The sequence below is a fragment of the Talpa europaea genome, assembly GCF_964194135.1.
Source record: "Talpa europaea genome assembly, chromosome: 6".
NCBI lineage: Eukaryota > Metazoa > Chordata > Mammalia > Eulipotyphla > Talpidae > Talpa > Talpa europaea.
The window spans coordinates 96,088,783-96,232,961 of NC_140072.1; the positions used below are offsets into that span (position 1 = coordinate 96,088,783).

Here is a 144,179-nt window from a genome sequence, read left to right on the forward strand (position 1 = left end):
ATGTGTATTGTTTCTAACTTTTCTCATATACCTTGAAACATTTCTTATTAAAAACTGTTAAGATGTTAATTGAAATTTTTTTTCCCCTCTCTCAACCAAATCCCCATTTCATAGGGTATTTAGCCTCTTTTGTGGACTCAGATTTGTAAATTGAAAATTCTAATTAAGTCACATTAATTGGTAACAATTTTAAATTAATTGCTATGTATGACAAATGTTTCTGGTGTATTGTGGATTATGTGTATATATTTAGACAAAGAGGATTTGAAATACTAGTATTCTTTGCAAGCACAAAATTTTATCTGCAAAATTCTAAGTGTTGGTAATATTTAGATAGCTTTTTTTTTTTAATTTAAAGATTTATTCATACAAGAACCGGGGTACAGGCCAGATGTGCAGGAGGGTGAGAGGGTTCACCAGAGACAGAGCGGGGTACAGAACAGGCAGATTGACTGTGCACTGAAGTACACTGACTGTATACAGAAGTACACTGCTGAGGGGAGCATTGGGCGAAGCAGGAAAGGTCTGCTGCCGGGTATGGGTTTCTCCCCTGCTGGCTGGATCAAACCTGCACTGCAGAGGCTTCGGACAGCTTCACAGTGGGGTGCTCAACCACCTGTGCCACCAGGGAGGCCCAACTTGTTAGTGAGTACTGATAGAAGTTCCTAGATGGATGACCACAATTCCTCTTGCTTTCAGTTATAAAACACCAATTATTGTTTTTCTGTTTTTTTGCTTCGTTGTATTTTAATTTTATCGGTGTCACCTATACCTGACATTCAAATTCAGTACATTTTAGGACAAGGTATGGCAGTGTTGAACTCTGAGGAAAGAGGAAAATACATCTTTACTTCATTGCTGTTTTTCCCTGAGTTGGATGAGTCAGCAGTAGCTAGAAACAAACTTCCCAGGATAATCATTTTATACTTGAACTCTGAGTGTACTTCTTGATGTCACATGTAAAAGCAGCCTTGTTTCTATGGGAAGGAACTTTTAGTGCTAGAATGGAAAGAGGGATGTAAGATTGAAGCATTAGGCCTCACTAGATTGTCTTTGATTTAGCAATCCAAACCCTTTGAAATCTTCAAAGCTTAGGAATCTAGGATTGGAGAGAAACTGTGAGGCCGTGCTTTCCAAAAGTAAGTTTTGAAGAGTGGAGTGCTGATCCAAGCAACAGATTATAGAACAAGAAGAGAAACATACCTGAAGCCCTTAGAAAGGCAAGAAAAAGATGATAGATGACCAGGATTTCATGTATAATACAAAATAGCGTATTGTGCTAATGTGAAAGCCTCTACCATTGATTTTTTTTTTTTTTTTTTTTGGAAGAGGTTGTGTTGGAGCAGGCATGTTGGGAATAGGAGTGGGGCCTGGGGAGGAAAGAACTAACCATTTCCATTGACAGTGAGGGGAAAATGTAAGTTTTGGGTTAATCTTGAAAAAGCATAGCGGGATTGTGCACCAATTTCCAGGTTACTGGATAACTAATAATCACAAATGAGTTTTTAGGACACGTTTGATTTTTTTTAAGATTTTTAATAAATACTTTAAAAATTAGTGAATAAGGATTATAATGTTCATCTGTTCTTTAATATTTCAATACATAGAGTGAAACTTTAAAAAACAGTTTTTTGTTCTGTTTTATGATATCCAGTATATCTTACTGGATCCTGCTTGGATAAAAATGGTTAAAAAATTACTTCACCAGTTAAAGCTCTACATCATCTTGGACCCAGCTCCACTCACCTTGGCTTTCACTTCTTTATACTCAGTGAATCAAATGGATCTATGAAAATTTACCAACTTTTCCTCTGTAAATTCACATTTTGGCTGAGATTGAGCCAAGAAAAGTTAATAAAAGATTTATCTTAAAATACTAACCTCAGTACAGACTTGGCTGTATAGTTGTTTGCTTGGAAGGCAGTTGATACATAAGTGATTCTATATCACAGGAAATTCTTGTTCATAAATGTGACACTCAACCCTGATTTTTAAAAATTTGTAACTATTTTAAAGCTATTTTCTAACTTCTTTTGGAATCACTAAAATTTAATTGCTGGCAAAATGGAGATTGCATTTTATGTGGGAAAAAAGAATACACAGTTTTCTAATTTAAAACTACCATATTGTTTTTTTATTACTATTTTTTATTTTTTACATCCTTGTTCATTTTTGAACAATATTTGCTTCCCACCCCCCAGGTGTAGTCTCCATAGAATTTCCTTCACCAGTGCAGCCATACACCATCACCACAGTCCCCTGTGCTCCTCCCTCCCTCCCTCTGATCCCTCTCCCTCTTCCTCCCCTGCAGGATGTCTCTGATTTGTTTTGTTGTGTAAAACTACCATATTGTGTCTTTTCACATTTCCCCCATATTTCGTTGTCTCAATATGTTTGTCAAATATTCTTATCCCTTGGGTCTTTTTAAATAGGAACAATGATATAAGGGAAAAAAATTTAATAATAAACAAAAATGGGACCTGAAAAGTAGTATCTAACTGAACTAAACATTGTTTATAATTTTTTTTTTTTTAGTTTTGCTTTGGTGTTACCATGATTTTATTTCAAGTGATTTGTCTTTCCTTTGAAAACACATTAAAGAGCAATTACGAGCTTTATAGAGACCAGTTCTATACCAATTGGACTTTTATTTCAGCTGCCACAGTTCTTTCTAGAACTTTTGAAAACTAGTGAAATTTCAAGTAATGTTTAAGTTGATAAATTATGATATTCTTAGTTATTTTTTCTTTTTAGAGTAGTGTACTCTAGGTCTAGAATTTAATGTTGTAAAATACATATTTCAACTTTTTGTTACTAATGGTAAAAATATCTTATAACCTGTTCATTACTTTTGTAATGAATTGTTGAAACTTCTGAATATAGGTTGTAGAAGCACCTTGAATTTTTCTAGTTCTTTTTATTTTGAGAGAAAGTCATTTTAACAACTTTTAGATTTTTCTTATATTGTTGGAAATTAAATATTCTCGGACTGTTCTTTTTTGACCTCTGTAAGACAAAATATTTAAATAGTATTAATCTTTCTCCTGAGTTAGTTTTTGAAACATAACTAATATTTTCATTTAAACTGTATAAAACATCATTTTTATCAATATAAATCTCATCTGATTTTATTTTCCCATTTTATTTGATATAACTATTTTTTTTAAGATTTATTTATTTTTATACAAGAGCTGGGGTACAGGCCAGAGGTGCGGGAGGGTGAGAGGATTCATCAGAGACAGAACAGGGAGCAGAACAGGCAGACGACTGAAATGCACCGCTGAGGGGAGCAGTGGGTGCCACAGGAGAGGTCTGCCACGCCATGTGGGAATCTTACTGGCTGGCCGGGAATGGAACCCACGCTGCTGAGGCTGTGGACAGCTTCACAGCGCTGCCCTCAACCCTCTGCGCCACAGGGGAGGTCCTGATGTAACTTTCTTTTCCAGTTAACCAGTTGATGGAGAGTGATAGGGCAACTTTCCTTAAAAGATAGTTACTAAGGGCCTCCCCTGGTGGCGCAGAGGTTGAGCGCTGGGCCCGCAGCCTCTGCAGTGCCGGTTCGTTCCCCGGCTGCCGGGGAGGGTCCCACAGAAAAAAGAAAAAGAAAAAAAAAGAGAACTTAGAAATTAAATAATTCCTATAAAAAAATACTAAAATTTTGAAACAATTTTTATAAGGAACTTAGAAACTGAACATTGATTATATGTTATCTGAGGTCTAATGTATTCTGAAAACTGAGTAGAATCGTATTCACTTTGTAGAAGACTAAAATTCTAGCCAACAGATTTCAGATTTGTTATAATTCACTAATAGTGTGCGTCTTCTGTTTTCCTGTGAACTCTCCTATGCTTTTTTTTTCACTGTAAAGGAAAATCCTCTATAATTTTATAATGTTATTTGCAGTTTTAACTCATAAGTTATGGGCTTATTTATTTAAAACTGAAGGATTTTACAGTCTTGCCTCTCTTTTTTTTGGTTGAAGTAGTACAAAATGTCAAAAATTAGAAGGAAAGTCACAGTGGAAAATACCAAGACCATATCTGATAGCACATCCCGAAGACCCAGTGTATTTGAAAGGCTTGGACCCAGCACTGGCAGTACAACAGAGGTGAGTTGTCATTAGTACAGCCACAGGGGCTCTCTAACAATCCTATTCTTGAAATACTGATTTGTATAAAGGTTTTGTATTGGATGAGTATTGGTTCAGTAAGTTTTAAAAAAATCCTTCATTAAAATGAAAAGAGTGATAGGGTTTATGGGCTTTTCATTTTCTGTTATGATGCTTTTATTCCTTGGGTAGCAATATATTTCAGGTTAGCTGGAATTTTGATAGTGTTTGTTTAAATTTTGTCCCACTAGTATCTTTTTTCCAGAAATAAATATGAAATTTACTTAGTAATATCTGTCTCTTAGACTCAGTGCCGTAACTGGCTGAAGACTGGCAACTGTCTGTATGGAAACACTTGTAGATTCGTGCATGGCCCTTCACCCCGTGGTAAAGGTTATAGCAGCAGTTATAGAAGGTAAATTGAGAACTTTGAATTGTTTGTACACTTTTAGAAGATGACTTCTGTAATTTAGTATATGTGTGTGAAATAACCATATATTTGGTCAGATTTCTATTTTGGTAGTAGTATCACTAGTCACAGATCAACAAGATCTTCTCAGTTACTGATTTCAAAGTTAATTAAACAATTGCCTTAAAATTAACTTATTTGCTCAATATTTGCTTGATCTGATAATAGGTCTTTTTTGTAGTATATGTGGCTTTTTTCCTAGTTATGTATTAAATTGCTATATGAGACAGCAAAATTTTATGAATTTATATTTAGTGAGTATGATTCTCAACTCTTAAAATATTCAGATTTAGATAGGATATAATTTCAGCTCTTTTCAGATATTGTAAATTCAAATCGTAATGACAAAAAACAATCTAATGCTGTATAGGTGAAAAGCATTTGCCAAATCCCTTATCAAAATGTATTCATGTAAATGAAAGTAAGTGTTTATATAGGACAAGTGTGCTATTGTCTAGAATAATGTTTTGCCTTTAATGAAGACAAAGATAAACTTTCCCAGTAAAGACCTTTCATTTTTCTTCATGGTATTTTTGTTATGGTATTTAAATATACAGACATAAAGACTGTCATTAACATAGTTTAAACTTGTTTGATAAATAAGTCATTTACCTAGTCCTAAAATTTAGTGTGCTGATTGCTTTGACTAAGGCAGTATAAAAACTGAACATTAGTGTTTGAAGATATTTTTTAAATTGAATTTTTTGTGTATATATAGATTTTACTAGAATTTAATATATAGATTTTATATAGATAATATAATATAAAATATATAGATTTTTAATTTAATATATAGATTTTAGTAGAATTTAAAATTTGAGCTAACATTAACTATTTAAATATTGTACATTTTAATTTTCTTGTGATGCTGAATACTCTTTTGTTTGTATTTAGATTGTCATTTGTCCCTTTTGCTAATGTGGGAACATTAATCTTTATTTGTTCAGGGGAAACTATTTCACTGTTTTGTTTAGATTGCTACTTTTAATACGTGCTTTAATTGATCTCTGAAATTTATTATTAACTGACTAAGAATTTTATATGGGAGATAGTTTTGAGGAAAGTAGGCAGAAAATTTGTCTAAACTGGAAAAAAGTATCATCGCTAGACTTAGAATGAAGATGTTTGCTGTAATTTTGCTATTTTGTGTATGTTTTTCCATTTGATAGTTTCTTTTGTATTTGTATATTTTTCCCTTTATCAGTAGGGGAGAAAAATATAATTTGTAATGTGATTCAAAGATGGAAAGAAAAACAATGTATTTCAAAAATGCTTATTTAGTTACAAGACTTTTAAATCATTTATAGAGCATTTATTGTACATAAAGCACGCTGCAAGGTACTGTTAAGGTAGAGTAGAAACAAATTCATAAACTATTTTATTACATAAAAGAAACTAGGACACATAAGATTTACATGTACTTAATTAAAATTAAAGAATGTACGGGTTCTTAATAAGTTCCATTTTCAAGTCCAACATTGACTGTTAAAACATTTAATATAAATCTATAAAATTACACACAAACTTTAATGAGATCCTTTAAAGTGAATTAACTGAAATTATTTCTTCACTAACTATGGATTGTATTGATGACTGCTAAATTGACAGAATTGATTTGTTGCTCAGCTATTGAAATACAATTAAATATTTGTCTGATTTATTTTTATCTTTTAAAGAGAATATATAGCACTTTTTTGGTGGCCAAAAAAAATAAACTGCTCCTGAACTTTTATTGCCCTGGGTCTAGAGTATTCTTTAAAGGCACAGTGTAGTCCATCTCTGCTTTGTTTTTACTCATTTAGTAAAGGTGTGAAAATTATTGAATTGTCATTTTTTAAATTTCTAGTATAAATTATGAATGAAGCCTTGCAGTATTTAATTTAATTATGTGTTTTCTTTAAAAAAAAATTCCACAACTGAATATAAAATAACTGTCCAGACTATTGCTCAGAATCCTTGAACTATTTTCTATTCTGAAATAATTTCAATTTTAAGAAAATTTTAGGAATTTCAGAAATTCTTCAGAAGCATAAAACATTTTCTCAGTTGTTGAAGTTGCATCCAACTACATGTATATATATAGATGAAAACATTGTTACTTTTAGATTAATTTTGGGATATTGTGGTTTAAAACTGTCTTCCTGCTTTCACATTTCAAATATAACTAATATATTTATCTGATCAATAGGAAAACAGATTAAGCAGTTAATTCCAAATATGTTTTTTTCAACTCACATATATCAATAATTTCATATTCATATCACTGGTACTTGCCAGCCTATGGAATTTTGATGTGTATATTTTGATTGGTATTGATGGAAAACTTCTGAGTGCTCATATTTTATACATTAATATTTAAACTGAAACAAATTAATTCTTTGAACTTAGGGGCCATAGACAGTTAAAAAATTATATTATAAATTTATAAATTTATGTCTTTGTATCCCTATAAAATGTTATATAAATACAGATTTTTTGTTTGTTTGTTTTTGTTTTGGTTAAAGGTCACCAGAACGACCTACAGGGGATCTCAGAGAAAGAATGAAGAACAAGCGCCAAGATGTGGACACTGAGTCCCAGAAACGAAATACAGAGGACTCATCCTCACCTGTTAGGGTAGGCATGAATTTCCCAAAACAAAGTTAAATTTCAGTAGTGATTTGTTATTTACATTCCATTTTAAATATCTTGTGTGTTAAATATAGGTTAAGTGTGTGATAATGTATTTCAGTGTTCAGTGTGGATAATGGAACTTATCTTTCAAAAAACTCATAATTCTCTAAGTGTTTCAGTTCTTGTAGTTAAGATGAAGGGAATTGGTTGACAGATCTTAAGCTGAATTTCATAGTGTTTCTGTACTTTGAGCACTATGAGTATCTTAAATGAATTCTTAAGTTTTCAGAAATCACATAGCTATGATGTCATGCCTGCTTCCAAGAAAGTTTGAAATAGCTTACAGTAGAGAACATTTATAAATTAAATCAATGAAAGCAAGGCATGGTGGTGACAGAAACTGAACTAAAAGCTCAGATAAAGAGAAAAACACATGACCACAAAATTTAGTGGTAATTTTCCTAACTTATGAAGACAAAAGATAAACACAATTTGTGATGTAGTTTGTTGAATTAAAAAAAAAGCATAGCTGTTTGTCAGGAATAGAAATCTTCCCTGGAAATTATTTTTCCAAAAAATTTGTTATACTCTTGTGTTTGTAACAGATTTATTTGTAAATAACTCACATACTATAAAAGTGACATACTTAAAGTGTACCCTATGTTTTTTTCAAATATTCAGAGTCCTATACCCATTACCACAATCAATTTTAGAATATTAATCCATAAAGAAACCCCATACCCTTTATTAGTCATCCTTCTATTACTCCAGATTTGACTGTTTCAGCCACTCATAAATGTAGTTTTTTTGTTATGAGCTTCTTTTTCTTAGCATAGTGTTTTCAAGGTTCATGAAAGATTATAAGATGTATTATTGTTTAATTCCTTGTCTTTGCTGAATAATATTCCATTGTATTAATATACCACATATTGTAATCCATTCATCATTGATGAACATTTGGGTTGTTTCCATCTTTTGGTTCTTATGAATGATACCTCTGTGAGAATTCACATACAAGTTTTTTTGTATGTGTGGACATGTTTTCATTTCTTTGCGTGAAACTGCTGAGTCATATGAAAACTGTTCTTTAACCTTTCTGTGGCACTGTTAGTATGTTTTCCAACACAACTGCGCCATTTTACTTTCTAGCAGTGTGTGAGGTTTTAAATTCTTCACATTTTTGTCAATATATTTTTTAAAGATTTATGCATACAAGAATTGGGGTACAGGCCAGAGGTGTGGGTGGTAAGAGGATCCACCAGAGACAGAGTGGAGAACAGAAAAGGCAGATTGACTGAAATACACTGCTGAGGGAAGCAGTGAGCGAGTCAGGAGAGGTCTGCTGCACCATGTGGGTTGCTCCCTGGCCAGCCGGGGATCAAACTCGTGCTGCAGTGGCTGCGGTGAGCTTCATAGGTTGCATCTTAACCCCTTGCGCCACCAGGGAGGCCCTCAATATTTGTTAATACCTAACTTTTTTTTTTTTTTTAAAGATTTACTGGTTTATACATGAAAGAGCTGGGGTGCAGGCCAGAGGTGTGGGGGATAGGGGGGAGGTGAGAGGATTCATCAGAGACAGTGGGAACAGAACAGGCAGATTGACTGAAATACACTGCTGAGGGGAGCAGCGGGTGAGACGAGAGAGGTCTGCTGCGCCATGTGGGGCACCTCCCTGGCCAGGGATCAAACTCGTGCTGCAGTGGCTGTGGATGGCCACATAGTGCTGACACTTAACACCTTGCGCCACCAGGGAAGCCCTACCTAACTTTTTGATTATAGTCATAGTGGGTATGAAGTGGTAATCTTGTAGTGTTAACTTGCATTTCCCTGCTAACTAATGATGTCACACTACTTTTCATATGTTTATTGATGATTTGTATATGTTTTTGGAAAACTGTCTATTCCGATCCTTTGCCCACTTTTTTGATTGCTGTTTTTTGTTGATGATGTATAAAAATTCTCTGTTATTTGGATGCAGGTTCCTTATCATATATATAATTTGCAAAAATTTTTCTCCACTCTGTGGGTTGTCTCTTTGTGTTATTGATGAAACTCTTCTCTGCCATTTTACCTGAACTCTTATGAGTAAGTTATGAGGTTGTAGCCCTGACGTTCTCTAATGGATAGATTATAAGTCTATAGAGTATGATAGTATGTCACAGAGACATGTGTGTAATGCATAACGGAGTGAATTAACTGCCTAGCAAATCAGAGAGCACTTCACAGAGACAAAATTACTTTATACTGTTGAAAAAAATGGGATAAAGAAGGAGAGGGATGAAAGTCTAGGGGATGGAGGAGGAGTGGGGTAAAAGTCTAGAAAGAGGTGGGAGGGGGAACCACGATAACAATAAGGAGTTTTAAAGGAGTTGTGTTTGAGAAACTGAACCTTGTGCCTGAAGTATAGGAATTACAGCAGGTGGATAAAATGAAGAGGTAGATTAGGACAGGATGGCAAGTAAGAATGTGCCTGAGTCAGGGTTTGGCTTGAGAGTAAAGAGCCTTGTATTCGTAGAGTAAGTTCACTTACTCAATAAACAAAAAGCAAATCTCATGTGCAGCCTGTTTTTAAGACTCCCTGGTAGTCTTGGGTCTGCTCTGTCCAGTGAGAATGCTGGATATTTTTATGGTGAAAATATCTAGCAATAATGTTTTGTATATATTGGAATAAATAAAATAGCAGAGTTTTAATTTTACCTAACTTTTTTTCTTTTTAATGTGTCAACAGATCATCTAAAATATATGTGGCTTCATGTTTCTATTAAAAGGGCTATCTAGGTGATTCCAACCAAGCTGATTAGCACAATGGAACTGAATTTAACACAGTGAGAGGCTTATTTTAAGAAGAGTCAATAGAATTTGCTGACCAAAAGAATGAATGGAGGAGGAGGTGTTAAACCTAACTGTGGACTTTCCATGCCATTAACAAAGATGGAGAGGAGAGAGAAGTGGTTTTTGGCCCCTATGGTATACTAGGCTCATATCATTATGGACAGCTAATTTTTGGCCTTGTTTTCAGTACGTGTACTGACACTAATGACTACTTTAAATACTCATGAAATAATACTACATTTTTATAGTACTAGAAATTTTCAACCTATTGAGAGAATTTTTTGTTTCTTTTATAACAGATGCTTGTTATTTTATGTGATTTGAGCATAAAGATAAATGTGCTTTGAAATCAAAATTAAACCTCTGAATACATAAGGTCAGATAGGGGGATTATTCAAGTATTTGTTCATAATTGGGGCATGCATGCACGGTAGGGCAGTCCTTGTTTCTTAGGAACGATTTTGTGGCTGCATTCAAGAAAGAATCAAATAACTCATTAGTGTGGGAGGATATCTAGGATTTAGTGATATACTGAGAAACCCCTTTGCTCATCTAAAATATATCAGAGCAAATGTGTGGAGGTCTTTGAATGTTCTGATTCCCCCCATTTTTTAAATTGGGCTAAAAAATATAAAATTATCCACTTTAAACACAGTTGTACAGTTCAGTGACTTTAAGTACTTTAAAACTGCTTGTCTACAGTATTTTTTATCATCTTTGTTTTTAAAGGTCTTGACTTTTTCATTACTCTCTCATATTGGCAATTAAAACAATTGGAATATGTTTCAACTAATGCGTATATCATTTTTTACATTTTTCTTACCATTTTAATGACCTTTTCTGGTTCCTCTAAGTCATTTTCAAAGGTTTTTTTGAGACATTGAAATATTTTTAGTCCATTGTCCAGTATTTTTCCAAAGGATCATTTTCTTTATTTTGTACTGTTTCCTACCCTCCTCCTTAACTTCAAACAAAAAATTTATATAAACTTTCATTTATCCTTAATTTCAACTCTGAATCTATTTAAGAGACTACAATTTAAATTACTTTTTCAGATCTCAGCCTATAATTGAATCACAAGTTGGCTCACCAATTTCCATCTTATTTCAGATATCTTCTGGGCTACCATCTATTTGACTTTGGACATGACAGTAGTCTTTCCTGTTGTCAATGCTTGGTTCTCCGATATGTTAAACTGAAAACTAATTTCTTATTAAACTTCCTGTCTTTGGGAAGTGTATCTCCTAGGGTGTAAAGGTAATTATTGGTTTTGTTTCATAGTCTATTCTTGTCACTCTTAGATGCCCTCTGCCCACAAATATCCCCTACTTTGTTCCTTTTCTAAATCTATGTATTTCTGGGTAAATAAGGGAAGGGTAAACTAAAAGAAGAGATAGTACTATGTCTATTACAAAAAAGTGATCATGTGCAGCAAAGGATTTTAAGTCAGAATGCTTTAAGACTTTTACTGTTTTTTGACCTTGCTTTTAAACTATAAAATAAATATATGCACTAATATCACAAATTGTGAGAACCAAGTGAGGAAATAAATATATGTGCAATTTCTTTTTAAAGACTTTACATTTAAAATAAGAGCAGTTAGATACTCACCAAATAAAAAAATTAGGAGCCAAATCTCTATAGAGTTGTAGAACAAAATGAATATTGCTTATTTCAAAGGAAAAAGTGTAGAAGGATAAGACTATAAATGGAGATAAAATATATATTGCCTAGTAGGACTTTGATAATGAATGTATAGTATAGGAATAATTGCAGTGATTTTTAAACATAAATTTTCATTTTATATTTTAAAATTACCATGCTTTTAACCTAGTATAATCTGCAAATGTATTTTTTGATGAAAGGAATTGCTCTAGTTGTTAAATCTTGTTATAAAATAATCATATATTCTTTTCATGAATTCTGTTAGGACTTCAGAAAGAAAAGGTGCAGTAGGCATGACTTATTTCTTCTTTGATTTCTGGAACCTTAGCTGAAATACTGAAATTTTAAAGATGGAATCATTAGATTTGTTCACTCACATGTCTGGCTACTGATACTGGAAATTGGCTGGAGGCCTCAGTTTTCTTCCCCAAGTGGTATGCATGGGTAGTGCAGGATTTCGTTCTCACAGCCGTACAGCCTGATTTTATTTTATTTTATTTTTTGGTGGGGGAAGTTTAGAGAGAGAAGACAGTAAGGGTGTTAGATGTGCGTGTTCTTGCTAGGGTGTCATTTCTTTTAGACCTCTCTGCTGACAGGACAAAGATATATATATATATATATATATGTATGTATGTATGTATGTATGTTAACTGCTATATAATATAAATTTAAATATTTCTAATAATTATTTGTACTTATATTTAAGTTAAATAGGAGTTCTTATGTTGCTTCCAACATTCATTCAGTACCACTTTTTTTTCCCTCAAATGCCACTTCCTTATCTTTAGGGAATGCTTAAGAATAGATCTTGAGAGCATCTTAAAAATTAACTTTATTATGATATAATTTACAAAAATTAAATGACCCATTTTAATTGTACCACTTGAGTCTTAATAAATGCACATAACCTATATAGTCCCTGTCACATCAAGATACAGTGTTTCCATTAGCCTAGAACATACATTGTGGGGACTTGTAGTTAGTCCCCACCCAAACCCAGCTCCTAGCACCCTCTGATTGTCTCTGCAACAGAATCAGAAAATATATACACTAGTATTAGTTTCAGTTTTTTTAGCATAATGGTTTTAGGATTCAGCCATGTTGTGACTCCTGTCAGTTCCTTTTATTGATGACTGCTGTTTTGTTATATGGCTGTAAAAAATTTGTTTACCCATTCCCCAGTTGACAGACATTAGGATTGCTTATAGTTTGGCTCTTACGAATAACACTGCAGTGAACACTTGTGTACAAATCTTTGCATGGACATGCTTTTTGTGGATAAGTACTTTGCAGTAGAATTGCTGGGTGATATGTTTACTTTTAACTATAAGAAACTGCTAAACCATTTTCTAGAGTGGTTGTTCCATTTTACATTTCCATCTATAGTGTAAGTTTCAGTTTCTCTGCATTCTTGCTAGCTCTTATTCTTTTTCATTTTAGTCATTCTAGTGGATATATGCTGATTTTAATTTACATTTCTTGATGATTAGTGATGTTGAACATCTTGTCACATATTTACTGTGAATGTTTACAAAACTGGGCTTTTTGTCTTATTCCAGATTTGTGATTTTTTTTTATGTGTTCTGAATACCAGTCCTTTGTGAGATATATGTATTGCAAATATTATTTTCTCAGTGTGAGATTTCCCTTTTCATTGTGGTTTCTTTCAAAATATTTTAATTTTGATGATGTTATGTGTTGCTTTGACATAATCTCAGTAGTTTTTGATAGTCTTTTTGTTTCTATTAATAATGTTCCCAGCTCATTGTGTGTATTTGATGGTCTCCACTTGGAATCAGGTGTTTTCCCCTACCCCCAGTTTCTTCACTTGGAGTTTATTACCTCTATATTAGTCAATTGCTTTTAGGATTTTTTATTGGGCATGCTTAGGAAATTCATTTGTATCTGATCTTTAAAAGCATACAAACATGAGTTCAAATATTTCAGATTTAGAATTGCAGGACTTTTTTTATTTCATAGTTGTATCACTTCTCAGACTGACAGTTTTTTTCTTGTTGATGTTACTCATTTGCATTATCTTATGTTTAATAGTTCCAGAATAATAAACAGTAGTATTACTAAAAACATGTTACTGCGGTTGTGATTACTGAGAACAATTTGAGATTTTCTTTGTTGTACTTAGGCTAACTCAGATTTCTCATTCTGTTTATCAGGACTATATAATCAAATAACTGTGTTTTAAGTAACTTGAAATAGTTCTCTGTGTGGTTAAACAACACAATTGTTACATGGTTAGGTTGATTGATTTCATTTTGATATGTTTTAGGGGGGTTTTATATCTATTTGTTTAATATCTATATAAGTGTATATAGACATAGTTGACACTTGAACAACGTGAGGGTTAGGGTGCCAACCCTGTGCGGAGTTGGAAAATACATGCATAACTTTTGGCTTCCCCAAAATTTAACTATTAATAGCCTGCTGTTGACTGGACGCCTTACCAGTACCCTAAACAGTTGATAAACACTTTTTTTTTTAATCGTATATACTGTATTCTTACAGTCAGGTAAACAGAAAAGAAAATGTTATGAAAATCATAAATGTATTTTTATAAAGGTCTTCGTCCTCATCTTCACGTTGAGTAGAAAGAGGAGGAAGAGGAAGGTTTGAAAAATCTGCATATACGTGGATCTACGCAGTTCAAAGGTGTGTTGTTCAAGAGTCAATTGTATATACACACACACACACATATGTGGTTTTTGTGTGTGTGTGTATACATACAAATTAATATTTATGTAGTGGTATTTTTCTTAGGTAAAAGGTAGCACATTGTAAACATTTTTCTTTATTTTGCTCTTTTGCTGAACACTGTATCCACAAGACCAGTAAGAACAATATGCAGAGATATTTTTTATGCCTTCTTATATTTACATAGTACTTCATTATATGAATGTACATACATCATTTGGTCAGTCTTTTGTCAAGCATTTAGGTTATTTCCATCTTATTACTGCATATAGAACTACAATTAATAGCTTTGTGCATTAAAAAAATTTTTTAGTGTATCTTAGGGCTAAACAAATTTGTATAATGTAATTGTTGTCAAAGGTAAATGTCTGTGTAACTACTAAATGATAAATGATAATCTTTTAAGAGTCATCCCATTTGCATTGTTGCTGGCAACATATGACAGTTCCTAGTTCTCTGCATCATTCAAATGTAACTTTTTCTTAAAATCAGCGAACCTACATTGACACATCTCTTGGTGTTGTACACTGTGCAATTGGGCAAATGTACAATGACATGTGTCCACCATTATAGTATTATATGGAATAATTTCACTGCCTTAAAAATCCTTTCTACCTATTCATCTTTTCCTTTCCCCTATCTGCTGGTAACCACTGGCTTCTTTTAATGTGGCCACTTTTGCTTTTTCCAGAATGTCATTGAGTTAGAATTATACTATGTAGCCTTTTTAGGTTCACTTATTTCACTTAGTAATATGCATTTAAGATTCTGCCATGCTTGTTTACAGCCTGATAGCTCTTTTTTTTTTTAAAGATTTATTAATGCATATAAGAGCTGGGGTACAGGCCAGAGATGCAGGGGGGAGTGGGGGGAGGGCAATGAGAGGATTCACCAGAGATAGAGTGGGGAACAGAACAGGCTGATTGACTGAAGTACACTGCTGAGGGGAGCACCTGGTGAGTCAGGAAAGGTCTGCTGCACCATGTGGGTTGCTCCCTCCCTGGCCTGGGATCCAACTGCAGAGCCTAGTGTGGTGCTTAACCCTTTGCGCCACCAGGGAGGCCCGATGGCTCATTTTTTTTTTTTAATGCTTAATGATATTCCATTATCTGGATCTACCACTATTTGTTGAAGCACATCTAGGTTGCTTCCAAGTTTGGGCAGTTATGCATAAAACTGCTATAAATATCCATATGCAGTTTTATGTGTCGACATGTTTTCACCTCTTTTGGTTAACTATCAAGGGATGTGATTGTAGGATTGTATGGGATGAGTGTTTACTAAGACGAAACTGTCCTACAGAGTAACTACCATTTTGCATTCTGACCAGCAATGAAGGAGAGTTCCTGTTCTGAATCTTCACTAGCTTCTGAAATTAGTGTTCCAGATTTTGACTATTGTAATTGGTGTGTAGGAGTACCTCATTGTTACTTTAATATGCATTAAAGTAATATGTTAATCATGTTTCATATGCTTATTTGCCATCTGTACATCTTTGGTAAGATTTTGTTTAGAAATTTTGCCCATTTTATAATCAGGCTGCTGGTTTTTCTATCATTGAATTTAAGAGTTCTTTGTGTATTTTAGGTAAGTCTTTTATCAGATGTGTCTTTTGCAGATATTTTTCCCCAGACTTGGCTTGTCTTCTCATTCTCTGGACAATATCATTCATAGAGTAGTAGTTCATAATTTTAATGAAGTCCGCTTTATCATGGCTGTGCCTTTGATATTTTTCCTAAAAAGCTATACCCATGGTCATTTGGATATTTTATCTTAATCTCTTGCAAATTTTTTAGTTTTGAATTTTATACTTAGGCCTGTGATCTGTTTTGAATTGATTTTTATGAAGAGTCTAAGGTTTGTGTCTAGATTCTGTTTTTGGTTTGTTTGTTTTTTTACATTTGGATGTTCGTTCATTTTAGGACCATTTGTTGAAAAGTCCTCTGTCAAAGGTTAGTTGACTCCATTTGTGTGGATCTTTTCTTGGGTACTTTATTATTTATCTGTTAGTTCTTTCACTGTACTTATTACTGTAGTTTTGTTAGTAAATTTTGAATTTGTGTAGTGCCAGGCCTCCAAATTTGTACTTAATGCTTTGATATTATCTTAGCTATTCTGGGTTTTTTTGCCTCCCTTTATAGAAATTTTAGAATCAGTTTGCTAATATCCAAAATTTAATTCATTGGGTTTTGATTGGGATTACAATGAATGTATAGATCAAGTTGGGAAAAATGATGCCATGACAAATTGAGTCTTCCTGTCCATAAACATGGAATCTCTTTAATTATACTTTGGTTTCTTATATCTGAGTCTTGTAATTTTCCAAGTGAAATTTTATAAATATGTTGTTACACTTACCACTATGTATTTAAATTGAGGGGTGCTAAGCTAAAATGGTATTGTTTCTAATTTCAGATTCCACCTGTTGATATTATAGAGGAAAGTGGTTGACTTTGTGTATTAACCTTGTATCTTGCCACCTTCATATAATTGTTTATCACTTTCAAGAGTAAGCAGGTCATCTGCAAACAGACTTTCTTCCTTCTCAATCTGTATACTTTTTATTTCCTTTTTTTCATTGCATTCTCAGGGATTCCCAGTACAATGTTGAAAAGCAGTGGTGAGAGGGACATCTTTACCTTGTTCCTGATGTTCCAGTTTCTCATCATTAAGTATTTGGTAGCTGTAGGTTTCTGTAGCTAATCTTTATCAAGTGGAAGAAATTCACCTGTTTGTAGTTCACCAAGAGATTTTATCGTGAATGTGTGTTGGATTTTGTCAGATGCTTTTTCTGTGTGCCTGTTGATACAATCATATGAGTTTTATTTGTTGACATGGATGGTATTAATTTTCAAATGTTGAACCAGCCTTGCATATTGGGGTAAATTCCATTTGGTTGTCGTGTATAATTCTTTTTGTACATTGTTGAATTTTTTTTTTTAAAGATTTATATATTTATTTATACAAGCACTGGGTACAGTCAGAATCACGGGAGGGTGAGAGAATTCACCAGAGCCAGAGCAGGGAACAGAACAGACAGACTGATGAAGTACATTGCTGAGGGGAGCAGCGGGCGCTGCCCTGTAGGAGAGGTCTGCACGCCATGTGGGACCCTCTACGGAGGCTGAGGATCGAACTGGCGCTGCAGAGGCTGCAGGCAGCTTTGCAGCTTAGTGTTCAACCGCCACACCACTGGGGAGGCCCTAGATTTTTTTTTTTTTAAGATTTATTTATTTATGCATACAAGAACTGAGGTGTAGGCCAGAGGATGGGGGTGGTGGTGAGAGGATTCACCAGAGACAGAGTGGGGAGCAGAACAGGTGGATTGACTGAAATACACTGCTAAGGGGAGCAGTGGGCAAGTCAGGAGAGGTCTGCTGTGCCCAGTGGGTTAGCTCCCCAGGCCGGGGATTGAACTCTTGCTGCAGTGGCTGGCAATAGCTTGATAGCACTGAGATTTAACCCCTGTGCCACCAGGGAGACCCAGTGGCTTAGATTTTTGAAATTGATCTTTAATTCCCCCCTACATTATACACATTTAATGCTTCAAGTTTCACTAAGTACTAATTTTGCTGCATTGTGCAAATTTTGATGTTTTCATTTAGTTTGCAGTATTTTAAATTTTTATCTTGTGATTTCTTCTTTGACCCATAAATTAATTAGAACTGTATTGTTTATATTTTGGGATTTTTCAGTGCTGTTTTTGTTTTTGTTTAATTGCATGTTTACTTTGTTAGTGATGATCGCTAGTTTAATTCCGTTGTGGTCAGTTTTAAAAGTGTATGTTATGACCTTGAATGTGGTCTATCTTGGAGAATGTTCCATGTAAGTGTGAAAAGAATATTCTGCTGTCATTGAATAAAGTAGTCTACAGATGACATATACAATTGATTTGATGGAACTATATTCTTACTGATTTTCTGCCTGCTGAATCTCCTTTTTTTGTTTGTTTGTTTTTAAGATTTATTTATGCATACAAGAGATGGGGTACAGACCAGAGATGGGGAGGGGTGAGAGGATTCACCAGAGATATTGTGGGGAACAGAACAGGCAGACTGACTGAAACTCATTGCTGAGGGGAGCAGTGGGCAAGACAGGAGAGATCTGCTTCGCCATGTGGGTTGCTCTCTGGCCGGCCTGGGATCGAACTCATGCTGCAGAGACTGTGGATTGCTTCATAGTGTGGTGCTTAACCCCTTGTGCCACCAGGGATGCCCAATAAGTGTTTTCAAAATAATTTTCTATATTATGATTTGAAGTAGATCATGACAAAGTATTAGGAAAAAATCTAACTTGAAATTCCACCACATATTGAAACCTTTGTTCAGTACTTAATATAAAAGTTATTATTAGTACTTAATAATAAAGTTATTAGTACTTAATATAAAAGTTATTATTAAGCTCCCAAGGATAGTGTCATATTGAAAAATTATAGGCAACTCAAATTATTTTTATATAATTTTAATCTATAGGGTAAATGTAAAGAAATAGGGACACAAATTAGGAATGAGACTTACTGAGATTTCTGCTTCTGTAGCTATTAAAAACAATCTATCTCAGGCCTCCCCTCTGGCACAGTAGGTTGAGCAAAGTGCTGTGAAGCTGTCCACAGCCACTGCAGTGTGGGTTCGTTCCTGGCCAGCCAGGGAGAATCCCACATGGCTTGGCAGACCTCTCCTGTCGCGCCCGCTGCTCCCCTCAGCAGTGCTTTCAGTCTGTGTGCCTGTTCTGCTCTCTGTTCTGTCTTTGGTGAATCCTCTCACCCTTTCATGCCTCTGGCCTGTACCCCAGCTATTGTATAAATAAATAAATGAAAATATTTTAAAAAATGAATACATGTCCCTATTAGACATTTAAAAAATAAATAAAAATAATCTATCTTGCAAATTTTGATTTTTCAGTACTAGCACTATTGTTTTCAACTAAGTTTGTAGCTGCATGTTTCATCGTGCTTTAAATAGAAATAATACAATATATTGGTAATTTGAAGGTAATTTTTCTATAAATTTTTGGTCTAGTGTGTACCAGTGTGCATTTATACTGAGTTTAATCTATAGAACATTCTCTCTATGTATATATCTATTTCTATACATAGATATATATATAGAGAGAATAGAAAATAGTTCTTCAGTAATGATACACAGAATTCACTTGAAGAATAAAAATAAGCTGTGTTCCTTTTTTACCTTTGGTCTTATATATAAATAAGAATTCATTTGTTTTCTTTTTCTTTTTTGTCCTTACACAATTTTTCCATGGCTCATTCTACTCTTGAATAATCTTTAAGTCAGTCTAGTCTGTGCTGTGAGTTAACAAGTACTTCTTCAAACATATATTCATACCTAAATTTAGGGAAAATTATAATATGTACTAGAGTTCTTTAGGGAAAAAAGGAAGGCTTTGAAGCTAAATTAATTTGTATTTTAAGCAGTCATATTTTATGTCTGGTAATGTCCAGAAAGAATTTTCAGCATTTAATGTTCTTGTGTATTTGTATCTTTCATAGTCAGTATTTGGACTGTTAATAAAAGTGAAATACTCTGGTAGGGAAATACCAACTCTATGACACTGGGTTTTTTCTTACCACTTAATAAAATGTGGTTGTAGTCTTTAGGTAGTAGACTAAGTTATAAGCTGAATTAGTATTGTTCATTTTGTCTGTAGACTACTATTCCACCTAGAATAACATATAAAACCTGTTTTTTCGTGGTCATCTAAAGACTAATTTTCTATTTCAGCCGCCATTTTGGTTTCATCAAATAGGGGAAATTTCTTTTAAGCAATTATACAATTATTGAGTTTGGAATTATCTTTAGGTGTGTAAGAAAATGCTGTAATGGTAATGTCTGATAAATCTTAGACAAGCAGTTTTGAGACCATTGTGAAGATGTAGCCCTTTATTAGTCATTTTAATAGTCACTTCCAAACCCCATTGTTGTATTTTATCCATTTTAAACTATTTTTCTGTGATTTTTCACATAGAAATTTAGCATGTAGACTGTCAAGTGCCTACTAAAGCATTAGGTTTAGAATACATTGTGTATTCTTAAGTCTTACTCTTTACATTTACCATGTTTTTTAGTAAAATAGATTAGTCTTTTCATTGTGGTGCTTCTCTAGAACTTGTCACTTCTACTTTTAGTGGTAAGTGATAACTTGCAAAACTGATTTTTTAAGAAACAGAGATTAATCAGGTTAGAGGTATTCTATTACAGTAAAAACCTTGTACAGTTTTTTTTTTTTTTTCAAATAAATGGTAATATATATATGTGTGTATGTATACACTTTTTAGAAAGAATCTTCAAGAGGGAGACATAGGGAAAAAGAAGATATAAAAATCACTAAGGAGAGAACTCCAGAAAGTGAAGAAGAAAATGTAGAATGGGAAACCAATAGAGATGGTGAGTTATACAGATTTTTGTTTATATTCAATTTACTGATTATTCAGTTTATAGGCATATGTGAACTTAAAACACTTTTCAACCATGATTTTACTGTTTAAGAATTGTCATATTTACTGGTTTTCACCTTTTTGAGTGGTAAAGGAGGCATAGTAGCAGTACAATGACTGAGAGAACTGTTTAAAGTTGCTTCAACTCTTAAAAATAAAACATTACAAATCTTGATTGTTCAAGGATGGGTAGTCACTAACCTTTCTTCAAAACTAAGGGATTAACTCTTAACATAGACTAAATTATCTTTATTTCAGTTTTTTGGGTAAAAAACATTCTGAAATGTATTGGGTGGTTCTTTAAAAAAATCCCTTATTCTCTTTATAATAATGCATGTTAATTGCTGAAAATTTACATTTTAAAAAGTTTAAGTCAGTTTTCTCCTTGTCTTTCATAGTAGGTATTTCAAATCCTCTCCTTAAATATTCAGCCCTTTCTTGTCTCCTCTTTCCTTTCTACTACACAGAAATGCTAAAATTCTTCATTCATGAACTGCCTCAACTTCCTGCCACCATACCTCAAATTAGCTTTTTACTTATACCTAACCGATTTTACTTCCCATTTGTTCTGTGTAAGAAGCTTCCTTCCTGCTAGAGCAGATTATCTTCCTCTATATTCTGGATCTGATTTCCTCCCACCTTACAATTTTGTTCATTCACTGTACATTTTCTTTTATATCTTTAACATTCTTGACAAATCTTTAAATTCTTGACAAATTTTTTCTTCTCCCCGTATTTTAACCATCAACCTACTTATCCCCTTTTTGCAACTTAATTCTATACCTTACTATTACTCTACTTTTTCAGCTAATACTTAATCTTCTTGTTACAGGGCAGGGAGAGGGGCAGCCCAGACCCCGCAAACCTGCCTATTTTAAATGGGTCCTGCCATCCGCCGCATCAACACAAAACATATGAGACTTTAATGGGAAGAAACTTTAATACAACTAGGAAACAATAAAGGAAAGGCAAAGAATCTAGTTTCTAAATCAAGCACCCAAAGTTACCCGTCCCCTCATGTGTAAAAGTCCATCCAAGCAGGATTGGCCCAGAGCAAGGCCCCAAAGCCTGCCACAAGTCTAAAGCATCTTCCAGTGGGGACCCACAGAAAAGGGTCAGAAACAACCAGACAAGCCCGGAAGGAAAAGAGCAAAATCAAAAGAAAACCAAAAACTGCCGTTGACTCCTCTCCACAGGTCTCACCCACATCTGTGTCACCCAGTCCACAACCAAAAGGCAGGCACACTTTCTTCACATGTCTCTAGGCTCCATGTGCCTCCTCCAGGTCTCCTTCTGGCTGCATCCTCCTTCCTTCCTCAGTCTCCTCTGCAGCTTCTTCTCTCCCTGCTTAGCTCCACCCTCCATTTGGACTGGGCAGGGAACCTGGAACCTTTCCTTTTCCTGGGGACCATCCTGTTACATTCTGACCCATGTCTTTACTAAAACTGTTCTTCAAGGTCACTAGCAACCTTCTTCTTCGCTAATTAAATGGAAATGTACTCGTCTTTCTATTCTGTGACCTTTCTGCAGCATGCACATCCAAGAGCCCCTAATCTTGAAATATTCTTCCTTTGACTTCCATCTGTCACTCTTCAAATTTTCTTTCTGTCTTCCTGTTCAAACACTTCAGTTTTCTAAAGACTCCTTATATTCAATCTATTCCACATAGGTTTATCCCCAAGACTTTACTGTAAACTTGTCAAAATGATCCTATTACAAGAGCCTTTTAAGAAATTCTTTTAAAGGGTGATTAAATATTTTTAATAGTTTGTCATACAAAAAAATTCACATGGCTATTTCTTAGATTTTCCCTTGATTTCAACTCACAGGTTTTGGTCATTATAAATCTATGGCTTAAAAAGTATCTGATGAAATATTGAAGCATGTTATTACTCACTTTGATTCAAAGATAGACTAAACTGGTTTACTAGACATAACTTCTACATTTTCCATCTAAAGTGGATAATAATTTCCATCTGAAGCCCAGAAAAAAATAATCTCTTTAATATTTCTCAAGCTTTTTATCTCAGAACATTTTTTGCTCTTTTTTGAAGACCCCCCCCAAAGAGCCTTTGTCTTTGAGGATTATCTGTTTCTATAGTTACATTAGAAATTGAGAACTGTTTTCAATATTTGTTTTTCATTTAACAATTGCAATAAGCCCAACATGTGTTTATGAAAAATAACTGTTTTGCAAGTCAAAAATAAATATTGTGGGTTTTCTCATGTTTTTATTTATCTTTTTAATGTCCAACTTGAATAGCAGACATCTAGATTTTCATATTTGCTTCTGTATTCATTTTGTTAATATGTATTATATGACTTCTGAAAAGCACCATTGTATACTCATGAGCAAATGAGTAAACTAAGCAAATAACATAGAAATACTTTTAATCTTCTGGAGCTCCCAAAATTGTTTCAGGGACTCCCAGGAGTGCTCATACTACTCTGAGAATCACTTACCTCTAGGAGTGCCTTCTGAGACTTCTGCTTCCCTTCCTTTTGCTTAGTCTCCTTTCTACTTCTGATTTGTCCTACCAGATGAAATCATACCCACAGGGCATCATTAATATTTCTGTATCAGTGATTCTGATATCCAGAGCTCTCAGTTGAGCTTCCGAGACTGACGCATTTTCAACGCATATCTCCATCTGAGTTTTGTATCTGAAGAGCACCACTCTCCTAACTAGATTCCTAAAAGCTGGAGAGTCATCACTGATGATACCCCTTCTTTCCTTCCACATACACATTTACTGAGTTTTGGTATTTCTAGCTACTACATTGCTTTCAGAACCATCTATTTCTCTAATTAATATTATAGTTCTTAAGATATATTTATAATTTTTAAATACATTGTATTAATAAAGCACCTAGTCTTGTGCCTTGCTTAGTCTTATCACCTCATTTTCCACTTGAAAGCTGTAATAATCTTTTTAAAATGTATTATTTTGTACGTTCTCTAAAGTATAATGTACTACAGAAGAGAACATAATTCATGTGTGTGACATAGAATTTTCACAAACTGAAATAGATCTATATAACCAGCAAACAACTCAGTAAATAGAAAATTACTATTATGTAAACCCTCTTGTGTTCCCTTTCCAGTCACTGTCATCCAACCTCCACTTCCTAAAGGTGACCTCCTAACCTGATTTTTTTTTTTAAACTTCTATGGTTTTTATCTTTTTTTTTTTTTTTTTAGATTTATTTATTTATTTATACAAGCACTGGGTACAGTCAGAAGCCCGGGAGGGTGAGAGAATTCACCAGAGCCAGAGCGGGGAGCAGAGCAGGCAGAAGGACCGAAGTACACTGCTGAGGGGAGCAGCGGGTGGCAGGAGAGGTCTGCGCACCATGCGGGACCCTCCTCCGGTGGCCGGGGAGCAGCCGGGGATTGAACCGGCGCCGCATAGGCTGCAGGCAGCTTCATAACCCAGCGCTCAACTGCTGCGCCACCGGGGAGGCCCTCCTGACCTGATTTTTAGCCTCGTTCATTAGTTTTGTCAGGTTTTTTTTTTTTTTTTTTTTTAATTTATTTAGGCACACAAGAACTGGGGTGTAAGCCAGAGGTGTGGGGGTGGTGGTGGTGAGAGGATTCACCAGGGACAGAATGGGGAACAGAACAAGCAGACTGACTGAAATACACTGCTGAGGGTAGCAGCAGTCAAGGCAGGGGGGGTCTGCTGTGTCATGTGGGTTGTTCCCTGGCGGGCCTGGCATGCTACAGTGGCCGGAGATAGCTTGATGGTGCTGTCTTTAACCCCTGGCGCCACCAGGAAGGCTTCAGTTTTTGTCAGTTTTGAGGTCTGTGTAAATGGAATTTATGGCAGGTACGCTTTGTTTCTATGACTCACTATATTTCTTATTTGTTATTGCACATAGTTGTAGTTCATTAATTCTTTTTGCTATATAATTATTATATACTGTACAATATTCTATTGTTGATAAATACTTGAGTAATTTCTACTTTGGGGCTAATATGAATAAGGTGCTGTTACTATTCTTAGTCATATCTTTTGGTAAACATGTACCCATTTCTCTTGAGTTTTTGCCTGAGAGTAAAATTACTGGGTCATGAAATTTGCATATATTCATGTTTAGTAGATAATCTCCCATCAGAAATGGTTGTCATTACCCATATGCTTTTTAAATCTTAGATATTTTGAAGATGTGTAATGGTATCCTATTGTGGTATTAGTATGCATTTCCTAATACCCTATGAAGTTGAGAACTTATTCATGTTTGGTGACCATGCATTGTACAACCCATGTACAAACTATTCCAAACTTTTGCCTAGTCTTTTATGGTGTTGACATTTCTTTATATATTCTGGATATATAAGATCATTGTTATATGTATTTATTATACTTATCATTTGTTTTCTACCACTTTGTTAAAGAATAACTTTTTAAAAGGTTAAGTTGGTTCATTTTATTTCTGTGTAAAATTTTCTGATTTCCCATTGCCTTCAAGATAAAGTACAAATTCTTACTGATCCTACAGAAGTTGTCATTCTGTGGTTGCTACTGGTATTTCTAGTCCCCCTCCCCATGTCTATGTCTTTTTGGTTTCTTAGTCATCTCTTACTTGTTTACCATATGTTTTCAAGAACCAGTGCAGTAGAAGAGAAAATGTATGAACACATTTTCATTATCTTGGAGGTGGGTACAGCCTCTTAAAATCAGGCATAAAACCCTGAAACTGTAAAAGATTTGATTGTATAAATATTTGAAATTTCTGTATAACTAAACAAATTAAAAATAGGTTGATAGACATATTTGACATGTGTAGAATGTGTAAGCATAAAGTAAAAACACCATATAAACATACAGAGTTTATACATGTGTACTTATGTATAAGTGTGTTTGTATACATATATACTTACATAATATATTTGTATACATACATACTTACATATGTATGTATACATACTTACATAATATATTCACATATACATATACTATTATACACAAACATGTAAAAGGAGCTTTCACAAATATGTAAGAAAAAGATAGTCTAATTGAAAAAAGGGCAAGAAGAGATAGGTGGTAATTCACAGAAGAAATTGAAATGACCAATAAATGTTCAGGCTTATTATAGGGAAATACCAAGAAAATAAAAAAGAGATAGTTTTTCAGGTGTCAGATTGGCAGAAATGAAAAATATTAGTGCTGTCAAGTAAGAGTTTACGTTGGTAAAGCTATTTTGGAATGCAGTTTAACCATATTAAAAATTACACTTATCACTCATCCAGTAAATTTAGTTTGAGAAATCTGTCCTAAAGAAATATTTGCACTTATAAATGTCCAACAGGCATATGAAAAAATGTTCACCATCTCTTGTAATCAGGGAAATGCAAATTAAAACTACAATGAGATACCATCTTAACACCAGTGAGAATGGCACATCTTAAAAAAAGTAGCTACAATAAATGTTGGTGAGGATGTGGAGAAAAAGGAACTCTCCTGCATTGCTGGTAGGAGTGCAAATTGGTCCAACCACTATGGAGAGCTGTGTAATTCCTCAGCCTGCTAAAGATGGAGTTTCCATATGATCCAGCAATTCTACTCCCAGGTATTTACACAAAGAACACAGAAACACTAATTCAAAAGGGTTTATAGCAGCACTATTTACAATAGCTGTGTTTATAGCAACACTATTTACAATAGCTAAGCTATAGAAACAACCCAAATGCCCAAAAATACATGAGTGGATCAAGAAGATGTGGTACATATACACAATGGAATATTACTCAGCAATCAAATAAGATAAAATTATGCAATTTGCAGCAACATGAATGGAGCTGGAAGGGATCATGCTCAGTAAAGTAAGCCAGAAAGAAAAAGAAAAATACTGGATGGTCTCCACTCATAGCAGGAATTTAGCAAACCTATTAAGGGACCAGGAAAGAGACTAATTATAATAAAGTAAAAATCAAAATCAACAAGCAACTATAAACCAGAGACACACTACAGGGTGGGGGGGGTAGGGAGAGAGTAGGATCAAAACAAGGGGGGAGGGGTGGGAATTGTATGGAAACAATAACCAAGATGAAAATTATACATTGTGCAAAAATGGAAAATGATGTAAAATATATATAAAATTAAAAAAAAATTGCACTTGTGAACTAAGGTAGATATCAACTTATTCATCGAAATTTTATTTAAACAACAATCTAAGTGTCTATCAGAAAAAAGTGGTGAAATTATAATTTGTTTCTATGATGAAGTGCTTTGCAGAGTTTAAGATGAAGATGTTTATTGACATTTATATATGACACGCAAACTCTTTCTATAAGGCAGTGTGGGCAGGTTTTGTCTCATTATTTTAAGGGAGAAAACATAAATGCATGTTTTTAAGCATACAAGAGGAAATTATTACTAGTGTTATTCCCGGAGTAAGATTAGGAAATAGGAAGAGCATAATAGGACTTTCATCTTTTACTTTGTTTACATATGAATTGTTTAATACTAAAATTTAATAATGAGTATATACACATTAAAAATAAATGGAAGTGCTCAAATAGTTTTTAATTCTTACACGTATACTTCTGTAGATAAGTATACGTAACCATGATTATTTTCATAAGATAGATTACTAAAAGTAAAATCTTTATATTGAAGGATGTGAATGTTCTTAAGACCTTTATCCATATTACCAAATTATTTCCTAGAACAAATGTACTAGCTTCTGCTGCTACCACCAGAGAATAAACATGTCTTTTAGTTGTTCCTTTACAAACACCAGTATAATTGGGGATAGGGAAGGATAGCTCTTTTATACATGAAAAACATATTTACATATCATTTGCATTTCTTTTTGTCATTCTTTTGCCTGTTTTTCATTTAATTAGTAAGACTTCATAAAGAATGTCAGTCATGTATTTTTGTTATACTTAAAAATTTTTGCATTATTAAATATGCCATTCTAATTTCAATATTTTCCTGATAACAGGATCATCTATATGAATCAGTTTTTAGTTACTAGGCAATAACTTTAAATTGTAAGATATGAGACAGTTTCTAAATATATAAAATGATTTTAGACTTATTTTTGAGTTCCATCCTATATTTTGTGGCTTCTGATTTTGTTTATTTTTTTTAAAGATTTATTTATTTATGCATACAAGAGCTGGGGTACAGGCCAGAGGTGTGAAGGGTGAGAGGATTCACCAGAGACAGAGTGGGGAACAGAATAGGCAGACTGAAATACGTTGCTGAGGGGAGCAGTGGGCGAGTCAGGAGAGGTCTGCTGTGCCATATGGGCAACTCCCTGACTGGCTGGGAATCAAACTCTTGCTGCAGAGGCTGGGGGCAGCTTCATTGCGTCTTAACCCCTTGCGCCACCAGGGAGGCCCCTGATTTTGTTTGTTTTTGGTAAGGGAATCCAGTTGCATCACATTGTGCCTAATTTGCAGCCCATCTAGGCTAGTAAATCATCTAATTTTGACTCTTAGCAGATACACATAAAGTAAGAATAGTTTCTGAATAAGGACTTGGGAGATTTTTCTCTAAACAAAATATATTAGCTATAGTATATTGACTTTGACATATATTTTAACTTCCCAGAACTATCCCCCTGAGTTGAGTGGTTGGGGATTAAAGACTGTAGGCCAATTACTCATTTCTTATATGTGTGCTGAATTAGTGATATTTCTGGACAGCAGTTTTCAGGTGGGCAGAGCATTATTGATCAAGCCTTCAAAAACAGTTTATCATTCTTCTCTATTAATTATTCTTTACCTGTGGTATTTGGTTAAGGAATTTTGTTTATCTGTTACTAATTTAAGAACCTAATCAAACCAGATTTTTGAGCCCTATTCTTCACTGATGCAAATATCTCAGTGGAACACAGAAATAGTAGTGAGAGGTAGCCACTATTTAATTATATTCAGTATCTTCAATTATTTTATCTAGTAAAAGCTTAAATATTTAGTAATTGCCTTTTGACTAAAGTGTGAATGTATATTTTATGTGTTTGCTGGGGAATATACTCCAATATAATATCAGTAATCAAGTTGAGCCAGATAGTAAAAATACCGCTACTTTATCAGTTCCTAAGCATGAATGGATAGTTGGCATTCTAATGTATGTTAACAGTGGTGTCCATTTTTGTGCTTTAAACAATCAGTGGGACTACTCATTGTTACTCTTTTTGGTTCACTTTATTTCTTTTTCTTTTTTTTTTTTTTAAAGATTTTTTTTTTTTTAAAGGTTTATTTATTTATACAAGCACTGGGTACAGTCAGAAGCGCGGGAGGGTGAGAGAATTCACCAGAGCCAGAGCGGGGAGCAGAGCAGGCAGAAAGACTGAAGTACACTGCTGAGGGGAGCAGCGGGCAGCAGGAGAGGTCTGCGTGCCATGTGGGATCCTCCTCCGGTGGCCGGGGAGCAGCTGGGGATCGAACCGGCGCTGCAGAGGCTGCGGGCAGCTTCGCTAACCCAGCGCTCAACCGCTGCGCCACGGGGGAGGCCCTCACTTTATTTCTTTACCCCAATTAAAGAAATGTGTTTTTAAGTGCTAAATGTATAGTTTGAGAAGCACATGAGTTTATCAGCAGTCAAGCCCCGCTTTGAAATGAGTGCGATTCCCTTCTCTGGACTTCTTGGCATTTATAACAAATGAGTGTGAAAGATTGGGTAGCGGTTCCAATAACCACTAAAAACTGCAGGTGTAATGAAATAGTTCTGTACAACATTCTTTTTTATTTTCACTTAACCTTCATCTACTTTTCATTGGAAAATATGAATGGAAATAGACATAGTATCAGATCCATTGATAAGACGGACAGTTTTTAATCTAAGGAATTCATATAAACCACTTGTAATGAAAATGTTCTGAATCCTTCAGAAACTAGCTTATGTACACATTAATGTTTAAATTTGTTAACTTTAGTTTTCGTTTTTAATCACTTATATCACTAATTAAAACAACAAGATGATGGAAGCAATGTTACAATAATCTTTAATACTAATGAATCTTTGAAAAGATCAAGGGGGATAATAATGTGCAGCATAAAATATTGAAGGTTTTATCTTTAATGCTTAAAATTTACATTTGGATCATTTAAAAATCATGTCTCACCCAACCCCTAGAGTACTCAAATCACTCCCAGAAAACCCAGGAACCTTCAGAATGTTTGACTTTCCTTAAATCAACCACTGACTTTAATTTTTTGTAGAAACAGTGTATGTGTCTTTCATTTTTTAAAGTATCTTATTTTAGTGAAAGAATCTGCCATTTAAATTTGTTAAAAAATTCTCTAATTTTTCATATAATCATAGTTTCTGACAGTAATGGGATTTTTATTTTAAAGATTCTGACAATGGAGATATTAATTATGATTATGTTCATGAATTGTCACTGGAAATGAAGCGTCAGAAAATACAGAGGGAATTAATGAAATTGGAACAAGAAAACATGGAAAAGCGAGAAGAAATTATTATTAAAAAGGAGGTATGCAATTTGATTTATTGAACTGTAAGTAATTTATTGATCAACTTACTGTGTGTAAACCACTGCATATATGTCAATAATCTTCACATTACTAGTAAATTAGAAGATTAGCAAATATAGTTAGGAGATATTTTTGCTGTTGAACAAATGAACAAAACTGAAGTTCTGTTGTCTATAATCATCAGCTAATGTAAAATGGGATTTGACTATGTGGGTGTCTATATTTTAGACCTATGCTACCTCTAGAATACTTGTTTCTTTTGTAAAGATTAGGGAGATAATTCATTTGACTGTAATTTGCAGTATTTGAGGATATTTTGAAAATTTTTTTTTCTTTATTGATATTAGTGTTGTGTTAAGACAGTTAATTAACCTATTGGTTAAAAGCATGGGTTTAGGAGTCAGACTAATATCAATGCACAGTACTTACTATTTAAACTTTGGTATGATTGAAAAACATATGCTTTGTTATCTAATTACAATAACAGTGATTGGAAATGTTTCTAAATTATCCTACTGAATTCTTTTGAAAGGTTTCACCTGAAATTGTTAGATCAAAATTATCTCCATCACCTTCTTTAAGAAAGTCTAGCAAATCTCCAAAGCGAAAATCAAGCCCTAAGTCATCATCTTCAGCTAAGAAGGACAGAAAGACTACTACAGTATCTTCTCCCTTGTTGGACCAGCAGAGGTCAGTAGGGTAATAAATAGTGCTAGAAAAAAGTATTTTTTTCTAAAGTGATATTCAAAAGAATTACTTAGTGGATTCTAACATGGTATTTTGATACATTCCATATTTAATGGAAGCTTTTTTCTTCTAAAAAAATGGGGAGGGTAAATGTTTCAGTCAAAAAAAATAGAGACTCATAAAACAAATGCCTGTGTCATATCTACATATACTTCAGAGCTTTTTAGTTTTTAAAATAGAAAACATAAACATACATTTCCTGTGTTCTCATGAGTTTGTCGTTTATGATACTTGTGCATTTGTTTTCCTTTAATGATATGTATTATTTTACAATATATTGTATTTTCATCTACTTAATCTGGATGTACCTTTCCATCTGTAAACTTTTTTTTTTCACTTTTTTTACATTATTCATCTATGTAATTATATATATATTAATATAGCCTTAGTTCTTTCATTTTAGTATATATACTCTACTTTTCTGGTAAAAGTGATAAGACTAGATTTTTTTGGTAGTATATATGTAGCATATGAATATACAGAAGTACTGTAGTTGAAAAATTAAAACAGATGATTTTATAAACTGAAAATAAAACAAGAGACATTTTTTCATTTAATATCAGTCTGTATGACTTAAATTTTATTTTTATTAAAGTGCATGTGTTTTAAGAAAAAAGCTAAACTAAAATCTTCTTCCCAACATTTGACCAATGGGCATATCTTCTCTCTTTGAATCCGTAATGAAACTCAAATTTATGTCTCCTAATTTCTAGAGGCTTTAGTCCTTTTTGGGGGCATAGATTAGGATATCATCCTACTAACTTTATTCACTTTATGTAGTGTCCACTTCACTGTAATATAAACATACATTCACTTGCCCCAACCCATTCATTTTATAGATGTGAGAGAAATCTTCAAAGAACAGTTTTAAGTAGTTTATTATTCCATTGAAAACACTCAGTGATTTTCTATTCTGTTGAATGTAATTCAGATTCTTTAGAATAGCATTCATACTTAGATCTTTTTAGTCATCTCCGTAGTTTCTACCAGTCTTCCTATCCTCTTTCACCTTCAGTTTTTAGCTCAAATACTATCTTTTCTGTTAAGTTTTCCCAGTTTTCTTTTTTGAAGTTTCTTTTCCCTTTGTCAGTATGTCTGATTTTATTTATACCTTCCTCTTAATAATAATTGCTGTTTGCATTATAATTCTCTGTAGCATGTTTTAAAGTCTATTAAATTTAAGATCTTTGAAGATTAGGATCTGGATTCATTGTTCTTGCATTGTAATAAAACACTCCATGGAGTTGACTTGATAGTCTCCTTTGCTTCTGCAATTGAATAAATGCTGCAAGGTGATAAGAAGTTGAAGTATAGTGGGATGTGATCCACCTCAATTGTTCCCTTTTTCTCTTGGCTACCTAGTTATGTAACAGTCCCTCAATTCCAATAGTTTCCCTTCCCCCAAAAGTAGTATATCTTAAATATACATTTTTTTATCATTTAAAATACTTGAAATTTAATATTGGCCAGAATTTTAATAACTATTTGGGTAAAGGGTTAGTTTCATCCTGTTCTTTATCATATAGTTCTTTTACAGTTTTATTAATAACTCATATTTGATGACTTTAACAAGAATGGTTAGTCATGTTGATTCCACTAATGTGTAATATTTACTGTATTCTAAGATGTTGTTGACTTTAAGATGCACTATTAATTTAATTATAGAAGCAGAAGGATCTGGGAAACAGTACATTAAAGGTACAAATAAAATATCGATTTTAGCATTTCTTTAGTCCAGTTTATATTAACTAGAGTCTGTTATAGCTATCATAACTTTTTAGTTTCATTGCTAGATCATTCTATAAACTGAAGACAGACATTAAGCAAAAAATTAATCTCCCTGGATTATTTTAAGTTTGATTTTATATTTATTGTTAGATACAGCCAGTAGTAAACTTTGTGCTGATAAATGAGATACAGTGTGACTTAGAATCAGCAAATATATTATCTGTTCTTTCTGTAATGTTTTAGTTTTTAAGTAAAATTTTTAAATAGCTGTTGTACAAAAATATACGTAATACGTCAGAAACAACTCTAAAGAAAGGGTGGTGGGAGGAGAGAGGAAAGACATAAAAACAAGGGAAGTACATAACTGAGCTGTCTGTCTAAATAGGGAATAGGATCTGTGCCACTAAAAAATAATTGACTTTTAAAATGTTGAAATACATTGTTTACTTCAGAATACAAGAAACTACTTTGTCCTTGAAAGGTGTTTGAAAACTATGTCTGTGGCATAATTGTGTTTTGCAATCACATTTATTTTTATTATTTTTTAAAGATTTATTTATTTATTTGTTTGTTTGTTTATACATACAAGCACTGGGTACAGTGAGAAGCGCAGGAGGGTGAGAGAATTCACTAGAGCCAGAGCAGGGAACAGAGCAGGCAGAAGGACCAAAGTACACTGCTGAGGGGAGCAGAGGGTGGCAGGAGAGGTCTGCGCGTCATGCGGGACCCTCCTCCTCCGGTGGCTGGGGAGCAGCCGGGGATTGAACCGGCGCACATAGGCTGCGGGCAGCTTCGCAACCCAGCGCTCAACCGCTGCGCCACCGGGGAGGCCCGCAATCACATTTATTTTTAAAAATAAATGTAAAGAAATTCTGTACTTTACTAAGTATTTTGGAATAATCCTTTTGTTATAATGACTTAATCCCAAAATATGAGTTTAGCACAATTAAGAGTTGATTTCCCGCTCAACGAAAGTGAAAATGAGCTTCTAACAGGTGGCTTTGCTAGACATTAATTACCCAGGTTCCTTCTAAACCAAGGTTCCTTCTAAACCACCACTCTACTTCACTGGGTGTTTGAGGACACCAAAATGAAATGTACAAATAAAACAATTTGAGTGTTGTGCTCAAATAGCACTTATTTATTAGCTGTATGGCTTATAATTTGAGAATGAGAGTCTCTTAATTAATCAAGCCTAGAAACGATGTGTTTCACTTCCATTCACATCCTTTGGGTTAGAACTTATTCACTTGGCCATACCTAATTTCAAAAAAAAAAAAAAAATAGTATGCTTCAGCAGTTTTTACAAGACAGAAATTCAGCAAATACCCAACTAGTCTGTCATAGGCAGTATTGTGAAAATACAGTTTGTGGTCATGAACTTTACACTCATATCAAAAAATATGATTTCAAATAATTTTTCATACAGATAATACCATTACAGATAATTTTGATACAGATACTAGATTAGTTTTGTTTTTAAGTGGAAAATCATTCTGAAATGAAGGTATTTGTTACTTAACTATTAGACGCACAGAAAGTTTGAGTCTTACAAATATGCAGTAAGATTTGTTGCTGGTTTGGTTCTTGGCAGAAGACAAAGATGAAAAATAGATTTGGTCATATCATAGTATTTTCTAGCTTGCCAAATGGTTAGCTCCATCTTTAATAATAAGAAATAGGGCTAAGGACTAAGAACTGAATTTTTTTGAATGCCACCAGTTGCTTTTGTAATTTTACCTTTTTAATCTTATCAGAAAATTGGAGGTAGTTATTACCCATTACCTTTTTACAGTTAAAGAACTTTAGAATTAGAGCACGCAGGGTACAGGAAGTAAATTCTAGGGTTTAGGTTTATGTTGTCATTTATAAATACCAATATGTAGTAAAATGAGTAGCTAGTGAATACTTAGCAAGATATGAAAAGAAAGGACTACTGTAAAATTTAGTACTTGAGGGTTCAGTGTTGCAGAAAATAGAAATGAAACTAATATATTAATTCATAATTTTAGTACTAGTTGAGGGTATATTGTATTGACACAGTGAGAACTAAATTCATCGTAAACAAAGATGTTTTAGAAGAATATGATTTTTAAAATGAAGATAGCATACAGATTGCCAAATATAGAATTAGTAGACTGAGAGATACTTAAAAGAGTTACTGAATCTGAAAGTATATTTACTGGAAAGCAAAAGGTGAAGTGGAAATGACAGAAAAGTAAAACATGGAGGAGAGGTTCAAGAAATACAGTGATTATTAAGTAAATCGAAGACACGTGAAGATGGAGAACTAAAATAAAAAACAGAAAAAATTGAGTTAAAAGTTTTGACATTTCTGGTTGAGATGACTCACTGAGTTCTAGAAAAAGCTTTAAAAAGAAAACTTACATGCTTATTTTGGTGAACTTCTTAATTTCCAAGGAATAATGTTTTATAAACATCCTACCAAAAAATCAGGTAACCTGTGTAAAAAGAAAATGTACTTTCAAGTGCCAACTGAATGTAATCTGTATCCAATAATCAGTTCTAAGTAGATTAAATGTGAAAGACGAAAAATTCTAACCCTCTGGGCAACCATCTTTATAATCTAAGTTTCTCATAGACTCAAATATTTCAAATGAATGCTATTAACAATTAGTAGGATTTCATTTATAGATGATGTACTTGTATGTCCTTTATGATGATGAAAGTCACCTAAAAAACCTGATCAATATGAAATTGTTTAAAGAAGTTATGGAGCACATCTACTAAAGGAAATCCTATACAGTCTAAATCTACTTTTTATTATAGATAGCTATGCTATATTTACAAAAATTTTATGAAACGCTAAATTATAATAAATGTATTTTATAAAATATTAGGAATGAGTGTGTGTTTGCATGTGGGAGGAGAGGCAGTGAATGGAAAAATGGACACCGGAAAAAAAGTGGGCATGTGGCATATATCCGTGATGTTAGCAATGATTATCATAGGTAGTGGAATTATAGATGATTTTTACTTTCTTTACTTTTCTTTATGAGCTAAAAAATCATTCAGTTCAAGGAGTTGTTTTATTTTGTGATATTCTTTCCTTTCCTAAAAGTCTTCCTACTCCACTTTTAGCTTTTCTCAGAAACCTATCCTTTAAAATCATAAACTAAGCAATATTAAAATAAGTGACAAATTCTTTATTCATTTGTGTATTTTTCTAGATATAGATTACTAATATACAAAATAGTAAATACAAGTTGTTGAAAGAAATCCTGCTTCCTCTTTTGATAATGCATTAAAATTTTTTTAAAGATTGATTTATTTATGGATACAAGAGCTGGGGTACAGACCAGAGGAGTGGGGGTGAGAGGATTCGCTAGATACAGCGTGGGGAACAGAACAGGCAGATCTACTGAAATACACTGCTGAGGGGAGCAGCGGGCGTCAGGAGAGGTCTGCTGCGCCATGTAGGTCACCTCCCTGGCTGAGGATTGAACTTGTGCTGCAGTGGCTGTGGATAGCTTCATAGTGCTGCATCTTAACCCCTTGTGCCACCAGGGAGGTCCCCATTATTAAAATTAAAAAAACAAAACACAAAAAATTGCTTTCCAAAATTATTTGGCTGTCTAATGATAGCTTTCTGTTATCTTCAGGAATTCAAAAAGCAACCAAAGTAAAAAGAAAGGACCTCGTACTCCTAGTCCACCTCCTCCTATACAAGAAGATATTGCTTTGGGTAAAAAATATAAAGAAAAATATAAAGTAAAAGACAGAATAGAAGAAAAACCAAGAGATGGAAAGGACAGAGGACGAGATTTTGAAAGACAAAGAGAAAAAAGAGACAAGCCCAGGTAAGTAGGGTTATGTGTTAACAGTCTACTTTTGTAGAATCTAAAATATTTACTTTTCAGAAGCTTTAAACCTTTACTGTAAAGGAGTTTTCTAGTATTTTTAAATTCTGTGGATGTTTTTAGTAAGTCCCAAAATGATTTATGAATAATAAAGATGAACTTTTAAAAACTTACTAAATTTTATTTTGACAAAAATCATAAAATTTCTAATTTCAACCTTTTTTAAGTGTTTAACTTAGCAATGTTAAACATATGTACTTGTCATGAAACTGATCCCTAGCCCCAGAACTTTTCATCCTGCAAATTTGAAATTCCACCCATTAGGCATTCCTTCGCCTCCTTATTCCTTCCCAGTTCCCCCAGTCATTTGTAACCACCATTCTGTATTTTTTGTTTCTATTAATTTGACTACTTTAGATACCTCATACAAATGGAATCATTTTGGGTTTTTGTGGCTAGTTATTTCACTTAGCATAATGTCTTCAAGGTTCATCCGTGTTGTAGCATGTGAGAGAATTGCCTTTTCAAAGCTGAATAATGTTCCATTATCTGTATACCACATTCTGCTTATCCATTTGTCAGTAAGCATAGGTTGCTTCCATCTCTTGGCTATTGTTTTCACAATATGAAATCATGAAAATCTCATATAAATGTATCTTTGAAACTTTTCTGTCAGTTTTTTTTTTGGCTATATACTCAGATGTGGGATTGTTACATCATATGATAGATATATTTTTAATGTTTTGAGAGACTTTCATACTGTTGTCCATAACCAGGTGTACCATTTCACCACCAACAGTATACGAGTGTCCCAGGTTCTCTTCATTCTAACTAACACTTGTTATTTTCTGACTTTTAGATAGTAACTTCTTAATGGGTATGAGTTGATAATCTGATTGTGGTTTTGATTTGAATTTTGCCCATGATTAATTCTGTTAAACATTTTTTAACATGCTTGTTAGCCATCTGTATATCATCTTTGGAATAACATATATCTATGTTCTTTATTTTTTAATTGAATTATTGTTGAATTAGGAAACCATTATGTATTCTGAATACTAACCCTTTATCAGATATGATTTCCAAATATTTTCTCCCTTTTCATAGATTGCCTTTTCATCCTGTTGATAGTGCCCTTTAAAGCATAAAAAATTTTAAGTTTGATGCAGTCTGTTGTTGCCTATGTTTTTGTATGAAACATAGGAAATCCTTGTCTTGAGGCTTTTTTCCTAGTTTTCTTATAGGAGTTTTAGAGTTTTAATACTCATGTTTAGGTCTGTAATCCCTTTTGAGTTAATTCTTGTTCATTTTGAATTTTAATAACTGCTTCTAGATTTAGGGTTTAGGTAATACATTGATTATGTAATGGCACTTAAGAAAAACATAGAATATCCTTTTTATAAAAACCAACTTGGAGGTACTATTTTTCTGGCCCATGATATTTGTAAAATAGTTGCAGAATAATAGGATTTTTTTATTAGTTTTCAGATTTTGTCGTGAAATTAAATTTCCTCAGTCTTACTCTTTAGAACACTTTCAGTGTCTTTGTTGGAGTTTCCGTGTAGTGGAAAATTCACAAGCCTAGAAGCTACACAAATAGGAACCTAGATCTGCCAGGTATTTAATGTGTATTTCTTTGAACATTTATTTCTTCAAATGCAAAATATGTATAATACTGTCTCAGAGTTGAGGTGAGAATTATATGAGGTAATACTTAAAAAATGTTCCATTAATGTGCTCTTTACCGTCCTCCTCTAATAATCAGTTACATTAGTAGTATTTAAAAATTCCTTCCCTTTGTAGGTTTTCACTCAAAGTATATAGTATATACATAATTATAGTACTTTACTGCTATAGTATTAATTTGTCAGGATTATATCATGATTGAATATGACTACTGACAGTCTTTACATCCACATTCCAGGCAGCAGAAAAGACAAAGTGAAGGACCTGACTTGAATCTTAGTAGAAGTTTCGTACATTATGTCTCCTTATATGGGCCAAATGTTGTCACATGGCTACTTCTAATTATGAGTGACACTTGGAAATTATTTCTCTAGCTGGTCAAAAACAGTTGGAGTTATTTAAGAGCAAGGAGAGAATATGTTTTGGAGTAGCCATTGTAGTCTCTATTATGCTTGCGAGATGCCATTTCTGTTCATGTTATTAGGAGATGGGATTATTAGAGTAAACACAGTGTTATCTGGCACTTTGGGAAGTCCTGCGAAGTGGTATTTGTAATAACATTCAGGATAAATTATCTACCCAGTAAGAATTTAATATGTCTATTACCATAAATTCAATAAAACCCAGTTTTTAAAAAAATACATTTTGGTGATAAGTTTAGTTTTTCTTTGTCGTGAAAAGCAGCCATCCTGTCTAACTTATTTAAATGAATCTTTTTTTTCCATTCACCCTGTGATGACATGAAATGACCATAACAATTCTGGCAGCACTTGCTAGGATCTAGCAACATTGCACCTTAGTGGAACAAAAAGAGAATGGCTATCTGGAACATCCACAATTTTTTTAACATATTTTCCTAAAATATATTCTGTTCTTTAGCCAAACAGTAGATATGTTTTTGAAAATGACTTGTAAATCAAATCTAAATTATGTTAAATGATTTTGCTTATTTATGTTATAAGAAATCATCTTCTCTACTGGTTCTTGGTGCTCTTTTTTTGTTATTTTGACCCAAAAATCTCTGAGAAGTAATTCTTAACATATTTCCCTGGATATTTCATATTTGTGGTGACACATTTTGTATCATGAGAAATTGAGTATTACACAGGTTGATTCTTCATTTTCAATTTTTTCCTTTGCTTTCTCTACCCAGAGAAACAAGGTATGCATTGAACTCACTTCTAATCAGTATATAGAAAAAATCTGAAATTGGTTTCTTTCTTTTGTCTAAGGAAATGAAGTAACAGGTAAGGGATACTGAAGGACTGCCTGGGTACCTGAACTGATGTGGAGTTTTATGAACATATTGACAGGGTTGCAAAGGACCATTTTGATTTAGGAGAAACTAACTTAATTTTCAGGAATTTTTAAGGCAAAGCTGTTAAATTTATTTCCATTATTGTGAACAAAGAATTTATTCTAAAACCAAACACTGGATTAAAAGTATTTGTCATTGCTTTTAGATTGAAGTGTGTATAATTAAAGATTAGTCTCTAAATTCCTTTTGGAGACAGTTGCCTTGTAAAATCAATTTAGATATATGACAGGCTTATTGAGAGTATTTTGAATACCAGAATAGATTGTGCTTAAGTATCTTCATGGATTTATTCATCCAACAGATATTGAATGCCTACTGTGTAGTAGGCACTATTATAGAAGTTGGCGATGTAGCAGTGGAAAAAAAGTTGCCGAAGCTTTGCTACTGTGGGTAGAAATAGTAATCATATATGTAAAATAAAAATCTTTACAATATGATTTTTTTTTTTTGCTTCCACGTAAGCAAACTTTTGCTAGTTTTTTTGTTTGTTTTGTTTTTTTAATATATAGGGCACTGCTTGCATTTCTTGAAGGATGATTATTGGTTAAGTGAGTAAAAGAATATTCATACCTGTGACATTCACCAATGCCATGTCATCATGAGATTTTTAGTTCTTTTCCTTGTTTCTCAGTTTTTCAGTCTCCTAGTTAAGCGCGTCTAACCTGAGATACATTCGTGGATTTTAGGGGTCTGAAAATTTCTTGATTTGCGGAGAAAATTTCCTAGTGTATGTTTTGTTGCCGGTAGTGTGTGTCCATATATCTCAGCAAAATTCTTGTTTTCTCTCCAAAAGATACTAAGAATTATTCTGTAAGTCTTTGCCATTGATCACATCAACTTTGTTAAGAATATAATATGCTGTTCCCAGAATACTTGTTGATTTAAATAGCAATAAATTCTGTCATGTAGTTGCTTTCGAAGTGAATAATTTGTAAGTTATCATATTGATTACATGATCGGTTGTCAGCATCTTCCATTTTGATCCAAAGTCTTACTCAGCTATGACTTGTTTATGCAACATCAATCAAAATCTGAATATAATTTGTTTTCTTTTTGAAAATTTTCTGGATTTATTGCTGTGCTTTTAGAAAGTGCAATGGCCACCCATCATAGTTTTTTAAAAATAAACATTTTGTGACATGCTTTGTACAAGAGCAAGGTAAAATCTTGATTACTTGGAACTCAAACTCATTTTTCTGTATTTTAGAAAAGATGTCACTCACAGGAAAATTAAGTTCAAATTAGAAAATCACATGTGAAGAATTTTTTGTATCAATATTCCTAACCAATTGCATCTAAGTAATCTTAACTAGGTATTTTTAATGATGTTGTAGTGTACCTGTAATATCTTCTTTATCAGCCAAAAACTATTGCTACTTTGCTGAATGAGGAAAGCAAACAATATATCTGTATAGTTTATGATATACTAATACAGTTAAGATGGCTTAAATACAAATCTTTGTGTGTACTTAAACAGAAAACTTAGCAAACAGTTGCATATAACTTACTTTGCTGGACTCAGGTTAAGGGTGGTTTTGCTGATGGGTGATATGATTAATCAAAATGTTTGGTTGCCAAATTCAGTGATTAAATGAGAAATAGCATTAAGAGCATAGCTAGATTTAAAAAAAATGACTTCATAATAATTACCTGAATAATTTCCTTTTAGCAGTTTTACCCATTCATCAAAATAATTAAATCAGAATGTTTTGGACCTTTGATAAAAATCATTCTGATTTTTTTCAGTATCTGTGATTCATGTTCAAATACCATGGTTTATGGATTGAACCACAGGACAGGGAAGAATCCATGTGTACACTAAGCTTTTGTATAGAATGAAATTGATAGTTTCTTCAATAAATAAATGTGTACTAATATTGCTGAGAACATGGGCAATATTACATTATTATTATGCAATATTTCACATACAATAGTATGATTGTCAAATCCATTTTGATCTATACCTCTATCCAACTCACCTCTCCAGTATTGTTTTGAAGCAAATATCAGACACCTTATTATTTCATCTGTGTATAGTTTAGCATATCTCCCTAAAAGAGAAGGATATTTAAAAATATATAATCACTATATGAGTAACGTACCTAGAAGAAAAAAAGTAGTGTAATTTTAAAATACTTATTTTAAAAGCATGAATTTATAATATATTTTTCATTTCCCAATACAGACCTTTTAGTATTAAAATGGAACCCCCTTGTATTTGGAAATTACTTATCTAAGGCAGTGTCTTTTTTTTCTGTATTTAATTGAACCCTGTTTGTATATTTAGAGAGGGTTTTCATGTGAATGCTAATTTAGGCTAGGGGTATAAAATTAAGGCACTTAAATAAATGTATAATATAGCTGAACATTATGTAATACACTGAATTTAATAGGCTTGCTGAAATGAAATAGTTTTATAAATATTAAATCACAATGGGAAAAAAATACACTTTCCCATATAGTTGACTTGATCAAGACTTGGACTCTTCTCTAGGTGTGGTATCGGAAAAATTTATAGAGCCCAGAAGAGCAGCTCCTGTTTGTAGCCAAAATCTACAGTGGCGTTTATATCTCTAAAAATTGTACTTTTAGCCTTGTTCAGTGTGTTTGGAGAATTGAAGACTTGCAAGGAAAGTTGTTCTCAAGCTGTTTCAGATTGCTCTTCGGTAGCAGGAAATGGTTGGGAAATTTAGTCCTGTTCTGATAATTGATCCAGTCAGAAAGGAAGCCAAAAATTCAGTTCAGTGAAAATGTGGGGCCATCTTGTTTGTAATGAAATTAATAAAATAACCCCAGGTGTACTTTTAAAATCTATCTGAATCTGACTGTTGTGTCATCGGGTGGCATTTATTTTGCATACAGTTAAATGATAACACTTCCAGGATGGCAGCAGGGTTTTCAGTAACCTCCCTTGTTTGGCACCAATTTGGTTGGCCTGATCTGGGTACATGTGTGTATTGGAAATAGGTGGGGACTTGAGAACCATTTTCACCTCCCTCTTTCCCAAGACTGCATTACTTGCTATTTCTTGGTAATGGTTTGGTCATTTCTGTAATCTCCTTACTACTCATTCCTTTCTAGCAGAAAGTCATAATTTTAAATTGTTTCACCAGGTTTCAATTGTTTGAGGATAGAAGCCAGTTTTCTTGATATGTATTTATACTAGTATGTATGTATTGTTTCTGTGTTTTATTAATTTGAAATATAGACTTTTACTCCTAGAGCTTAAAAATAATTTGTGTTCTAGGGGAACCAGCTACTTGTCCTTTTCTGACCCTTGGTCATAATTTAGGTACAGTTTTTTTGTTCACCTCACATGATTGAACAAATCTATGTTGGACACTTGAATGAATCATATTCTGAAAAATGCTTTCCTTTAAATAGTAAATCAGGATTTAAAAAACATTGAAGGATGTGTTGATTTAAGGGTTATCTTAACATTCTTCATCCTTAAATTCACGTTTTTTAAATTATTTCATTTTCATGTAAATGTGAGAATGAAATTAACCAAAATTAGTAGTACTCAGCTTAGATTTACTTGTATTATCTAGCTACTAGTTTGTTTGAATCAAATCTGTTCTACAACACCATTATATATTTATGGAGGAAAAATCTTTCAAGATATTCCTGCAGACAAAAAGTATCGTTATGGTTCTGAAGATCATTCACTTAGAAATGATTTTTCTTCCAGGGAGACAGCAAAGGGGGGACAGCTAGCTAAATAAATCAGGCCTAAAACAAATGATCACACAGAAGCATTTTCTTTTTCTATCTCATATATTTATTTAGACAAGTAAGATTTTGCTGGATTTTGAATGATACTTGCCTGAAACTCTTCAGTGATTTCCTTCTTGTTTAGAATAAAGTCCATACATTTATCATGACCTAGAAGAATCCATATCATTTGGCCTTTTCCTACTCACTGATCCTTTCTCAAAAGAGTCTTCAATCTTGTAAATTATAAGTACATTAAGTTCTTTCTTGTATTATGTATCACTATCCCTTCTGCCTTTTTTGTAGTTAGTAAACCCTTTGCCCAGAAAGCCCTTCCCTTCAGATGTTCAACTTTTGGCTCATATCCCGTTTTAGGAAAGGTACTTTCCTTACCAAGTAACTCCCTTGACATATTTAAAAAAAAAAAAAAGGCATGAACTAACAGTTCTGTTTCATTACCCTGTTTTTTAGACTTTATTGGATTAGTGGAGAAGCTGAAATTGCCTTGCTTTGTTGTTAGTCTGGTCTTATATTCCTAGACTAGTCTGTAGTTAAGACTGGTTTTCAGTCCTGTTTCAGTTAACTGATAGCATTGTCATCATAAAGATGAAATGAATTAGTACATGTAAAATACTAAAACAAGGTCATGCCCATTGTAGCAATATATATGTTAGCTGCTATTTTATCATTATTAAGTTAGTGGTTTTATCTGTCTTCCCTACTTCTGTATCCTCAGTGCTAAAAATAATGCTTGGTGCATAGAAGTTGCTCACTTAATTTTTCTCTACTGAATTTAAATGATTTATTTTATTTTAATAAGAATAAATTTCTTATATAAACCTAAGTATTTCTGTATATGTATCATGTTTTTCTACTGAAAATAGAATTATGATAGTGTCCATACTTCCATTGTTTAAATGTATAATTTTTACATCATCATTTTAAAGGTTGAATTATGGGTGTTGGTTACCTTAAAACCTTATGTAAGCTTCATATTTCAAAAATAGAAACCATTATAAGAAAACTTGGTGTTAATTTATGAAACTAGAGTAAACATAATGGTTTATAGGCAAAATTACTTGTATTTGAATGAGTATTTGTTTTCACATTTCTTAAATTTCGTATTTTTCTCCAGTGAAACATTCCCCGAATATTCTCATTCCACATCATGCCCTAATTTTAGCCATGCTAAGAAGCTTTAGATTGAAATCTGGAGACTACAGACCAGCTTTTCCTATGTACTGTAAATCATAGTGATCCTACTAACAGTATATAATTTCTGTTTAAAGTATAGTGCTTCTCTCTGTATTATAAATTTTCCTTTTTCCTTTATTTGAATTTCAAATGTCACCTCTTTTTTCCATATAAGAAACCATTCATTTGAGAGCATAAGACTGAAATTAGAAATTCTACTTTAAGTGGAAATACATTTTGATATATTTCTGCAAAGTACCAATAATTTTGGTCAGATTTCAAGACATTATTTAGAGTCATGCCTTTTATATATGCATAATGAACATAAATCCAGGTCCAGTTAGGTTCCATAATTTGACACTCATATTGTTTTGGGAATAGACCTCTCCGCTATTCTGTATTCATACTTTCAAAAGAATGGTAACAGAGAAATGTGAAGATACTGTCTTCGCCACTTGGTGCTACTGTAACAAAATACCACAGATTGGGGGCTTAAATAATACAAATTTAGTTTTCATAGTTATAGAGATGTTGTCTCTTTCTCTTCTTACAAGGACACTAATCCCATCATATGGGGCTTACCTGGGGGTGGGGATGGTATAGGATACAAACATTCAGTATCTAGCAGATGCTTAAATCAGCAACTGGGTTTTTTTTTTCCTTTAAACTCTGAAGGATGGGTAAGGGTAAGAACAAAAATTGGTTAAAATGCTGAAGCCATGACTTGACAACCGTTGGTGCTCTCACCTTAATATGATAGCTTGATTATCCTCGGTTTAATCTGAAGCTTTTTTCCTATGCTGTAGACACCAAATTTTCATAGAAATTGTGATTTTAAAAATTTGTGTTTTTAAAGATAGTGTTAAGAACTATTTTATTTTTTAAGTTCTGTGAATAATCCCCAACGGGTATTGCAGCCATTCTTGAAACAATTTTATGTAAACCGCAGAAATATACTTAAAACTAACAAAAATGTCAGTTCATTAGAGAACAGCATTCTTTATCAATTTAGATTTTTTTCCCCGAGTTGACTAGAACCTGATGAAACTGAAATTGGAAAGCACCAAACAGTAGTCACTCTATTCTTAGTGTAGCAATGATTTTTCAGGTCAGTTGAGTACATTTGAATGGCCATTGGTCATACAAGACTTTTGAAATTTTGGTTAAAACCCATTGAGCACTTCTTATATCTGTAAGTAAATAAATTTCTATTCAGAGTTAATTTATAGTGGGTTATGGCTTTTTATGTAAGGAATAACAGGTTTTATTAGAAGCATGGAGATTCAGTGGAATCACAGATGACTAAAATGGTTAGGAGAATGTGGTATTGTAGTTAGATGACTTTTATTTTCTTTGGTTAACTGTTATCCAAAAGTATTATGTTTATTTGCGTAAATCTTTGGTCTGCAAAAATTCTTGAAATATATTGGAAGGCTTTTGTGATTCAGTAACATTTTCTAGATTTAAACCTTATATTGATTTAGAAGATTTACTAAGGCATCATTTATAAACAATATAGTTTAGGGCAGCAGTTCTCAACCAGGGGTGATTTTGCCTCTCTGGGAACTTTTGGCAGTGTCTAGAGTAGTGTGTGTGTGTGTATGTGTGTGTGTGTGTGTGAGAGAGAGAGAGAGAGAGAGAGAGAGAGAGAGAGAAGGTCAGGTAGCGAATATGCATGACTAGGGTGGGAGAGAAGTGAGTACTGGCCTCTGGTAGATAGAAGCCAGGGATGCTGCTAAACTTGTATAGGACAGCGCCCACCACAAAGAATTACTGAAAGCAAAGTGCCTGTAGTACCAAGATTGAGAAACCCTGGTTTAGGTTTATAATGAGTTTGTTACATTTGTTCCTATAAAAAATATTTATCAGAGGCACAGAAGGTAATTCTGAAATACTTAGACTAGAACTTCAGAATTTTTTTTGAAGGAAACAACTAGCTCCTGAAATGATTGCCTTGAGGGATATGATTATGGGAGTGACTCAGATGTGCTTCATGAAGTTATAAGTTGTTTCACTGCCTGCAGTGACTTTCAGGGAGATTTAAAAGAAGTAGAGGAAGTTTCAGTTAACCCTAGACTTAGGAACTAAATCAGTATGTGCTGCCCAATAGTGAAGCCAGATTATTTAAGAAAAAGGCAGTATGTCCTTTCCTTATTGCTAGTTCCTCTCCCCATCCTACATGTCAGCACAGGCAGTGCAGACTTTAGGTTTGACTTAGGTGGTCACAACTTTCTCTTTTTCTATATCCTTGAATTATAGACAGTCTTACAGCTACTATTTATCTAGATCTTACTGATGTGATTTAGCTACTTTTGGGTGTCACCCGTCCAAGTATATATTCACAGGGTCAAAAAAATATCTCTAGTAAGAGTGAATTCTAGAGACCTCCCCGGTGGCGCAGTGGTTGAGCGCTGGGTTGCAAAGCTGCCCGCAGCAGCGCCGGTTCCATCGCCGGCTGCTCCCCGCCACCATAGGGAGAGTCCCACATGGTGCGCAGACCTCTCCTGTGGCGCCTGCTGCTCCCCTCAGCAGTGTACTTCGGTCCTTCTGCCTGCTCTGATCCCTCCTCTGGCTCTGGTGAATTCTCTCACCCTCCCGCGCTTCTGACTGTACCCAGTGCTTGTATAAATAAATAAAAATAAAATCTCTAAAAAAAAAAGATTAGAATCACTTTAAAAAAAATTAAGAGTGAATTCTATAGTTTATGGGAGGGTAGACTAACTGCTCAGAAAATATGTGACCTGGAAAAGAAGTATGCCTCTGAGCCAAAGCTTGGAAGAAGGACACTGCATTACTTATCTAGAATTGTTGCCTCAGGCTGACTTAAAAATTACTCAGATCTTTAAAATCAGCTTACTATTTTTCTAAATTTATTTATTTTTCTTTTTTTATTTAAACTTTATATTCCCCATACAATTACAACCCCCTTATTATGACCCCAAGCCCTCCTTTCCCCGCCCCTACCCCCCATAGAGTGTCTCTGGTTCATAGTTGTTTGTTGATTTTGATATTTTCTTTCTTTTAGTTATTCTTTTTCCTGGTCCCTTATTTAAGTTTTCTAGATTCCTGCTATGAGTGAGACCATCCGGTATTTTTCTTTTTCTTTCTGGCTTATTTCGCTGAGCATGATCCCTTCAAGCTCCATACATGTTGCTGCAAATTGCATGTGTTTATCTTTTTTGAATGCTGAGTAATATTCCATTGTGTATATGTACCACATCTTCTTGATCCAGTCATCTATTTTTGGGCATTTGGGTTGTTTCCAAAGCTTAGCAATTGTAAACAGTGCTGCTGTAAACATAGGGGTCAAGTTACTCTTTGGAATTGATGTTTCTGTGTCCTTTGGGTAAATACCTAGGAGTGGAATTGCTGGATCATATGGAAGCTCTATGTTTAGTGGGTCCAGAAATCTCCACACAGCTCTCCATAGTGGTTGGACCAGTTTGCACTCCCACCAACAGTGCAGGAGAGTTCCTTTTTCTCCACATCCTCACCAACATTTGTTGTTGCTAGTTTTTTTAATATGTGCCATTCTCACTGGTGTAAGATGGTATCTCATGGTAGTTTTGATTTGCATTTCCCTGATTGCAAGTGATGTTGAACATTTTTTCATATGCCTGTTGGCCCTTTGCATTTCCTCTTCAGAGAAGTTTCTTTTTAGCTCTTCTGCCCATTTTTTGACTGGATTATTTTCTTTGTTTTTGGTGAGTCTCGTCAGCTCTTTGTAGATTTTTGTGATCAGTCCTTTATCATTAGTGTTGTGTGCGAAAATGTTCTCCCAGTCGGTGGGGTTTCTCTTTGTTTTTGTTATTGTCTCTTTTGCTGTGCAGAAGCTCTTTAATTTGATGTAGTCCCAGCTGTTTATCTTTTTTTTTTTTTAAAGTTTATTTTTTTAATTTTTTTTAAAGATTTATTTATTTTTATTTATTTATTTATACAAGCACTGGGTACAGTCAGAAGTGCGGGAGGGTGAGAGAATTCACCAGAGCCAGAGTGGGGAGCAGAGCAGGCAGAAGGACTGAAGTATACTGCTGAGGGGAGCAGCGGGCGGTAGCAGAGGTCTGCGCGCCATGTGGGACCCTCCTCTGGTGGCCGGGGAGCAGCCGGGGATTGAACCAGCGCTGCAGAGGCTGTGGGCAGCTTCGCAACCCAGCGCCCAACCACTGCACCACCGGGGAGTCCCCCAGCTGTTTATCTTTGCCTTCACTCTCACTGCTTTGGGTGATGTGTCTGTAAAGATGTCTTTGATGTGCATATAATGTAGTGTTTCACCTATATTTCCTTCTATGTATTTTATGGTTTCAGGTCTTATGTCTAGTTCTTTAATCCATATTGAGTTGGTTTTTGTATATGGTGTGAGGTAGTAGTCAAGCTTCATTCATTTGCATGTAGCGACCCAGTTTTCCCAGCACCATTTATTGAACAAACTTTCTTTGCTCCTTTGTCAAAGATTAGTTAACCATAAATCTGTGGGTTTATTTCTGGATTTTCTATTCGATTCCATTGGTCTGTGTGTCTGTTCTTGTTCCAATACCATGCAGTTTTGATGATTATGGCTTTGTAGTATAATTTGAAGTCTGGGAGTGTGATGCCTCCATTCCCTTTCCCTTCCCCCCCCCAGGAGATCCTTGGCTATTCGGGGTTTTTGGTGATTCCATATGAATTTCATCAATAATTGTTCTATTTCTTTGAAGAATGACATTGAAATTTTTATTGGAATAGCATTGAATCTGTATATTGCTTTTGGTAGGATGGCCATTTTAATAATGTTTATTCTTCCAATCCATGAGCAGGGGATGTCTTTCCATTTCTTTGTGTCTTCTTCTATCTCTTTTAACAGTGTTTTATAGTTTTCTTTGTAAAGGTCCTTTACCTCTTTTGTTAGATTTATTCCCAAGTATTTGAAAATCAGCTTACTATTTAACAGCAATGTGAATTAAATTTATCCTGGAATTATGTTTGAGCCATTATATTTTTGCTTGTTTGTTTATAAATAAGATCTTTCTTTAGCTGAATGAAGCCTCTTAAACATGCTTTTTATTTTTTCTTACAGGTCTACTTCCCCAGCAGGGCAGCATCATTCTCCTATATCTTCTAGACATCACTCATCTTCCTCACAATCAGGATCATCTATTCAAAGACATTCTCCTTCTCCTCGTCGAAAAAGAACTCCGTCACCATCTTATCAGAGGACAATAACTCCACCTTTACGACGCTCTGCTTCTCCTTATCCTTCCCATTCTTTGTCTTCTCCTCCAAGAAAGCAAAGTCCCCCAAGACATCGCTCTCCAATGCGAGAGAAGGGGAGGCATGATCATGAACGAACTTCACAGTCTCATGACCGGCGTCATGAAAGAAGGGAAGGTATGCACTATAATTTATTTTGATTTTTTTTTCAGAGTTCATTTATTTAAATATGTATTTTCTTTGTTTTAAAATTGGACAGATTTGTTGTTATAATTAGGGCTACAAGAGAACTGTGTCCTATTTAGTCTTTGTAATAGTCAAAGGTTCTTGAGAACAATAGAAGGTGTTTAATGACATGGGGCTATAAGCTCGGGCTATAAGCTATTAAATATATGTAAGAGGGCACTTATATATATATTCAGTTGATACTTAAGGTCTTTTACTTGAGTTGTCTAGATTTTTGGGCATTTGATTTTTTAGAGCATCACTGATTGCCTAATTAGTTCTTTAAAAACAACAGAGAAGTGAAGGGAAGAAAAGCAGCAAATCACAGAGCTGAGTTTAAAAGCATCAGAAGTGTTCTGATAAAGAGGTGAAGGCTGAGGGAAATATTTGGAAGATCATTGCAAACCAAGTGATCAATTTTCCAGGTGTAAGTCAATTAATTAGCAAAGCAGTTTCCTTTCTAGATCCTTAAAGAATTTAAGTTAACTTTGAATTTGCTAGTCCCTGTTCAAGCTGAGATGGTATTATTACCTGGCAATGCAGCTCTCCTCTCTTTCTATACTTCCTGCTTAAGCTTCTTGTTCTGATTAATTTAACTTAACAAGTCTTTAACCTTGCTTCTCCTGAGTTAGCATTCAAATATAATGAATACTTAAGCAATACTTGCTTACTTGCAATATTTCTCTTTAATATGCATTTGAAAAACCTCTCTGTGAGTATAGTACAGCAGTCTCCAATGAAACATGTTGAACTTAGTTATTTTTTTCCTACCAACAGTGTAAACAGTGATTAATCAAGTTATTTTATTCAAGAAAATGATGGATACATATATAGGGACTGGAGAGAGCACCTATTTTATAGAATTTTTCTTTGTGTACATGATTTTGGAAGCAGATGATCACAACAGTATTTGTGGAACATTGGTTAGATGGGAAAATTTTCTTATACCTATTAATTTTAATAAGATAATTTAACTAGAGTTGACCTGGATTACATACAGTATACATTTAGTGATAACTTATTGAATGAAAACTATTATTTCAAAACATAATTTAGTAATTTAACTGATTAATGAAGGGGAAATAATATGCAGCTTATAGGAATGCTTTTTATAGTAAGAACAGCTTGTTACAGGAAGAATCCTTTTAATAATAAACTATAAGTTAGGTTCTTTATAAGGAAGATGTTTCTTTAATCTCCCATTTAAAAAATGGGGCAAATACTTGTTCCTCTCTACTTTGTTATCATTTTCAAAAAAAGAATAATTTTAGTGAAAGAATGGTGATTTAAGTGAAGAATAAAATATAGTAACTATGTAATTATAAAGACAGGTGGGAGAATCATAAAAAGAGCACCTACTAAGTGAACACATTTTTGGGCACAGTTCCTGTTGGTGGACTACAAGGGATGCATGTACACAAAAAGGGATGGCGACACAGTGGATTCTTACCTAATGCTTCTGTCTTTACATGATATTTGTGGGCTTAGGCATATATACAAAGTATTTGAGAGTGGAAATAAGTTATTGCCGTGAGAATCTAGGGGATCTTGTGGATACTAGGTGTTTGGATGCTTGAGAAAGTCTATGGACTAGTCACTGAGGACAAAGAGAAAAGAAAGTGAATATACAGTATTACACAGTGTCCTAGGAATAAAGTTGCTGTAGTTGCTTAAAAAAGCCTCAGAGAGTGGGGCATTTCCAGAATAACAGCAAGTTTGAAAGGATAAAAGGACAGGATTTGTTCTTTGAAGTTTTCATGTTAATTCTTTGACTTCGTATGATATAATCAATTTATGCTTATTGTGGACATTTTTATACAATAGTTTCCAATCTTTGCAAATCCCCATGAGATATGGGGTTGACTAGACTGTTTAAACTCTGGATCTTATTTATACAATGAAAATTTTGGATTAAATTATCAGTGATGATTGTTCTAGCTTTATAAAAACTGAAATTTTGTCTTTATTTTTCTATGAGATGTTAGAAAATCCTTTTCTAAGTAGAGAAAACTTTATAGACAGGATTGTGATTCCATTAAACAGTTTAGGAAAAGACAGGGTGAAAAACAGTATCTCTTTACTGGCCAGTTGTAGGCTACTCTCAAGTGCTTAAATACATTTGAGTAGTCATGTGTAGTCTAGTCTTAGTGTAATATTGGTAGAGTTGATTGAAGTAACTGCATCTCTGATTCTAAAAGTGGTTTCTAAGAAGTAACCAACCAGTGACATGAGATCAGTTTATTTATTCTAATTGTTTAAGATCTGTAAGTGCAGGTAAATGGGGGTAGGAGAAGACAGCATTCAGAGTTTATCCAAGTGTTAATAGAATAATGTTTAGAATTTTACTTAAGTAAGGATGGTTTTAATTTTCTTTTTCCTATATATTTTCATCAAAGGACATGAGCAATTAATGTAATAAAGATTTTTTAGACTATTAATTATACTGATTTCCCAAAATTTCGTGAAAAAAATTATAGTTGATTTCCAAAATTGCATTACAGAGACGAGAGGGAAAAGAGATAGAGAAAAGGACACAAGGGAAGAACGAGAGTATGAACAGGATCAGAGTTCTTCCAGAGACCATAGAGATGACAGAGAACCTCGAGATGGTCGGGATCGGAGAGATGCCAGAGATACTAGAGACCGAAGGGAACTAAGAGACTCCAGAGACATTCGGGACTCCAGGGAAATGAGAGACTACAGCAGAGATAACAAAGAGAGCCGTGATCCGAGAGATTCTCGGTCTACCCGTGATGCCCATGATTACAGGGACCGTGAAAGTCGAGATGTTCATCGAAAGGAGGATACATATCAGGAAGAATCCCGAAGTTATGGCAGAAACCATTTGAGAGAAGAAAGTTCTCGTACTGAAATAAGGAATGATTCCAGAAATGAGTCTCGAAGTGAAATTAGGAATGATCGGATGGGCAGAAGTAGGGGAAGAGGTCCGGAATTACCTGAAAAGGGTAAGGTTTTTGATTTATCAGTGAATTATGTCTTGTACATTCATATAACGTAATTAGCTCTGTTAAGGTTTCTTTTCTAACCATATTCCATACATTCTTTATCATTTTGTCAAAGTAATTTCAGTTAATTGAATTTTGATATTCTCTATAAATTCTGAATAGGAATTATTAGCTAAAATAGAAGATAAAAGGGATTGACCTGTACTCTTGCTTGAGTGATAACTAGTCATGCCTACCATCTTGATTGATAGGGAACACTAAGCATATTGCTATCAAACAAAAAAGGAGAGTCAAAAATAATTTCTAGTAAATAGGAGTACATCTTTCCTTTAAAAGCATTTATCATCACTTAATCACTACTGACGTAAATGCATTTGACTGTCTCCAAATTGCTCTCTTCCTCCTGCCCTGTCTCCCTTCCCCAAAAAACATTGCTATAGAATTCTGATCACTTATTCTTTCCATGAGTCTGATGGAAAGTGCTTGTCGTTATAACAGCTTTAGATTAGGTTGAGGGTCTCTCACCTACTCTGGCATAGTTGTCTTGGCTCTTTTTGGCCCTTTGCTTTTTCACTTTTTAAAAAAAAAAAATTTCAAAGATTTTATTTACTTATGCATACAAGAGCTGGGATGTAGGCCAGGTTATAGGGGTGGGAGGGGGACTGTGTGAGAGGATTCACCAGAGACAGAGTGGAGAGCAAAACAGAAGGCTTGACTGAAATACACTGCTGAGGGGAGCAACGGGTGGACAGGAGAGGTCTGCTGCGCCATGTATTTCCCATCCTACCAACCTTTCTGTATCTTTTTGTTTTAAAGTAACTCTAAATAACTTAGAGTTATTAGACATATGTTGAAGCTTCTCATTGTATCTTCCTTGATTTTTTTAGCTTCCTTTCATTTTTCATCTCTATCTCTTCTAGATCATATCCTCATGTAGCTTTTTCTTTTTCACTGATTTTCTTTTTTTAAAGATTTATTTATTTATATGAGAACCAGGGTGCAAGCTAGATGTGCGGGAGGGTGAAAGGATTCACCAGAGACAGAGCAGGGAACAGAACAGGCAGACTGACGAAATAACACTGCTGAGGGGAGCAGCGGGCGAGACAGGAGAGATCTGCCATGCCATGTGGGACCCTTGCCAGCCGGCCAGCCGGAATCAAACTGGCGCTGCAGAGGCTACAGACAGCTTCACAGTGCACAGTGCGGCGTTCAACCGCCTGCACCACCAGGAGAGGCCCTTTACTGATTTTCTTTCAGCAACTTATAACTTGACATTTAACCCTTCCTTCCTAGATTTTATATGTAGCCCTTTTTAACTAACTTTTTTTTAAAAAAATGCTTTTAATTTTTTCTGGTCCTTAATAACGTAGTCTTTACAAATATGTTAGTTATTAAAATACACTAAATAGAGTTATGATATAATTCTTTTGGGCATAAAGCCTGTTATGTGTAAGGTGTGTGGGTATGTGTAGCTTTATGTAGTTTTATTTTTAAATCACTTTATTAAGGTACATTTGACATTAAAAAAGTCTACAAACTTGAGGAGCTTGGAGATATGTATACCTCCATGAAACCATCACAATAATCTGTGTAATCTGTGCCATAAACATATCCATCTCCTGTAAAAGTTTCTCCTGCCTTTTTTTTTTTTTTTTTAAGATTTATTTTATTTATACAAGAGCTGGGGTACAGACCAGATGTGTGGGAGGGTGAGAAGATTCATCACAGACAGAGCGGGGAACAGAACAGGCAGACTGAAATACACTGCTAAGGGGAGCAGTGAGCAAGACAGGAGAGGTCTGCCATGCCATGTGGGATTCTTGTGGGCCGGCCAGGATCGAACCGGCGCTGCAGAGGCTGCAGACAGCTTCACCGTGCGGCGCTCAACCACCTGTGCCACCAGGGAGGCCCTCCTGCCTTCTTTATTTATTACTACTTTACCATGTGTGTGATCTTCATATAAGTCTGCCCTCTTCCAGATTTTTGAGTTTCCAATAATAGTATTATTAGTTATAGGCACTACTTTGTACAGTATGTATCCAGGATTCATTCATCTTACACAGCTGTAACTTTTTACCCTCTGACTGATATCTGCCTTTTTCCTTTCCCCCCCAGACTCTGGCTGCCACCATTGTACTTTGTTTCTAAATTTTTTTTTTTTTTTGAGGTAATACAGGTTTCCAACACTGTATATGAATTCAGAGGTGTAAATTCACACCTCTAAAAATGTATGTTACCCACCATGCCCATCTCCAGTGTACTTTACCCTCCCCCATATGAGTTGAATTTTAGATTCCATATGTAAGTGGTATTATGTAGAATATTTGTCCTTCTGTGTCTGACTTATCTCAGTGTACTGTTGTCCACTCCATCCCTTTATTACAGATGGCTAGATATCTTTTTTTAAGACTGAATAACATTCCATGTGAAAATTATTACATCTTCACTATAAGCTGTAATCAGATGAATAAAATATTTTCATTATTTTCAAGATATTTTTGTGAGTTAAATAGAAATCAGTACTTTTTTTGTCTGGGGTTTGGGTTAATTGAATTGAGTCTTCTTGTTTTGTGATTCCATTATATAACTTCTTTTTATAGATAGGAAAAACTGGAATTTAATGTACCCAAGTCAGTCATTAGACAGTGTAAATTTTTGATCCAATATTTTAATACTTTTTCAACAATGATTATGACACTTTGGAATTTATATAAAGCACCTTTATATGTTTTGTGGGAGAAAAGATTATGATTGATGGAACTTGTTTAATAAAACAAATGTATTAAACGCTTGTGTGAATATTCTTTGTTTAGGAAGTCGAGGCACAAGAGGTTCTCAAATTGATAGTCACAGTGGTGGTAGCAACTATCATGACAGCTGGGAAACTCGGAGTAGCTATCCTGAAAGAGATAGATATCCTGAAAGAGACAACCGCGATCAAGCAAGGGATTCTTCCTTTGAGAGAAGACATGGAGATAGAGATCGTCGTGACAACAGAGAAAGAGGTTTGTTGAATAGAATACTACTAAATAGTGATCGACATTGATTGGGAGAATTGGTTATTTTAATCAATTTACTTTTTCATATAAAATGTCTTTTTAAGATGCCACAATAGAGACGTTATATTTACTCATAAAATCTTTTTGTTTACTTGGCTTAGAAAGACAGTCTATAAATGGCTAGTTACCAGTACCTATTTGGAAACAGGATAAAAACTAAGATGCCCTGGTGTATGTCTGTCACGTTAGCCAAATAGATCATGCCATTTAGGGAATGTAGATGTTTGGGTGTGTTTCAGGCATTTGAGATTCAGGAGATAATTATTTCTCATCTGAGCATCTTGGTCATTCACTCACTACCTGTGCAGAAAGAAGCAGCAACAAGAAAAAATGATGGTAGGGCTGGGGATTGTTTGGAGAAATATTCTTATTCTTTTTAAGTATATGCAATACTTTAATTAATTTTATATTCTTGTATATCCTAAGCGAAATACTTTCTGGTACTCTACTAGATGACATTTAAGAAGGGTAAAAAGTAAACCTTTATTTAACAAGGTTTTCTAAAAGACTGTAGGTATTAGGACCTTTAAGTATTTAAGATCATACAGAGGTGTTGTTAACCTTGGCTTGTTACTAAAGTGAGGTTTGCTGTACTGCTGAGAGTTATTTAATACTAACCTTGATGAAGTAGGGAATTGAATATTGATGCTTCATTGTGGGTTTGAATCCAAGAGGTACCCTTATCATCTTGAATATGGGTAGTAATGAGAGAACAAAGTCTATGATGCCATACACTTTTGATAGCGTACACGAGATCAGATAAGAGTTGGCTGGATTTAGTTCATTAGGGTAAGGCTTAATCATTTGGATTAAGTATGTGTAGGATTTCCTTGGTTATATGTAGATCTGGAGTTTATATGTTCTGTGTTGATGTCTGAAATTATTTCTTCCCTAACACTGATTTATCTCTTTTCTTCCTTTAATCTAACGCCATGTCCAGTAATACATTTTTCTAATAGCTCTTTGTTTTCTTTTTCTGGTTTCATATCCTTGCTCAGGTGTTTTCTTATCTCATACCTGAATTCAGTAGTAACATTTGGTTTCAGTCTTGTATTTAACTCCACACACATTGAGTTGCCAAGAACTTTCATAGTTGCTTGATAAATACTCTGTGACTTAGTATTCTTTATAATATTAAGTTGGACTATATGTGTGTGTGTGTATTCCTTTAAAATTCTATTGTCCTTATAATATTCCTGTGAGTATAGTTATGAAAGGGAAGTCATGCTTCACAGTTCAGATTTGAGCTAAGAAAAAGGAGTGATTCCCTCCCCCCCCCCCCCCCCCCCAGTATAACAGAGAAATGCGTTTCAGAGTTGAGATTCATACTCAGGTCTTCTGCTGCAAGTTCTGTTCTCTTTCTTTCTATTTTACTGTAATTATTTTCATAAATACCAGTTGCATGATTGAAAAATAGAAATAAAGTTTTGAGGTTAGTGATATATTCTACAAATATCTAATGAGTACCTGTGCTTTTTTTCTAGGTTCTTAAAGTAAAATAGTTCTTTGTCCTTATAGAATTTTAAAGGGGGAAAATTCTACCCATTAACCCCAAAGGGAGATGATATTTGAGGGCTATCAAGGAAACAAGACCCAGATAGAAATAAAGAGAGGGACCTACTTTAAATACTGTTTATGAAAAATTTGAGGAATTGGTATTTATGTAGAGTAAAAATAATATGTATTCTCCTAGAATTTGATAAAATACCAATGTGGCTCAAGTATGTTGAGCAATAAGGAGATTGATAGAGGCCAAGGGTAGATATGTAGCCAGGCATTTTGCTCTGTGCTCAGGAATTTAACTCTTTCCTTCAGTTCTTCACAAGCTAATTAGGGTACAAATAGAAAATTTGAAGTGTGAGAAGTGCTACTATTATAAAAAGTTATGTGAGAAGACAAAGAGTAAACAGAATTCTGGGAAGAGCCAGGAAAGATTCCTAAAGAGTAGACATCTGAATTAGGGCCTGATGGATGAATTAATTTGCAAGACTCAACCATGAAAGAAATACTCCTGAGAGAGGGTACAGTAAAAGAAACAAATGCTTTGGAGTATATTTTAAAAAAAATTGTGAGGTTGGGATAGAGGTATGCTATAATTGATAGGAAAGGGAAGAAACTAGGAAAAAGGATTGGTGAGACTATCAATGAGATTGTAAATAGCCTAAGAAGTCTGGCTAATAATTTTGGGTTTAACTGCTATTTCTCTGCCTACAAGGTAGCTGTCTTTAAATGGGTGGAAGAAATAGAGTTTTCATAAAATAAGTCTTGAGAGTCTGGGAAGAACTGGAGACAAGGGTAACAACCAATAAGGCTGTATGACACACATTTAAGAAGAGCTCATCAAAGTCTGAGTTAATATTAGTTACAAGGATGGGGAGAGGAAATGGAATAAAAAATATTTTGAGAGTGCACTTATGGTACTCAGATATGAGACTTGGACAACTCAGATGTCTAGCTTTCATGAAATGGGTATATCATTCCTTAAATTTTTTCATATGTAGTAAGAAAGGAATTCAAAGAGAAATACATGAAGAGAAGTATATGTTGGATTAGCACATTTAGAGGGGAGATTGTTTAGAATCTTAGAGTGGTATTTTCTCCTTTTCATTTTCTTTGAAATGAGGAACAGTGTCATTTTGGTTGTGAAAATTTAAGTTTCTATGTATCAAAAAAAAGGTCTTAGTAAATTAAAAGTCTATTATCAGACATTGGTAAAAGATTCAAGTGTGAATTGCTATAGGTTGCAATGTGGAATTTATTTCAGGTTGCTTTTATAATCATTGTGACATAATATGACCCCATAATCAGGAATTCAGACAGTTTAAGACATGATTGTATACATTCCAGGAATCCAATGTGTAGTGCAATGGAATCATTTTAAATTTAAGTTGGTTTCAGCAAAGGTAGAAAGGCTTAAGAGAACTAACTTCCGATCTTATGTTCAAATGAGTCTCTGTGGCTTTGGAATGTCGACTTCTGGATTAATTTCTTTGTATTCAAGAAGGAGCAAAAGGGGCTAAACAAGGCTTCTAGTTTGTTGTAGGTCTAGAATTCTGTGTACTTTTGTGTCTTCATCTGTTAATATGAATAATTTTTGTTTTTTCTCACCTGTAATAAAGGAATTCAAATTACTTTATTGAACCCTTCCCTAGAAACAGCCTTAAGTTACTCTGCTTATTAAGTTGGTGTTAGATATTCCACTTACAAATCCCTTGGCCATATTGCAGTGTCACCTTTATGACTAACTGGTAAACATAAATAGTGTGAGAAAATATAAACAGTACAGCGGCCTAGATCCCACCACAGTGAACTACTTTCAAAAATGGCTATCTCTGAGGATAAGTTCATACCATTTTCTTACACATTTTTTGATCTCTGACTAATTTCCTGCTCAAATGAGCATCTGAGCAGGGTGTATTCACTTTTTCTGTGTTTATATAATTCCGTGTATGGGGGGAAATAAAATATGATGAGGTTATCAGTTATCTTTTTAAGAAAACAGCTCTTCATCTGAGTACTCAATTATATTGGCTTAGTTTCTTAGTAGTTATTATTAATACATAGACCACTAATAGAAAACAGTTTTTACATTTGATTATTTCAAGATTGCTAAGCAACAGTACCCTTAATAGTCTAGTCTATGATAAATTGATATTGCAGCAACAAATATTGACATGTTTTATTCTACTATATTTTCCTCACATAATAGCTGCACTTTGATGTGTATATATTTTGGCCTGAATTAGAGGTGTGACTTACGAGGGAAATTTTTTTTTTCCTTCAGCTCCTATGTTCTACACCTCCTGCTGCCCCTATCCTTTGCCACCAGTGTTCTCAGGTCCTGCTGGGGGGACAGAGAAGATCAGAGGTGAAGGGTAGAGATGGCAGAAAGTGGGGTTGGAGCAGTGGGCTGGAGGTAGGGTAGGGAGCATGCAGAGAAAGATCAAAGGTGGATCAGCGGGAGGTGGGAGGGGGTTGATGGGGAGCAGAGAAAAATGGTAGTGAGAGGGCAAATAAAAACTACCTTAAAGGAAAAAAAAATGTTTTTAAACATCTAGGGGTGATTATTTGGATGATTAAATTAAAAGTAAATATAGTACCTGGTTTATACTTGTTGCCAGTGTGACCCTATACACAGATAAAATCTAAGATTTGCCATACTGTCTTGCCAATTGGTTGTCTGTCTAATTAATCATTGACAAAACTTGGTTTTCATTGTAGATCAAAGACCAAGCTCACCAATTCGACATCAGGGAAGGAATGACGAGCTTGAGCGTGATGAAAGAAGAGAGGAACGAAGAGTAGAGAGAGTGGATGATAGAAGAGATGAAAGGGCCAGAGAAAGAGATCGGGAGCGAGACCGAGAACGAGAACGAGAGAGGGAGCGTGAGCGGGATCGGGAGAGAGAGAAAGAAAGAGAACTAGAAAGAGAGCGGGCTAGGGAACGTGAGCGAGAAAGAGAGAAAGAGAGAGACCGTGAAAGAGAGAGAGATCGTGACCATGATAGAGAGAGGGAGAGAGAAAGGGAGAGAGACAGAGAAAAGGAACGGGAGCGAGAGCGAGAAGAAAGGGAGCGAGAAAGAGAGAGAGAACGGGAGAGGGAGAGAGAACGAGAGCGGGAACGGGAAAGAACTAGAGAAAGGGATAAAGAAAGAGAGCGTCAGAGGGATTGGGAAGACAAAGACAAAGGACGGGAGGAACGCAGAGAAAAGCGAGAAGATATCCGTGAGGACAGGAATCCCAGAGATGGACATGAGGAGAGAAAGTCAAAGTAAGCATGATTGCAGTTGATTTTTCTAAAGTTATATTTCAGTGAAGACTTTGAAAAATTCCATTGAGTGCTTTTCAGAGTGCTCATTCTTTTTCACTCAGTGTATTTTCCTGTATTTCAACTTTTTGTATTTGTTGTTCAAATTCTTTTGGATTGTCTTTTAAAAATGTAATTTTCCCGGTCTAAAATTTCAATCAAGGAATATAATTAATCATTTTTGTTTACTGACTTTAACAAGACTCCAATGTAAAAGTGATAGAAACAGTGAACTTGTATTCCATCACATCTATTTTATAACTAGTTTATACTGCTAACTAGTCAGCAAGAGATGTTGCCTTTGCTATTCTTGATAATCCTTCATGAGTACTTGTAAATTTGGGGTACTGCCCCCAGGCTAGAGACGCAATCACAATGTCTTTGAACTGAGGGAGTTCCTGTTACCTCTGCATGGCTTAATAAGAAATACGGTGGTGTCTTCTCAGGCACTGGAATTACGTAGTTGGCTATTGAGGCCAAAAGAGTGTTCTTGTTATCTCATAATATATCTGAGGGTATTTTCTTATTCTTCACTCTCTTTTTAACCAAAAAGAATTTATTTGCTCCGGTATCTAGTAAGTCCAAGGTTAACTTTCACTTGTTGCCATATAACTGTACCCAAATTCTCGAAACTACAGGAATGATATTTCTCCACTGTTTTTTTCTGTGATAGGCCCTGTCTCAGAAGGGTTTTCTCCTATATAATGACTGTCATGACTAAGATGGGCTCAGGGTTAGACCTCTCAGCTTAGCAGCCCTCTCTGTGTTGGGGCAATCATTAGTTGAGGAGTAGGCAAGGGAGCTAAGCCAATGATTGCATCCAAGAGAACTCTGGACTCGGGTTGCTCAGTTTTCAGTTTTATAGTCACAAAAGCAAACACTGGAATTCACTGCTTAAAAAAAAATGGAGTAAAAGAATGATTACATTTGCTAAAACAAACTGTGGGATTTATGTATCAGTTTCTTTGCTCCTACCTCCACCTCATTTACCTAATGGGGAATACAGGCTTCCTGCTTTGGACTTTTTTTTTTTTTTTTTAAATCATTGCTGTTTTGGGTTATGGTTATGAACAAACAGCAAAGCACAGAAATGGAGGCATCTTCTATTAGGTCTTGGGTTTCCTTCAGTATGTATCCAAGGTTTTCTGTAATAGCCTCTGGCTTCCCTTTCTCCACATTTAAAAAGTATCTTACATTTACAAAAAACTCAGTTACTACTTTTCACACATCTAGGCACACAATAATAAATTATTTTTCTTCCCTCCTCTGACCTTTTTAGCTCTCTTTCATCTAAGATTGATATTTTGAAATCTTGTTATTTATATTATCCTGTCCTATAACTTGACTAGTATTTTTCCATGTTTCTGATCTCTGCTTTTAATAGTAAAGGTTACTTCTAATTTTTTGTGGCTCAACACCCCAAGTGTCGATAGGGACCCCAAAAATGTAGGCATCAAACACCTCTATATGGATAGATGTTTTCATCAATTGTCATTTCAGTAGTTGAATTTATTTAGCACTTTACTAACAGATGATTAATCTAATTATGGGTTTGCTGAATTTCTCTAATATTCATTTTATTGTTATTTTGTCACTGTATATTTTCTTGAAATTAAAGTTTTTTGTTTTTTAATTTTCACTTTATGCTAGTATACCAGTTATCTCTTGCTGTTTGTCAAATCACCCCAAAAGGTTTTGTTGTTGTTTTTGTTCATTTGGGCTGGAGTCAGCATAGCAATTCTTCTGCTAGTCAAGTGAGCTTGATCATTCATGTGTCTACAGTCAATCTGGTTATTCATTCAAGTCTTAATGACCTAAAATGACCTCACTCACATGTCTGGCAGTTGGTGCACACTTTCGGTTAGTGCATCTCATTTGTCCTCTCAATGACTTCTCATTTTTCAGTTGTTTTAAATGCTTCTTTGGCATTTAATGGTAGAAACATACCATGAGGTCAAAAGTAGAAGCTTTAGGACTTCTTGAGTCCTAACTCTCCAAATTCACAGTGTCTTTTTTACCACATTCTCTTGTCAGCTACTGTCCCGGCCCAGATTCAATGGATAGGAAAATAGACTGCTAAGTGATTGAGGAACTTTTAAATAAGGAATTGTACAAGCTTGGGTCTGTGAGTTGTCTATATCTGGAGCCTCCTTTAGGAGGTTGCTCATTTATATAAATAATCAGCCAAGGAGATAACATATGCTACAGTATGTTTCTTTTGACCATAGTTTTTATATACAATGTTAGTTAAAAAAAAAAAACAAATAGTTGGTCACAATTTAATGAAAATACAGGAAACACTAGAAAAATTAAGTGCCTACAGATATAAATCAATACTCATTTCAAATTCAACTAATGAACAGAAGTATAATGAACATATGAATTACTTTGTAATTTATTTTTAATTGAGGTAATATGGGGATACAACCACATATATACTTCAGAAATACAGGTCCACACCGCTTCTGATGCATATTTCCAAACCATACCTGCCACCATGGCACCCACAGTCCATTTGGCCACCCTCCACACTTTGCTCCCATCTTTCCATCCCCCTTTGGTATCCTCAACTCTACAGTCGGATTTCTAGTTTGTTTTTGATATGATTTCGTCTGACATTTGTTTTGTTTCTCTGTATTCCACTGAGTAAAATCATCTGATATTTGTCTAGCTCCATGCATTATTAGTCACCTAGCAAGTGATTTAGTTCTGAGAGAGAAACAACGGTACTTTGCCCAATATGCCTGGTCTTGGACTTATAATATGAGTAATCTGTTCCTCTTTGCAATTTTATGAGATAGAGCCTCATTTTTTCCTCCTATTTTCAACTGAGAAAACTGTTTCAGTGACTTCAGGGTACTTACTTACCTAAAGTTGCATTGTAAGTATCATGACTATAAGTTGAACACTTGTCTTTTTTATTCCAAAGCCAGTACGAGAGTTACTCATTTGACTTTCTAAAATAATGTATTTCTATACATAAAAATGAAAGTTTTAGTATAGGGGTACATTAATATGTTGATTCCTCTGCTGTATGTTACCATCTTGCAATATGTAAATCTGGTGATTTTCATTTGAGTGACTCTACATGTATAGTGAAGAAAGGAAGAGTTATTGCTATGTAGTTTAAGTACACAATTGTAAGTCTTAAGGAATGAAACGTTATTAAAGATGCTGAATATCCTTTGTATATCGCTCTGAATATATATCCCACAATTATATATTCTAGTTATAGGAAAGAATAGTAAAAAACATACTGAGGAAATCTTGTTTTCAGCCCCTGATATTTTATAAATTATATCTGTTTGTCCATTTTAGGAAACGTTATAGAAATGAGGGCAGTCCTAGCCCTCGTCAGTCACCTAAGCGCCGGAGAGAACATTCTCCCGACAGTGACACCTACAACAGTGGAGATGATAAAAGTAAGCAGAATCTACTTTTTGTGTCTGTATGTATTGATACTCATTTGCAACTTTGAGACCTTTCTTTGAAATTAGTAGGAAATGATGAATTAATATATAAATTTTTCTTACTTTGCTACTTCTGAATATCTTATGTGACTAAAGTTTATATTGGAAATAATCATTTCATCATAATGGCACTGTCATTTCCTACTATTTGTAGTAGAGCCCTATATTTACTGATATTGCCATTTTTAAGGTCTTAAAATGAAAAGAGAGAATGGTTTATTATTAATTATATGTAACTTGCAATGTTTGTTAACCTGGTGTAAGTGTGATTACTTTAAACTTTTTTGTATAGATGAAAAACATAGACTCTTGAGCCAGGTTGTTCGACCTCAAGAGTCTCGTTCTCTCAGTCCATCACACCTTATAGAAGACAGGCAGGGTAGATGGAAAGAAGATGATCGTAAACCAGAAAGAAAAGAGAGTTCAAGACGTTATGAAGAGCAAGAGCTCAAAGAGAAAATTTCCTCTGTAGAGAAGCAGAGAGAACAGATAGAAATCACAGAAAGCTCAAGAATTCGTCAACAAGACATGATAGGACACCACCCATCTGAAGATCGAGATACATCTGATCGAGCTCATGATGAAAACAAGAAAAAAGCAAAAATTCAAAAGAAACCTATTAAGAAAAAGAAAGAGGATGATGTTGGAATAGAAAGAAATAACACAGAGACAATGTCTGAAGACAGTCAAGTATTTTCACCAAAAAAAGGACAAAAGAAGAAAAGTGTTGAGAAAAAACGTAAAAGGTCCAAAGGTGATTCCGATATTTCTGATGAAGAAGTAGCCCAACAGAGTAAGAAGAAAAGAGGGCCACGGACTCCACCTATAACAACCAAAGAGGAATTGGTTGAGCTTTCCAATGATAAGGATGGTACTATGGAGGATTCTCAGAAAAAGGAAGATACAGCATTCAGTGACTGGTCTGATGAGGATGTACCCGACCGTGCAGAGGTAACAGAACCAGAGCATGCTTCCACAGCTGTTACTCCTGGAAGGACTCCTTCTCCATCTTCTCTTCCTCCTCCTCCTCCTCCTGTTGCTACTAATACAACTGCTTCTTCCACCAGTGCTACCACCACCTTCAGCACATCTACCACCATTTCTGCTTCTGCCTCCTCCGCCAATGCCGCTTTTACCAGTGAAGACTCACACAGAAAATGCCATAGAACACGAGTGGAAAAAGTTGAGGCTCCTCATGTTACTATAGAAGATGCACCACATCGCAAGCCAGTTGATCAAAAGAGGAGTAGCAGTCTAGGGAGCAATCGGAGTAATCGTAGCCATACATCTGGTCGCCTACGCTCCCCATCCAATGATTCTGCCCATCGAAGTGGAGATGACCAAAGTGGTCGAAAAAGAGTACTGCATAGTGGCTCAAGAGATAGAGAAAAAACAAAAAGCATGGAGATAACAGGAGAGAGAAAATCTAGAATTGACCAGTTAAAGCGTGGAGAACCCAGTCGAAGTACTTCTTCAGGTAGTAAAATTAAATTATAATCTAGCAATGTTTCCTATGTTAGTATATTATGTACAAATTATAATTTTAAAATAAATGCTAAATTGATTACTTTATACACTGCCTTAAATTTCAAGAAACATGAAAGTTTATCCCACTAAAATGTTACCTGTTACCACATCAATACCAACATTGTCATAGAGGTACACTTAATGATATCATTCAGTTTAATGTCAGAATTTTAGTAGTATATCTTGGTGAAGGGCTTATGTATTCAGGTCCCTTACTATCTAAAATTTTAACCTTCTTGCTCTTCTTCCTGCAGCTAATACTTTCTCTTTTGACCACAGAAAATAAGGTAGGGGGATAGGAAGAGTTCAGGCAATAAAGTGATCAGTTCTAGTCATGCTTAACCATGTCATGAACTTACTTCTTTGAAGATATTTTGTGGTTATAGTGGAAATAGACAAGGGAAAGAAATATGTTTTTAATATTTCAGTTAGTACTTAAACTGAGAAGTCAGTTTTTCCTTAAAATTCATTCTTTGGATAATTGGGAATACATATAGAAAAAGATAAATTGTAAGCTATAAAGGACCCTAAAATGAAGTATTGAATTTTCAATTTTATTGTGTTATCTCTTGACATACGGCACACATGTGTGTATGTATATAATATGTATGTTTTTGTTTTTTTTTATAGATCGCCAGGATTCAAGAAGCCATAGTTCAAGAAGAAGTTCTCCTGAGTCGGATCGACAAGTCCATTCAAGATCTGGGTCGTTTGATAGCAGAGATAGGCTTCAAGAACGAGATCGATATGAGTATGATAGAGAGCGGGAGAGAGAGAGGAGAGATACAAGGCAGAGAGAATGGGACCGGGATACTGATAAAGATTGGCCAAGGAACAGGGACCGAGATAGATTACGGGAACGAGAGAGAGAACGAGATAAAAGGAGAGATTTAGACAGGGAAAGAGAGAGACTAATTACTGATTCTATGGAAAGGGACCGGGACAGAGACAGAACTTTTGAGAGTTCTCAAATAGAGTCTGGGAAACGCAGTGAAGCCAAACTGGAAAGTGAACATGAAAGAGACCTAGAAGGCATCTCAAGGGACTCTCTAACTTTGGATAAAGAAAGGCTGGATAAAGATCTAGGATCTGTGCAGGGATTTGAAGATATAAATAAAGCTGAGAGAACAGAGAGTATGGAAGGTGAGTGTCATACCTTTTTGTCTGTTACATTACTCCATTCCATTTCAGTTTCATAGGAAACACATTTTGAAAAGTTGTATTTTGACTTGATTGGTTTTTAGGGAAAAGCCTTGATACTTGAAAAATGTTTCTCATCAGTATTATCAAGAAGGTAGAGTTGGTTTAAATAAGTTTAAATGAAATACAAGATTACTTAGATGCAGTGTCTGTAGATGTTAAAGTTACCACTTCTCTGTAGGTGTTAAAAAGAATAAAAAATCTTGAAGAGGGATTTAAATAGCTTTTAGTGGTTTCTGTTTTCTAGGACAATTGAGAACAAATATGTAAAACAGTAACACTATCTGAAATTACATTTAATGATAGGTTGATTATAGAACCGTACTGGCACTCTCTACTCCTAGAATGCTGAGAAGTCCTCAGCAATCCCTTGGTGTCCAGTCAGAACCTACTTCAAGTGTGTGGAACATCACTCTTCATCCTTCATCCCCATCTACTATAGAAACTCAGTCATGTTTCTGCTTTCTTAATCTTTGCACTGGCTCTTCCCAGTGACTTCTTGTATCTTTTTCCTTCTCTCTTTCTTGCTGGAAAAAAATCCCAAGTCTCTACATTTTTCTCTCTCAAACCTTCTCTGCTAAATACAGTTATTCTCTCAAATTGTCATAGTACCTTGTTTATACATCTTTTATAGCATCTCCATACTGTATTATAATAGTTTCCTTGGTTTTCTCCTCACTGTACTATCCTCTTTACAATCCGTAATTTTTCAGTTATCATCAGGACTATAGCCAGGACACAATTGAGTGATGAATGAAAATATATACCGCCTATACATACTTGCCCCATATCCTACTCTGTAGTGAATTATAACGTAGTTAATAATTATATTGGCTCCTCTTAGAATTCTGCAAAGTTTGCCTCTATGGGATTGTCTGGCTCTTGGCATAAGTGTTAACACCATTGTTCTGACATAATCTCTCCATTTCAAGCCCTCAAGGACATTCTGGGATACTTACTATGTATACCGTAATACTTACTCTTTTTATTTGCCATATTGTGGCATTTGGCCCAGAGTAAAATTCACTGTCTTCTAAGAAAACTGTAAACATCCTTAAATCTCATAGTTATCAGATTAGATGTATTCCAGTGTGCCATCTGTTAGTGTATTTTTTTTCTGCTTGGCAAAACATTTCTACTTCACTGTTCTTCACATTACATTTTCATCTCAATTTTTAGATCCACTTAGATCTTGAGCCATAGTACTAATGGAGGGGAGTACAATTTTGGTTTATAATTGAACTGATCAGTATAATTCTTTTCTTGTGGTTAAAATCCATTCCCCTTTCAAAGTACATAGTTGACTGGTTGTGGTCCCAGATTACCGTATGGAAATGTATAGGTGATGTATAGGTGGCCTGCTGTGAGGTGAAAAAATTCACCTAAAGTAAGAAAATGAATTGGATAATCATGGAATACTAAAAATTCTATTAAAATTAGTTGCCCTAGAAGTGAATTGGTTAGGGGCCTGGGAAGATTAGTGTTGTAGATTCAAAAAAAAAAAAATTTGCAGCTAATTAAGTAGTAGACAAAACTTAGCCTGAGAAGAGTTAATAAAGAATAGACTGTGTCCTAGAGGTACTAACAAAAATATTTTTAAGACTTTTATTAAAGGAAAACATTGAAATTGGGAATCTTACCTTATGTAAGATTTCAGTTTCAAATCATGTTGAAAAGCTTGCAAGTTTTTTTTTTTTAATTAATGAGTTTACTTTGGCAAAAAAAATTATTTGAAATTAGTATATATGAATTTACCTAAAGTTTTATTATAAAAAAATTAACACAGTACACAATATTAATGTAGTGGTAACTTTTCTCATTTCAATTTTAATCTGTTTTGATAGATTAAAAGTACATTGCCATTAAAAGTAGATTTAGCTAATTAAATTTTTAAGTTTTCTGTTGGGAAAACCAAGTGTTTTAAATAATTAAAAATTGTAGTTTTATTTAATGAAAAAAGAGGCAAGATAGAAGATCTTCTGTCTCTCTTTGGTGTAGCTTATTATCTTTCCCCTTAATACTCTTTGGTGTGTACTTTATTTTTTAATATTCAGCAGATGAAGAATCCAAGTTAGATGATGCACATTCATTAGGATCTGGTGCTGGAGAAGGATATGAGCCAATCAGTGACGATGAACTAGATGAAATTCTGGCAGGTGATGCTGAAAAGAGAGAGGACCAACAGGATGAGGAGAAAATGCCAGGTAATCATTTGTAGAGGTTGTTAGACATAAAAATTATTTGATTGTCATAGGTATTCTTCATTCCCCTTTCATGCAGTAAGAATTGATAAAAGGCAGTGAATCCCCCTTTATGTTTTAATAAAGGTTGAAAGACCTTTATTAAATGAAAACTATAGTTCTCTATGCTCATGCTTATTTTCAAGTAGTCATTGCCTATGGGTTAGAAAAGGCCTTGTTTAAAACAGCAGAATTCTAAGATTTACTTTCTGGAGTTTAAGATTCTTATTTGGTTATTGGAATCTAAGCAAATAACTGATTGCCTAGCAGTCTCCTGCATGGTAGGTATATGAAATTATATGTGAACACTATATACCTCTAAGTTTTTAAAATTTAGTAATTATTTTTGCTTATAGTGCTTGGTGCAGTAACTAGAGTAAGCTCTGGTGAATCTTTTTCCTTCTCTCTTTCTTGCTGGAAAAAGTCCCAGGTCTCTACTAAATGCAGTTATTCTCTAATTACCGCACCATGAAGCAACAGCCTTTGACAGTTGTAACAGTCTGTATTATCATACTATGGATCTTTGCTCTGGCTATTTAAAATATTTAATTTGCTTTTTGTAGTTTTTTCGTGCTAATGTAGAAGGTATGTGTGAGTGTTATCTTTATTAAATATTTCTGTTTTAATTTCCTCAGCTGTTCCTTATCAATGGTTGGATTATTTGTTCTTAATAGGCGATGTCTGGTTCTTAAACTAGAATTTTTTTGTTCTTGAAAAATAAAATGTGTGTATCTATATATACAAACTCCTTGATTTAACCCTTGAAGGCATTCAGGTACCAAGTTTCAAACAGATGCAATTTTAGTGATATTATGTAAGGGCATCTCTCATGCAGTTTAAACTATTTATTTGCAGACTGAATTCATTTGGGTTTTTGTTTACTTGCCTGTTTTCTTTTGGTCGGAAGGTCTTTTAATTTGTGGAGGCCTTTGGAAGCTAGGAGAATGACATTTTGGTTTAAAATGCTTGTATGTAATGCTTTAGGTATTTTGCAGTTTAGGTCTCTAGAAAACAAAAATGCTATTTCTTGTATATAAATATTATTATTATTTAACTTTTTACAGATCCATTAGATGTGATAGATGTAGATTGGTCTGGTCTTATGCCGAAGCATCCAAAAGAACCACGAGAGCCTGGGGCTGCGCTCTTGAAATTCACACCTGGAGCTATTATGCTGAGAGTTGGAATTTCTAAAAAATTGGCAGGTTCTGAACTCTTTACCAAAGTCAAAGAAACATGTCAGAGACTTTTAGAAAAACCCAAAGGTAATTCCATTTTATTTCATCATGTAATGTCGCTATAATTAGGGTGCCTTTGAAAAGGATTCTTTTCTCATGAAGCACTTACAATTACAGGACTTTTTTTTTTTTTTAATTGATTTATTTATACAAGCACTGGGTACAGTCGGAAGCGCGGGAGGGTGAGAGAATTCACCAGAGCGGGCAGAAGGACCGAAGCACACTGCTGAGGGAAGCAGCGGGTGGCAGGAGAGGTCTGCCTGCCATGTGGGACCCCCCTCCGGTGGCCGGGGATCAGACCAGCGCTGCAGAGGCTGCGGGCAGCTTCGCAACCCAGCGCTCAACCACTGCGCCACCAGGAACTCTTGTTTTTTGAGACATCACTTCTATCATGATCCAAATTGCTATTTAAAGTAAGAAAAATTGTTAAGTTTAAATTATTTATGCAAGGTTAAACAAAGCAGAGCTTGGAAAGGCAGACTGGATAGTTCCTATCTTGAGCCTTTAGCAAGGCGGTTAAGAAAGTAAGAATACCACTTACTGTTATTAATCTTTTTGTGATATTTACCTTCTGTAAGCTTGAATAATTATACCACCAACTTGATGTAATTATTACGAGCAGGTGAGTTACAATATGTGAAATATTTAGAACAGTGCCATATGTGTAATAGTCAAAGATTAACTTACTGTTTAGTTTGAAAACATTATTGCTTTGATTTATTAGACCTTATTGCAACAAATTTTCATTCTTGAACATTGCTTTATGGATATTTTTTGGTTTTGTTTGTGTAATTTATTGCTTGAGTAAAAAATTTTAGTTCAAAAGCTGGAAAATAACTTGAGTTTCATAAATCCTTATACATTTTAACTATTAGCATAAATGGTACGGGTTTTGACTTTAATATGTCTCAATGAATATTTGACAAATGACCAAGTTCTTGGCTTCTAACGTGTTTGTTTGGTTCTGTGATTTTAAGCAAATAATTCCCCTGGACATGAAATGATGGGAATAAAGTCTTATCTACCTGCAAAGCTATTTGCTCCTGTGACTTTGCTAAATAAATAGCAAACACAGGTTGACCCTGATTTAATGACTTAATCTGAACAATGAAAATATACACCATAAAGAGAAGTTTGATTATTGCTTACTAATCAGTCCTTGCCCATTTTTTACTGCTAGGGTAATCTTTTTGTAAAGAACCATTTATTCTTACTGAAGCTAAACCTAGAACAGTACCTAATAGTGGGAATGGGTATTTAAGAAATATTTGTGATGAAGTGATATTTTTCTATCTTCTTTGGTCTATTTCAGTACTCCAATACAGGAAAAATATATTCTTTAATTCCATGTTATTAGAAAAAGATTTTAAGAGTTGGATAGAAAATTCAGTGTAGACTGTTTTGTCTATGGTTTCTGAGTAGATTATGATTAAGTTCTTTGGAGCAAAACTTTTCCAGTTATATTGGTTCTTTTTCTGTACTTAATATGTCTCAATTGGTCGATTGAAAACCATGAAGAAGTTGGAGGTTTAGCTGTTTTGTACTGTACTTTTGTGAAAGCTAAAAATAATAAATTGTTCTAATGAGCAATTTTCCAGGAAGGTCATGGATCTAATGCCATTTCCACCTATTTGTAGAATAGTGATGTTTTGGAGTTTTTTCCAATATTATGCATATATAACTGTGCATGCTGTTGATTCAAAACTGGTATGCTTGAATTACCTGAGAAACTGCCTTTTTTCCAAGTATCTTCACCCAGTTGAGGAGATTCTCTAGACCTGATGGTAGAGTCCTGGCACTGTATTTTAAAAAGGTCTTCAGATGATTGTGATAGATGACAGGGTTTGTTTTTACATTCATGCTTTTGGTATGTTAGATACCAATTGACTGGGTATATTACATGAGTTTCTTGTTAATTATCTATTCTCCCTATTCTTTGCATTGCAGAAAATGAAATACATAATGCAATTTCCTGTCTCTTGTTTTCACAAAGGAAAGTTGTAAATAACAATAACCTCTTTGTCATCTTATTAGAGAAGCAATATCTGATATCTTGGTAGTCTTGACCAACTAGTGATATGCTCAGTTTGAAGTTACTGTTCTTTCTGTTACTTATTTGGATTTCTCACTGACTATTCTGTCATTTTGATTTGTCATCCAACCTATTTTTACTGTTTTCTCCCTACCTTACATGTTATAACTTAGTTTTAACTTAATACATTGTCCCAGGTTTTTATAGTGGCCCCCACCTAGGATAAAATTTACAAATTATGTTAACACCTAATCATGTTCTTAACTGCCTTTTTTAGAGGTCATAGATTATAGCATTTGAATGTACTATAATGAAGTTCTGAACTTTAGTAGATGATAAACAGTATACTGGATTTTATTTAACTAATTCCAGTCATGGTAATCACTATGTAATTTCTCACTCCTAAGTCTGCTTTTCTTATATTTCATAAACTTAAAATGGCTAACAGCAAAACTATATGGTAAAGGACTCTTATAGAGAATATATTGCCGTTAACATTTTAACAGAACTTACCCATTTATTTCTATTCAAAGATGCTGAGAATCTTTTTGAACATGAATTGGGGGCTCTCAACATGGCTGCATTACTACGAAAAGAAGAAAGAGCAAGCCTTCTTAGTAATCTTGGACCATGTTGTAAAGCATTATGCTTCAGACGGGATTCTGCAATCCGAAAGCAGCTTGTTAAAAATGAGAAGGTACTATTGTTTCCTTCAAAAATGCAAAGTGTTTGTTGAACAGTGTGAATGACATATTTTTATTTGATTGCTTGAAGGTGAGATTAAGGTCTTTTACCTATTTTTATGTTTGGTTTACATATGTAAAAGAATTAGAATCTAAAATACTTCTCCTGTTTTACCCTAAAAGTATTGGTGAACATTTGAATAACAAATTGTTATTCACAATTTGAAAGTTTAGAATGCTTTGTGTGGAATATTTCTCATTTGGAGAAGTTTGTATAGCTAATGAGACAGACTAGAAATTTATTTAAATTGAAGATCAAGGGTAAAATTTTTTACAGATAGAGTAGTGAAGATATTTTTAGGACTAGGGTTATACTGAGCTGGAAGAGAGGTGAATAAAGAAATTCAATCATGAGAAATAAAAATTATATTTGAAATAGATGTGATCGTGAGAATTTGTGAGGTCTTAGGGTTTTTTATTTAGGGGGAGGGGAAAGTGAAAAAAAGACTGGGGCCTGAAAAAGTTAGCAAGCTAGTATTTTTTTTTTAATTTATATATTTTCCTAAATATCCCTAAGGAAAAAGATATAAGGAATAAAAGACCTACCAAAGTCTTCCTTGCTTTTTAAACACTTGATCTAGAATTACTACACTCATTTTCTCTACTTTGCACATCTGTTTCAGTATGTACTTAGTTTTAAGCCCTATGCATGTATATAATGAATCCCCTTTCCTGTGTATCTGGAATAGTACTAATTAGTACCATTTTTGGTGTTGAATTGAAAATAATCACTCAGCTTATTATCTGTTTGGTAAGGGGGCTCCAGTTGAGTAAGACTGTATTTTGTGGCATATCTGCTATTGTCACCAAAAAAACCCCTGCAAATTTATCAAAATTTACATCAATATATAGGGTAAAAGGCCATAACTTACAGTGGCACATTAAATGTCTTAAATGATCTATCTAAAGAAATCAGATACAGTTAGAGAGCCTCATGAGAAATGCTAAGAAAGGAAACCTTTATATTTGGCTATATGAGCAAAAAAATCATTAAGCCCATATATTGGCTTTTATTTAGAAGGAAGAGAGAGGTGAAGTATAGTAACAGTTCACTTACCTGCTTTGAGTTTAGTGTTACAGTATTAAAAGAATATGTATCAAGCAGAAGGAGGGAAATACCAGAAATAATAGAAAAACAAATTAGCAGGGATAATGCTGCAGGTCTCACTTATTATAAGAGATAATAGGAAAATTGTAAACAGCTCTGTGCACATAAATTTGATAACTTAGAAGAAATGGATCAATTCCTCTAAAAGCCACAAAGTGACAAAAATTTATATCCTGTATTTTTAAAAATGGAGTTTGTAGTTAAAAATTTTCTTATAAAGAAATCTTTAGTCCCAGATGATCTCACTGGCATAAACTACCAAACATTTAAGGAAGAAATACCAGTTTTTTACAATTTCTGGCAGGAATACTTCCCAACTCATTTCATGAAGATATTGAAACCAAATACATGATAAGAAAACTGCAATTAATATCTTTCATGAACAAGAACACAAAAATATGAATTCAAATATAGTTTCAGAATGAAAGCCAGGTTTAAATTTTAAAACTATATCAATTGATGAAAATAAGGCATTTGACAAAATTCAGCATCCTTTTTCAATAAGTCCCCACAGACTAGAACTAGAGTCTGTGTAGAGGGCATGTGCAAAAATCCTACAGCTAACATGTTTAAGGTACAAGTTTGAAAGATTTCCCCTGCAGAATCAGGCAAGGATACCTATTCTCACTGTCCCTATTCAATATTGTGCTGGAAGTCCTTGCCTGTTCAGTAGGATAAGAAAAAAGAAACAAAACCCATACAGATTTGAAAGGAAGAAATAACTTTTTATTCACCCATAGTGTGATTGCCTATATAAAAGGTGTCAATGAATTTACCAAAAATATTCTTAAACTCATTTAACTTCTAACAAGGCCACAGGATATAAATTCAGCAAGTAAAAAGTATTTCTATTTACTAGCAATATAAATAGAAACACCTGGGAACCAAAATGGAGGGGAAAAAACTTTACAATGGTTTTTGCTAAAACATGTGCAAAATCTTTGTGCTTAAAACAAAAAAAAAAAAAAAAATCAAGACCTACATAAATGGAGAGGCATTATTTCATGAATTAGAAGACTCATTGATTGTCCCCAAATTGATCTACATCTTTATCACATTTCTTTTAAAAAGCCCCTACAGGGCTTTTAGTAGACATGATTCTGTAATTTCCATGAAAAGTCAAAGTAACTAGAATAGCCAAAATAACTTATAAAAAGATGTCTCACACTACCCAATTTTAAGATTTAGTATAAAACCACATATCTAAAATAGTGTGGTATTAGTGAGGGGATGGACATTAAGTCAGTAGAGTAGAACAGAGCCAGAAATAGACCCACACAAATATGACCAGTCAAAATTTAAAACTCTCATTCTGTAGATGTCTACTGGGAAAGAAATATTGGTCCAGAATATAAAGAAATCTCAAAAATAAACAGTACGAAGACAAGCAACCCAGTATTTTGAGCAAAAGACAACATATTTCAAAGTGGATATGTGAATGACAGTTAAGTACTAAGATGTTTAACATTATTAGGTAGTACAGAGTAAAACTACTGTGAGATGCAAGCAACAGAATGAAGATTCAGAGCAATTGAAACCTCTATATATTGCTGATGCATATACAAAATAGTAAAGCCACTCTGGAATCCATTTACGTGAGTCCTTATAAATTCAAATGTTTACTTACTATCTGACTCAGCAATTCCTTTACTAAGTACAGTCGAAAAATAGAAACCTATGATCATATAAAACCTTTCCAGAAGTTTGACAGCTGTTCATAATTTCCCAAAAGTGCAAACAATCCCAGTGTTCTTCAGCTAGTTATTAGCTAAAATGTGAGATTACACATACAATGGATCACTAGTAACAACCAACCAACCAATACTGTCAACATGGATAAATCTTAAAAGCATTAGAGTGAAAAAATTATATTGAATGAAAGAATTAGTCTCAAAAGATTGTATGCTCTATGATGTTCTAAAAAAGGTATAACTACAGATTCTAGCATTGCTTGCCAAGAGTAGAATTGGGAAGAGGTTAGCAAATGGAGTTTTTGAGTGTTAAAACATGAATACAAACTCAGATGTATACATAGAAAATCTATTTTACTATATTACAACTTAAATTTTTTTTTAGTGCAGGGCCTTTCCAGTGGCACAGAGGATTGAGCGCCGCACTGTGAGGCTGGCCACAGCCTCTTTTGCGTGGGCTCGATTCCCGGCCAGCTAGGGAGAAACCCACATGGCAGGACAGACCTCATCTGTTCCCCGCTCTGTCTCTGGTGGATCCTCTCACCCTCCCGCACCTTTGGCCTGTACCCCAGTTCTTGTATAAATAAATAAAAAAAAAATAGTAAAAAATTTTTTTTAGTACATATGTGATCAAAGAGCCATAGTTCTTTTAAGTATTCCTAGAGAGAATAATTGGTAAATTTCTGGGAATATTCAGTTCTTATTATGCACATACTGGAAGAATATTTTACAGAATTTTATGACCGATATCTTCCAAAATGCTAACGTAGCTGAGTAACAGGACATTTTAGTAGAAATAAACTAGGTGGTATACTCATTGTTCAGCTATCTTCTAGAGAATTGATCAGTTCTCGAGCCTGATTATGGGATATTACAGACCAGTAGTGAATATGAGGTGTTCATTGCTACCCTTCAGAGAGTTGAAAGGTTATCATGTAAAAGTAGATTAAATTAGCCTGTAGTTCCATAGGAGACATTTTATTTCAACATGTACAAGACGTAGCTAAAGGAAAAACTTGAGCAGTTGGGTTATTTTCATTAGATGTTAATCTGCCTGTCTTTTCTACTGTTATCTGATGTGGCTTTTGTTTTTCCCAAATAGGGCACTGTAAAGCAAGCGTACACGAATACTCCAATGGTAGATAATGAGTTATTACGACTGAGTCTTCGATTATTTAAGCGGAAGACTACTTGCCATGCCCCGGGACAGGAAAAGGCTGAAGATAACAAACTCTCACAGTCCAGTATCCAACAGGAACTGTGTGTGTCTTAGAATGAACCTCAGTGACATTTGCGGTACTATCTTCCTTCGGCAATGCATATTCTTTTTTTTGACAAACGTTGTTAGTGGAAAAGGCAGCAAAGATTTATCAGCCATCCTAAGAATGAAGAACTGTGACATAAAATTTAAAGACAGACACTAGTTTTGGGTAACTTCAACTTTTACATAAATTTTTACACATGCTTGATACTCATGCAAAAAAAGGTGAATGCATCCAGATTGAATAGTTCTGTACCTTTTGTTAAAAACTAGAGGACCTTGGAAAATGTTTGTCACTGCTCTACAAGTATTTTTTATGAAGGAGCCACTGACTTAATGTTCTGGTTCATCCCCTTAGAAACAAATTTTATTCTGCAGCATGTAACACTTGAAAGAGGATCTTTCCTGCTATGTTGTAGGCAGGTCTATAGCAGGAATACTTTTTTCCTTTCTAAAGTTCTAAAAAGTTACTTAATGGGAATTTTTTGTTTGTGCATTATTATAATGTATATTAGATGTATTTGGAGTCTGTGGTTTTGTTTTCAGAGACTACTATTTTTATTTTTAATAAATGTACCTTCCCTATTCTTGTTCTGGATTTACTTTGTTCTTCATTTATCTTATTTGATGTTCTGCAGAACATTGTCATCAACATTACCTGTTTTGTGCTTCAAATATTTTACTGTTCAAGTCCTTATTTGACAGCTGTAAATAATAAAGAGTCAAGGATGTACTTAAAACATAGCTCAGTAATTCTTGAGAACATAGAGTTAACAAACCCATGTAATCTGAGCTTCAAAATCCTACCGAAACAAGCCAGAAAGAAAGAAAAATATCGATGGTTTCTCTTAAAGAAGGAATATAGGGGACCCAAATAAGGAATCGGGGGGTGGGGGGGCAACAGTAAAAAAAAAAAATTAGCAGATAACTATTAATCAGAGACATTCTGCAAGGGAGGGGGAGGAAGAGGGATCAAAACAGGAGAGAAGAGCAAATGGTGATGGTTCACAGGTGAATTGGTGGGGGGAACTTCACGGGGAATACACCTGAGAGGAGAAAGCATACAAGCATACACTGTACGAAAATCAACAATGATGTGTATATATAAATATATATACATATGAAGGTAAAAAATAAAAATACTTTTTATAAATACACATAGTAAAGTACTGCAGCCATTAAAAAAATACATATTTTTTCAGGTGTTGCTTTTGATTAAACTGCCTATAAAATATTACCAATTTACTTTGTAAAAATTACAGTGTATATACATATTTAACTCATGAAATGGACTCCAAGTTGCAGAATTTGCAGCAGACAGTAATACATGAAGAAAATCAAACATAATTTGACCATTGCCTCTCACTGCTTTTTATTTTAAAACTACAAACCTAGTATTACCCCTCTCAGCAGTTTTTATAGCCTCTTCTCTCAATGTAACAGATAGAGTTTCTGCGCATTTCAAGCAGCATTTATTGTGTGTTGAATTTGAGCGAAATACCCAGAAAAGGAAATACTTCCAAATGACTTGAATGTATGTATAAGAAAATTGTAATCAGGCACAAAAAAATTATAATCAGATTTTCCTGGTTCTGTTCTTTGTTCCATTTGGGAAAATGTTTAAGAAAAATGACAAGAACATTTTCTTAATGACCCTAGAAAATGAATACCCTTTAGGAAGCTACTTTGTGATCATAGTGGGTGATATAAATATCTATCGCATAAAGATTTAAAGTGCTAAACTCCTGATCTTAGTTCCTAGAATTGTGGATAACAAAATAATGGTTTTCCTGTTTGTCCACTGATTTAGGAATATTTCACAAATTATATAAAGGAAAACTATGTACTAAAAGTTACAATAAAGTCAAGTCTGTGCCTTTAAGTTTTGACTATCTTTGCTATGCTGTAAAAGAAAATTTTAGAACTATTTGTTTGTTCATTTAGTCACAGTATTCAGAGCTTTATGTTCCCAGTGGGAGGGTACTGTTAAGTCACCTTAATTCAAAAAAAATTCAAATATTCTCTGTTCTGTTAATTGCATACCCACAGAAATATTTTACCAAAGTTTCCTTAAGTGCTCTTGGGCCATAATTCAAGTCTCAGTGAAGTATTCCCTAAAACATCTTCCAGTCTATAAATTATTTGCTAGTGCAGTTCCATCTCATAACTGATATATCACTGTATCAAGTTTGTCCATCTGCCATAAGCACAGTTGGCTCAGCTATACTGAAAGTTGTCTAACAAGAGAAAAGGCAAGAGTATGCCTGCAAACCAAATGATAGACAGGTTTTATTTTGGCAGGTGTGCCTACCAATGGGCAAAAAGTTGTATTAACTTAACGATAACTGCTAACTTAATTTCACAAAGCTTCTAAGTATGCCCGAGTTGTAATCTAGTATATTGAAAAATATAATCTGTCATATATTTTCATTTTCATCAGTAACTGCAGCATCGCCCCCATTGAACCACACATGACATTAGATTTTATGACATATTTATTAATCTAAGTTTGGCTCATCACCAGAATATCCCAAATTATTTCTTACTGTCCAATTGGGTAAAGATTAAGGTATATAGTATCTATACTATTGGTGGTGCTTTTACACCTCAAAAGATCACCATCAGTGCCTGAATTTGTTATTTAAAAAAGAGATGGATTCTAGTTCAAGATGGTTGTGTATTGTAAACTCGGTCCTTGCAGGAACATGGCAAATTCTACAGCAACACATTTTCTCTAGAAAAGCAACAACTAGCTCAGCAATTCCTACACATTGAGCAAAAAATATAACCAAAGCAGGTTAAGAGACTGAGACAATTTTGCTATAAACTACCCTGGGAACAACAATCCACAATTGGGTGGGAACTCATAATACCAAGCTTCTCCCTGAGGTGAAGGGTTTGGCACCTGAAGTTTTAAGACCTACACCTAAAAGCCCCCAAGACATCTAGAATTGTGTGAACTGAAAAATAGTTCTTAAAGGGCTTGCCAGGTGCCCATCCACCCCAGAGTCAGTACAAAGGCTACTGACTGAAAAATACTTAGGCTTTCTGTGAGAGGCTTGTTTGAATCTTTTAAAACATTAACCTGACATACAGCAGGGTACGGGGAGGGAGCTGCGTCAAAATAGTGGAGGGAAGAGCACAAGGGACTATGGTGACAGTTCACGGGTGATGTGCTGGGAAATTTATGGGAACTACACATGAGTGGCGAAGTCAACGACTGTACAAAAGTAAACATCGATGTAAGGGAAAAAGCCTGAGAGGCAGGCATCTACTTCAACACACATCTAGAGGCCTACGAAAATACCCTCAAGATGGAGACTAAAGGGCACCATCTTTGTGCTCTCCCTATGCCTCACTCCAGTTTGCCATATCTCATAAGCTCCTGGCACCTCGATTTTGTGGGGACACCAGTAGATCACCTGACTTGTGACCAGCAAGACTTTTGCTCACAGATCCCACAGGACTAACAGAATTCTTAACCTCTACTACCCTTTCTGTGAAAGAAGTCCATTAGCTTATTTATCTTCATATCTGAGGCCTGAGGGGCTGGCTTCTAATTAAACACATCCAAGCAAGTCTGACGCCTTCTCAAGGACCTAGAGGCTTAGCTCTGTCTTCAGACTTCCCCACTGTGATGTGCCAGAGCATGGTATCTCAGCAGAAGGGAGCATGTTCATCTAGCTGATGCAGTTTTGTTTTTTTTTTTTTTTAATGACTGCCCCCAGGAGACACCCCTTAATCACCTGGCTCTGGAAGCATGAGGTGCTTCTGTTCATGGGTCCCACGGGGCTGTAACAAATGGAGAGAGTTCTTGTCCAGATACCATGCCCAGGGCATGTACACAGACAGTCTGAAATATACACTGATTTCTATGAAAGAGCCTCTTTGCTAGTCTTGGAGTTTTGACCTAAGGGGCAGACTTCTGATTTGGCACATCATCTAGGATCCTAAAAGGGATCTCTGGGAGCAGACAACCTTATGGTAGGAAGCACCTTGATACCAGTTTCAGCGACTGTTTTTTGGACTTGACACCAAAAGCAAAGGCGGCAAAATTAAAAATAAGTGAGACAATAATCAATCTAAAAAACTTGCACAACAAGGGAAGCCATCAACAAAAGGAAAAGGCAACCTAGTGAATCAGAGAAGGTATTTACAAATCATTTCTGATGAAGTTAATATTGCAAAATATATAACTCATTCAGTTCAATGGCAAATAAGCCTAAATAATGCAATTTAAAAATGGACTGAGGGGCCTCCCCGATGGCGCAGCGGTTGAACGCTGGGTTGCGAAACTGCCCGCAGCCTCTGCGGCCCCGGTTCGATCCCCGGCTGCTCCCCGGCCACTGGAGGAGGGTCCCACATGGCGCGCAGACCTCTCCTGCCGCCCGCTGCTCCCCGCAGCAGTGTACTTCGGTCCTTCTGCCTGTTCTGCTCCCCGCTCTGGTGAATTCTCTCACCCTCCCGCGCGTCTGACTATACCCAGTGCTTGTATAAATAAATAAATAAATCTTTAAAAAAATTTAAAAAAATACAAATGGACTGAGGACTTGAATAGACATTTTCCCAAAGAAGACAAAGATGGCCAACAGGGACATGAAAAATTGCTCAACATTACTATCATTAGGGGAAAGCAAACCCAGACCACAATAAAATACTCCCCTCACACCTGTCAGAATAGCTATTATCAAAAAGGTAAGAAATAGTGTCAGCGAGTAGGAAAAGGGAACTCTTGTGCATTGTTGGTGGGAATGTAAATTGGTGCAGCCACTATGGAGAGCACTATGGGAGGCAGTCTAAGCGTCCACTGATGGGTGGATAAGGAATATATATTCTATATATGCATATATTGTGTACATACACAAAAAGAATATCATTCAGTCATGAGGAAAATATGAACTCTTCCCATGTGCAATAACAGATTAAATTCGTGGGCATTATGCAAGTAAAATAAGTCAGAGAAAGAGACTGATCTCACTTATACGTGGAATCCAAAAAGTAAATGAAGCACAACTTAAAGATACCGTGAACAGACTGATGATTGTCAGGAGTATGGGCCAGACAAAATGGGTGAATGTGGTCAAAAGATACCAACTTCCAACTATAATAAACCAAGTCTTAGGGGTGTAATATACAGCATGGTGACTATAGTTAATATTAATTGTATATTTGTAAGTTGCTAATCGTATATACTAAAAATCATCATAGGAAAAAATTATGTGGTAATGGATGATCATTTTGCAACATATACAGATATTGATTCATGGGGCACAACCAAAACTAGTAATTTATGTATCAAAATTTTATACAAGAAAATAAATTTTAAAAGATACATGGATCCTTCCCGCTTTCAAGGAATGTTCTCTTTTACTTCTCTAGGTAAATTTAGCCACCTTTTTAAACATGGCATTTAAATTTGAACTTGGATTATCTACATGGATCTATGGACAAAATTTCCTATGTTATTGAGTTGTTTCTTCTTTCACGTTTTCTATAATGCTGTCTTGATATCTTTGCAAACTTAGTCATTTTGAGTAACTTAGACACATTCTTTTCTGAACTAAAGCTCTTTCAGTTGTGACAGATTAGCTTAGGAAAGATGGTTAAGTAAACACATGCATAAATTAATTGTAAATTACAAAAATGTTAATGAAAGGAAGGAAAAACTAAAGAGCTGGGGCGAAAAATAACTAGCGGCGGTTGGGGTGAAGTATATGTTTTAGACTGATGGTCAGAGAAGGTCCTATATAAAAGATGAGGCCAAAAAATGAAAAGCATCTTGCAGGGCAGAGTGGGGAAGAACATTTCAGGCACATGGGATTGCAAAATGCAAAGTCCTAACTAGAAAAAGGTTTTGTACATTCCCCAAACTGAAATACTAGTGTCTCTCAGCTTTCAGAGGAGTGGAGAGAGGTGAAGGAGGGAGACTAGAGTGAGTCCAGTAGTGTTCAGCCCAGTTTTTTGTAGTGATGGGGATGCCCCACACCTGCACTGCCCCATAGAATTGCCAATAGCTTCATGCAGCCATTAAACACTTGAAATGTGACTAGTGTGAGTTTTAAAACCTTTGGTAATGCTAAATTTTATATTATTTTTTAAATTTTAAATTTTTATATCATTGTTCACTTTTAAACAATATTTGCTTCCCCCTACCCCCTCAGGTGTAGTCCCCATGGAGTTTCCTTCACCGATGCACCCGTGCACCATCACCTCAGTCCCCTGTGCTCCTCCCTCCCTCCTTCTGATCCCTCTTCCTCCTCCTCCCCAGTGGATGTCACTGATTTATAATTGTCTGTTTTTGCTTTGTTGCGTTTTGTACTATTATTTTTTTACACCGATGTCTTATTTGGTTCCCTTATATTCCTGCTATAGGTGAAACCATCTGATATTTTTCTTTCTCCTCTGGATTATTTCATTGAGCATAATTCCTTCTAGCTCCATCCATGTTGCTGCAAAAGGCATGAGTTTATCTTTTTTGATTGCTGAATAATATTCCATTGATTGTGTATATATAACACGTCTTGATCCAGTCATCTATTTGAGGGCATTTGGGTTGTTTCCAGGTTTTACCTATTGTAAATAGTGCTACAATAAACATAGGGGTACAAGCAAAGATAATCAAGGAAAAAATAAACACCTGGGATTACATCAAACTGAAAAGTTTCTGTATAGCAAAAGAGACATTAACCGCTTACTGGGAAAAAAAATCTTTGCACTCCATTCAACTGATAAGGGACTGATCACAAAGATATACAAAGAACTCACATGGCTCAGCAAAAACAAAATAAACAATCCAGTCAAGAAATGGGCAGAAGAATTTAAGACATTTCTCCAAAGAGGAAATGCAAATGGCCAACAGGCATATGAAAAAATGTTCAACATCTCTTATCATCAGGGAAATGCAAATCAAAACCACACTGAGATACCACCTTACACCAGTGAGAATGGCACATATCAAAAAAACAAGCAACAACAAATGTTGGCGGGATGCGGTGAAAAAGGAACTCTCCTACATTGCTGGTGGGAGTGCAAACTGGTCCAACCACTATGGAAAGCTGTCTGGAGGTTCCTCAGTCTACTAAAAATGGAGCTACCATACGACCCCGGCAATTCCACTCCTAGGGATCTACCCAAAGGGTAATGCTAAATTTTAAAAGTTAGATATGACTAGTGACTACCATTTTGAACTGCACAGGTTTAGTCTTCACAAAATCTAGTGTATTCTGGAAATGTTTCCCAAAGCAGTACAAAAAATGAGCTTTTTTTGGTTATAACATATTAACATTACCGTTCTCTTTATGGCAAGTGGTGGTGATTTTTTTTTAGTACCTAGCAATATAACATTTCTTTGTAGAAAAGATGGCTAAACAAATTAGTCTGGAGATAGCACAAAAATTACTGGCATTCAAATAAGAAGTTTAGAAAGTGTAGGCTACATCTAAAGTTAGACTTTTTTTCTGAAACCAAAAAAAGATACTGAAATGATCAAAGTTTCCACATCTTTTTTGATCCAAACCAGGTATAGAAGGAACTCTATAGCCATCTTATTCTTCTCTGGAGCCTAAATTTTACAAATCATTTTTTCATATCAGAGGGGAACCCCCCAAATTTAGAAAGTATGTGTGTAGGTATACACACACACACACAGAGACACACACACATTTATTTTTTTGCTGAGATCTGCTGCTGTCAGATTCCTCTTGACTCACTCCACTTCCTCCTTACACTCTCTTCCTGCACTACTTCTGCTAAATCTCATGCCTTTTGGAAGCCCTTACATCTATTTGGGCATTCTAAAATGACATTTGTCTCTTATTCTACTTGAAATAGAATTTATGGAGTATTTTTACATTTCTTCGTAGTTTGTGTAAAATTTATAAGGGAAAAACAGATCAATATTGATGTAGCCATGTTCCTACTAACATCTTCTTGAAACTAAAAGCTGATCATCTGTTCACTTTAACTCCATTTCTATAGTCCCATTAGGATGCTTTCTGCCTCAGAGAACACCCCTAACACATGAATTACCATATCAATGTAGACCCAGGGAATGAAGGTTAGTTCATTTGTTTGGTGTCATCCTGATAGGTGGGAATCATATTCTCTGGGTTCACATTTCCTTTGTTGTAGCTATCACATGGCCACCTCTAGAAGCAAACAAGGCTGGAAGATTGAGTATTTAGCCTTTCTAGACCCATACTAGGATGCCCAGAAGAAATGAAGGTTGGAGATAGATGTTAGGTCTGTCAACCAATAGTGTCATCCAGAATTTCTGTAGTAAGAAGAAACACTGGCAATACTTCAGGCCTACTAATACCAACCTAGTCCAAGGATCTGGGTTCTAATCCTACTTCTGCCCAAAATAGCAGTGTGACATTGAGCAAGCCCTGGCTTTTTCATCCATCAAGAAAGCCAAGTGTAGAAAATCACACAATTTAGACAGAGAACCTACATATCATGGCTCAGAGACATGCCAAAGATGCCTCAGTTTGCTTGTCAGGGGCTGACAGGACCATTTTGATCATAGATTAGGAAAAGGTCTCATTGTTTAGCAATGAAAGTGAGAAATAGGACAAGATTTTAACTATAATATCCTCTGAGAACTGGGCTGCCCTGGTGGTGCAGGCATTAAAGACACAGCACTGTCAAGATATCGCCAGCCACTGCAGCAAGTGTTCAATCCCAAGTTGGCCAAGGAGCAACCCATATGGCACAGCAGACCTCTTCTGCCTTGCCCACTGCTCCCCTCAGCAGTGTATTTCAGTAGATCTGCCTTTTCTGCTCCCCACTCTCTCTGGTGAATCCTCTCTCACCTCCCCCAACTTCCACACCGCTGGCCTACATCCCAGCTCTTGTATGCATAAATAATCTTTTTTTTAAAAAAAAAATCTTCTGAGAACTCACAATGTTCCTCCTGCATTACCAACTGTAATCCAAGTTGTGATTTGTAGTTTAGGATTTTCTCCTGAAATTATTGCAAATTAACTGTATCTACCTTCCTATCTACCTATACATCACCGCTTCTCTCATCTCTCTCCCTCCCTCCTCTTCCCTGTCTCTCAGTTTATAATTAAGGGCACTTTCCTTGAATGTGACTGTCTTTCAAGGAATGGAGAAGAGTGTACGCAGGAAGAGTAGAGGCGAAATGAGTGACTTTTGAGCTTAGTTCATAGCAGACATTGTGGTTTCTTCATTGTACTCTAGGACAACATCCTTGAGGAAAGCCAGCTGCCATGTCATCTCAAGAGAACATTTCAGATCATCACATAGAGAAGCCAAGGGAGAAGAAACCAAGGATTTCTGGCAACAGAATGCGAGCACACCATCTTAGAAGCAGATCCTCCACCCCAGTCAACATTTCAAATCTTCTCTTTATTTTTTTTTTACTGAATTTGTTCCTTTATCCAAAGATATAAAGGAAATGGCACTTAAATCACACTTCTGTATTTGTCTGTTTATATTATATATTGATATTATCTTCAAAGTGAGCTGAATCTAAAGATAGCTAGGGACTTGAAGCTACTACAATCTAATTTGGACAAACTTCAACCTTTATCCTTCAACCATTCCAGATAAATTCTAATTGGTAGCAATATTCTTCTGTAGATACAGCTATATACAAGAAAACTTTAGGCCAAATAGCAAAAGCTCATTCAAATTAAGTAAGATGAGCATGTGAAATTGCTGTGGAAACTACTATACAAACACAACATACCTGCAGCTGTAATTTTCATCTCCAAAATTCTTTATAGTCTTATGGGATGAATTATATTCAATATTGCATTTAATAATCTTTAAATGTGTAATATGACAGTCTGTCTATAATTATTCATTCTTTCATAATCACTAATTTAGGGCAAAATAAGCTACAATTATACAGGCTACCTCCTTAGCACTTGCAGGCAGGGAATGGGAAGTTGCATCAATTTCTGATCTCCAACATGATAAAAAGCATCAGGAGAATTGTATGAAAATGAATAAGAAGAATGATTCTGATTTTAAAGCACATTAAGCTAACAAGGACATCAAAATTGTCCATAAATACCCATTAATACTAAATCGTAGATCTAATCTATTCTTGATTTGGACCATTCAACAGCCTCCTTCTTTGCTATTTGGACACCCTCCTCCTGCAGCCCCATCTTTTTACTCCATTCTCCACACTGCCACTACAACCATCTTCCTAAATTATCCTAAAATACAGACGTGACTGTCTTGGTTCCAACGAGAGTCCTGCCTCTGTCACATTATATAAGCGTAAGCAAATTACTTCATCCCTCTCAGGGTTATTAGCTCAGCATCACTTAATCTATCAAGTAAGGGAATTAGTTGTAAGATGACTTACATTTCCAGACTTTCTCTGTTATTCCTCTGCTAAAGACAAAAAACAAAAAAACAAAACAAAAAAAAAAAAACCCTAAATGGAACAAAATGCAAACATACAGCTTGGTCTATGAAGGCCATTCACAGTCTTACTCTCATCCTCCTTCAAGCCACATTGCCCACTGCCACTCCTCTTTCTTCTCACACAGAACACATCTCCAGGCTCTCTGTGGTTGTTCACTTTCTGTAGGCTGAGCTTCTTGGACGCTTTCATATCCACCTTTGTGTGTTTGATGTATGGCACAGATGGGGTTCAGAACATGCTACCCTAAAATACAGTATCTTGGGCTGGTTTCACTTCTAGCAGGAATATAGGGGAACCAAATAAGACATGAGTGTAAAAAAATAATAACAGTACAAAACACAACAAAGCAAAAACAGACAATGATAAATCAGAGACATCCTGCAGGGGAGGAGGCGGGAGAGGGATCAGAGGGAGGGAAGAGCACAGGGGACTGAGGTGATGGTGCATTGGTGAAGGAAACTCTATGGGGACTACACATGAGGGGGTGGGGGAAGCAAATAGTGTTTAAAAATGAACAATGATATAAAAAATTAAAAAAATATATAGTACCTTGGTGTATAATATTCCAAGCTTAATAAAATAAGCTGACGGAGGCTGAGAAAAAGCAGGAAGGACTCTGACCTTACCCTGAAATAAGCCAGACTCATGTGAGAGGTGTTCTCCTTTATCTCTGACAGAGGGATACCAAGTAGACCCAAACTGGTCTTGCAAAGTTTCACCTAATTCGTTACCTTTAGCTCCTACCCCCTGTGTACTACCATATTTCTCCATGACTCTTCATCAAACCTAGCATGAAAAAACTCTCAAGTTTAACTGTTTCTTTGGGTCTCTATTTTCTTATGAAGAATCCCATGTCATGGCAGATTTATATTTAGAAATTTGTGTGCTTTTCTCCTATGAATCTGTCCTTGTCAGTTTAATTTTCAGACCCAGCCAGGGATCCTAAGAGGATGGAGAAAAATGTTTTCCTCCCCTACAGCTAAGTGCCTGGCATATGAGGAGAGTCTTAGTAAATGTTGGAAACTACTTCTTCTGCCTGGTGTTATCTTTCACCACCCACCAATGCCTCCTTTATGATTTATTAAATCTATATTCATCTTCAGCTACTGTTCAACTGCCACTCCTTTGTGAAAGTTTTCTCATTTCAAATTGAATGTCTGTCTTCTCTGTAATTTTTTCCATTACAGCACATGTCTCCAGTACCCTATATTATAGTCTGTTATGTCACTTCTGTATTTTCATCCTAATTGGTTGGATATATGTCCAGCTTATTTTCTAAACTATGAACACTTTAAATTCCAATTTTAAACTGAACTTTTAATCCCCTTTGTCACCTCAGTCCAGCACTGAGGTCAAGTGATTTTCCACTTGACCATAGTGTTAAATTAATTAAAGAGGTCATTAGACTGAGGTGATTATAATGCCTCAATAGCTTATGTGAATAAAGTCAAACTCAAGCCTGAAATGCCTCAGGGTTAAAAAGCCGAAGCCTAAGAACAGCCAACTAGCTTACCCTGAACACTTGGGCTACAACCAAATATTTCTGCAATTCTCTGCTTTTCTTTATTAGTCTGTCCCTGGCTCTTGTCTGTGGAATGCACCTAGCCACTGTCAGTTTGGCATCACCACATTCAAACTGGTTTTTGCTCAAATAATCTTAAAATTTTAATATGCCTCAGCTTAACTTTTAACAGTGAACACCCAAATGTTTGAGTTTAGTTGTAGAGTAAGTAAAATTTGTCTACTTTGTCATACAATTTATGGCGTATTTTTTCCTCTGGATTTATTCCTTTAAAGATAGAACACGTTTTGGGGCCTCCCTGGTGGCACAAGAGGTTAAGACACAGCCTACGAAGCTATCCGCAGCCACTGCAGCTTGAGTTCACTCCTCGGCCAGTTCACATGGCGCAGCAGACCTCTCCTGTCTCACCCGCTGCTCCCCTCAGCAGTGTATTTCAGTCAGTCTGCCTGTTCTGCTCCCCACTCTGTCTCTGGTGAATCCTCACACCCACCCCCCTCCCCACACCTCTGGCCTATACCCCAGTTCTTGTATACAAAATAAATATTTTTTAAAAAAGAGTTTTATGAAGAATTATAATTGATCAGCTTTAGTGGAATCCACTTCAAACTGTCATCTTTCTAGTGTAGCTTTGTTTTTTTACATTAAAGTACAAATATAGGTCATAAATATTTCTTAAGACTCATTCATTTTTGCTCTCTAATTCCCAGGCTTCAGTTCTATTATGTTAATTAAGTTTCATCTGTAGTGATGGTAGAACATGGAAAAAATGATTAAAAATAATAAAACTTTTGAAATGAAAACAAATTTCATATTGTGGCACCAATTCTGTCTCATTGTTATCTTCATTCTTGCTCTGTCTCGGGCCCTCCGTGCCAATTCTTTCCATCTGTACTGCTGTCCCGTGTGTAATATTTATGAATTCATCACAACTGCTCCAAATCATCAAGGACAATTGAAGACAGTAATAAAATTTGTCAAAATTGATGCTATGATTAACCAACTGCCTAGAACATTCACCACCATGGACTGGCTTCAAGAAGTTAACTAGCAAACCTGTTATCAACCACCAGTGAGCAGCATTAGATTATTGCTTAATTAATCTTTGTATTGTGCTAATAAGGATGTTAAATAGGTTCATCCTGGAATTTGATTTTCATAGAGAATGAATTCCCTAAGGGCAAATGTGGACAGGTTTCCTATTAAATGAGCCATCCAACCAGGAAGCTCTTAGTCATTTTGAAGTTAAAAGGGCTAGTAGATAATTTCGTGAGTTGATGACATTTCTAGTGGCTACATTGAGCTATTATTACCATCTCTTCTGAAGATCTGTGCCCCTTCCTTTAGAAGAGAATTCTCATATTACAATTCTTAAATAGGCACTGGCTTTTATTTTCAATCAGACGCCACAGGATGTGGCATAAATTAAACCTGTAACACTTATCTTTAACAAGCAGACTGAGGAGGGAATGGGAAATTGCACTTGCGGGTGGTGTCATTGTTCAATCAAAAATCCATTATATTGAAAAAAATTCCATCCAAAACTTCATATAATTAAACCAGAGGAAGATTATGTTGGATAAATTGGGTTTTTTTTTTAATTTATTTTTTTTAAATTGGGAGTCTGGTTGTGCTCCATGCTGGCCTGTCATGTGAGGTTCAGGTGTGAGTGAAGGGGACCAAGCCCCAGACCTGATGGCTCAGAACTGGTACTGTCACTCACTCCACTTGCCCTAGCGGGTGTCCTAGGACTTCCACACTGTCTTCCTTTCCCGTGTGAAATGGACCAAACAGTTAACAGAAACACTAAAGGACTCTGCTTCTAGCTAGGGGGTATCACAAACATAGGTAACGCAAAGATAGCTTTTGGTGGAGTGACTGCTAATTGCTGGCCATTGAGACCATTTTCCTGTTTCTCACACATGCTCCAAAAACCATCTGTATGGAAATTTCTCTTTTTTTTTATCTCTGTGTGGGAAGAGAAAATTCCTCTGTTTATGATCCACAGGATGGGTAGGAGGCATTTCCTTGATGTTGGATGTGTTTGGGTGCCTAAATTGCAAGTTACTTCTTCAATTACGAGAATGTTTTTTCCTGCTGTCGGTGCATAATGTTGAATGAGCCTTTTTGGTATTTTAACTGTGAGAAGAGCTTAAATAGTGGAAACTGAAATGAATGTGCTGAGCATAAGTAATAACTGACTTTAATAACTTTAACAATGAGTTCATTAAAAAATTAAAATATAAGTTTAGGGCCTCCCCGGTGGTGCAGCGGTTGAGTGCTGGGTTGCGAAGCTGCCCGCGGCCTCTGCAGCGCTGGTTCGATCCCCGGCTGCTCCCCGGCCACCGGAGGAGGGCCCCACATGGCGCGCAGACCTCTCCTGCCGCCTGCTGCTCCCCTCAGCAGTGTACTTCGGTCCTTCTGCCTGCTCTGCTCCCCGCTCTGGCTCTGGTGAATTCTCTCACCCTCCCGCGCTTCTGACTGTACCCAGTGTTTGTATAAATAAATAAATCTTTAAAAAAAAAAAATTAAAATATAAGTTTAAATCTGAACCCTGAAGTCCAAGTAAATACATGTGCACTTTAAGCCGAAATGAGCTTAAGCTCTTTCAAGATTCATTCAGTTGGAAACAGTTTTTGTTTTTTTTTCCTTAAGAACTGGGTACAGGCAGAGGCCCGGGAGGGTGAGAGAAATTCACCAGAGACAGAGCGGGGAGCAGAACAGGCAGACGGACCAAAAACATTGCTGAGGAGAGCAGCAGGTGAGGCAGGAGAGGTCTCACAGTGCTGCGCTCAACCGCCTGCGCCAACAGGGAGGCCCTGGAAACAGTTTTTAGACCTTGAAAATCATGAACTAAAAACATCTACATCGAATCAAAAGGCCTTTAACCTAATCTTACCCAGAATTAGGCTGAGATTATATTTTTATCTGAATGAAAATCCCAAGTGCTAGGGGCTTTTTGGATAACACTGAATATAATTCATTGTTATTTCATAACTCAGATTTTTATTTTCCTATACATGACGCAGTTTGTCTTAGATGCGCACCCTGTCTTAAACTTAGCATTGTAAAATATTAAAATAGAATCAAGAAATAAAGGTTAACTACTCTTGTCATTACGTAAGCATGGTCTTCTTTCTCACATTCCAATTTTATAGTCATTTCCCATAATTCTTGGTATTCAGTTGACAACATTGAACTTTACATGAAACCCTCCCTTTTGTGTTCCAGAAATGACATACCGCACAGAATCACCACTTAGTAAGAGTCATGGATGACCACCATGTTTATCTCTCACAAGGCTAGACACAGATTCTCCAAAAACCCATTCTATATCTCATAAATGATTTGTCAAACTCTGTCTCCACTGACCAATCTGGACTAAAACTGTCTTCTCACAAACCCCTGGTTTTGACCCACCCTTGACCATCCTTAAAGAATAAGGAACAATCCCTCCTTATATTCCCCTCCACCCTGCTCAAAATTGGTCTATAGCATGAAAAACATTCCCTGCTCAACTATCCAATCACCTCACCCATTTATCCCAATTCAATCCCAATCCCCACTCTTGTCTTCTCTCATCCCATTTGCTCCTTCCTATAAAAGTAAAGCCCTCCTCTGCCTGACCTCTGCTAGCAGGTCTTAAGGTTGGTCAATCTCCAGATTGCAATAGTCTCTCTTGTTGCAATAGTCTCTTTACCATTTACCAAGCTTTTTCACCTACATTATCACATCTTTATGTACTTATGGGACAGGATGACCAGTGACAGAGGCATAGTGGGCACGAGGAAAGTGACCTTCAAAGGACTGGCCCAAGGTCACAGTTGTGAAGCTAGTCACTGCCTCTTCTTGAGCCTGCAGTTATTAGTGCTCATTAAGTGGGAAGCAGTATTCTAGATGCTGCGAATAAAATAGTGAACACAAACTCCCTGTGCATATCAACCTTACAGCCTAGTAGTGTCAATGGTCAATATACAAATCAATTGATCATAAAGTACATTTTTATATAATACTATGAAGAAATTTAAAACAGGATAAAAAGCAGGGGTGCCATTTTATATCAGATGGTGCCTCCCTGCAAAATAAGGTTAGATTATTTGACAAAAATATTTCATGGGTGGTAGTGTGTCCTTTCAAGAGAAAGCATGGACTCTCTTTTTTTGTGATGTTGGCAGAGCGGCTATTGATTATTACTGTCTACATCCATTACTGTATTCCATGTTGCAAATGGTAATAATCTGACTCAATCATTTTTCTCCATTTGTAAACTGGAAATCTTCTATAAGGAGAAACTTTCCTCATCTATTATTTGGTAACCACGCAGTGCAATTCATACAGGAAAGGTAAAATGAACACTTACTCTTTCCCTTTATACCAATCACCCCCAGAGGTAAATATATGTAAAAGCTCTTGGACTTAACACATAGTTGATCTGCTTCAAATTCACTGTAGTTATTCCTGTTACTGATGCCCTAGTTATATGCTCTCTGGTTAATGAGAAGTTTTTCAAACAGACACCCAGATTTTTGCTTTAATAAAACAAACCCGAGTTGTTGGGTTTGTTTTATTAAAGTTTCTCTACTTTTTAACAAGATGTTTCAGAATTATTTTATACATTTATTGCTTCGCTCTGGAATAGCCATTTCTCCAAAGACACTTGTTTCTTCTAGTGGGAAATGATATGTGCAGAGCAAGATCTTACCACTGGGCCCTTCCAATGGACAGGGTCTAGGAAATGTGTATATTTCTTTGCCAGAAAACTACATTATAAGTTCATACTGATACAACTGATGCTTACATGTCAATTCAGAAATGCAAAGTTTTCACTTAATCTCTACTATCTCACATTAGTGTCTTCTATCCTTCACATTAAAAAATTGCTTCCTCTTACTTTCATTATTTTTATTCAATTATTACTAAAAGGTCTACCCAGGGCAATGAGGCATGAAGAAATAAAAGATATAGAGAAGTAAAACCATCTCTCTTTGCAGATGACAGTAAATTATATGTAGAAAATCCTAAAGTTTCCTCCAGAACTAATAATTTAGTAAGAATGTGGAAACAACCTAGGTGTTCAAGCATCGCTCACTACACCAGCTCTCCGATCTCCCCCCGCTATTAGTTGTATAGGTAATAGAGTTGTATTGCTCACTGTCAGTCCTTACGCTACATCTCACCAACCATATTTATTGGATAAAGTTTGTCCTCAAGAAGTCTCATCAGGAAGCGCTCATGAGAATAATATCCCCTAAATTCTAGTATGTTCAGAATAGTTTGGCTGTGGATGTTATACATGAAGTTCTGTTTGTCTTAATGTGCAGTACCTGGCACACATTTTCTTTCCTTGGGTGTTTTAAATTTACTAACCCTTGCCCTCTGCATTAAACATTGCTAGTGCAAAAGCCTGCTATTAGTGTTATGTCCTTTCCTTTAAAAAGTAACTTGATTGCTAGTCTCTGGTCAGTATATAATTTAGAAAATAACACTTTGCCTTGGTGAGCCTGACAGACTGAGTTTAAATCCTCATTCCTCTGGATTACAGCAGTGTGGCCACAACTAAGGCATTTAACCTCTTTATGCCTCAGTTGTAAAGTGAGGATAAAAATGGCACATCAGATTATTCCAAGGAATGGTTAGGTTATGGTGTAAAGGACCCCACCTTGCCAGTGAACTAGCTACAATAACTGGGTATTTTTATTAGTATCTTCTTCTCTGCAGAGAGAAAAACTTGAGGCTGAAGTTTTAGGAGCCACAGACAGATGATAAACAATAGAGATTCAGACTTCAGTGACTTTGTAAAATGCTATTGTGCCTGGAGGCAACTTCAAAGAGCACCTAGTTGAATGCTGAAGAAAAATAACAAATCTCACTGTTTTTCCTAGGATTTTTTTTTTTTGGGGGGGGGGGCATTGCTGTTTTCAACTATTGCCCTTTCCTACATTCAGAAAAGACAGCTCCATTAGTCCAGTCCCTTGAGTTACCTAAATACTACTGATCAAATGATCAATGCTAAGCCAGCTTTATCAGTTCTTTAGACAGACCCATTAACTAATGAGAATACCCTGCTTTCTGGAGAGGTGCCCAACCGCCTCAAGAAATTTGCTTGCAAGATTCTATCTCTCTCCCTTTTTTTTCTTAACAAATCACTCTGCTGGGGTCCCAAGGGATGCATTACTATTATTCGGGACAAGAATAATCTCAAAATGTGTTTTTTGGCAATCAGGGTTTACAATGCATGAGAAAGAATCATTGACAATGGCTTTAGCTTCCAAGCTTTGGCGCAAAATAGTCTGATGAGCAATTTTGGTCTTTTTTTGAGGTCAAAGCTGGCATAGAGGAAAGGAACATTCTTAATCCCAGACCCATATGACAGCCTCTCCCCACCCCCCTTCATTTTTGTTTCTCTTGCCAGATGACTGTCTTGAAAGTTCTCATTGGAGCCGATCTTTCACACGGGTGGCAGATATATATACTCTGACAGTTGCCTTTTCTGTACGCTTATTCCTGTGGTCAACTGGGAGAATAAATTCACAGCTGCCTGCCCATAGTGAGCCGGGCATCTGGGGGGATGAGCCCGGATGATTCCTTGTGTCCGCTTTAATTATCCAAGGAACTTCACTCGCTTACTGCTCCTCCCAACAGGCAGCCTGCGTTTTATACCACACTGAAAGATTAAAGAGATTGCTCTGGGCGCTCTCCTTGCCTGTGAAATGGTGTATCTGAGATGAGGTGATTCCAGCAAAGATTCTCTTGGTAGCAAATGGGATGATTCTTGTGCGAATGACCCCCCTCAGGTTCACACTTCCCTCTCTCCCTTCCTCACCTCCCCAGGGACAGAGCTCCTTCACCTCCTGAAAGGCCACGATGGACAAGTTTCTATCTTCCCTCATCTCCATCTTTTGCTCAACTCCTGTTCACGAGAGCTCTGCCCTGATGGCCAGTCATTTCCCAGAGGCCTCACATCCCAGTATCATTACATTGGGTCTGGTGTCAACATGGAAATGTTGTGGGGTGACTGACATTCAGCCCATATAGTCTGTCTTCCATTTTATTGAGAAAATTGGGACGGAACTTCCACAAACTCTTCCTATGTCTCAGCCACAGACTATCACCTCCGTTTACCCAGAATGATACAGCGGCTTCCTTGTCTCTTGTTCTCCTAGCAACCCCTACCCACTGCCAGAACAATTCTGTTCACACACAATTCTGATGTCACTTTCTGCCTAAAACTCTGCAACAGTTCTCCATAGGTCAGGGAAAGCTCAGTCTTAGACTTAACACCCTAGATGCCGCCGTTCCAACACTTGCCTCCTCAATGTTCTTTTAAATCCACCTTTCCTCTCCCCTGGCCCTTCTTTAGATTCTTCACTCGGCCTCTGTGCGTTTATCACATGCTGCCCCTTTACCTGACGTCACATCCCCTCTTACTCTAAATAATTCTTATTCAAAATGCACCACACCCAAGAAGTCTCCTGGGGTCACTACCTCTGCCCAGTGTTTTTAGATGCTGATTTTCTGCACTGTGAGTGCGTGTGACATTTCTGACATGTTTAGCTCCTATGCATGAGGATGGGCACCGCGGTGTGGAGGACCCAGGAGCTGGGTAAAGAAACGCATCTTTGATCAGGTGGAAGAAGGACCTTGGTAGTGTGTAGGCAGCTCACACCAGCGCCTGGCCCTCTGCTAGGGGAGTGCAGGTGCACAAAGGGCAGAGCCTGAGCCCCACTCCTGTCCCCCTGCTCTCCTGGCCAGCAAAGAGTGTGAGGAACCTAGGGATAGAAGTGAGGCTCATTGTAACATACATGGGAGTAGTGGCCTCCCTGGCCCTGGCTGGCCCCAAGATGGCTGTGAAGCGGGGGAGAAAACACCAAAGCAAGCACATACTTTGAGGGTCTGTAATTACTATTCCTCTGGCTCCGGTTCAGTAGAGGGAAAAGGCCTTGTCAACACTGGTGAAGCAGGGAAGGTGACCCAAGCCCCATCTGGTCAGCTCATCTCACCTGCTCCTGAAGGATATTCGGGCCACCAGGGAAATGCAGCAGCCACTCCCTTCCAAGCTGGGTATAGGAGGCAATCTCAGGGCCTAAAGGGCTTCAGATTGAGTGTCTGGATCCTTTTCCTGGATTATACCCCTCCAAGGAGTGTGTGCCAAACAAGGGTGAAAATGACAGTGTGACAGTTGGGGCATTCTCTAGAGCTTTGCCTGAAACCCTGTAGGCTGCTGAGGGTTTTTTCCTCTTTTTTAAAAAAGGAAGTTAAAAGCCCTAGAGGTGTTTCTTTTGTGAGAGAAACTGTATTATCTCCAAAGTACTCACAAAGTGTAATCATTCTTCTTCACAAAAATTGGCTGAAATCTCAAGCCCAAACTAGGGCACTTCAGCAAACTGTTTAAAGAAGAGAAAGCCCAGGAGACCTTAGAAAAGTGATTACATGGTGAGAAGGGATGAGATCATCACTGGGGTTCTTGCAGGGGTGAGGCGTGTTCTCAACTCTTCTAAGGCCTTTGGTCCAAGTAGGAAGCCATCACAGATTTTCCCCTAGAGGTTTTCGGTTCAAACATCTCCTATCTCTCAGAGGACAGTGCTGGAAATTACCTAAGGTAGTTAAAACTCAAGCTCTCAGAGATCACCAGCCACTGTGCCCTCAGCTCTGTCAACCAAGGCTCTGAGAACAGGAGTTAAACAGTGGACAGAACGGGCACTGTAAGTCCTAACATGTGCCAGACTCTGTGCTTGCTCTATTATACTATGAAATTCTCAGAAACCTGCAACAGGGGCTCTTACCTTTATTTACTCCAGTAAATGTCCAATGTCTCCTTGTTAAAAAGCAAGGAAACCACTTGAACCTGGGTCAGCCTGAGCCTAGGACCCACATGCTGTCCACTGCTGGCTGCTAGTTCCCACAGCCTCTTTGAGTCATCAGCAGGGAAAGGCAGGCATCAGACACAAGGTAAGGGAGGGTCCTTCAAATCACTGCTTTCTATTTTCCTAATACCCAGATAGGGTTCCCCCTGAGCCCCAACTAGTATGTGTAACGGGCCAAGGGCACACAGATGAGCATTCAGGACTTCTCAGACCTCCATTCTCAGGCTTGCTCTGTGCTCCAAGGAGCCGCCGCCCCCTGGCCCTCTCCTCTAAACACCAAATTCAGCGACCTTCAGGTTTGATATATTGAATGTCTCCAAAGGATATTTCCATTGACATTGAGCATGCGGCTGTGTGGAGCTCAGCAATAAAAGAGGAAAATTAACAGGCATTTAAATTCTAAAATTAATCATGAGAGGTCAGAGTCTTCAGAACATCTGTTTCCAGCATTTTCAAGGGGGCCTTCAATTTGCAGGCAGCGTGGAGCTGTGTGGTTATCACTTCATTATGAATCCGCCCATTTCTGTGGCCAGGAGCCGGGACTGGCCGGCATGACTGGGCCCTGCACTCTCATGCTTTGTGCGTGTCCACTGCAGTTCAGGGTGGCCCAGTGTATAGGTTTCCACACACCCGTCTGGAAGATCTGGTCTGTATTTGTCCGAATGCAAGAGTTCTGGGAAACTGAGGATTCAAAAAGCAGTCCTCGTACCAAAGAAAGGGACGTCATCTCTAGAGCTACACCACCCGATGTGACAGCCACCAGCCTTATGTGGTGGGTGGGCATCTGAAATGCAGCCAGTCTAGAATGAGATGTGCTATCAATGTACAATACAGCGCATTCTGGATTCCAAAGACCTAGTTTTAAAAAATAGTAATAATTTTTACATTGATTACACTGGTGAACTGATACTATTTGAGCTATACTGGGGTAACTGAAATATTATTCAAGTTAATTTCATTTGTTTCCTTTTGCTTTTTAAAACATAGCTACTACAGAATTTAGAATTACGTAGGTGGCTCACTTATCTCTACAGGAGACCATCGTTCCAGGGTGTCTAGAGCTTGTTCTTTCCTGGAGCAGGGCTATTACCACCCCAAGAGAGGTTTCTAGAAATTTTGGGACTCTGGTGTCAGTGACTAGGGAGGTGGTATGAGGAAAAGGAAGGATGTCCCATACCCAGCAGAGCAGTCTTGCACAACAAAAGAATTCCCCCAAGACCCTCGTCATTTGGATGTCCCAACACCACAGAGAGGCGAAAAATTGATTATCATGATCTAAGCCTACCCCAAATTCCATTTTACATACCAACACGAAGTGCTTTTTCTTTTTGCACAAACTAAAATTTCCTCCAAGGACACAGCTACTATGTAAATCACAGGAAGATTGTACTTGGTTTTATCTGGACCATTCCCAATGTTGTCCATCCTTTTAGCAATTCACAGCGCTGTTGGCAATGCCGCTCACAGTGTTTGCATTGCCAGCATAACACACAATCATCATCACCGTTCACTGTAATTCCACCGAGAGGTGCAATTTTCTGCCCGCTTCACTGCATCTGTAGTGTATTTGTAGTGTAGTTGTGCTTGAGTATTTGTATAGAGAAATACATATCATTTTCTTTAAATTGCTTTCTGTTTCCTCTGTATTCCAATTAGGACTATATATTAGTTTTCAAAAATTATGTGTTTAGGTAAATTATACAGTCTTCTACTGTACAGCCACATTTCAGTGCAGGATGGACTGCATATACGATGGCGAGCCCTATACAGCCGGGTGGGTGGCAGGCTGCACACCCAGGTTTGTGTAAGTACACTCAGTCACACTGGCACAATGACAAAACTGCCCAAAGATGCATTTCTCAGGATGTAACCTGTCATTCAGTGACAGGTGTTTTTTTTCCCCCCTTTTCCAGAAAAAGGCACATTGCATCTCAAAGAATTACCCACTATCACTAGCACAGATTCATGCCTCCTCTTGACTCAGAAGTGTTTGCTGCTGTTTCTTTAGGTTGCAGCTACAGTGGCCCGGCAGTGATGCACCCCCAAGATGTCATCAGCTCGGTGCTTCCCTGCGCTCTGTACTTGCCTCACCCCACCCTCCATCTCATGGGTGGTAACTTGCTGTCATTATCATCCCCCCTCCCTGGACTGTGGGCTCCAAGAAAGCAGGAGCTATGAACAAATTGGTTGATCACTCTATACCTGTGCCCACGACATGGCTGAGGACGTGCTCAATAGCTAGTGATTAGATGAATTAATGTAGATGGGGGTGTGAATAAGGAGAGCTGGAAGGGTGAATGGGATGTTGAGCCACAGCTGGGTAGACAGGGTTGACAGATCCAAGGGAGGACACTGCTAAAATAGAGAGCCAAGAAACAGAAATTACCTAGATAACCGAGTATGGGGGAAAGGACAAAGCCAATGTAGCACACACGGAGAGTGGAATACTATTCAAACTTACAAACAAATAACATCTTGCTGCATGGAATAACATCCATGCAGCAACATGGATGAACCTAGAGGACATGCTAAGTAAGTCAGACACAGAAGGACAAATACTACATGATACCTTGAATATGAAGAATCTTAAATTCATAAGAGCAGAGAGGATGGCAGCTGCCAAGGGTTGGGGTAGAGGGAAGCAGGGAGGTATTAGTCAAAGGGCACAACTATTCAGTTATGAGATGAGTAAGTCCTAAATATCTAGGGTAGCACACATATCTATAGTTAACATCCCTGTATTGTGCACTCAAAAATTTGGATGAGATTTTAGTTACGTGTTTTTATCACACAATCTAACAACAACAACCACAATATAACAACAAAGAATGGGAGGAAACGCCCCTTGGAAGTGATAGGTATATGTAGTATAGATTGTTGTGATGGTTTGACTGATGATGTTTATCTCCAAACTTACATTATACACATTAAATTGGTGCAGATGTTTTATGCCAACCCTACCTCAATAAAATGGCACTTTTGAGGAAGCTGAGAAAAATAACAAAAACCAGTTGACAAAAAAAAAGTTAACCTCATTCAAAACCATCTTATAGCAACATCCAGTAGAAGGTTTCACCAAATATCTGAGTACCCCAAGGCCCAGTCAAGTTGACACATAAAACTAAGCATCACAGTGTACATAAATGTGTCTCCATTAAGCTGTAAGTTCCTTGAGAACAGGAGTCTCTGAATTTCAGGTGGAACACAACCAATACTGACTAAAGGGACCACTGTATGGGCCTAATCAGAGGTCTCATGTCTAGGTAAGAAAATGTTACCTCTTCACTGATACCCCTTTTGTGATTCTTCCTTCATCCCAAAGTCATTCATTTTTAGGTCTAACAAAAAGTCTTGAATTTTTGTTCACCCTGGAATATAAGCCTATTATTAAATCTTGTAAATCCTCAGTGAAGGAGAGAGAACAACTTATCACACTGCCCTAGTAGTATAATCAGCATCAACTCAGCCAAATAGGACAGGTAGATATTACTGGTCCTTGTCCTCCTGTGGGTCAAATCCTATCTGTTCCCTATTTTTGCTATCAGAACACACCCAAGCCCATTCTTCATGTTTTGTATATGGCAGCTTTCCTCCAGATGACACCCTTAAGTTGCTGTAGAAACCATCACGGTCTACAACACTTAGACTATTTACTCTCTGGTCCTTCACTGAAAAAATTTGCCAGCCTGCTCTACCAAGCCCAGAAGGCAAATACAATTACTATCACTATTTTCAAGTTACAGAGGTGGAAAAAAAATGCATGAATGAAACCAGAGACTGAAAGCTTAAATGGTTTCTTAAGGACACAGAACTGGTTGGCAGAGCCAAACGCTTTTCCTCCACATAAAAATTTAGATCCAAGAAATATGAACTTATGGAAGGGCTGGCATCAGAGAGTGATTCTGTGAGGATGCTTTTTAGGACCAGTGACCTTGTCTTAACGGGAAACAGGCAGGTTTCTGCTCTTTAAAACATGGCAGCCAGCGAGCACTCCTCAGCCCATGGATGCAGAGCCCAGCCCTGGGCATGAGGCTGAGGGTTTGAAACCCTGGTCAAAAGGAATAGTCAGTATTGATATTCATTTACTTTTTATCTTCTAATTTAAAAAGAAAACAAAATTCTTACAACATTTAGGTATGCAAGAGCTGAATGATAGAGAGGTGCACTGTGGAGGGGGAAGCCAGGGACCCTTCCAGGGGGTGACTTTTCTCATGGGTAATTCTTTCCTCCTCCCTACACAGATTTGAGTGCCAAAGGCAACCGAGTTCAGGCATGATTTCCCCACACTGTCTAGAATCAGAGCTGCTTCTCGCAGGCTGTTCTCTCGAAGGCTATTCACACATTGACTGGTGTTTAGAGCACAGACTTGGAGCCTTTTGTTTCTGATAAGAACTTCTCATTTACTAATGATATTTAAGAGCGACCAGCTTAGATATGGCTTCATCTTGGACGTCCTCACTCCTCCCCACATCAGCCTGGGGAGTCTGCAAAGGACTGGAGTGGATGTGGCTGCATGGGGAGCGCCCAGGGGGTGCTCTCCTCAGTCCTGGGAACCAAGGGTCTGTGGAGCTCGGAGCAGGGAAGCCCAGCATTGGGTCGACTGAGGCAGCTTTGAGGAGGAGACAGCCCTCAGTCCTGAGGCAAACATTTGAAGCAGAAGCTCCTTCTAAAAGGGAAAAAAGGAAGACAAGGCCTGCCTAAAGTTTGAGGCCAACCAGGAAGGGAGAATGTCAACAAGGGTCAAAACTCTAGGTGGGAGGGGCAGCAGGACCACCGTGTCACACAGCGCCTAAGCCAAGAGAGTGGTTTCCTGTCAGTGAGTCCTCCTGGGTCATGCAGCGCACGGCCTGTGTAGTCATTCATGGCATCCCTGAGAAGTACTAACTTGGCTCAAAAACTTCCAGAAATAGGTTTCAGAAATATTATATTGAGTCAAGCTTCCAACGTATATGTGTGTGTATATATAACCTTGTAGCTAAGAAAGAATGAAAGAAGCAGAATAAAAATAAAATGAGCACCTCTAAGCTTTTTGAGCTGAGCTGCATTATTAATGACTAAGGCCTTGCCTGGGAGACAACAGAGGTTTTAAGAAGCCTTTTTGCATGAACAGGTCAAAGGGGAGGAGCAGGAGATTTCTCCCTGGCGCCGGTGGTTCCTCGTCTCAGTCAGAACCTGGAGATGGGCCTGTGTTTTCCCAGCCAGCTCCACTCTTCACCTCTATGTCAATATTTCCCATTGGTTTCCTTCAGTACCCTTAGAAACTAGATATAATCAGCTAGAGCCAATTCATGATGAATTTTAAGGAATTTAAACACTGGGCTTGCTGGAAGATACAGGGTAATGGTTCCGCAACTCTTGTGTGCTCAGAATTCCCTGGAGAGCTTGGTAACACGTGGTTCAAAAATTCTACAACTGGGACCTCTAAAGAATTTGCATTTCTAATAAATAAATTCCCAGGTTGTTCCCATGCTTCTGGTCCAGGGACCACACTTTGAGAAACATAGGATGGTCGGCTAGGAATTGATAGTGTAGAATTAGGAGCCAGACTTCTTCTGGCCCCTTACTACCTCTGGGGCCTAGAGCAAGTTACTGAAACTCTGTGCACTATTTTATCAATAGCAAAAGTGTGTTTTTATGTGGATTAGTTAATAACCCATTGAATGCAGGGAGCAAGCTATGGCTTACCTGCTCCTCATTTGAAGAGGGAGAAAGATGACAAGTTAGAGAGGGAGGGCGCAGACAGGCCAGGTGGTGGTCAGTGACTCTTTGACCTATTCTCTGTATCGCAGGCTGTCAGCTGCCCCGGCCGCCACCCCTCAGCCTGCTCACTGCCGTCCCAGCTCCCAGGAGACAGGAATAAAATGGAAGTGGTAGGTCTCAGGCTTTGTTATCTGCCAGGCTGCCACATCTGCTGTCTCACTCAGTCATCTGCACACCCCTGAGAGTTAAGCATTATCAGAGAGGGAAAAGGGAGGCTCACAAAGGTCAGGAGACCTTCCCATCCAAGGTCAGGAAGCCAAGGCACCTGCTGGCTCCAAAGCAACAGTTCCATCCAGGCACAACTGGCCAACACCTCACCTAGATACCCTTCCTTCAGGGTCAATGTTTAGGGGCTCGTCCTGGCAATGGGCCCCCGGCAGGATGGCTGAGGGTGACCCGCTCACCAGAGAGTTTTAGGAATTCTCAGGCCAGCATTCCCCTACACCAAAATCCGAGGGAACAAGTGTAGGGTATCGCCTTGTCCCTGTGCTTGGCCTGGAGTGGCAGGTCTCAGCTCACAAAGCACTCATGGGACAGGGTGACACTCACACACCCCCAGCAGCTGCACTGGGCTGGCACTTGGCCTTAGGAAAGAAGAGGGATGGTGGTCAATGTGGGATCAGGAGGCCAGGGTGACTGTTGCAGGAGTAGAGCCTCACTACCCTCTGGCCACCTTCAGATCATGAAAAACTTACCCAACTCAGGAAGGGGTATGATTGAGTGAGGAGCAACAGGCTCCTCCAGGATCCAGAACCTTCTCACTCCAGGCCCACCTCCCCCATGAGGGACTCCTCTTGTCCCTCCTACTTTGCTCAGACTTCTGTTCTCACCTCCATGTGTCCCCGCTCTTCCTATTTTGCCATCGCCTGAGATGACATTTGCACTTGATTTCCCCTCCATGAACTGGCCCCAGCGAAACCCCATGCACCGTAAGCTGAAAGTCACACAGGCCAGGCCCCTCTGCTTCCGGGCTCAGTATCCTACCCCAGCTTTTCAGGGAGCCGCTAGAGGGGGAAAGCTGCAAGTTCCCATCCTGGGATGCGATCAGACCTGCCAAGTGTCCTCAGCAAGGGCCTTTCTGTTCGGGGAAAGAGGGTGTTATCTTGTTCCAGTTTTCCTTCCGATCTGATTTCAAGCCCAGTAACATCATCAGAGGGACTTGAAATGCCCAAAGCCACGACGGCTGTCATCGTGAATCTCTCTCTGCCCAGTCAACCCAAAGTGTGATTCCAGGGAAGGCTGTAAATTGCCTCTGGGTGACGGCTAAATACAACACCGCCATGTCACCAGCCTCGTGAGCTCAGCGAGGAGAAGAGATACCAGCTGAAAAATTAACATGTCATACACATCTGACTTGTCACTTTTTAAAAATTCAAGCACATTTATGCTTTTATCAGAACTAGATAATCTTCAGCCACTAACAGTCCTTTCGGGATTGTAAATGTCTTTGGAATGAATGTTTTCACACAGGCTCTCTTTATGTATCACAAGAGTTTGAATGCTTTGTGCTATGGTTTGAAAGGTGCGAAAAGGCACCCCATGTCCCAAACCAGATTCCTTGCCAAATGTCTGCTAGTCCTGTTATAGGGCAGCCCTGATATTGAACGGGTTCCTGGCTGTGGGTCCTCACCCGCGCGCTTACAAGGGACTTATTAATCCTCCACTACAGGCACACACAAAAGGTTAATAAAAGGTTTATTTACAAGGGAAAAGGAAATAAGGAAAATGTACAACTCAGGGAGAAAATAGGGAAATAAAGTCTTTCATGCGTCCTACCCGATCCGCCGACCTGGAAACCCAAAAAGCACTCTCCGAGCTGGCCTGACGCTGTGAGCTGGCGGAGAGTCAAAATGGGGGACCCCTCCAAAGCCCATGTGTCTGGCTTTATACCAACCTGGCTGCTTCACCCCACCCTCAGGTCCCAGCCACCTTCCCTGTGGTGGTGATGGGATTTGGAGTTCCCAGTGTCTTTGGCTTTGGCCTGGGGTGGGGGTGGAGTCCACAAAGCCTGTATGGGATTAGCTTTAGGACATCCTGTTCCCCCTAACAGTCCCACAATTAAAGGCACTTTTTTGAGATATGGCATGGGGTCCAGAAGGCATTTGCTCAAAATCAGTTCTATCACCTATACAGGCAGCAGCTGACCGTTAGCACAGCCTTCTCCCTCGCCCTCCTTCCCCCTTAAATATTACTGAGTGGCTGCCACTGCCTCAAGGTTCTTTATTGAGGATCCCAGGCAGTGGCTTGATGACACGGTCTGTCAGTTTAAAGCAGGGGTTATATGCACATGGACCTCGAGCAAGAGGTCCCTAACTCCCACTGTATTTTTAAGGAGGTCCATGATTCCCCAAAGGGGAAGATTCATTAAATTTGCTGTATTCCCTTGGCTCATTAAATTTGACAAATTCCTTGCTGTGTTTAGAAGCTTGGCCCAAGTCTCTATAAAAGAGACGATGGTCAGGTGACATGGGAGGAAGGGGCTCTCCCCACTGCTGCCAGGAAGAGCAAAGGGCTGGAGGGTCAAACAGCAGACCCTAAGGAAGGGGCCCAGGGTCACATCTGATCCACTTTCTGATAAACCTACTAAAGGTAATCTCTATAGCTCCCTCTTCCTCACCCTCCAACAACCACAGGCATGACAGATTATATACAGAACATGCAATTAAGCACATAAAACTCAACACATGTGCTTAGCACTACTTACATCATCTCATTTAATCCACACAGTAACCCTGGGATATCTGTTCTATTATTGTCCTGTTTTACAGAAACCAGCCTAAGAGTGGTTGTGTGCCTTGCCAAGATCCTCCAGATAATGAACAGCAAAACCAGGCTCAGGTAGCTTTACTCCAGAACCCATGCTTTCAACCACAATGTCAGGGGTTTGCAAGCAGGAGAGGGCATTGAAATTACCTGGAGGGCTTTGAAAACAGATTTATGACCCATAGAATGTCTGATTTAGTTGGTCTGGGGTGGTGCCCAGGAATTAGCATTTCTAAAAATGCTAATGGTGTTCCAGATGCTGCAGGTCTGGGGACCTCTGTGCCATATGTGAAGTAATGAGTCCCTCCCTTGCACAGGTTCCTCCCACGGTCCTGGAGGAATCCTATAAATGTGTTCACAGATAATATATTTTCATAAAATTTAAAAATACAAGACACGTGTGCATTAGCTCCCAGTAAGATCCTGGTGTCTTCCTTCAGTCACATGTCTCCTGTTCTTTCTCTCACTGAGCTCATGTGACAGTCCATACCTAGAAGCGTCAGTTACCCCCACCCCGCGGGCTAGGGCTTCACCAGACTCTTCATGTGTCAGGATATAGCCACAGACACCATCTAGCTGCACACAGAGATGGGACTAAAGTAGCTGCATGCAGCACCGTGACAGCCTCAGCCATCAAGGCGCCCTGGCTGTAGTCTGTGTGGCAAAGTCCCACATGCCCTTGCAGGAAAGGAGTGGGGGCGGGAGGGCTTTCTTCAGTGCAGGGAGAGGCCTTGCAGGCAGGTGGCAATAGAGTGGGCGCACTTCACAGGTTATAAATCCTCCCCTTAGCAAGGGCTTCCTGCCCTCCCCAGGGACTGTGAGCGTGATGTTTAGGAAGCACAAAGGATGGTGAGAAATCAAAACCAGATCCAGAACCTATCTACCGCTTCCTGGCTGCTGAAAGACCCCGTGCAAGCCTGGTTACCTCCTCCCCACTCCCAGGTGGGGGCCAGCATTGCCTAACAGAAACACACACGGCCCCAGGTGTGCTTTTACACCTTCTAGTAGCCACATACAAAGGTCAGAAACAGGTGAAAATAAAATATTTAACCCAATATCTTCAGAATGTTATCACACCAACATATAATCAATAGAAAAACTGTAAATGAGATCTTTTACATTTTTATAGTAAGTCTTTGAAATTCGGTGTCTTCACTCTATAGCACAACTCAGTTCGGATGCTAAATTTTCAATGGATAAAGTGAAATGTGGTCCTCAGGAAGCAATAAAGATGTGTTTAATGAAAAAATACTTTCCATTGCTTCAGTGTTTAAATTCATATTAAAATAAATTAAATTAAAACTTCCAAACCTCAGTGGAACCAGCTATACTTCAAATGCTAAATAGCCACAGGAGACTCATGTTGGAAGCACAGCTCAAGGACGAAACACACTGAATACCTGCGCCTCCTGAGAGTTTGCAGACAGGATGAGAATTCTATGTTCCTGAAATAGAGGTGGTAACAGTGGGAACTGCCTGGGGACAGCACAGGGAAGATGGGAGGGATTGTGGAATGAGGAGAAAAAAAGCAAAAGGAGAAAAATCCAAGACGGTTAAATCACCTATCGTGGAGTCTCCTACTTCCAAACTCTTTAGCAGCAATGATCACCTTTGATTATTATGTTGATTATTGTCAAGCTGATTAATGTGACCAGTTGTTCAGAGTCTTGCTCCTCTTTGAAACCATAAGCAGATGTGTCCCTCTACTGAGCCTGGCGTGATGCCTGTTATCACAGCTCTCAGCGTTACTGAAAGTATGACTAAAGCACACTTGGCCCACAAAGGACAACACGGGGCTTATGTGATTGTGCCCATGCATAAGCAAATTGGCCCAAAGAGAACTGAGAGGAATTAGACTCCCTGGGAGTCTAACAAATCCAGGCCCACGCAAAGAGACCCGGGCAGCAAGGGGCCTCCTTCTGACGGGGAGGCCGAAAGGTCACAAGAATGACAGTGGGCTTTGTAATCTCTCCCACATGACAAACTGAGTCACAGGGCCTCCCCGGTGGTGCAGCGGTTGAGCACTGGGCTGCAAAGCTGCCCGCAGCCTCTGCAGCGCCCGTTCGATCCCAGCTGGCCGGCGAGGGTCCCACATGGTGCCCAAACCTCTCCTGTCTTGCCCGCTGCTCCCCTCAGCAGTGTGCTTCGTCATTCTGTCTGTCCTGCTCTCCGCTCTAGCTCTGGTGAATTCTCTCTCCCTCCAGCGCTTTGGACTGTACCTAGTACTTGTATAAATAAATGAATAAATCTTTAAAAAAAAAATAAACCCATCCTTAAATAAAAGAAAAAAAAAAGAAACTGAGTCACAGGAGGCCGAGGCTCCTCAGCAACCTAGAAGCCTCCACATGCCTTGTGAGAGGGCAGTTTGTGCAGCGGCTTCCTTGCTGAGGTCATCCATAGCAAGTAGTGTTGGATCCTGATGAGAAGCAGCCACAGTGGAATCACAGTGTAGAGAATCTGCCTCTCTCCCTTCCCTGCTCTATCTTCCCTTCACCCCAACTCCTGAGCAAAAAGATGGGGCATCATCTCAAGGGTAGACCACACTGCAGGGCCTGCTGCAGATCTTGGCACTCTGCGGGGCACTTAGGCAGATGAGTTTTGAAATGCTTATAAGGCTGCACTGGAAAGTACTTCAGTATCCAAAATAGCCTGAAAGTTCTGGTGATCTGGTTCAGATGCTTTGAAGGGGTGCTGTAGCCAGTAGGGTTACAGTGAGCACCCACATAGTCCAGCTGGGGTGGCAAGGGGAGGAAAAACATAGCTACTTTTTGTATATAGGTGGCTGGCAGACTTGAGATCATGACCCTGACATTGCAGCACCACAGCACCCACATCTCAGGGGCCCTGGCAGGCCACACTGGACAAGCCCACACCAGGAAAGGGTGTGATTCAGTCCCTTATCTAAGATGGGCTTACAGACAATCAGGCTCCCCAAGGCCCTCTGGGCCTGGTGCACATGAAATCATGCTCCCTGAGATGGTGTCTATGTGCCTCCCTGCTCGACAGTCTGGGGCTCTGCATTCAGGAGGAGCTGGTAGTTTCTGCTTTTCTGTCCAGTTCTTTCTGCATTGGCTGAGAGAAGTGGTTCTCAAACTTCAGTTTCAACATCAGAATCTCCTGTAGTAGGATGACTTGTTAAAATACTCACTGGTGGGTCCCCACTTCTCATGCTTGGATCGGTAGATCCGGGATAGGGCTCAAGGATTTGTATTTCTAACAGGTTCCCAGGGGGCCATCCTTTGAGAACCACTGTGTCAGTGTGGACTTTCACATGCCAGAACCACACCAGCCACCGACGTGTGGGAGGTGCTCACAGAGGCAGCAGAGGGTGAGCACACCTGGTGGGCAAGGGATTCAGCACACACTTCCTATCCCAGCTGTAGCCACCCACACCAACCCCAAGTCAAGGACTCTAGTCATTTTCTATTCCCATGAGGCTGCAAGGTCCATCCAGAGGTGATGCCCAAGGTGTGGAATAGGAGCTGACAAAGAGGCACCCTGAGAGCTGGCGTGATTCCTCTAGCCACACCCTTCCCAGTTGATCCTCATCAACCCTTGAGAGATCACCACCTGATCTGTCTCTTTCCTGTTGCCCATAGAATTTTTCAATATGGTAACAATACAATAAGCAAACCTTACGATTTCAACCATTCTGCTCAGTCATTTTAAAGTGTCCAACTCAGTGGCATTAATTACATCCACACTGTTGTGTGACCACCACCACAAGCTCTGTCCAGACCTTTTTCATCATCCCAAACAGCAGTAGTTGTAGTTGTATATCTCATCACTTCATTCCACCCCACTCCAGTCCCTGGTAACCTCTAATTTACTTTTTCTGTCTTTAATAATTTGCCTGTTCTAGGCACTGCCTATAAGAAAAATCATACAGAGTTAGCCTTTTTATGACAGAATTGCTTCACTTAGCAAATATCCACCCATATTGTCGGCAATGTCAGAACTTCATTATTTGTTAACACTGAATAATATTCCATTGGCTGTAGGGGCCACGTTTTGCTTATCCACTCATCTGTTGACGAACAGTCCCCACCTTTTGGCTACTATGAACAATGCTGCTGTGAACACTAGGGTGCTGCTTTCAATTACTTGAGGCATCTATCTAGAAGTGGCATTGTTGGAACATACGGTACTTCTACATTCAATTTGTTGAGGAGCCACTGTCCTGTTTGCTACAGTAGACTTTGAATTTAATCTTTGACTTCAGAGTAGTTCACCAGGAACAGGGGTCTCATGAAAACCTTACCAGTATTCAGCAAAAGGGAGTTGAGTGAGGCCTCCGTGACGTGCTTATACCTTTGCCTCTCTATTGGAAGAGGCGTAATGAACTCACAGCCTGACCTGTGTCTGTGAACACCTACACTAGTAGGAACCTCAGAAGGCCCATCACCCAATGCCCTCAGTCTACAGGGGGAATAGGTTAGAGGCAAGAGAGGTGAGTCTTCTCTGCAGCTTTGCAGGTTCTTCACCGCTAAACGGCACTTCCTCAGAGGCCCCTGCTACCCTTCTCCCTAGTCACTCGCTGGCCTTATTTTCTGCACATGACAGTCTAAAATATCTTATTAATTTGTCTATTTTCTGCCTCTTCTAAATCAATGAGAGGGCAGGTGCCTTGTCCGTCTGCATCACAGCATACCCCCAGCATCTGGAACTGTGATCCGTACACGGTAGGCACTGGGTGTTGTGACTGAATGAAAATATAACAACTTGTTAAAATGTATATATAACACTGGTATCTGCAAGAGGTAAACTTAATTCAAAGGGACATTTGCACTCCTATGTTCACTGCAGCACTATTGACAAGAGACAAGTCATGGAAAGGACCTAAATGCCCAAGGACAGATGAGTGGAGTAAGATGTGGTGAATGCACACAGAGGAGTACTACTCAGCTATTGAAAAAAGAAAAAAATAAATTCATGTCATTTGCAACAACATGGATGAGCTGGAGGGGGTGTGCTCAACAAACAAAGCCAGAAGGAGAAAGACAAATACTGGATAGTTCCACTTACAGGGAATATGTAGAGAAATAAAATAAAGGGGCAGACAGAACCAAATCAGTAACGAACCTGAGAAGTCTGACTGTAGAACTGAGGTTGGAGAGGGCAGAGCAGGACTGGAAGGACCAAGCAGACTATGGTCGAGGACTGTGGTGTGGGTGCCTTGGTGGTAAGCGTGGTGTGGTAACAGACACTTGAATAGGGTGATCCTATGTCTCTGAATCATATACAGTGTTGCATACCCAGCTCTGACCCTACCGCTAGTACAGCCTCTTCCTGGCCCAAGCAATTAAAAAAATTATCAATGTGGGAGGGAAAAAAAAAAAAAATTCTAGGCACCCAGGGCTCTGGCTCCCTTTTGTCCCTTCCACAGGATCTTGCACCAAATAAAACACATGAACATAGTATGTAGACTGCGTGCATACTGCACTCTGCACATGACCTTGGAGACCCTGAGGGAACACAGAAATGGTGTTTCCTCCCCAGAGCCACTGCAAACTCAGCTAGTCCAAAGCTAAGGTCAAATAGACCCTTCCACGCCAGCTCCCCTCACAGATTGTTGTTCTTCTGTTAAAGGTGCTGGATCTCCAGACACAGGGCTGGAAACCTAAACTGTCTTTGACAAAGATGCTCAGCTCTTCCTTGTGGTGTCTCCTGGGCCCATCTCAGGAAAATTCTCGCTTTCACTGTAGGCCTCAGGTCCTCATCACTCTCAGAGGGACGGCAGAATACCTGCCCGCTGGTCTCTCTGCCCAGCCTATTTCCTGTACCCTCTGCTCCCACAGGGTCTTGCCCACCTTGATTGTCAGCATTTGCCTATGCTGTCCCTCCTGGGGAAATGCCCTTATGACCTCCTTGTGGGCAACCCTAGTCATCCTGCAGACTCAGATCTGACCCTCCCACCTGGGTACAGCCTCTCCCTGGCCCCAAGCAGGCTGCACTATGCCTGATGGCTTGTCTGTGTCATCTGCAGGCTGGGAGGACAGAACGTGCGGCTAGTTGTGACCTTATCCCAACAGCTAGCCTAGCATCTGGAACTTTGTGAGGCCTGGTAGATGTCTGATGATGGATTTTGCCTAAGAAAAGAGTGGCGCTCACAGCTTGTTCTGCTGAAGCTAAATGACCAGGGGACAGAAGTTGACACTGGAGCTCTGCTTAGTTATCACCCCTAGTACAGTATCCTAAGTGCTTTGAATACTCCATTTCAGCAAGTCGCAGATCAGTCCAGGGAGGCTGAGGTTAGAACTATTTTGCAGAAGAGGAAACCAGTTTGGAGAGAGAAACTGTTTACTGAGAGTCAGTTTGTAGTTACCCACCACCGTCTACAAAGTCCCTGTAGTCAAGGATACAATCTTATGTCACGACACACTTTCCCTCCCCAGTTAAACGCCCTAGCGATCACCAAGTTCAGCAAAGTAGGAAGTTATCCCTTTGCACAGAAGTTTAGAGCTTCCAACAAATAACTATGTCATCCATGAAGCTTTAAATACCCATTTCTGATCTTTATATCAGGCTGAGCGATCCTTACAGCAGGAACTTACTCATCTTTCTACAACCTACAGTTCTTGGCAAGTTGTGGATATTTTGATAAATATTTACTGACTTGGATATCAATCAAATTATCTGTTGATTTATTAAGCAAAACTATGATGGCGAATTTTCTGGAGTCAGGGCAGGATGTGCTTTTGAGCAGATGGCCCATTCCAACACCCATCAAATTATACTAGACGGGTCATTTTCTAAGCACAGGGCCAGCCCTGGGGCGGTAGATAGAACAAATTTAAATTCATGATGAATTCATTAAAAATTCCAGGGCAAGAAATCTTTCAGGAGCACTAATGACACCCTCATTTAAAACTAAATTAATTCTGTATGGTTTAAATGTTATTATAGGGAAGTGCAAACGAACATAATTGCGATGAGGCCCTGCTTCTGAAAAAGAACCCATTAAGATAGTCAATCATCACAGCCTAGCTATTCTTTAATACCACTCAACATCTTCGTTACGTCACTCTTCTCTGTTCATTTATTCAACGCATATTTATGGAGCAACTGTTCAAACAACAGAGGGGACTGAGTGCTTGAGAAGTGATGACAGAAATGGGAGGCATGATCCCTCTTTTGTATGGTTTTGCTGCACACATGTGGTGTGAGAACCAGCGTGTCTAAACTTTTAGCTAAACTACTCCATGACAACGCTGTCTCTGCATCCATTTTGTGTGGCCAAGTGATCTGCAGTGACTTTAAAAAGACATCAGCCCTCATGCAGGTGCAGGCCCGGCGCAGCACCCCAAGTCACCAGGAAACAGTAAGTTCCTAGTGTAATTTCTCCTACGACCCCATATGAACATTCTCCGGTTTCCTATCACCTGCCCCTGGCTTAGATAAAACCTTCCAACAAGCTTACTAAAAATCCCAGTCTTTTGGCTTGAATCAAGCAATCCAGATTTAACCCCATACTGCTAGATAATCAGCCCAGCAATCCTCTGAGTGCATCTTGCCCCAACTTCCCATGCCAGCCTCAAGGCATTCCAGGACCAGCGAATAATGAACCTATTTCAATTTCCCTTGTGATCTTTTATTGAACTTCATCATCCCACACCCAAGACTTTACTTAACAAAAGTTAATTTAATAAAGACACAACCCAGTAGCAGCAGCAGTCCCTGGGAGTTTGTTGGACGGGCAGTGTAGGGGCAGGAATGGCCACAGAGCTGGAATCTATGATTCTAGCAGACCAGACGGGTAAAGGAGAGTCCTGGAGCCCTCGGTGGCTCTCTCAGGCTTTTATTGACCTTTTACATACAGTGCAGCAACCAGGTACAGTGGCAGGCAGGGGTGCTGGGGGGGCCAGGAGGCTAGGAAGCCTTCAAGCCTCCAGCAAGTCTTCACTCTAGAATTCTCTGGCCTTCTTTCTCCCCTTCTCTCTCTCCTGCCTCTGCTTCTCTTGGTGAGTATCTCTATACTGCTGCCAGAGCAAATGACACAACTTATAACACTGTAACAAATGCAGGTGCCCCATCAGGCAGGGCAATCCTAATGGCAGAGGCCAGAAAAGCCTGAAAACCCTTTTCCCTACACTGTATCATAGTTTTCCCCACTGGAAAATCAAATGAGATGATATATAACTTTTCCAGTGAAGCCTACCCTCTACAAATGTCAAATCATTTTGTTGTAACCCTTACACTTACACATGTTGCATGTCAAATTAAAATTAGATCTCCACAAAACTGGTGGGAAGCAAGACTTATGGTGATGGCCACCATGAACTGGACCCCCACAAACTTACCCCTCATCTCCTCATGATGCTCTGGTTTTCATGACACGATTACCTTCTGATTACAGCACACATATTTGTTGTGTATAGAATCTAAGCCCCTAGGAGAGGACCTTAGTTTTGCTCACGGCAAGCATGGCAAGCATTATGGATTTGAGCTCCTCAAGGGCAGGGAGCTTCTGATGCTCCTCTGGCCCTTGGCTCAGCCTGAGGCTGAGAGCAAACCAAGTATTTAATAATTGGGTGAAGATATTGCCCGCTAAAGAGCCTAAAGGCCCTTCCCTAGTAAGGGACACCAGCCTGTCTCCCTGTTCCAAATTGGTGAAGAGCAACGTAGAGCCTGCATGCCTCGGAGGCAACACGACCATGTCATCCAAACACGACTGTGTCATCCATGCTTTTGAGACCGCAGGCACAGTGGGTTTACACAGGGACTGTCTCAAGCAACCGTGACCCTACTTACCGGGTCCATGCTGTTAAAATCTACAACTCAGTTCCAGGAGGGTGAATTAGAAAATTGCCTCCAGTTCTTCTCATGTACACTCCAATGTTAATATTTTGTGGCAACATAGTGGCAATTTTCTCACTGATAATGCCTATCAAATAAAGCAGATCATCTAGACTGCAAAAATGTATTTTTGTTTCTATGTAATACAATTACGCCATTTTTATTTGAAAGGAGGAAAATCAAAAACATTTATTTTTCCAGAATTGGTTTTTGTGCAAAAAGGATGTGTGCCCCAATGCTAAGCAGAGGAAATAGCAAGTGCAAGAGTATGGAGGTGTGTGTGGGGAGGCACACGCCAGTTTTCCCTTTTGTCTCAAAGCAAAAATGAAACAACTCTCACCCAAACCTTCTGTTCCTTCCTGATGTCATGAGTTCCAAATGTGTATATATGTGTATATACGCACACACACCCTGTTTTTTGAAAGGAGTACATTTGATTTTTTAATAAATATTTAACAAAATGTTGTGGAAAAGATACCTGTATTATGTTTCCTTCAGTTATACAAAGACCCCTGTCCAGCTAGAACACACCATCTTCATGAATAAAGGTTCTATGTGAAATTTTATGTTGTTCATCTACACTGTACTGAATCAGAAAGGAATCAAGTCATAAATTTTTGTTTCATTCTGGTATCATTTAGTTGCAAGAAACAATCAAATTCAAATGAGGCCAAATTAAAAAGTGCCTTGGCAGAAGGTTATAGGGACACGGCATGGAACCAGCTGCAGGAGGGACAGCCTGGCCTGAGTGCAAAGAGGTGTGAAGCAGAAGCCTGTGGTTCCCTCCTCACTGCACCTCAGTCTCCTTTCTCTGCACCAACTTTCTCTCAATGCCCATGCCCCCGACAACCAAACCAATTCTTAATTTTTTTCCAATGGGGACAGCATTGGCAGCTTGGGTGGACAATTCTCTATTGAGCTGATTGTCCTGTTCAAACCTGGAATATTTTAACATTTCCTGCCCCTGCCCAATGAATGCTAATTAATCTCCTCACCTACTCATTTTAACAACCTGAAATATCTTCATGTATTTCCAAACACCACTGTGTGGTAATATAGATGCAGGTACTTCCAACAGAGTGTCAGTTTCTTAGTTCAAATTCTCAGGAGAGTAATGGATTGATCCTTCTGCAGTCATTAAATTGGTCCCAAGTTCACTCAGCCAAGACCAGAAACATGGTCAATCACAAGATACACCCAAAGCTGCCAACTCTTGCCCTTTCCACGGGAGATAAGGGCAGGGATAATTCCCAGAGAAGGACTGTGACTAATTAATCTGAGACTGACGGAAGGATTAGGGCCAATGGAAAGAATTCAACTATAATTCCATTTGCTCAGGAGACCCCAATTACAGTGCTCAGGAGCTCGGCATGCTTTTGGAATCAATACCTACAGGTCATCCATTTTCCTTCCTTCTCCTTTTTGAATCTATTTATTTCCTCTATTTCCACTTTCTCTCATCTTGCAGTTTTGCACGCTTCCGCCAACTTTTTATGTCCACAAACATGTGATCTTAGTAGCTCTCGCTCCTCCTACATACCATACAGCATTAATTTACTAAAACTTGAATGAACTCTTATAGGTCATAAGAACAAAGGAAAATACCCTAATTAACACCCCTCCCAAATTAACATACTTTTTTGCTTGTGTATTTGCTTCGCACAGCTGCTCACCATTTGAAGAGGCCATCACAACGTTCATAAGATAATCAAAGCTCCTTAAGGATAACATGCTGCCTTTTTAAAAAACCAACGCCCAACCTGAACTCAGAATGGTAATGAGCTCAGGCAGGAACCCAACTGAGACCTCCACACCAACCCACCCAGCTGGGTATTTGCATTTTATACAAACCATTTTATGAGGCTATACATTTCACATTTTTACAGTTATAGATCTTAATCATCATGAATACCATTTCTGCATGTATCTTTGGTAAATGAAATCAAAATTTCCAAATGATCTGAAAATGCTAAATTGCTAATAGCTTCTCTAGGGCTTTGTGGTTTGTTCTGACCTCTTGGTGATTTCATCATTGTTTACGCATATAAAAATCACAATTTAGGCTCATGAGCCTAATGTAAGTCTCCAGGCATTTTTTCCAGTCCATTTTGTTGCTTTTTGATATTCAACATAGGCGTGGGGGTGGGAGGGGGGTGTTGAAAGCAGTGCGTATACAGGTCGAGGCTTATAATTGCTTTCCATACCAAGGTACTTTATAAGCAACCTGAATTGAAAAAAATGGAGATATCCATTTGTAAGCCCAGTGCATATTACAAACACCATTGTATTCGCTCTCATACAATTGTGACACACGATCCCAATGTTCAGTGATTTATTCAGTATTTGACTCAAGTTTACTTTTCTGTTTCACATCTTTTTCTTAGAGGTTGGTTTACCTCATTCATTTGAAGTTTTGAATTTGCTCTTTCTATATTTACCTTTTAGGTCATAAAGATTTTTAAAGCAGACGCAAGCAAATTTCTTGGATCCAAATAAACATGTGATTTAAAAGTTATCTTTCAACTGTTTACAGAGTCCCCGCTATGTGAAAGTAGAACATTCCTATTCGGTTTGATTTGATAGATCATTTTTTGAATCTGTTAATGCTCAAAAAGTTTCCCATATAAATTAATAGTAATAGCGTTCCTAGACCCCCAAAACAGCTTACCAAATCGACCAAACAGAAAGGTTCTCATTTCAGTTAGTGGTAGAAACCTGTAAAACCTGTCCTTATGAGCACTGTATGTGATTCTATGGAAATTCTGGGTTTTTTTCATTTACTTCTATTTTCGAGTTCTGTATCTTTTGGGTATAAAACATAAAGTAGGGGATGTTGTAGGGGCAGGAAGGACACAGTGCAGGTTTTCTGATCCCACGCAGACCGGGTAAAGGAGGAATCAGAGTCCTTAGTGGCTTTTTCAGGCTTTTATTGGGATTTACCTGGTACACAGCAGGCAAGGGTGCTGGGAGGCTAGCAGGCCTCCCAGCCCCCAGCAAGTCTTCACTCTATCTGGGCTCTCTGGCCTTCTCTCTCTCTCGGCTTCTGCTGCTTCTCCTTCTTTGCTTTTCTCTCGGCTTCTCTTGGGCTTCTGCTGCTGCTGGCGTCCCCATGACGCCGCCCTTAAAAGCCCAGTCTCAGCCCAGGTGAATCCCATCTACCTATGCCCACACCCTACTCCAGGTGCCCGCCATCAGGCATGCATTCAGGACCGCAAGGATCCATCATCTGTCCTGATGGCGGGAGGGCAGAAAAGCCTGACATTTTTCCTTACACTACAGATGTATTCACAATAAACTTAGCAAGCTGGTTTTGATTTAACCATGAAATGAAAGCTTTCACTTCCTTGAAAACATCGTTTGCATGAAGTGAAGGCACTGATTCTATCATTTCTACCTGCTGGAGTTGACCAGCAGATACTTGATAAATACTGAGCAAGAAGGAAAATGGAGGGCCTCCCCTGGTGGCGCAGCGGTTGAGCGCTGGGTTGCGAGGCTGCCCGCAGCCTCTGCAGCGCCGGCTCGATCCCCGGCTGCTCCCCGGCCACCAGAGGAGGGTCCCGCATGGCGCGCAGACCTCCCCTGCTGCTCGCTGCTCCCCTCAGCAGTGTACTTCAGTCCTTCTGCCTGCTCTGCTCCCTGCTCTGGTGAATTCTCTCGCCCTCCCGCGCTTCTGACTGTACCCAGTACTTGTATAAATAAATCTTTAAAAAAAAAAAAAAAGAGAAGGAAAATGGAGGCTGGCTCAGGGCCTACGCCTCCGTGTACGCTGCCACCTTGGAGGAGGCGGGTGTCAGAAGCAGTGAGTGTATTGGTTGAGGCTAATAAACCCCTTTCTCACACCAGGTGTATGTAGTTTATGGAGAAATGGGTGACAGAAAAGCACCAGCTGAGTTTTCATAGGCCGCATCTGCAAAGGGTCTGTGTGACCAGCAAAATCATCTAGTCCTTTTAAGAGGTGCAGGGCCTGTCTTCTGAACTCCTAGCTGATCTTCTCAGTCTCACACCACTGTCCCCAGTGCCTTCTTCTCAGAAGAAAAGGTGATTTTTATGTCTCCCTAAAAGTCTTCCTATGGCTTACAGGGAAAATGTACAAATGAGTTGACAACACCTGTCAAGTGGGCACCATGTGGCCCTGGACACCCTTCTGGCCTGTTTCAAAGCATTTCCCATTTGTCCCATGGCTGGACCTCTGCTCTAGCCATGAGGTCTGCGTGGAACACCTGCACTGAGCATTTTCCCTTCCATGTGTCTCAATCTCAAGGGGCTCACTGTCCAGCTTTTACCTGCACCGGTAGCCTCCTAGCAAGCTGCCAGGCATTCTTCCAGATCCAGTTCAAGCCTTACCTCTGAAGATTTTCCTGACATCCATCCCTCTGCAAACAACTGAGCTAGCAGCCCCTGCTTGCTGCCCCAGCTGTGTGCACATCTCTACTCCAGCTCTTGCCACAGAGCACAACCATTCTCCACTAAGGCAGCATTCTTCTCCTTAATTGCATAACAAAGCCATGATACCAGTTATTCAGCTGCTCTGTCGGTCAGGGGTAGGGCCTAGGAATTTTGTGCTCTAGGCGATTCTGATGTATATCCCTGATTAAAATTCACATGGAACTAAGCTCTGTGTAGGCAGGACTGTGCCTTGTTCATCTGAGACCCTTGTGCCCATGACAAAGTGGCACTTGGTAGACTCAGTTAATATAGAATGAAGCAGAGACACACGGAAACCAGAGAGACAGAGACAGAAGCAGAGGAGTTCTAGGCTTATGGGGGGAATCTTACTCTCTGGAGGAAATACTGCAAATAATACAGGTTGTTTTATGACAAGAAGCCTCCCTGTTTGGCGGTAAGGACGTGATATATCTCCCAAGCATATACTTTGAAAAGCAAAACACATGCTGGGATTTGGTGAATACGTGGGCACAGAAGAAACCACAGGAGTTCCTACAAGCACCTTGTAAGTGCCAGTCTGAATCAGCCATTGAAAACACATGGGTCGGCCTTGACCTTAGCCTGCAGCACATCACTTCTCTGTTAGTGTCACATCCAGCTTAAAAAGGTCTTTCCCTCTAGTGAGCCACAAATCGTTCCCAAGCCCCGCCAAGCATCCCTGTTCTCCAGGCCAGGCTTTGGCAATCCGTGGTCCTTCTACCACTCTCAGAACACAAGAATCAGGTCACATTTCTGATACTCAGTCGACCCCAGCCCGGAACCACAGCCTAGCTCATGTGCTGGCATCGCAGTGTTACCCTCGATGGCATCTGGCAGGAAAGCAGCTGGCAGTGAGAGAGGACCTTGGGTTGGGAGGAAATCTCTCCATCTCTGGAGTTCTCCAGCCACAGGGACAGTGCCACCAGGCCTGGACTGGGATTAATCGTCATGCGAAATCAGCCCCCCAGGTCTGCCAGACAGCTGCAAAATAGGTTTTCCCCAACTTCTGTGCTAACTCACACTCCTGGCCTTGCTATCACTGGGCCACAAACCTCAGGACTTTAGTAGCTAAGATGCCCAGTACAATAAGCTTGGCCAGACCTGACTGGAATCTCTAACGACTGCGGTGTAGTTTTTAAACGTTTGGCCCAGTTAAGGAAGGAACATTCGCCCTGCAAGGCGCAGCATTTCCAGCACAAAATGTGACACGAAGAAGAGTTAGGACTGCACTTTGGGCCTCTGCCAGAGTTCCCATAAAACCCTTTTTCTGGAGTCTACACTACACACTCTGCTGTAATCAATATAAGAGGCTTTTATGAGATGTCAGGGCATGTTACTTAAAGCAGTCCCATTTATTTTGCCTTACTTTATGTTTTTATTACATAGAATTTGAATTAAATCCATTTGGCAGTGTTTTACAGTGAAGGGAGGAGGGGATATCCATCAGAAAAAGGAATTTGTCAACAAGGTGGTATCTCCTGGGGTCTGGCTGCTTAGACCCCAGTGGAGGGAACAGAAGGTGGCTCAGGGTGGGGAGCACCCCCCGCAACTGCATTAGATTTGGAATGTTCCCTGGCATCACCAGGGCCTATCTCCTGTGATCTGTGGTAATATTTCTAGCTCTTAGGACCATAGTTCTATTCAAAAACCTCCAACATCATCACCTTGCCTTCAGAAAAAAGCACAAGAACACTGAAGTTTTTCATCCACGATCCGCCCTTAATCTGCCTCTACAATTTGATTTAGGTTCTTTCACTTTCTTGCTCATCACTCTCCACTAACATTAACTACTTCCTGCCAGTGCCTCCTACTCACCAGTCTTCATATACTACCCAATGGTCAAATTCAAGACAAAAAATCATCTCAATCTCAACATATCCCATCATCTTTCCAGGAGTAAGGAGCTGATTTCCAGCTCTGAATGCCTATGGCATTTGTATTTCTTTATGAACAATTATCACTTTTTATCTTGAGCTCTACAGCACATGCATCCCCCACCTCCACTAGATGTCTAGAGCAGCAGTTGTCTCAATGCTTTATCTTCAAATTATGCTCAGCACCCAATACAATGGTTTGAACATCAGAAAAACCCAGGAAATGCTTGTTGCATCGATATGTCCATGCCAACTCCAGTTAAGCAATTTCAAAATTAAAAAGCACTTGTTACATACCTGTTAGCAGTCTTCTTCCAGAAACTGCTCCCAGAATCACAGCTACTCACATATCTCCCAAGAGCAGGCGTGGCAATTGCAGGAACTGGCCCACGGCACCTTGGTCAGTCAGCCCTGAGACCGTGCCACAGCCAGGCTGGTTTGCACTGACATCAGAGATCTGCTCTCCGGTGGCCTCATGGGGAGGGGACTTAATACCACAACTGGTTTCACCTGGCTGCAATAAAGAGTCTCCTTTTCAGTCAGCGCAGTTAAAACTTACACACCTGAAGATCCAGGAGAGCTATCATCGGCCCAGCCCTTCCAGATGCACCCAGAGGCTAGAAGGAGGGACCTTCTGACCCTGTGCCTCAGCTAGTCATGGCCACACACCTCATATCTGGTTCCTTCTGCTGACTCGCTGGGGGCCCCTCCATCTAGGCAAGGTCTCCCCACGCCCACCCCTGCCATATAACCTCGCTGGGTAGCTTTTGCAACCAGTTGATAAATGCATTTTCTCTCGCTTTCTTAGTTTTGATTTCTGAGCAAAAGAATTTGATTGGTGCAACATGTGTCTGTAAGTCTGATGCGTAAGGCCCTTGAGTCAGTTTCCTTGATTGGTGTCCACTCATCAGAGGCCTGGGTGTGGGGACATGAGTGCACCCATGGGTGTGAGCATGGTGGGGGAAGCCATTGGTCAGGCAGGCGCCACAACACACCTGTGACAACAACGCCCGCCCTCCACCATGACCTTGCGGGGAGAGGAGGCGAGAAGGCCTGTTCTCTGCTCCTCCTCAGAGCAACAAGAGGCACCCAGTGGTCAGATGCAGCAGGTAACTTATCCTAGCACCCAGGTTCTGCTGCACTAAAACGAGTTGAGGGGAGCAAAGAAATAACTGATTTCAGATGTGTTGGGAAATAAAAAATACAAAACGCTCAAGAGAGATAGAAGGAGAAATAACGAATTGTTTAAAACCCACCTGGGCCTCCAGGGTGGCACAGCGGGTTGAGCGCAGCACTGTGAAGCTGTCCACAGCCTCTGCAGCGCAGGTTCAATTCCCGGCCAACCAGGGAGATTCCCACATGGCGCAGCAGACCTCTCCTGTCTCGCCCGCTGCTCCCCTGATCAATGCTTTCTGGCTGCCTGTTCTGCTCCCCACTCTGTTTCTGGTGCATCCTCTCACCCTCCCACTCCTCTGGCCTGTACCCCAGCTATTGTATAAATAAAAAATAAATCTTTTTTAAAAAATAAAAAAATAAGGGCCTCCCCGGTGGCGCAGCGGTTGAGCGCTGGGTTGCGAAGCTGCCCGCGGCCTCTGCGGCGCCGGTTCGATCCCCGGCTGCTCTCTGGCCACCGGAGGAGGGTCCCGCATGGCACGCAGACCTCTCCTGCTGCCCGCTGCTCCCCTCAGCAGTGTACTTCGGTCCTTCTGCCTGCTCTGCTCCCCGCTCTGGCTCTGGTGAATTCTCTCACCCTCCTGTGCTTCTGACTGTACCCAGTGCATGTATAAACAAAACAAACAAACAAATAACATGCCTCTATAAAAAAAAAAATAATAAAAAAATAAAACCCACCTAATTAGCAGTTGAAGCCTGAAGACAATCTTCTGAACTGGGGGAATAAACTTTAACCTTACTAGAGTTCATTTGGTCCTATTTTTTAGGTTCATATTCCAGTCTGCATCCTCATTTTCAAGATATTTGAATTTTAGCTTTTAATATTTAAAAAGAAAAATTCATAAGTCATTGTCTGACTAATGCCTAAGACACTTCAGTATCTCATGTTCTTGCAAGTTTTGCCTCTAGAAGTGGCCGAATGCTCCATCAATTCCTACCTAATGAGCTCTCACATCTCTCACAACTTCATAATCACAGATGGAGAGCCATGATGAGCTGTTCAATCTGGTGACCACAAGCTCTAGTTATTTCTTTTAGCAGATTCAAGCAATTGCTCTCATGTATCTGTGAGAAGAGTCTGCAAAGATCTGATTACGGGGAGCTAATGATCGGGGTTGGCCTCTCGCCCTTTCCCTCCCTCCTCGGGGCGCTTCTTTCGCCTTTCTCCCTTCAGGAATGCTCTAGCTGAGGGGGTGAATACAATAATGATCATAAGAACCAACATCTATTGAATCCTTTAATATATACCAGACATCCTTGCAGGCACGTTCCATAATTGCCTCATTGAATCCTCGTGACAACACTATGTGGTGGGCACCCTTGCTACCTCTAATTTACAGAGTCTTCTATTTTCAGAGGCAGTTTCTGAAGCAGAGAGCAGTTAAGTCAGTCATTAAAGGTCACCGCCCTGGTAGGAGGACATGATCCAGGCACAACAGTTTCCAGAGTCCCTCCATCCCTCCAGGAGCCCCTCAGCACCTATGTTCTCCTCTCAATCAGGACTGCTAATTAGGTGGGGGTGAGGCACAAGGAGTGCTCAGAGAGATAAAGGCAGGACACATGCCTGGCAGGGAAGAACTTGACAAAATTTACTAAATTTGTCACTTGGATTAAGTCACTTAGCCTTTCTGTGCCTCAGTTTCCTCATGCATAAATGAAGAACAGAACATACCTCCAAAGTTTGCTGGGAGGATTTGCACACACCTAGAACAGAACAGCTCAATTCATGGAGCAGTTATCAGTATTTCTATCATGTGACCGTCTCCACCTCAGATGGCAGTGCCCATGCCAGGAGAACCTTGCCTCTACAGCTGTCTGTAGTGCCAGGGAGAAATCGAAACAGTTGATTTCCAAAGAGAGACCCAAGAGGGAAGCTTTCTAAGAATGGAACTTCTAGAACTACAAGGGGAGAGAAAGTTCTTAGATTGTGACACATTATTTATTACATAGTTTATTTAATGTGTACAACTTCTGAGATAGCATGCTTTTTATCCTCACTTCCCAAATGGGGTACTGTAGGGTAAAGAAAATGTCAGGCTTTTCTGCCCTTCCGCCATCAGGATAGATGATGGATCCTTGTCCTGAATGCATGCCTGATGGCGGGCACCTGGAATAGGGTGTGGGCATAGGTAGATGGGATTCAGCTGAGCTAAGACTGTGCTTTTTAAGGGCGGCGTCACGGGGGGACGCCAGCAGCAGCAGAAGCAGCCCCAGCAGCAGCAGCAGAACCTGAAGGAGAAGCCGAAGCAGAAGCAGAGAACGCCAGAGAGCCCAGATAGAGTAAAGACTTGCTGGGGGCTGGGAGGCCTGCCAGCCTCCCAGGCCCCCAGCCAGCACCCCTGCCTGCCATATGCCTGGTGAACCCCAAATAAAAAACCTGCAAAACTACTGAGGACTCAGACTCCTCCTTTACCCGGTCTGCATGGGATCAGAAAACCTGCACTGTGGCCAGTCCTGCCCCTACAATTGGCGTAAGTCGGCAAGATCCATGCAGACGGGTATTGGAGCCCTCCGAAGACCTGGAGGGACTAAGGAGAACAGACTGTTTGCCTGTGATGACGCTGGAGGCGCCATGGCGGCACAGAAGTTGGATATGGTCCGGAGCTGTGGGATGAGACCACGCATGGAGGAGACGCCCAAGAGGACCAGGCAACGACACCGGAAAGGACCAGGCAACGACACCGGAAAGGACCAGCCAACGACACCGGAAAGGACCAGCCAATGACCCCTGAGGCAGCAGGCCGATGCTGACGCAAGGAGAGGCCAATGGACTTCAACTGATGGACATGGACTGATAAACTTGGACTGACAATCCCGCCAGAAGGCGGAGGACCTTGCAGGTTGATATGTTTTGGGACCCTGGGGATGGAACAGTTTTGTTTGTAAACCCCAGGAGATGGGAATCTGGGGGTGGCCAGTGGGCCTAGATGGCCAAAAGCAGCCTGTGCATGCCCAGCAGCCAGGTGGAGGAGAAAAGCCAACTAAGAAGGCAAAAGCTGGTGCTGATGCTAAGTTGAGAAGCCCTAAGCGGCTGTTAAGCAGCCTGAGTATGCTGAAGAACTGTGAGTCTCGTAAAATCACCTGTGGGTGATGCCCTGCTCATTCTTGAGTGAGGGTGAGGAGCTGAGGAACCTGTCCTTGGGGGACGGGTGGGGAATGTGGCTTGGGGTGGAGCCCAAGCCACATGTAGAGTTTTGATCCCCAACCCATGTGCTTGTGCAGTGGGTTGGCTTGAGTGCAGGGGTCTGCGAGTCGCATGGGTGGCCATGAAGGCCGAGTGTTGGAGCGACTGCAGACAGAAACCCTGAGGGTTGGCGATTACCCCCAACAGAATAAAATTGCCAATCCCAGAGCTAGTGCATCCTGGGGGTGGATGCTGTGTGTGCCTTGTAGCCGAGACTACAGCCAGAGAAAGCCAGGAAGCCTGACGGTTCCTGGTGTGATATAGTAGATGCCGTGAGTGATTCTCCTCCCTCGTATGAGCAGTGCCTTCGGCAGCAGATTTGGTAGCTTATCTGCTGGTACCAATAATTGTGTTTTGCACTTGGTTGGTGCCCTGCCTGGACTTATTTGTGTTCTGTTGTATTTTGTTATATTGTATTTTGTTATATTTGATGTATTTGCTTTTGTGGGCCATGGCTGCATTGTTTGTTTGCTTAGAAAATTGTATATATATGTATAGACTGTATGGCAGAAAACCCTGAGGGGGTGGACTGTAGGGTAAAGAAAATGTCAGGCTTTTCTGCCCTTCCGCCATCAGGATAGATGATGGATCCTTGTCCTGAATGCATGCCTGATGGCGGGCACCTGGAATAGGGTGTGGGCATAGGTAGATGGGATTCAGCTGAGCTAAGACTGTGCTTTTTAAGGGCGGCGTCACGGGGGGACGCCAGCAGCAGCAGAAGCAGCCCCAGCAGCAGCAGCCCCAGCCAGCAGCAGCAGAACCTGAAGGAGAAGCCGAAGCAGAGAACGCCAGAGAGCCCAGATAGAGTAAAGACTTGCTGGGGGCTGGGAGGCCTGCCAGCCTCCCAGCCCCCCAGCCAGCACCCCTGCCTGCCATATGCCTGGTGAACCCCAAATAAAAAACCTGCAAAACTACTGAGGACTCAGACTCCTCCTTTACCCGGTCTGCATGGGATCAGAAAACCTGCACCTGTGTCCAGTCCGGCCTTTACAGGTACCTTAGGCACTGCCAGACTAATCAACGTGTCCAACATCAAGACTGGGTAAATGGAAGTGCCAGCATCCTGTTGGGGCACCTTTCAACACACTGAGCTACACCACAAAGAGCAAGAGGCTCTGCTCCTAGTGGGAACTGCAGGTAATCAACGTGCCTCTGTGTTTTTGCTTGTTTCTCCAGCCCCTGAATCCAGTACACCTGCAACCAGGGTGCAGGCAGCCCACGAGGCCCCGAGTGTCTCCTGTATCTCTGGGCTCTGCTTCTTCCCCTGTATCATCACCCCCTGTCACACACAGAAAAAAAAAAAAATGACAAGGGAGAGAAAACTATCCTTTGCGTGGCCTGGAAGATTTAGATTTAAGAATGAAACTTCTTTTAGCATCAAAACAAAAGAATGTGTGATGATGATGGGGGTATTTATTTCATCAATTGATTTTTCATTTCAGTTTTTTTAAAACTTTAAATTTACTTTCTTGAGGGAAATTCTACGTTCTCTTCCTCCACCTCATAGCAGGTGCCTGAGACCTCTCGTGTGCCTCTGTAGGGCAAATGAATTAATCAGGCTTTTTACACCTGCCACTAGCCTCTGGGGCTATCACCTGTGGCCTTGAGCATGTTGATGCAGAAGGTGCTTGGGGGCATGGGTGCAGGGCACGGGTGCCTGATTGTGGACACCTGGGGTATGGGTGCGTGCGCATGTGCAAGTGTGCACACCTGAGCTTAGAGGCCAGGGATATAAAATTCAGAGATGCATGACAGCTCAAAAAAGGCAAGACCACGAGAAAACATCAGAGAGAGTCCAGAGAAAGAGTGAAGATGCACTGGGAGGCTTGGTTGCCTCCCCAGTCTCCCAGCCCTCCTTCTTGCCAGCTGCAGGCTTGCAAAGCTCTTACCGTTTTCAGTCTTATCTTAAAAATAAAAAGTTTCATACTCTGTCCTTCCCTGGGGCTGATATTAAGGACCACAGCCTCCATAATCAGCACAGTAGCATTAAAATTTATACCTGAGTTCTGAGCAACAGCCCTCACCTGACATTTGCCGTGGGCTTTCTCGTCTCCTTGCAGCCAGGGCTGCCAGGGCCTTCTCAGCCATTCTTTCCCAGGCTCCACTGGTGAAGGAAGACAAAAGTGGGGGCCCTGAATTTCTGAAGTCTGGTCACAGCAGAGCAGCAACTTGGCTGCATGAGTGCAGTGTGCAAGCCTTTTAGTTAGACAGCTGAGAGCTTTTTAAACAAAAGCACGAACAGTTATTTCCAGCCTTGAAAAAAAATTGAGCTTTATCAAATTCATACTGCTCTTATTCTTCCAATAAAAAGAGAACTTTTGCCCTGGGCACTTCAAGTTGAGGCAAATTCAACTTTAAACATAATCTTGAAGATCAGAGGATCAAAATTTAGGGGCTTCACCTGTCCCTGCCACGCCCTACTCCTGCCTGGGAAGCAGGGATTACTGGGATTACTAGTGGTGCACGCCAATGGGTGTATTTTGCCCTTTTCCTCTAGTGAGGGAGGAAAAAGCCTCCCATCCCAGGGTCTTAGATAAATGCATTATTCAACTGAGGTTGACCAGGAAAGAAAGAAACCACACTCATGTTTCCATCCTCTGAGTTCAGTCCTAAAGGGGAGGTGCATTTAAAAAAGAGATTAAGAGATCAGCTTTACTGTTGGTCAAAACTGGATTGGAGAATGTGGCTTAGAAACTAACCTATTGGAAACAACCCTGTAGGGTAAAGAAAATATCAGGCTTTTCTGCCCTTCCGCCATCAGGATAGATGATGGATCCTTGTCCTGAATGCATGCCTGATGGCGGGCACCTGGAATAGGGTGTGGGCATAGGTAGATGGGATTCAGCTGAGCTAAGACTGTGCTTTTAAGGGCGGCGTCACGGGGACGCCAGCAGCAACAGCAACAGAAGCCGAAGCAGAAGCCGAAAGAGAAGCCGAGAGGCAGCAGAACAAACGCTAGAGAGCCCAGATAGAGTGAAGACTTGCTGGGGGCTGGGAGGCCTGCCAGCCTCCCAGCCCCCCAGCCAGCACCCTTGCCTGCCATAGGCCTGGTGAACCCCCAATAAAAAACCTGCAAAACTACTGAGGACTCTGACTCCTCCTTTACCCGGTCTGCATGGGATCAGAAAACATGCACTGTGCCCGTTCCTGCCTTTACAAACCCAAATGCCCCAAAATAGACGACTGGATCAAGAAGAAGTGGTACATATACACAACGGAATATTACTCAGCGATCAAAAAAGATAAACACATGCAGTTTGCAGCAACATGGATGGCGCTGGAAGGGATCATGCTCAGTGAAATAAGCCAGAAAGAGAAAGAAAAATACCGGCTGGTCTCACTCATAGCAGGAATCTAGAAAACCTAAATAAGGGACCAGGAAAATGAATAACTATAAGAAAGAAATAATCAAAGTCAACAAACAACTATGAACCAGAGACACACTATGGGGGGGGGGGAAAGAAGGGATTGGGGTCAAAATAAAGGGGGTGCAATTGTATGGGGAATATAAAAATAAAATTAAAAAAAAAGGAAACCTAACTTATTACTTTCCACACTGCCCAACCCATTACTGCAGAGCTGGACCCCCCGAGGGAGTGTGAGCCCAGGGACTACATCTGTGTCTTCCCCCATCCGGGGCCAGACCTGGGAAAGAAAGGAAGGGCAGAGCTCAGGGTGCCAGGCTCCTCTCCAAGCTCACCGGTTCCTCATGCCAGTTATTTCTCTATTTCTCTGCAAGGAAAGAATGAACTGGGGAAGTGGGGGGTTGGGGAGGGGCGGAGGATAGGTTAGGAGGGGCCAGGATGTTGCTCTGCCTGAACTGAAGCCTCTCCACATGGAAGCAAGGTGCCAGGGAACTCACACACTCTCTCCTCTCGTGGCATGGACAGCCCAGCAGGCACAGCAATACAAAAGGATACCGTGATGGCTTTACAGAGCAGGTGGTCTCTGGGCTAAGGCCAGAGGGTGAACAGGGCTCTTGCTGCTGGACAAGCTGCAATAGGAACAGGATGTGTCACGGCTCAGCCTGACACAGACACTGAGCATAAGACAGGAAGTGACCGAGTGATACTGTCCTCTGGCTCTCGGAGGACCAGGATCTCTACCTCCATCTCCTTGGCAGTCAAGGAACAGGACTGGAGCCCAGGAAGCTGTGGCAGCTCCACAGGGCAAAGACTCTCCTGTTTGTGTGTCTGCTTCAGTGCCTGACACACATGGGCACTCAGCAAGTATTTGCCCATTGAATTCACATCAAACACCCCTGCACTGGCGCCCCCGCCGGAGGCAGGCCACTTTTCCATGACGTCTGCTTCTTTAAACCCTGGACACCTCACACTGAGTCATCTTCTCACTCCCCAAGCCTCTTCTGAAAGCATTCCAGAGGCGATGTTTGCACAAGCCTGATGCTCTCTAAAGCTAGGCTCTCTGCAAATATGGAGTTTTATTATTAGAAGACGATGAATTTTTAAAATGCCAGTTCTGGTCTTTTCATCATGACAGAGAGTAACTCAGGTCTCTGTATACTTTGCTCCTTCATCAGCAACCGTTGCAGGCTCTATCCATGCTGAGGATATGCCTCTGGGCAGCGGTCAGGGCCACAGGTGCCCAGGACACCGAGGGAGGTTCTGTGGGCATTGGGGCTGCCCCATCAAAGAATAGCCGCCCAACTTCAAGGAATGTTCAGGAATACAGCCAGTGCGGCTTGTGAAGAGAAGGCATAAGTATGAATTTTATGTGAAATCTCCTGTGTTTTAAATATCAGCACAAAATTTAAAAATTTAAAAAAATAAAATGTTCTGAAGGCCGAACATGACTCGCCTGTGGGCTGAATTTGCTCTCCTCCTGCCGCCTCCCACCAGTTAGCTTCTGATTTACCACAGTGTTGCCCTCACATAGGGTTTCAGTGCTTTGGGCCCTCTGGTCAGAGGAGAGCTAGGTCCCCAGGAAGCCAGCTTTGGACTCCCTGAGAAGCCACTGTCTGTGCTGTGCATGATATTTGAAATTATAAGTTCTTAACATTTTTTAGTTTTACCCTAATTTTTCCTTTAATGTTTCCTTCAGAGTCTTGTTCTAATTAGGGCTTATGTTCTAGAGCACTGGCTCTCAGCACACAGAGTCTGTGCCAGCACTTAGATCTTGGGCCCATCGCTTTTTGGCTGTCGTGTGATTTGGGCAAGACACTTAGCCTTTCTGGCCCTTATCTGCAAAAGAAGGATTGTCATAAGCCCTATTTCAAAGGACGACTTCAAGAGCTACTGCAGGTAAAGCAGCGAGCACCATCCCTGATAGTGAAACTACAGCTCTACGGCTCCCTTACCTCCTGCTCGCAACATCTTACCCTGGATGATGTGGAAAACCAGGGAGGAAACTCTTAGGGAGAGAAAATTAAGAAGGCCTAGATCAGCCAGCATTTGAGGCACAGCCTTAATTCTCAGCAGGTTGCTGATCTAACTGGGAAAAATGTGCCCCTTACCAATCAGGCCTCCTCTGCTGGAGGATCAAATAAGCTCGTGGGACCAAGTTCAGGACATAGAGTCCCCCTAAGCACATGCCACCACGCTCTGTGAAAGTACAAAGTGACTCCTTCTCTTGGATGGAGAAGGGATGTTATTTCCCTTTCTCTCCCTTGAATGAGAAAAATAGATGAGACTCTCCCTGGCATTTATTCTTCTACTTCATTTCTCAGCTGCGTGTGGACAGATCTCATTCCTCAGTAGACTGTAAGCCGGAGGCAGGTGGGGTGGGCAGAATCTTGCCTCCTCATTCATCTTGTGTCTCCCTTCTTCTCCATCAACTTGCCCGTGGCTGCTAAGTAGGGCTAAAAACAAAGGCACTTGCTAATGAAGGACTGGACAGGAAACATGAAGAGCACAGTGCTCAGATTCTCCCTGATGGCACGCTAGCTTTGGTCTGCTGGTAGTTTTCCTATCCTTTCCCACTTTAAAGCTCTCAGTGATATCAACTAGTGTCTTCACTCTAAATGGCTATCTGTCTCTCCCATTAGATTATAGATTCTTTGGGTGCCTGTACAACTTCAAACATGGAACTTTGGAAATTATGGGTTGTGAGGAATAGGTACGAGATCTAGGGGAGGGGGTAGATTTTGCACATTCACATTGTTGTGTAAGCACCACCTGTATTTAGTTTCAAAATATTTTCATCATCCAAGAGAAAAATCCTGTACCCAGTAAGCAGTCACTCTGTACGACTTCTCCCCAGTCCTGGCAGCCACTCATCTGTTCTGTCTGTATTTATCTATTCTGGATATTTTATATAAATTTAATGGTATAATATGTGGTCTTTTGTGTCTGTATTTTTCTGTTTAATATGTTTTCAAGGTTCATCATGTTGTAGTATGTATCTACACTTCATTCCTTTTCACAGCTTAGTAATATTCTATTGCATATACATCATTTTGTTTCTCCATTCATCTGTTGAAAGACATCTGGGTTCTTTCCAACTTTTGGCTATGATGAATAATGCTACTACGAACATTTCTTAGGAACTGTGTCTTTTTATTAACCATTGCATTCTCCTTGCAGTAGCTCTATAATAAATATTTACTAAATAGTTAAGTGGATGTTAAAAAAAGGCTTATGAAAAAAAATGTAATGGAATATTTTTTATATGTTAGATTAAAGAGTCTTGTGACCTCACCTCCAACTCCAAAGAAATAGCTCACGGTGTTTAGAGCTTGACACATAGGATGGGGCTCACAGTGATGACAATAAAAGTACTAATAATGAAGAAGGCTCTGATAATGATGTTCATTCTAGAAATGGTTCTTGGTTATCACTGGGTTTCATGGAATCTTAGATGAATTTATGATGGCAAGATTGAATACTGTACGGACTGTATTTTGGATGTCTCTCAGCTCCTACAGAAGTGCAGAAAAAGAAAAGAAGAGGTCTAAGATTGGAAGAGAACTCAGCATTTGCCCCAGGCCTGCACCAAGGAACAGTGGCACTACTGCCCAGAGATCAGAGCAGTCGTATGCTGGGGCACCAGCATTACAGAGACAGGCCTGCAGCAGACGATGGACATCAGACTGGCCCTTTGAGGGAAGGCAGCAAGCTGAGCTGGAGTCACAGAAGAAGCTGTGAACAGAATGGTGACAGGCGCTGGGGAAAGAGTGATATGGTCGCCTATCAAAGAACAATCATGTTGGGAAGAAAAATCAGTCTTGTGTTGGCCTTTTCAGTGACACCTGAACAAATTGTCAGTAACTATTCTCAAGGTGTTTGTGTGACTATGAAGTATGTCCCCATATATGACACATTTTGAAGTATAATGAATTGCAGCTTAGTTGTTAGAGTGCCACTCTCCCGTGGTAGGGTGTGGAGAGCTGGAAATAACCAATGACTAACATTCATTCACTCAGCAAATACTAGGACAGGATGACTGAGAGGAGCTCACAGACAATGGGGAGATGCAACTGGCTCTTAAAGATCAAATAGGAATTTACCAGGCGGGGTATAGGCTGGGGGTCTGGGGGAGGGAGGCCTAGGACTGCAAATCAAACTTAGATGATGGAAAGATATGGACTAGAGGAAAGGTTTTTTTTTCTTTTTCTTTTTTAATAATAAATTTTATTTTTATATTCCCCAAGGAGGAAAGGTTTTTTTAAGCTCACATAATGCAATTATCAATTTTAAAATACTTGGGATGAGATGGTCTATAATTAGGCAATATTTAAAGAAAGTGACTTTACAGTGACTATAACTTATTTTTGGTTGTAATTTGTTTTTTGGTTGTAAATTATTACACAGTGGTTACCTGGCAATGTTCAAAAGAGAATTGAGGTGATTTATAATAAGAATTCCTATCCTATACTAAAAAGTCCTATCCTAGACCTCAATCCATTATCTGACGCTAGAGCAGATAATATTGGCAGACCACCTTGTACCCAGCAGCCTGTCCTGTTGCTGCTGTTCCTACATGTAGCTATTTCCTGCTGCAACATCTGGGGAGGGGGGGGGTTACAGTCAATAAAAATATCGTGTGACCAGATTTTACAACAAACAGAAAGGGTTGTCTTCTGTAACATTTACAGATCTTTTCTGGGCACGTCCATAAAACCTTATACTCACAAGTACCTGAACTTGTACATCTTTTAAATGCTAAAGTATGATGCTGGCCGTCTTTGGATGAATCGTGGCACTAATTAAATATTGGCACTGGAGTTTTATCACTTAAAAGCTCACTTATGTCAAATTATGCATTCCAAATCTTTTGGCTATTTCCATTTCTATTCCATTCTATTTCCATTCCATTCTTTAAAAAAAAAAAAAAAAAGGAGAGAGAGAGAATACACGCAATTGTGGAACTCTCTTGAAAATTATCTTAATCCTTTATCAAAACCCAATTCCAGTTTTCAAATCTTCAGATATTTCCATCTTCTTTTATCCACCTTTATTGAGCCAGCTAACTCTCCCCTAACTTTCATGGCAGACCTTTTCTATAAGAAATAAATCTGCTCTTAAGTGTTTGACCTTGAGCAGGGAAGATAGAGGAAGGAGAGAAACACACCAGCACAGCCTGATAAAGACACAGCTAACCCGCTCCTGAGGCTGGGGAGGCGCTTCATATGTTGCAGTGCCTTTGAGTTTTCCTTCTGGGCTTTCATCCCCTGGTCAGAGTCATCAGATAGGAACCGAAAGCAAAACCCAGTTTGGGCCTGTGGCTGAAAGTGGCCACACCAATTTGGAAGTCTCTTTTAAGGATTCGATCCTGCCTTGATACAGACAATGGTTGCCATGGTAACTCTGGAGGGGCATTTCAACCAGACAGAGCAGCTCCAATACAAGAGATAGTTGGTTACAAAAAAAAAAATCTATCTTGACAAATAGTTAGCATTTTAATTTGAAGCTGAGTCAGAAACTCTGCCTGCAGCTCACGATGCCCCTTTGAGCAGCAGAATGCAAGTGATCAAAGTAATCTATAAAGTCTGTAATCAGACTCCAGCAGGAGAAGAACAGGCCAGGGAGTCCTTTTCAGGAGGTCTCTTCAGCTAGCTAAAGACCCTGCACGTGCTGTAAAGAGCAGACCTCAGAGAGTTTTGATTCCTCCTGGAAGGAGAGGCCTGCACGCACTCCCTTGGATTCTCTTACTTACTCACCCTCCCCATTTCTTGCCTAGAAGCTTCTTGTCTATCCAGGATCTTTTTCTGTTAGGGGATTTACCGTATTGGATTTTGGGTTCATTTGAACACAGAGTTTAGTCTCAGCGATGTGATTTTGTCAAGATCAAACATTTTGGAGGCATTTGACTAACTCTAAATTAGAGTTAGGAGGCTGTTGAGGGTCTGCCTGAGGCAAAAACAGACACATCCAGGAATGCTCAGACACATCCTTGTCCCTGGAAGGAATGGAAACAAGCACCACCTCCTGCAGACCACTGGAGATACTTTATCTGATGACTCAACTAGTTCCAGCTTAATTTGCATCAGACTCAATGGGCTTCTAACCCTGATCTGCACAGCTGCTTAGAATGAGAATGATCCTGTCTTTTCTAGGTGGCTCCACCCCATCCAGGCAACTTGGAAAACAATTCAGAGGTTTTCTTGAATCCTGTCTCCGGACTGCAGTCCTAATAATACAGCAAATAAACCCTTATATTTTGCTTCCATCAGGTCCCTTCATTCTGGGACAAGAATCTCACCTGTCCATCTGTTAAATGGAGATAGCATCCCCTTGATGGAAGATACCTGAAAATGGCATATGGGATTCTTACATACCCCAACCCCAAAGGATGGGTTCAGAGACCATCTGGGAGAAAGAATTGACCAGAGAGTATCAAGTAACCAGACAAGGTTTATTAAAGGCTTGCATACAAGGGAGCCAGCACAGGAAGGGGACTTTTCAGCCTGGCTCTCTGAGGGGAGCTCTGTAAAGGCTTTGAAGGGATTACTCTACCAGAGCAGGGCAGAGGGGAGTCATGTCATGGCATGTTTTGGACTGGGCCATATGGGGGCATGCTCAGAAGAGCTCCGTGCTTCACACGTCATGTCTTGTTAGCATCTATCTACAGTCTCCATCCAGGGGTGTGCCTACTAGCATCTTGATGAGAAACCAGTCCCTCTCTGTTAGGAGTTTTACTAACTGTGCATACGGGAACTTCCCCACTTCAGAAATTGTGAATCACTAGTCAGGATGTAGCACCTTTTGTCTAGGTTGCCTGCCTTTGGTCAGCCTGGTGAGCCAAGATGCTTGAACAAGATGCTAAGTGGACCCACCAGTTCAAGATTTTGTCCAGCGGTTGAAAAAAGACCTTGAGTAGCTCTTATCCTATCAGCTCAGTTTCATTCACCTCAGCTGTCTCTGGAAGACCTCTGTAAATGTCTTAGCACAGAAGCACAGAGCTATCCAATAAATGTTGGCTCCTTCCCCTCATAACTTTTTCTTTTCCTTTGTAGTCTTTGTGTAAAAAAGAGTGACTATAAATTAAAGAGAAATGTCAGCCCTCTGGTTCCATGGGTGTTTGGCTAACGTAAAAGAATTTGATGGTAGTTACTGTTCAAGCACAAGTATCAATCAGTCAAGTAATCTCACTATGCCCACCTTTAGTGTGTCCAGACTGCTGGGGGCCAGGGGAAGACAATTGTGCAAAAGTATCACCAACAGCATATAATACCACTCATCTAATCCCACTTATCTATCTACCTAAAAATGGTTAAGATGTTAGATTTCATATTATGGGTATTTTGCCACATTTTAAAAGTGTCAACAGTGATTTCCTTAGGATTTTATTTCAGAGGAAAAAAAATAATGCAATTGACGTATTAAGCTGAGGAATAAATTCATTTCAGTTTTTCATTAATAACAACAGTGGCATCCTCAACATGGGTGACCTCTGCAAAGAAAAGGGTACTGTAAATTTTGAAAAGCCAGTGAAAGCATCAAGAGCTGTTAAATCCCAATGGGATTTGAACCAAGATTTTGGTGGACAACACAGCAAAGTCTTTAGATAAGTTACCTTTATAGCTTGGCATTTGGTTTTCTCTCTAAATGCCTCCATATTAGATCTCTGAAAGTAAATTAGTATGCATGGAGTTGCACAACCATTAACCAACCATGTCTCTGATTTAGTTGGGTTTTGTTAGGGCTGGAGAATCTTTAAGGGCTCTAGCTTCTTATACTACCCGGGCACCCATTCCAGGGAACGCAGGCTCCCCCAAAGCTGCTCCTCCCCCATGGGATGGGGTCTAGAAGGGCACTAGGAACATTTCTGTTGTGAAGGTAGCTCAAAGGATGGTTGTATTAAATTACCCCTTACAGGGTAAATGGTAAAGGCGGTACATGATTTAAAGAATCTTTCACTATAGGGTTTGGGCTTGTGTTTTCTTCAAATGAAAAATGAAGGAGAAATAAAAGAATTTTCATGGGACTTGGCTCGATGTTTTTCAAGCCTGTGGAGTTTTATTCCCAGCTCAATGACCAGGAAAAAGCCTGTTAATCATAGAACTCTGGATTGAATGAGGCCAGAGGTATGAGTTCACTCATCTGTGCAGAGAAGGACACTAAACACTGACCCTGCGGGGCAAAGATGAGTCTCTTTCTGTCCCTGACTCACTGGCTTCCTTGCGGGGGAAGGATATGGGGCTTCTAAGGGACTTATACATTTATACATGATCAGTGCTTCATGCACCTTAACTTTCTGAGTCCTCACACCAACCCTGGCGGTAGATACAACTCTGCCCAGCTCATACCTGTGCAAAATGACTCGGAGCAAGCAAACAACTCACAGAAGTTAACCCAGATGGTAAAATGAGTCATTGGACTCCCACAAGCTCCACTGGAAGAGGGGTCACAGCAGCAGGGTAAGACAAGTTTTCCAATTTGGGTGGAACAATAGGGGACAAAAAATTCCCCTATTGTGGTGAAATGCAGTGCTGCTAAGAAAACCAGCAAAAACCCAACATAGGCCACGTCCTGGGAAACTTTGAGGGCTAGAATAAGGCTTACTGCCTGTGTTGAGTAAGTACTAGGGCACCACTGAGGATTTGTGAGGAGGAGCCTGCCAGTGCCAGAACTCTAGGGAATTTTCTCCAGCTGTGATCTGGGGGAAGACTCACATGGAAGGACTTCAGGAGAGCATCGGTGGCTTGGTAGTGATGTAGGAGACAGCGTTCGACTTTCTCTGTTTCCTGTACACATACTTTCCTAGAAGAAGGCAGCATATTGACTTGATGACACATTCTACCAAGCGCTGTTTCTTTGTATCTGTGTGATTTGGGGCAAATTGCTTTCCCACTCTGAACTTAGTTTCCTTTTCTATAAAATGGGCATATTAGCACACACTGCACAGTTATTATGGAAGACACAGAAGAAAGTTATTTAACACCTTGCACAGTATTAGATGTCTATAAATGACAGCCATTATTATCACCATTAGGATTGTGTAGAAGTGTTGCTCTTCCATACACCTTGGCAAGCAGGTCTGATGAAAATCAAAAGTGTGAAAAAATGAAACTAATCTTAGGTCTCCTTCCATCTCTACCAACAAGATCCAAATGCTCCTTTGGTCACAAAACCTGACTTGAAGTCAAGCATACTAATGAGAGACTTTATCTTAGTATAAGATACACTTAATGCTGCTGAATGGTTGTGTTTTCAATGATGTGGGGGAGGGGTGATCCCACTAGGCTACATGCCTAGTTGTCTGAGCAAACACTAGTCTAGAAGTTGCAGTGAAGACATTTTTAAGGTACAATTAACACCTGCAATCAACTGATTTTAAATAAAGGAAGATCACCCTTGGAAATTTGGGTGGCCTCTGCATGAGTCCTCATGGGGTGCTGTAACAAAATACTGCAGCTTGGGTGATTTCATAAACAATTTATTCTCACAATTCTGGAGGCTAGAAGTCCAAGATCAAGGTGCCAGGAGGGTTGGTTTCTCTGGAGACCTCCCTCGTTGGCTTGCTGATGGCCCCTTCCTCACTGCTTTAGACTAATGATAAATACCAATACGCCACCTTGCCTGACCAGGAAGGCTGTTTGAAATACCTGGCAAAGCTCAATGAGGCCAGCACAGCCCTTGTTCTCAGAAGAGATTTACCTCTTTTGATCAGCTATTTGCATTTCAACAGCAGAGCTTCTCCTCTGGGAAGGCTGTCCAGTAAGTGATTGCTGGTTTTTGTACTGTAGCATCAGACACCCTCGCTCGCCAACTGATTCAAACGGCTCACAAAAAGACTACCAGATGCAACAGTTTGGGGCTGTGTTTTTAGAGTGAAATAGCAGTGTCTCCAAGAGAGGAACCAAAGTGAATCATCAGAAAAGAAGGGGTAGAAACTACTAACAGATGCAGCAGGGAGTGAGAACGGCAGCAGGCTCATCTGAAGGAGCAGGAAGGCTAAGATGGAAATGGAGCAGCCACGGAAGAACATTGTGCTCGGGTGCCAGCCTGTTGAGGTTGGCAAATGATGTGGTAGGAGCAACAAGTAGATGAAAGAACTTCTTGCTCGCCAGGTAACTGAGCAGCAGTAGGAACAATCAATAGACAACCAGTGAACACTCTTTAGTGTCTAAATTACTCAGAATGTTCCTCTCCAGGGCTTCAGCATTCAGGAATATTAGGGCTGATCGTGAACTTGGGAAGAACCAGCCAGCTAGCTCCCGTGACTCAGATCCCAGGCAAGTCACCCGTCTGCTCTAAGGATACCAGGCCCCTGCATGGATGGCCTCACACCTTTCAGGAGCCCTGATTGACAGCTCTGTCACCCTCTGGCTTTCCTGCACATGATGACTCCCTCACTGGCTCCTGACCCAGGAGAGGCCAGAGTGGGCACCTAGGTGAGGCCAGAGTGGGCACCTAGGTGATACTGTCTCCAGGAGCCTCAACCCCCTCTGAAACATTTCAGTTGCCCTTTGTCTTGGGCTGGCCCCAGCTCCTTCTCCAGAGTGACAAGAGGTGGACAGGCTCTGGCTGCTTGTAAGTACTTGGGGACACAGTCTGTTCACGCCTTGATGACTGGATGGAACATCCAGATGTTACAGCCAGGAGAGGTCAGTTAAATGTGCCAAGCGACAAGAAGGTAGAGCGAGAGTCTGATAAGTACCTGCCTGGTAGATGAGGTCAGAACCTTAGGTCGGAGCTGCCAGGAGGCAAGGGAATCATCTGGACTCCAGATGGTCTCTGCAGCGATGCCAGGGCAGTCGAAGTCCCGGCACAGGGTGGGTCGCTGCAAGACAAGGGCAAGAGTGAGGGAGAAAGAGAAGGGAGAAATGATACAGTTCTTATGTTCCTCTATTTTTTCATTAACTGAAAATTTATAGCCAAACTAATAAAACTTAGGTTCCCAGGTCCCTTTCATTCCACACTCCTTTTTCTAATAAAGAAATGTTTTGTGATTGCACTGGCATTCTGCAACCCCTTTACCATGCCATGTGCAGAGAAGAAAGCCATCACCAGGTGGAATTGTCTGTGTATGAGGACAATTAGGAACCTTCTGACTTCTCAGAAAGCCCATGAAGGAGGATCCGCCAAGAGGACACAAAAGATCCCAGGGGTCTTTACCCCCAGAAACCCGTGACTGCTTCCATGTGTGGTGAATAGGAGGCAATATTGCAGCTGCTTGTGTGTGTGTGTGCATGTGTGTATACGCACGCACATGTGCAGACATGCTTTTGTCCACAAATTGAGGAGAGAGAACAAGCTTCTGAGACCAGAAAGTAATGGAAACATGGTCTGTTAAGTAAACGTTGACATGCTCAGGAGCCGCGGAACCCCTTACAGGGGAGCAGGTTTTTGCTCAGGGGACCCCATCCCCAGAAAAAAGGCTCTTGGCCATTAGCCCAGTCTCTTGATCAGTAATGCCAGCTTCTAACTACCTTTATATAGAGGACTCATATATGCGTTTTAGGTAGCCCCTAAAAGAAAATCAGGTTGGAGAAGATAAAGATGCCATAAAAGCTTTAGGAAATCAAGACAATGTTTCACAATAAGTACATGCTTCTTAATAATAACTGAAATGAAGCTGCTGTGGATTTTTTCTCTCCTACTTGTAAATGCGCCCAAAGGGTAATAAGCCATGAGCACATCCAATAACTCTAATAATTGAATAATAAATAAGCAGAGTCAGGACAGACTGTGTGAGGGAGCGGTGCCAATAAGCTGGAGCAGCAGCTCCCTGAGCCACACACAGGCAGCTTAAGACAGATCAAAGAGAAAACATTAGGACAACCCTCTATAGATAATGACCTTGGCATCTGTCCAGGGCAAGTGTCTGAAAAAAACAAAGTCCTCACTGCACACCTAGTGCACACCATGGACCTCCTTGCAGCTCTAACTGAACCTGCTGGAATGCAGCTGTTTCAGCGCAGATTTAAGACAGTCCCTGGCAGCTACAGGGAGATCGCCTGAGAACTTGGTCCATCACAAAATTGGATGGATTCTGACTTCAGCATCAATCAGCTTTTTCACCAGGGGGAAAATGTCGGGGGAGGGGGATAGAATTAGGTTATTGAGTTGGAAGAATTAACATAATGGAAGGAAATGAGAGTGTACGGATTCACTGCCATATATAACTCACTTCTGGAAACACTTTTTTTTAATGATTTCTGATGGATCTGGCCTAGCGACTGAGGGACATGTTTGAGGCCCTGTTTAAAAATGAGGTAAAGGAGAGTGGAAACTTCCTTGAAGAAAGGTCTGTGGGTGATCTGTGAGTAGGGAAGGAATGGCTGCTGCTTGGGATGAGATGTACACACTTTGGGGGGAGCTCAAGAAAGGGAGCACTGCCCAGCCAGGGGGCTTCCACCAGGGGAGCCATGATCACCAGGATCAGGCCTCTTGCTGGACTCCTCTGGACCCTCGGAGAGGGCCAATGATCGTTGTGACTTCCATTAATGTAATTAACAAGGAGTGACTCCGCACAGGATATCATTAGAGGTGGAAGATACAGTCTCTATTTCAGTTCACAATGTAAAACCAAACCATGAAAAATGCTTCTGTGGATACATATATATTGATCTAACATTGCTCTGTATTCATTTTCCACACTTAGCTCAGTACTCTGCATTGGGCCTTTGGTGAAGGTGGTGACTGATGACTAGAAAGAAGAGAAAAGAGGAAGAGAAGCAGCAGGGGGAGATGCTGCTGCCTTGTAATAGTTTAATGCAATCTTCTCTGTAAGAGGATAGATTAAACAATCTGTACTGTTCCTTGTAATCTACGAAGACCCTTTACAGTTCAGTCCAAAATCTCTATAAATATGACTATTTTACCTCTCCGTGTGGTGCACATTAATGGTTAAGTAATAAATGCACACAGATTGATTTTACAAATCCACTTAATAGACAGTAAGCGGCAAGACTAAACCCGTTCCGCCATCAGATGCCTTGTCAATAGCAGAACGAAAGGAGAAGCTGACTAAACCGAATCCCACATGGTGAACAGGTCCTTAGTAATGAGCTAAGCCCACCTTTCCTGTCGTGAGGGGAAGAGCAAGGAAGCTTTGTAGCAATGACGTCAGGCACATCAGCGCCAACTCCTTTCCTGAGAGGGAAGAATCACACGTCTGTTGAGCCATTAGAAGCTTGAAAAATTAGCTTTTGTGGCTTTTTTTTTAAGCATTCCAATTTCTTGTTCTGACAGTGGAAGTGAGCAAATTTTGGGTACTTACTGTTCCTTTATTCAAAGATTTTTTTTTTCTAACTGAAGTTCTGCTAAGTACTGTACATTGTCAATGTCAAGTTTAGGATCTTAGGGAGCTTACAATCCAGGAAGAGTCTAAGTATTTGTATGTTACTACAGCACAAGGCAGCTTAAGGTCCTGTGAGCACCGCACATGAAGGCAACAACTGCTCTGAGGTGGCAGAGATGCGGCAAGAGCAAAATCTAGCATCCCCAGTGCAGGAGACTGGGGAGAGAGAGGGGTGCATCAGAACCCTATTCACCTACATCCTGAGGTCCCTCCCACCCCGACATGGCAGATATATGGGCTACATGTGGGCCTTCCTACCTGACACTCCCTTCCCCCTTCTTGACTATCTGCTACCTCTGTAAGAGTCAGAGTGACGTTTGCCCTTCTGCTTTGTGTTTCAAAATCTGGAAGTCTGAGATGACTTGGAGTGGTCTTAACATCTGTGCGGTCAGGAGACTAAATCTCTGATTACAGGTCAACAGTCTGAGAACGCACAGGGTAACGTGATTCCCTGCTGACATTTCCGCAGTTTCCAATCTGAAAAGGGCTGGCTGTTTTCTGGGTTATCTGCACTATGAGCACTCAGGGTGAAATGTCCTAGTGTTATCAGGAAATAGCATCATTTCAAGTCCTACCATTACATACACTAAAAATATCAGATCTCATGGTCTGCCAAGAGGGAGAAAAATATCAGCCCTCATACTCACAACCTGTCAAGGTTTCTCAGAGTTACCTTTGTTCGTACACCTGACTTCTGGTTTTTGCTATTAACCCCAAAACCTTCTTGATGAATTCAGGTTAACAAATCTCAAAAAAATAGTCTTTATGATAATAGGGATGCCAGATAATAGAGGACTCTCATGGAATAAAGGACTGCTTTACCCGCTACAGAATTAAATGGCCGTTTTCTGTTTTATGGAATTTAAATGGCTGTTTTCCTTAGTTCATGCTCTAGACTCTTTAGAAAGAGCTATCCAGTTTGGTGTCTGCTAGGATTTTCTTTTCTACAGAAGAGAGAAAATCAATCCAAGAGGTTACCATCAACAATGATGTTAAAATGCCAGTGAACGGTGAAAAATAACAGATAATGCTAAGAACAGTTTGCCTCTCCAGATGTCCTCCTGGCCTCACGAATACACAGCACTCACCCTGCTAATCAAGCTGGACAGATCATAGGGTAGTAAATAATATCAAGGAAAGGCACTTTCCCCCTTATTTTTTTAAAATTTATAAGCAAACATATTAGCAACATAGAGAAATAGAAAATATAGATGAGTGAAAAGGTAAATCCACCACCCCAAATTCTACGATGCAGAGAAAATTACTGTAAATGCTTTGGTTTATATTCACTGATATAGACCGAATGTTTCTATCCTCCCCCCAACATTTGTGTGTTGAAATCCTAACCTCCAATGTCATAGTATTCGGTAATGGGGTCTTGAGAGATGGTGCAGTCATGAGGGCCGAGTCCTCATGAATGGGACTAGTGTCCTTTTAAAA

At 38.8% G+C, this 144,179-nt stretch overlaps 1 protein-coding gene across 1 annotated transcript; it reads left to right on the forward strand.

The window, feature by feature from the left end:
- Positions 1-4,019: 4,019 nt before the first annotated feature.
- ZC3H13 (zinc finger CCCH-type containing 13) lies at positions 4,020-77,278 on the forward strand (the record flags this gene model as incomplete). Its single annotated transcript, XM_084234889.1, has 18 exons — positions 4,020-4,108; positions 7,082-7,193; positions 20,689-20,797; positions 30,164-30,303; positions 30,837-30,994; positions 36,403-36,600; positions 49,566-49,876; positions 52,426-52,890; positions 55,704-55,895; positions 60,171-60,720; positions 64,075-64,178; positions 64,519-64,823; positions 64,944-65,703; positions 66,384-66,896; positions 69,008-69,157; positions 70,258-70,458; positions 72,997-73,160; positions 77,108-77,278. Exons 2-18 carry the CDS (start codon positions 7,119-7,121, stop codon positions 77,276-77,278), a joined length of 4,566 nt encoding a protein of 1,521 aa, XP_084091015.1. The 5' UTR covers positions 4,020-4,108; positions 7,082-7,118.
- Between the last annotated feature and the right edge of the window lie 66,901 nt (positions 77,279-144,179).